The 144,179-nt window shown below is 41.2% G+C and overlaps 2 protein-coding genes and 2 pseudogenes across 16 annotated transcripts; 2 read left to right on the forward strand and 2 right to left on the reverse strand.

The window, feature by feature from the left end:
- The first annotated feature begins 24,300 nt into the window (after nt 1-24,300).
- LOC148878853 (uncharacterized) lies at nt 24,301-44,036 on the forward strand (annotated as a pseudogene). The gene is made up of 4 exons (XR_016108095.1): nt 24,301-24,400; nt 26,338-26,405; nt 42,413-42,938; nt 43,233-44,036. The product of XR_016108095.1 is annotated as an uncharacterized LOC148878853 (transcript).
- A 7,118-nt stretch (nt 44,037-51,154) lies between these two features.
- On the forward strand, nt 51,155-101,926 carry LOC148878854 (transcription factor EMB1444-like). Of its 5 annotated transcripts, XM_088960220.1 has the most exons (12): nt 51,168-51,452; nt 51,719-52,074; nt 53,361-53,531; nt 54,007-54,091; nt 54,191-54,232; nt 59,194-59,253; nt 73,904-74,023; nt 74,097-75,281; nt 75,386-75,487; nt 91,150-91,278; nt 91,358-91,483; nt 101,596-101,926. In XM_088960220.1, exons 2-12 carry the CDS (start codon nt 51,980-51,982, stop codon nt 101,674-101,676), a joined length of 2,196 nt encoding a protein of 731 aa, XP_088816346.1. In that variant the 5' UTR covers nt 51,168-51,452; nt 51,719-51,979; the 3' UTR covers nt 101,677-101,926. The 5 variants fall into 5 exon arrangements, 3 of the variants coding, with proteins under 3 accessions (XP_088816345.1, XP_088816347.1, XP_088816346.1); XM_088960219.1 differs by having other exon boundaries at nt 51,155-52,074; XM_088960221.1 differs by having other exon boundaries at nt 51,155-52,074; nt 101,602-101,926.
- LOC148878855 (granule-bound starch synthase 2, chloroplastic/amyloplastic pseudogene) lies at nt 55,487-56,914 on the reverse strand (annotated as a pseudogene).
- LOC148878856 (1-aminocyclopropane-1-carboxylate oxidase homolog 1-like) lies at nt 96,564-105,672 on the reverse strand. 10 transcript variants are annotated; one of them, XR_016104032.1, is made up of 5 exons: nt 104,720-105,400; nt 104,247-104,568; nt 102,487-102,703; nt 96,979-97,321; nt 96,564-96,880 (listed from the first exon to the last, which is right to left on the reverse strand). XR_016104032.1 is itself a non-coding variant. In XM_088960226.1 (5 exons), the coding sequence occupies exons 1-4, from the start codon at nt 105,268-105,270 to the stop codon at nt 97,437-97,439; spliced, it is 1,161 nt and encodes a 386-aa protein (XP_088816352.1). In that variant the 5' UTR covers nt 105,271-105,400; the 3' UTR covers nt 96,564-97,321; nt 97,431-97,436. The 10 variants fall into 10 exon arrangements, 8 of the variants coding, with proteins under 8 accessions (XP_088816352.1, XP_088816351.1, XP_088816350.1 ...); XM_088960226.1 differs by adding an exon at nt 97,431-97,507 and having other exon boundaries at nt 96,564-97,321; XM_088960224.1 differs by lacking the exons at nt 96,564-96,880; nt 96,979-97,321 and adding exons at nt 100,000-100,518; nt 105,609-105,672 and having other exon boundaries at nt 104,720-105,310.
- Nucleotides 105,673-144,179: the final 38,507 nt, after the last annotated feature.

Genomic DNA, 144,179 nt, shown 5'->3' on the forward strand with positions numbered 1-144,179 from the left:
GGGAGAATGACCATTCAGCTTAGGGTCAGAATTTTTAGGCTCAAAATACAATTGGGGTGGGTGCCAGCGCGGAATTGATGCCGATTCACAGGTGGGCATTGGTGTGTAGAGTGAGAGCTTTTGACCTTTTGAATGTTTATAGGTTTGTAGTGGAAATCAAAAATCTGCATTGGGCATGTCCGCACTTCTTTGAATTATATAATGGAGTGATTGAAATTTTAATTATGCTTATGCCCCTGTTATGTTAGAATGTGCACAAACTAGTATCATTGTTCTCTCTTACGATTGGTTGATGGAAAATAGCATTTCTAGTGAGAGTCCCCATTCTGTGCACCCATGGGTGCACTCGACGAATGCACCCTAGATTTTAAAAATTAAAAATTAAAAAATCAACAATTTTGATCAAGATAATTAATGGAATGGGTGTTTTGCATATTTATTTGAAACATGAAAGGAAACTTTTGTAAAAGTCAAATATATTGAGGAGGTTTAAATATTTGTGAACAATATGAAAGGTTTGAGTAATTTTCTATGGCAATGAAATTATAGGGTGTGGTGTGGTTCCAATCATGATAGGTAACATCTTATGAGGCTATCTCCTAGTATGACATGTTAGTCCACATTGACTCCATGCACCAATAACAATGATGGAGGCATGACTGTGAGGGATGCCAAGTGATCATCCTACTTGCCAGGTCATTGGTGGCCACATAGGCTAGTGTTTCATTGGAGAGAGCTTGTGAACAACCAAAGTTTTGTCTTCAACCACACCATACCTCAACCATATTAAAACTTTTTGTATCCCTTGTTTCTTAGTTGTTACTACTCTTTTTATTTATCAAAAAAAATTAAAAAAAAAAAGGTTGGACTTTTTGTTAAATTTTGAATGGGCCGGCCTTTGGGCCAAGCCTAAGGTAGTGTAAATTGTTAGCTTGGGTCAACCTGAGTTGCACCCCTACCCCTAAAAATACAAGTAAAGAAAAAGGGTGGGAGGTGAGATATGATCTTCTACTTTACCACTATGTCCATCTGAAAACCATCCTTTTTAGGGAGTGTCATCTATCCATAGATACAAGATCTCCCCTTTTTTCGATCTCTCTCTCTCTCTAAAACCAGCTTCAACAACTAGGCACAAAGGAACAAGTTTAATCTCTCTTCTTGCACAAGTATCAAATAAGGACAGGAGAATTTTAAACGACCCAATTATGATAGATGGTAAGATAGGCATGACATTGTTAGTGGAGGTTTGTTGTGCATTAAGGGAGTCACCAAAACTTTGGAGTTTGCACACATACCTAAAACTTAAACACAAGAGTTAGACACCATCTTTAATTCAAAAGCTTAAGCTATTTTGTTGTGGGCCTATTCTTGTATATAAATCCTTTGCATCTCTTTTCTTTTTTGGTCTCTTCACTTTATACACTCTTACATGAATCCCAACAATCTCCCACTTACGTGTGAATCTCTTCCACATTAAATACTTTGCACTCCTCCTTAAGATGGAATTTGTTTTCATATCACCAAGTTTGGCGTACATCAACCAAGAACCCTTTGCTCATAACCATTTGGAACCATTACCCAACTACTAGGTGCCAAATGGAGAATCATCCAAGGATGGGCTAGGCCATGGCCCACGGGAATCACCATAACCGCTCAATTATGAAAATACATTCCTATAGGTAGAATCGTTATGGGAGACCAACCATTCTTGCCAACTACTTGACCATGAGGAAACTAGCAAAGCCATGAGAGAGTCACCTAAAGCTGCAACTTGGACTGCGTTAGCTCGAACCTAGTCCAAAAAAGTTGGATTGGGTTAAAGTTTGGTTAGGGTTAGGGTTAAAAAAAGTATGAACCTAACCTAACTAGTGAGTTGGGTTAGGATTGAGGCTCTGGCCAACCTGAACTTGACCCAGATTCACATTTGTACGTATAAATATTATTTAACATTTATTTATACAAGTATTTGTATATAATGTATCCATTAATGCATGTATGTATATATGTAACAATTTTTAGTTTAAAGGCAAAATTTTTCAAAAAGTATGATGATAACCATGTCTTTTTACATATAATAATATTAAAATTGAATACCTCAACCGTGGAATTTAGGAAAGAAGAAGTGAAGAACATTTTGTCAAAATAAGTAAAGACATTAGACCAACCCAAGCCAACCTAAGCCCAACCCAAAAACTTCAAGTTGGGTTAGGGTTGACCTCAACCCAATCTAACCCAAACCTGACTTTCACCCCTAAAGTCATCACATGCAGCTGTAAATACTTACATTTAGTCGAACATTCAACTTTGATACCATTGTTGTGCATTGAGGGAAATAATCAAAATTGGGGAGCTTGCGCATACACTTAGACTTATGCATAAAAGTTGGACGCCATCTTTAATCTAAAAGTTCTAATAACTATTAGGTTGTTGATAATTCTTGTATATAAGTCGCTTGTATAAAAGTTATATATATATATATAATCCGATTAAATATTCAAATATTTGAATATTTGATTTAAATTCGACTAATTTATTATTTTAGGTAATTAATAAATATATAAAATAAAAATTATATTTATATAAAGTATGTCCAGTCTTAAATTGGCCCCACCCAAATTCCACTCTTATCCACTAGGAATGAGAATGAGAATCTCGTTCTATTCAACCAAACAGTGTGAATTCCAATTCAGACACCCTATTCTGCAAATCAAGCATACGCTTATTGCCAATTGCCATATCAGCAATGGAAATTTCTGCATAAGAATGCGATGGAGGGAGTGTTGGCCACGTCAAGCACAACATAGATCTTTGGATTTATTTGGGTCGGAAGCCAGAATGTTTACATGTGACCTCGAATTCCCTTTTATTTTATTTGTCAGGAGTAAGTGTTGTTTTTTTTTATTGGTCTATTTTAAATTTTTTAATGGGGCAGCTATTGAGTCACACTCAGACAAGTCGTGGTCTGACGTGACCAAATTCATGGCTAGGGCAATGAATCATCCAGTGTTTAGCATAATCCCCAAATATTCCGTACTAGTGAAAGCTAATTTTCATGTCATTAATTAGCTGCTTATGCTTAGGCTCAGTGTGGAAGGAGTACAAATGCAATTACGTAGAGTGTAAAAACTTATATTTTGTATTATTTTATTTATATTTGTATTGTATAAATTTGCATTTATATTCTTTCCAAACTGAGCCTAAGAACTTATTGCCCGAGCATTACCAGCGAATGGTTATATTTCAAGGCTGCATGACTGAAGGGTGCATTATTCCTGACTTTTTTCAATCACCTGATAACATATCTCATAAATTTAATATTCATTTAGATGTGATATTCCTAATGTGCAGCTAGATTTTGTGTTATCAACTTTTTTTGTTTGAGCTGAGATCTATTTACAACAAAAACTGTCCCAACATACTTCCAATATGATGATATGATCTGTATCGGCACATCTCACCATAAAACTGAGAACTACTGCCTACGTTAACTTTGAACGGGTTTGCGTGATTTTTTGCTTTCAAGAAATCCCGACTGCTTACCCAAATGAAAATAAATAAATAAAAGAAAACAAAAAGACCCTTTACCGAACGTGATTTAGACATTGTGTATCTAGTCATGGACATATTCTTTTGTTTGCTTATTTCCTTGTAATTTGGTTAAGCGATGTGATGAGGGCGGTTTTGGCCCTTCAAAACTAGATAAGTCAGATAATTCGAGCTCGCCACGGGTAGTTTGCCACTAGGTAGTTCGTCATCTTGTAGTCTGGCAACTCAGAACAACTAGGTGACACCTGGGACCACTTTGGCAGTAACTTGCCTTTGCTAAAATGATGGTGTCCCATAGGCACGACCTGGCATAGGCGCGAGCTGGCAGCCTGACTCTGGCCCGACCTGGCAGCCTGGCCTTGACACGAGCTGGCAGCCTGGCCTTGACACGAGCTGGCAGCCTGACTCTGGCGCGACCTAACCCTAGTACGAGCTAGCAGCTTGGCCCTGACGCGACCTGGCCCTGGCACGAGCTGACGGCTTGGCCTAGGCACCGACCTAGCGGCCTGACACAGGCGCCAATCTGGCAACCTCGAGGAGCTCACCACCGTACCCCACATTTTACGGGATTGTGACTTGCAACGGCTATATTAGTTCACCAACTCCCCGATTCTGACGAGAAGTGTTATGGACACACCACCGGACAGCGCACTGCAGTGCAGTCATAGGCAACAGCACGCACATCAAGCCGCCCAGCAGCACGCATCGCTCAGTAGTGCCGCACAGCAACCCGGCAGCGCACCACACACACCGCCTGGCAGTGTGCAGCACGCACCGCTCGGCAGCGCGCATAGCAGCACGCACCGCTGGCAACGCGCCGCACCCACCACACGGCAGCAGCACGCACCGCACGACAGCAGCACGCACATCACGGCAGCAGCACTATGAGACGCGCACACCGGCCGACAACAGCAGTAGGGCGAGGCCCACATGGCAACTCATCAGGGTGGGCCCACACTTATCTTACCACATCAACTCTGGTGCCAACTCGCCACCAGCTACACCATTCCTTATCCCTTATCCCTTATCTTATCTTATCCTTATCCTTATCTTATCTTAAGTAAGAGTTGTGTACCATTAGGAGTACGTAATTAGGAGTTTGAGTTCAAGTTAGAGTTTGAGTTTAATTAGAATTTCCTTCTGTAATCTCCTATTTAAGGAGCCACGAATTGAAATAAAGCATTCAGTTTTCACAGTCAAGAAAGAGAGTGAGGAGAGTTCGGGTGAACTCTTGGACAAACCACCCATTAGGAGAGTTCAGGTGATCTCTTGGACAAATCACTCACGCGATTGCCACAATAGGGTCTGTACGCAAGGGCAAGGGCAAGGGAAGACAGGAGTCTCTCCCGGTGGACTGACCCGTGATGAAATCCTACGCGCGGGCCCATAACAAGAAGGAATAGTTTTACTGTTTGATGGCATTTCACCCACCTAACACACAAGTCAGTCCCATCACAGCTAGGATCCAAGAACTGCTCCACCTAACCCATGAGGACTCCAGTATATAAAGACCTCACCTCCCAGGGGCGAAGGTATGATGCAAAAAGGGATGGGTAACCTCTGCTCTCTAGTTCTCTCATTCTCTTATCATCTTCAAGCTCTCTACTACTATACTGCGCTAACTTAACCATCAGAGTGACCTCACCAGGTAAACACCCCCGGGTTCTCTGATTTGGTTCTCGTAGGTCTCGCAGCTCCCATCGCTTACAAAGATGAGCAGATCATCGCCAACAGGGAGTAGCTAGTTCAGTTCCCGTCGTCACTGGTAGCCAGATCACTTCCTGTCGGTAGCAGCCGGGTTGCACTACACTAGGGAGCTCGTCATCAAGGTAGCGCACCTCCAGGCAACTCATCAAGGTAGTTCACCTCCAAACAGCTCACCAAGGTAGCTCATCTCCAGGCAACTCATCAAGGTAGTTCACCTCCAGGCAGCTCACCTCCAAGCAGCTCATTAAGGTAACTCACCTCCAAGCAGCTCATCAAGGTAATTCACCACCAGGCAGTCCACCACTTGGGAGCTCCACTTCAACCTATGAGTCACCGACGACATGGGAGTAGACATGATGGCGAGGTACTTAGCCAAAAAATTGACACATCACGAAAAAATGAGACGTGAGCAGAACCGGTTACATCAATTGGCGTCGTCTGTGGGAATGCGCTACAAAAAGTCAAGTTCTCATCCCACAAAAGATAAGTTCTTATCTTACTAAAAGCAAGTCCTCTAACCCCATAAAGCTAAGTCCTCACCTTTTTAGGGCCACAAGAAGACCCAATAGCCTCTACGGCATGGGAGAACTCAAGAGCGAACTACGGGTCCCTCCCGAAGCCTAAGGGCCACAAGAAGACCCAGTCGCCTCTACGGCATGGGAGAACTCAGGAGTGGACTACGGGTCCCTCCCAAAGACAAAGGGCCACAAGAAGACACAGTCACCTTTACAGCATGAGAGAACTCAGGAGCGGACTATGGGTCCCTCCCAAAGCCTAAGAGTCACAAGAAGGCCCAGTCACCTCTACGGCATGGGAGAACTCAGGAACAGACTACGGGTCCCTCCCGAAGTCTAAGGGCCACAAGAAGACCCAGTTGCCTCTACGGCATGGGAGAACTCAAGGGAGGACTACGGGTCCCTCCCAAAGCCTAAGGGCCACAAGAAGACCCAGTCGCCTCTATGGCATGGGAGAACTCAAGAGCGGACTACAGGTTCCCCCCCCCCCCCAAAGCCTAAGGACCATAAGACCCAGTCGCCTCTAAGGCATGGGCAACACAACTGCTAAAAGACCCAGTCGCCTTTACAGCATGGGCAACACTGCTGCACAAGAGCCAGCAGCCTCCATCTTGTAGCCAAATAAGTGCAGTCCTTTGACAACTAGACAGCTCGAGCTCGCCACAGGCAGCTCACTATAGACAACTCGCTACAGTTAGCTTTCCACAAGTAGCTCACCACTAGGCAGCTCTCCATCTTGTAGCCTGGGAACTCAAAACAACTAGGTGACACCCGAGACCACTTTGGCAGCAACTTGCCTTTGCTAAGATGATGGTGTCCCACAAGCACGACCTGGCACAGGTGCGGCCTGGCACAGGCGAGGCCTGGCACAAGCGCGGCCTGGCAGCCTGAACCTGGCCCGACCTGGCGGCCTAGCCTTGGCACGAGCTGGTAGCCTGGCCTTCATACGAGCTGGTAGCTTGGCCTTGACACGAGCTGGCAGCCTGGCCTTAACACGAGCTGGCAGCCTGACCCTGGCATGACCTAGTCTTGGCATGAGCTGGTAGCTTGGCCTTTGCTAAGATGATGGTCCCATAGGCATGGCCTGGCACAGGTGCGGCCTGGCACAAGCGCGGCCTGGCATAGGCACGAGCAGGCAGCCTAAACCTGGCCCGACTTGGCAGCTTGGCCTTGGCACGAGCTGGTAGCCTGGCCTTCACATGAGCTAGCAGCTTGGCCTTGACACGAGCTAGCAGCCTGGCCTTGGCACGAGCTGGCAGCCTGACCCTGGCGTGACCTAGCCCTGGCACGAGCTGGCAGCCTGGCCTTGGCATGAGCTGGCAGCTTGAGCTTGGCGCGACTTGGGCCTGGCATGAGCTGACGACCTGGCCCAGGCACTAACCTGGTGGCCTGACAAAGGCGCCAACCTGACAACCTCAAGGAGCTCACCACCGTACTCAGGATTTTACGAGATTGTGACTTGTAACGACTATATTAGATCACCAACTCCCCGGTTCTAACGAGAAGGGACAATTTTACCGTTTGATGGCATTTCACCCACCTAACACGCAAACCAGTCCCATCATAGCTGGGATCCAAGAACTGCTCCACCTAACCCATGAGGACTCCAGTATATAAAGACCTCACCTCCCAAGGGTGAAGGTATGATGCAAAAAGGGATGGGTAACCTCTGCTCTCTAGTTCTCTCATTCTTTTATCATCTTCAAGCTCTCTACTACTATACTGTGCTAAGTTAGCCATTAGTGTGACATCACAGGGTAAACACCCCCGGGTTCTCTGATTTGATTCTCGCAGGTCCCTCAGCTCCTGCCGCTTACAAAGATGAGCAGATCATTGCCAGCAGGTAGTAGCCAGTTCAGTTCCTGTCATCACTGGTAGCCAGATCACTTCCTACCGGTAGCAGTCGGGTTGCACTACACTAGGGAGCTCGTCATCAAGGTAGCTCACCTCCAGGCAACTCATCAAATTAGTTCACCTCCAGGTAGCTCACCAAGGTATATCATCTCCAAGCAGCCATCAGGGTAGTTCACCTCCAGGCAGCTCACCAAGGTAGCTCACCTCCAGGCAGCTCACCTCCAAGCAGCTCATCAAGTAGCTCACTTCCAAGTAGCTCATCAAGGTAGTTCACCACCAGTCAGTTTGCCACCTGGGAGCTCCACTTCAGCCTCTGAGTTACCGACCACATGGGAGCAGACGAGATGGCAAACTTAGCCAAAAAATTGACACATCACAAAAAAATGAGATGTGACCGGAACTGGTTACATCAATTGGCGTCGTATGTGGGAATGCGCTACGAAAAGCCAAGTTCTCATCCTACAAAAGCTAAGTTCTTATCTTACAAAAAGCTAAGTCCTTTTCTCCGAGAAAGCTAAGTCCTCACCTTTTTAGGAACTGAAGCTCTCGCTTTGTGGTTTCCATTTTTTTTATGAACTCAAAGACTATGCATGGGGCTAACAAACTAACTAGATCTAAGACGCCCGCCCGGTGGCCTGGCGTGGCCTGCGCCGACCTGGCAGCCTGGCCCAGGCACGAACTGATGAACTAAAAAGGCACCAGCCTCAGAAACAAGTAATCAAGCTCTAGCTCTCAGATTATGATTTCTAGCTCGCAGTCTACTATGAGAGTATTTACTTAGCCATCGAAGCGACCTCACCAGGTTAGCCACCCCGGGTCCTCTGACATTTAGTTATTTGCAGGTTTCTAAGGAGCAATGAACTCAGGAGCGAACTACGGGTCCCAAAGCCTAAGGGCCACATAAAGACCCAGTCGCCTCTACAGCATGGGAGAACTCAAGAAAGGACTACGGGTCCCTCCCGAAGCCAAAGGGCCACAAGAAGACCTAGTCGCCTCTACGGCATGGGAGAACTCAGGAGTGGACTACGAGTCCCTCACAAAGCCTAAGGGCCACAAGAAGACCCAGTCGCCTCTACATTATGGGAGAACTCAGGGGCGAACTACGGGTCCCTTCCAAAGCCAAAGGGCCACAAGAAAACCCAGTCGCCTCTACGGCATGGGAGAACTCAGGAGCAGACTATGGGTCCCTCCCGAAGTCTAAGAGCCACAAGAAGACCCAGTTGCCTCTACGGCATGGGAGAACTCAGGAGCGGACTACGGGTCCCTCCCAAAGCCAAAGGGCCACAAGAAGACCCAATCGCCTCTATGGCATGGGAGAGTTCAGGAGCGGACTAGGGTTCCCCCCCCCCACCCCCCAAAGCCTAAGGACCACAAGATCCAATCGCCTCTAAGGTATGGGCAACACTACTGCTAAAAGACCTAGTCGCCTGTACGGCATGGGCAACACTGCTGCACAAAAGCCAGCCGCCTCATCGGTATGGACCAAGTCAACAAGAGTGGACTATAAGTCACTCATAAAACCTAAGGGCTACAGTACCGAATTGGAAGAGACCTTAGCACCTTACGGGCAGCTCGCTTCCAAGCAGCTCCCAAAGACTAAGAAATTGAATCAGCGCTTATAGGCTCGTCGAATTACGGGCCAAAAGGAGAAATCTACTCCCTTCGCCGAGTTACTTTCAGCTCGGGAGTGGGGGGCAACTGATGAGGGCGGTTTTGGCCCTCCAATGATCTTGTGACACTTGACACCTCATGCCAACTAAATGCATCCCCTTGACAACTAGACAGCTCGAGCTCACCACAGGCAACTTGCTACAGGCAGCTAATGACAGGCAGCTCACCACTAGGTAGCTCTCAATCTTGTAGCCTGGCAACTCAGAACAACTAGGTGACACCCGGGACCACTTTGGCAGCAACTTGCCTTTGCTAAGATGATGGTATCCCAAAGGCATGGCCTGGCACAGGCGCGACCTGGCACAAGCGCGGCCAGGCATAGGCGCGAGCTGGCAGCCTGAACCTGGCCCGACCTGGCGGCCTAGCCTTGACACGAGCTGGAAGCTTGGCCTTGACACAAGCTGGAAGCTTGACCTTGACACGAGCTAGCAGCCTAGCCTTGGCACGAGCTGGCAGCCTGAGCCTGGCGTGACCTGGCCCTGGCACGAGCTGACGGCTTGGCCCAGGCACTGACCTGGCAGCCTGACACAGGCGCCAACCCGATAACCTTAAGGAGCTCACCACCGTACCCCATATTTTACGGGATTGTGACTTGTAATGGCTATATTAGTTCACCAACTCCCCAGTTCTGATGAGAAGGGGCAGTTTTACTGTTTGATGGAATTTCACCCACTTAACACGCAAGCCAGTCCCATCACAGCTAGGATCCAAGAACTGCTCCACCTAACCCCTGAGGACTCCAGTATATAAAGACCTCTCCTCCCAGGGGCGAAGGTATGATGCAAAAAGGGATGGGTAACTTCTGCTCTCTAGTTCTCTTATTCTCTTATCATCTTCAAGCGTAAACACCCCCGGGTTCTCTGATTCGGTTCTCGCAGGTCCCTCAGCTCCCGCCGCTTACAAAGATGAGTAGATCATCACTAACAGGGAGTAGCCAGTTCATTTCCCGTCATCACTGGTAGCCAAATCACTTTCTGCCGGTAGCAGTCGGGTTGCACTACACTAGGGAGCTCGTCATCAAGGTAGCTCACCTCCAGGCAACTCATCAAGGTAGTTCACCTCCAGGCAACTCATCAAGGTAGTTCACCTCCAGGTAGCTCACCAAGGAAGCTCATCTCCACGCAGCTCATCAAGGTAGTTCACCTCCAGGCAGCTCATCAAGGTAGTTCACCTCCAGGCAGCTCACCAAGGTAGCTCACCTCCAGGCAGCTCATCAAGGTAGTTCACCTCCAAGTAGCTCATCAAGGTAGATCACCTCCAAGCAGCTCATCAAGGTAGTTCACCACCAGGCAATTCGCCACCAAGGAGCTCCACTTCAGCTTCTGAGTCACCAACCACATGGGAGCAGATGAAATGGCGAGGTACTTAGCCAAAAAGTTGACACATCATGAAAAAATGAAACGTGACCGGAACCGGTTACATCACGATGAATAAATATTTGTAGGTGAGGATTTTGGACTGATAAATAAGAACCATTAACTATTAATTAGCCAAACCTTTATTCTTCTTTCTTCATTTTTTTTATTTGTGTTTCCGTGTATATATTTTTATGGGCAAGACCTACTCTCCAGTCTTGATCAGAGGTTCCGATCAGCTGTAACCTGTAAGTCCAACTCCAACCTTGTATTTACTCTTTTTCCTAGTAATAAGAGTTGGTTGAATTTTCAAACTTCCGATTAAAGGAAAGGGAATTCTAGTAGATCATCGGTTCCAAGAAGCGCAAGCCACCACCAAATCAAACTTCGTCGTGTTGGTAGATGCTTGCAGAAGCTTTCTATCTCTAGGCGACATCCTTCTCGGGAACCCACCCACCATTCTGCCAAACTCTGGGAACACCTCAGCCTTGGAGCTTCTGTTCGACTTTGGGATCTTCTTAAGCATGGCAAGAGAATTACTGACCGAGTGGCTTTTGTTGTACAAGCCTTGCTTGATCTCTTCTCTTACATTGCCCTTACTGTGAGCAAATCCATCAAGATAGGTGTATTGATTCGTCATTGCAGCACTTAACAGAGTTCCCAAGTCATTATAGTGCCTCGAAGGTGAGTTTTTCGGTGACAGATCGGACAGAACGCTTTTAAGATCAGCGACAGCAGAGCCATCTCTTGAAGTGGGTCGAGTGTTCTGCGCTTCATTCGGATGCCAGTGCAGGTAGAAGCAGATGTTCTGACTTCATTGACTGTGTGCTGGACTGTAGCGGACTGGCATCCGAATGGGCGATCTGAAGATATTTGTGAAGGCGCAATGGTGGGATTTTGATGGACTTTGGTTCCTTTTTTATCGGATTTACTGAGGAGAGTAGTATTAGTAAAAGGGTTGAGAGGGTTAAGAAAAGAGGCAGCAGCACTTTAGTTATAGTTTTGAGACAGAACATGGTGCTTCGGTCTTCAGTCTTGAGAGGAGAGAACCAGGAGCAGAAAGATGGGAAGTAGAGAAACGAAGAGGAGGAGAAATGGAATGATTGGCTAGACTCTTTCACTGTGGTGTCAGGATTAATATTGTTGGAGAGGGGCTTAATTAATGGAGTAAACTTCCTTGGAACATCACCGATTAAAAACAATCATAGAGCAGAGGAAGAGGAAGGAGTGTTATTGCCCTTTCTTGATATTTTCATAAAATGTTACCCTATTTTTGTTATTTTATAAAAATATTATCTTTTATTGATATTTGGGGCAAAAAGTTGCCCTTATATGTTAGAAACCCTAAGGGAAAAGCCTTAACAAGAAGCCTTTCTTCTAACACTTGTCAGGAGGCATTGCATAAAAAAAAGGGTAAATTACAAATACCCTCCTTGTACTATGGGGTCAGTGATAAAGTCCCCTTTTACTTTTTTTTGTGACAAAGACCTCCTGAACTTTAGCCGTTAGACAAAAACCCCCTTGGCCGTTAGGTTAGATGATAGAAAGTGTTAAATTACTAAAATACCCCACCAAACTTTTTCTATTTTCTTTTTTTTTTGCCCTTTTTCTCTTAAAACCTATTGTTTTCCTTTCTTTTGAGTTTCACTTCACATACCATGATGTAAAAACGAACCACCACCAACCCATCTCTTCCATGTCTGTCTTCATCCTCACTTCATCTCCAACTAAAAACGAAAGTCCCATCTCAACAACTGAATTCATCTGGCTCTTGTTTTTTTTTTCCTTATTTTTTTCAAACATATGATGAGATGGTGGAGCTCAAAAGAATCACCAAGAGCAGGGGGTTCTTTGTCAAGATGAGGCTCTTGAACAAGCACAGAAAACACGATAAGAGCTTCTGCTACAGATATTTCAAAGGGGTTCTATGGGTTCTCTTGAACAAGCATGGACTACTAACTTCAATGGAGAAGACAATGAATAGTATAAAAAGGGTATTTTGGACATTTAAAATTTTTTGAAAAGTTGGATGAACTTTTATTCGAAAATAACCAACAGAACATTAACAGAAAGGGGGTCTTTGTCTAATGGCTAAAGTTCAGAGGGTCTTTGTCGCAAAAAAAAGTACAGGGGGACTTTGTCACTGACCCCATAGTAAAGGGGGGTCTTTGTAATTTACCTAAAAAAATATTACTCAATATTAGTTTCAGCTATCTAGGGGATTTCAAAGAGATAAATTGGTAAGCACATTTTGCACAAAATGTCCACCCTGAGAGGCTCAGACTAGAACCCATGTTTTCTTTACTGTTATTCCCTGCCCTGTGTACAAGGAAGGACCCACCATGCATGAAGTTATTGTTCAACTTTGCCTTGTAGTATAACTTATAGTAGATATCTCATACCAAATGAACAAGGAGAATAAACTAGAGTTGCATAAACTAGTTGTACTTTGGCTGAAAAATGCTTACCCACTTTTAATTTGAAATTAGCAAGTATTTATGTGCTTTGTATGCAGAAATCTTTGATTGTATTTATGATAATGATCAGGTGTACAACTTGGGAGTTGGGGTTACTTGCGAATAAAATATGTTGCAATACTGACGCAGCATGGAAGCAATGGAAACCGGAGCTGACTATGCAAGCACTGGGCATTCGCTAGCACCTAGCGAATAACACCAATTTCTCTAGGAGAGAGAAAAGGTGGTGAAAGCTAAAAGAAGAGAACTCAAGAAAATCTGAAAAATATGAAGTATGAATTGATTCATAATTCTGGGAAATAGCAGTATTTATAATACATTGAGAAATTGTAAAATAATTAGGAAACAACAACTAGGATAGATCCAAATATTTAATCTGATAGGATCGAACTCTCCTTAATTTGATCTCCACTGTCCGATCCTAGATGCATGAAACTTGGATTATCTTGCTAATCTTGATGCTTCTTGGAGTCTCTCTTGATAATCTTGGAAGAGTCTTGGAAGAGTCTTGCTTTATCTTGCTAATCTTTGGAAGAGTCTTGCTTTATCTTGCTAATCTTGGATCAGTTCTTGCTTATCTTGAATTCTTGGACTTAACCTTATCTTGAATTGACCTTATCCTAGGAGCTGCCGCTCCTAGGGATGAGATGGGCCTTGTGATGGGCCTCCATCATTCTCCCCCACTTGGAGAGAACTCGACCCCGAGTCATGACTAGGATAGGCAAGTGTTATTTTCGGCAGGTACCGATAAAGGTCAGCAATGTTGAAGGTCTTGGATATACCCATATGATCTCGTAAATCCACTACATAGGCGTTGTCATGAATCTTCTTTACGATCTTGTATGGACCATACTTCCGAGGCTTCAACTTGTTGTAAGTACTTACGGGAATCCTTTCTTTCCTTAAGAAGACCATAACCTCATCACCTACATCAAACACTTGAGGTCGGCGATGCTTGTCTGTGGCCATCTTGTACTTGGCGTTGGATTGCTCTAGCTTATGCTTCACGGCCTCTTGGACGTACTGGGTTTGTTCTGTCATCTGCTCTGCTGAGATACTGGTGCTGGGTACTTTGGGTAGCTTCACTAAATCCAGTGCATGGTTAGGGACCTTCATGTATACGATAGAGAATGGGGACCTGCCTGTAGAACTGTGCACTGCATTGTTATAGGCAAACTCAGCCTGAGCAATGGCGAAGTCTCACTGTTTTGGCCTCTCCCGGCATATGCTGCGGATTAAATTCCCTAAGGTCCGGTTTACCACTTCTATCTGCCCATATGTCTGCGGATGGGTTGTACTGCTGAAATTAAGTGATGAATCAAACAACCTCCATAGGGTCATCCAAAAGTGACTGAGGAACCGTGTGTCACGATCTGATGTGATGGTCTTGGGTACCCCATGCAAGCGAACAATCTCCCTGAAAAATAATTTTATTGTTGCGGATGCATCTGTTGTTTTCTTGCATGGGAGGAAGTGAGCCATTTTTGATAATCTATCAACCACCACGAAGACGGAGTCCATGTTCCTCTGGGTCTTTGGAAACCCTAGCACAAAATCCATGGACAAGTCTTCCCATATAGCAGTGGGAACGGGTAGGGGCATGTAGAGACTTGTGTTCTGGGTTTGTCCCTTAGCTGTCTGACAAACATAACACATGCTTACAATTGTCAATACGTCCCTTCTTAATTTCGGCCAGTAATATCGCCCCTTAACTGCTTCTACTATTTTGTTCCTTCCCAAGTGTCCTGTTAATCCACCCCCATGCAAATCCTTGATGATCTTTTCGCGGAGGAAAGTGCAAGGGATACATAGTTGTTCCCCTTTCATAAGGAATCCATCATAAATAAAGAAGTCTTCTGTTGGCTGCTTGTTCACACATTTCTCCCATACCTATTGGAAGTCCTCATCTTGGGTATATAAGTCTTTTAGGCACTCAAAACCCACGATCTTAACACTGAGGGTCTTGATGAGAGCTACACGCCTACTAAGTGCATCAGCCACTTTATTTTGTTGTCATGTCTTATACACAATTTTATATGGGAACTTGTCTAGGAAAGCAGGCCATCTGGCATGTAAATCACTTCTTAAATGCTTTTGCCCACTAAGATATTTTAGGACCTGTTGGTCAGTACAAAGAACAAATTCTTTTGCAATTAAATAGTGTTCCCATGTCTTCAAGGCTCTAATCACAGCATAGAACTCCTTGTCATAAGTAGACCACTTTCTCCTGGCTTCACATAGTTTTTCACTGAAGAAAGTGATGGGTCTTTTCTCTTGGGACAATACAGCCCCTATGCCAACTCCACTGGCATCACATTCAATTTCAAATAATTTATTAAAGTCTGGCAAGGCAAGAATAGGAGTAGTACATAATTTTTCTTTTATGAGAGCAAAACTTTGCTCTTGTTCTTTTCCCCATTGAAATTTACCCTTTTTCAAGCATTCAGTAATGGGAGCCATGATACTACTAAAATTATTAATAAAGCGCCTATAGAAGGTTGCCAACCCATGAAATCGCCTGACATCTGTGATAGTGGATGGGGTCGGCCACTCCCTAATGGCTTTCACTTTTTCCTCATCTACTTTCACTCTATCATTGCTTATAATAAATCCCAGGAATAATAAATTATCATTCATGAAGATGCATTTCTTCAAATTAGTATATAATTTATTTTCCCTCAATGTTTGCAGGATGTCTCACATGCTCAGTGATAGACTTGCTGTATATCAAAATATCATCAAAATAGACTACCACAAATTTACCAATGAAGGGGCACAATACCTAGTTCATTAGCCTCATGAAAGTGCTGGGTGCGTTGGTTAGTCCAAAGGGCATGACTAACCACCCGAACTTGCCATCTCTAGTCTTGAAGGTTGTCTTCCATTCATCTCTGGGACGGATCCTGATTTGATGATATCCACTCCTGAGATCTATTTTTGAGAAAACTACAGCTCCGTTTAGTTGGTCCAGCATGTCGTCCAACCTAGGAATGGGAAATTTGTATCCAATAGTAATCTTGTTAATGGCCCTGCTGTCGACACACATTCTCCAACTGCCATCCTTCTTAGGTGTAAGTAAGGCAGGTATTGCACAAGGACTCATGCTGATTTGAATGTGTCCCTTTTTTAATAATTTTTCTACCTTTTCCCATAAGATTTCATTCTCCTTACGACTCATCCTATAATGTGGGAGATTAGGTAAACTAGCACCTGGAACAAAATCAATATGGTGTTGTATATCTCTCATGGGAGGGAGTTCATTTGGTAACTCCTCTAGAACTACATTAAATTCATCCAGTAGTCCATGTATTTCAGCTAGAATTTTATTTTCATCATTAACATCTTCTCCTTTTACTATTAACAAATGTATTTCATGGGTATCCTTACATTCTTTAACAAATTCAGCATGATGATGGGTGATGGTAAGGAAATTCTTCTCATGTGCCTTTGGAGTATTTGTAACATTTTTTTCTGTTATGGGTAACAAAGTATAACGTGTACCCTCTTTTTCAAGTTGGTAGGTATTCTTCCTACCCATGTGCCTTGCATCTGTATCAAACTGCCAAGGCCTCCCTAACAAAATATGGCAACCATCCATATCTACAATATCACAATATACTTCATCAGGGTATTTACTAATTGAAAAAGGTACCTTGCAGCGATCTTCCACTAGTACGCCGCCTCCTTCCTTGATCCACCCAATTGTGTATGGGTTGAGATGTTTTTCAGGAATCAACTGTAATTGTTGGATGACATCCCTGCAAATAATATTTTCCTAACTGCCACTATCAATAATTAAATTAAATAATTTTCCCTTGACAGTACATGTACTACGAAATAATCTGTGCCTTTGAGAAGTATCCTTATTTTTCTGGGACAACATTAATTTTCTTACCACACAAGTATACTCCTCATGTTCATATGGACCCTCTTCATCCTCCCCATCAGGTTCATAATATACTTTCTCCTCAATATCTTCTTCCTCCTCCCTTTCTACCATATTAATTGCCTTCCTCCTGGGACAGTCACTGGATCTATGTCCCACCTCATTACATTTAAAACATTTAATAGGAGCAGGTCTTGCATAAGAGTTACTGGATTTAGGAGGGTTGGAAGGATTACCTCGAGTATGTCCTCTTGTAGTAGCCTTATCGGCATTACTTGTGCTTGCCGGGTGAGAAGGTTGTACTACCGAGACTGATTTGTTCCTATCGACATTTGTCAGTCTGTTGTCGCTTCCGCTATACCGGCAGTAATTATCACCGTGTGCCTTGTCTTGGAACATTAATTCTGCTTTCAAGGCTAGGTTCCTTGCTTCCTGTACACTGAGAACCATCTGTACACCAATTTTATCTCTGATGGACGGTCTCAAACCGCTTAGATAACGGGCTGCCTGCTGGTTATCACTTTTAAATAATTGATTTCTCTCAGCTAATCTAAAAAATTCAGATGTATATTCATTAACACTGCAAGAACCTTGCGCACATCTCTGATAAGATTTGAACATATATTGTTCATAGTCAGGAGGTAAAATTCTACCTCTGATAAATTGTTTCATGCGCCTCCAGGTTCGAACAGGACCCCTTCCTTCTCTCATCTGGGTCTCTCTCATCCGTTTCCACCAAACAGATGTGCCTCCCTTTAATCGGAAAGCTACTAGTTTTACCCTTCGTTCCTTTGGTATCTCCATGTAATCAAAGAACCTATCGACTTCTGTGATCCAATCCAGAAGTCCCTTTATACCAAGATCTCCACTAAAAGTAGGAATATCTACCTTGAGTTTAAATTCACCATTATTCCTACAGGGAATGAATTTACCTTGATTGTGCCAATTTCTACCATTTATGTCGTTGCCGGAAAGAGCTGGAGCACCACCAAATTCCAGATCATCATCATTGTTGTCATCCAGGACTGGTCATCGTAGCGCAATATGGATGGGTGGTCTATCGTAGTCGTCTCCCTCAATTTGTTGTGGATGTTCCCGGTTCCGTGGGACAACCTCCCATAACAAGGTTTGTAGTTGCCCAGTCACCTTTGCCAACTGTCGCTCGATGTTACGTGTGGTTGTGCGCTATTCTTCAATCGCTCTCCAAACAATTGGGAACCCCTGATTTCCGTCACGGGGTGGGTTGCGACTGCTACCATATGGGTTGGCCATCTGACTGGGCGAACTCCCTGCTTTGATACCACCTGACGCAGCTTGAAAGCAATGGAAACCGGAGCTGACTATGCAAGCACCAGGCGTTCGCTAGCACCTAGGGAATAACACCGATTTCTATAGGAGAGAGAAAAGGTGGCGAAAGCTAAAAGAAGAGAACTCAAGAAAATCTGAAAAATATGAAGTATGAATTGATTCATAATTTTGGGAAATAGCAGTATTTATAATACATTGAGAAATTGTAAAATAATTAGGAAACAACAACTACGATAGATCCAAATATCTAATCTGATAGTATCGAACTCTCCTTGGTTTGATCTCCACCGTCTGATCTCCCTAGATGCATGAATCTTGGATTATCTTGCTAATCTTGATGCTTCTTGGAGTCTCTCTTGATAATCTTGGAAGAGTCTTGGAAGAGTCTTGCTTTATCTTGCTAATCTTTGGAAGAGTCTTGCTTTATCTTGCTAATCTTGGATCAGTTCTTGCTTATCTTGAATTCTTGGACTTAACCTTATATTGAATTGACCTTATCCTAGGAGTTGCCGCCCCTAGGGGTGAGATGAGCCTTGTGATGGGCCTCCATCAAATACTCTACCAACAAGATTTGATACCGCACATCTCAGCATAAGACTTGGACCCACCATTAAAAGTGGGATCTGCCATATTTGAGATTTGTAGTGTCAGATCATGTTAGTAGAGCGTTGGAACGTATTTTGTTGGCAGGTGATTCAGACTCGCAACCTGAGTGGATTGGGTCGGGCAAAAGGTTAATTTGGGCCCAATCCTAAAGGTGCAAATCTCGGGTTCAGACCTAGCCCAACCCAAGGTTAAGCCTATGTTTATCAACCTAGGCCAAACCTGAGCTTAACCCAACACAACTCAGGTTGGGCTTGGGCTTGGGCTCAGGTTAGTTGGGCTTAAGCGGGTTGGTCAAGTTTGAAAGAATTTATGTAGATATTTTTAGGTATTTATCTTTTAAAGGACCTTATGACCCAATTTAAGAGTATAATTAATGAAAAATATGTACAAATTTCATTCAACGAATGTATGTTTACATACTTCATATATATACTAATATACAAACGTATACATGATTACATGATTAGAAAAAAGATATTTTATATAAATATAATGCATGCACACATATATGTATGCATATATGTATGTATGTATGTATTTTTTGGGCAGGTTCAAGGTGGGCTGGATTGGGCTTAGGTCGGGCTTGGGCTACCTAAGGCCTCAACCCAAGCCCAACCTAAGTTTAGGTTGAGCTTGAGTTTTTTGGCCCAAACCAGGCATGCAATTCGAAAACTTAAGCCCATCCCATGGAAAAACTCAGGTTGGGTCGGGTCAAGGTTGGTTTGGACCTGCCCAAGTTGCACCCCCAATTAATGATGATAGTAAATAATATGTTTTCTAAAATTTTCTACAATTTTTTTTTTTTATATTTGCATGCCTATCATTCTTATTTACCACACTTATTTTTGTTAAATATGATGAATATATGATATTAGAGAAGCCCTAAATGTTTTCTACAAATTTTTGTATTTTTTATATTTTTTAATAATTATTATTATTTAACTATAACCCAAAGGTTGACACATTTTGTTGACTCATGACCAAACAGGAAAACAACTTCATTTTTTGGTTGGTTTTAAGTTTTTATTTATATTATCAATAAAAGCATTTATCTTTATCACACTTATTTTTTTTTAATATGATTAGTTATTTAAGATTCAATGAAAGAATAGGAGTTAACACCGTGAATATAAGACTTAATGAGAGGGAACTGAATGAGGAGAAATGTAGTAGTTCAAATTACATTTTGTGATCTCATAATTAGAGAGGGACTAAAGTAAAAAATAAGGGTGTTATAATCAAGAAAATGATTCAATAAATGTTAATGGGAGTTAACGCTTTAAATATAAGTCTTAATGAGAAATATTTAAATAAAGAGAAAAGTGATTATTCAAATTACATTTCTATCCTTATAATTAGAAAAAAATAAAAAAAAATAAAAATATTTTAATCAAACAAAAGTTTCACACTTTTAATAATAGTATAGATAAACAAATATTGTAAATATAGACTTTGAAACCCTGGTATGATGATTTACTACCGCGAAATTGCTTAGCTAGCTGCTGTTTAAATTCAACTCACCGGTTCAAAATAATTTTGTCCACATCCAGTTTTCTTTTGGTTCTGATAAGGACTAGTGAAATTAAGAGGGAGGCCTACCACTCACCCTATGCCTCTCTTTCTCTTTTGCTTATATGTCTCGGCAAAATAATTAATACAAAGAGAAAGAGAGTGGCAGCACATGGAGCGAGGTCCTTTCTGGCTTTGGCGTAAAAGATTATCCAAATCTAAGACCCCCTTTAGTCAACGGAATAGCCTCAATGATAGCTAGAGAGGACCAGCTATCGCTACATGTTTCTTTAAAGCCACAACACTATCAGCATTGACATTCAGGTCCTTACAAGATCAATGTAATTGTGGGGGACATCTGGAATATTTCCCTATTTCCTAGGGCTGTGTTTGTATGAACCGAATATAAATTTTATTCTTGGTTTAATTTTGCATTATTTTGTTTAGGGAAAAGTACGAGACACAGGATGCATTATTTTGTTTATGACTATGATTTATATTCTTCTTCGTGAAAAAATTTGCACTTTTCCCATTTGCATTCATTAACAGTATAAATTTTGCATCTGAAAAACTGATGCAAAATTTGCACCACTTCCTCTAAATTCTTATATAAAGGAAGGATGATCTCATATTCTTCTTACCTTACTCCCCCAAATATATAACCTTTCTCCTTCCTCATTTCTCTTTCTTATAAATTGGGGACAACACCATTTTGCTTCACACAAACAGGGGTCAAATCTCAAACAAAAGTAAATCAAGATTTATACCCAGTCCAAATTTATATATATATATATATATCTGATCATGCCTTTAAAAAGGTTACATATTGAATGCAGATTTGAGATAAAAGAATATAGATCCGAAATTAAACGAGAGCTATATTGAGAGAGTAGAATTACTAAATACTAACGTGTGGCTAGGGAGATTTATATTTAGATAAATAATATTAAGTATTTCATGCAAGAATTCTATCCATGTCAATCTCTTCCTTCAAGCAAACTTCAACTGATTACCGAATTTATTTTAACCATTTCATTTGTAGATTGATTTTCTACCTAAAAAAAAAAAATCTTAATCAAACTACTAGCTGTAATATGATCTCTCAACCAGTACCCGTTAAATGGTTGTTGATGATCGTAATCTATGGTTTAGTGTTCAACCTAAAATCTATTCATTTCTTAAACATTTTGTAATATATAAAGTTGAAAAATATGAATATTGATCGTGTGCGATCTAAAAGTTCCTAACTAAAAGTTTATTTGGATGCTGGTCACTTTGTGAGCTGGTTTAAACTACAAGAAAGATGGATCAAAGAATCCGGGGTGACTAACCCGGTAAGGTCACTCCAATGCTTAAGTTAGTACTGTACTCTGGTAGCAAGCTGAAAGTTTGAATGCAAATAAGCTGATGAGCAAATAATCGCGCATACATTGTGCTATAGGGGTTAATGCCCTTATATAGTTGAGCTGGCGTGAGCCCCAAAGAACCTCTCTAGGATCTTCGAACCAGGTGGTAGGAGTTTGTTCCGTTCCGAAAGGTGGCCAACATTCTAGCTGATAAGGCTTACTGTGTCCATCCGATTCAGGCAGGACGAGGATAATGCCTATGATTACCGAGGTCTAGAATCTGCTACATATCACCTCAGCGCATGCGGTCACCGAGGTCCCCTGGCTTCGGTACTATCTGGAGTGGCTGAAGTACCCGAGGTGCCTTGGTTTGCCAAGGTGGTGGGAAGTGTTGAGTCATTGTCTGGCTGGCAGGTCGCGTCCACGGGTCCTATATTTATCAGGTCGAGCCAAATCATCCCTCATCAGTTGCCCCCCACTCCCGGTGTCAAGGGTCCAGACCTAGTACGGGGAGTTCATGACAAGCCTAGGTGGACTTGGCTTGAGTTCTCTTGGTCAGGAGGGCAGTTCTTTGGCCAGACCACATTGACTCACTTGGCTCGATCAGGATAACCTAGATCACATACCGGGGATGCGTGGGCAACATAGTTTATAGGCTTCACAGACGCCAAAGTGCATGCTCAACCGGTTTTGATCTCGGTAAGCATGCAACTAGTTTCCATGAGAGCCGTAGGATTGTGCAGATCTTGGCCGTCGAACCCCAAGCATGGTGGTTATAAATGGGGGCCTAGGGGGCCCATTTTTCTTGCCACATATCACGTATCCAAGTCCTTGAGGTCGAGCATCTGTCTCCAGGTCGGTGCCAATTGCCCTTGTGTTCGAGGTCATCCATTCTCTTTGGTTTCTTGGTGAGTTCATCTTGTCTTTGTTTCCATTTCTTTCTTGTCTTTTTCCAATTAGTTCAGTATGTCTAGTGTCAGCACGGGTAGCCTTTTTGACTTGAGTGAGGAGTCCGCCGGAGTCAAAGTGGGGACCTCGGCACAGGCTAAAGAGTCGAATCCCACCGAGGTGAGTGCTTCGGTGTGTGGTGGACGCACCTCAGCAAGAATACAAAGGCTTCTAGGAAGGGGGCCTCCACCTCGTGCCGCACTCAGGGGCTATAGCTTCGGCCCTTCGACAATGACGACTATTAGGCTCCTGGCCCTGGTTGCTCGCTATAGGCTCCCTGACGACCTGGTGTATAGCATTCCCCTAGGAAGGTATCCTTGGGACCATGATCACAATGAGATTGTGGTATTCGAGGACCAGCTCATGGCCGGGTTGCACTTCCCACTTCACCCATTTATCATTAAGGTCGTCAAGTTTTTTGACATTGCCATAGATCAGCTCCACCCCAACTCGATCTGCAACATTGTAGGCACCATCTCCCTCTTCCATGACTATAATAGGCCCTTGACCCTTGACATCTTTAGTTCGACCTGGTCCATTAAAAGGATTTTTGCCTATGTCCTCCCGAAGCAGAGGCGTAGCTACTACATGTCTCCCCAACCTGGTTACAAGATCTTGCACAACTTTCCCAGTAAAGTCCCAGCCTGGAAGAAGTGCTACTTTGTAGTTCGTAATACCATGGGGTGGCCATTTCCAACTCATTGGAGGCCTACCATTTAGGACCCCCGCATCAAGTTAGACAAGGAGACAAAGGCAGAAGTCCACTCTTGGGTGAAGCTTGGATCGAAGCTAGAAGACTTCTTGTCCAAAGAAAAGCTCATAAAAACCAGGCTGAGTCCTCCTGGTAGGTCACCACCTCAGTGCACACACTTATCTTCTATTTTGAATTCGCCCTTAACTACCTTGGCTAATCCCACTGTTATTTTCCACAGGAGCCTTGGAGGATATCCCCACAAGTGAACTCTTTAGGAGAATGAAGAAGGAGAAGAGGAGGGCATCCAAGAAGGCCCGCTCTCAAGAGAACGTTGCCCCGCCAAACGCTGACGTTGTTGTCACCGAGGAGCCTCTAGTGATCGACTTGGTCGAGGAAGACCGCAGTAAGGATTCCCCGCCTTGCTTGCTTGAGGAGATCTCGGCGTCCGAGCTTTAAGCTGCTCGCAGAGCCAGCTCATCAGGAGAGGGCTCCGAAGTGCCACCAAGCATCATGAACCTGAAATTCATCCTCTTCAAGAGCAAGGAAGTGATCTACACGGAAAAGGTCGCTAAGATTTCTGAACTCTCGACCGGTGAGCTCAGGCATAAGGCCGCTAGTCACTGCATGGTGGTATGTATCTAAACCTCGAACAGTGCTTTTTCTCATTCTTTTTCAATACTTAGGATTTATTTTTTCTTTTTCGGTAGGTGAACTCCATGATTCATGCTTTAGTTTAGAAATTCAATGTACATTTGAAGAGAGCCCTACAAGCTGAAGACTCCTTTATGAGCATTCAATGCGAGATGAACAAGGCCCTTGGTCAAATCCATAAGCTGGAGTAAGACGCATAGACTTAGAAGGAACTGATCGAGCTACTAATGGGGGAAAAGAAGGATATAGAAAAGGACAAGGAGAATCTTCAAGCTCTTCTGCAAGAGTGCGAGGCTATCTTTAGCGATGTGATCAAAGAGGCCGGAAGTAAATCCGTTGAGGCCTACAAGGGATGTTGCTAGTGGGGTGAGGAGTCCACTAGGGATGTTGCTAGTGGGGTGAGGAGCCCCAGAAGGACTGACTTTACTTGCCTCTTTTCTTGGACCTCCCGTAAATACTTGATGTCCCGAGTTTCCGAGCTTGATTAACTAGCTATAACTTTCCTTTTTATGTATTTATTTCTCTTTTTCTTGAATGTACTGAAACTGCACCTTGAATGAATCGAATCTTTTGGTCCTCCTCCCTATGCAAAAATCTTGATGTTGCAAAAATTTTTCTAAGTGTGGATTATTTTGAAGTGTCGAGCTGGCGAGCTCGACATAAGAATAGTTCGATGTCAATGTACGTCGAAGTGAGCAGGCAATGTAGGGTATATGCCCGACTTGCCTGTAAACGAGCTACTTCTTGCCTGCCCATGCCGAAGAGGCGACTGGGTCTTATATTGCCCATGCCGAAGTGACTAGGTCTTAGATTGGCCATGCCTAAGCGGCTAGGTCTTAGGTTGCCCATACCAAAGTGACTAGGTCTTAGGTTACACCGAGGTCATTAGCTCGGTCGTCATGGCCCTTTGGCTTTGGAAATGACTCATAGTCCACTCCTTGATTTGTAATTTGGCTAGCTCGGTGATCTTCTAGACTTAGTTAATTTTTTGGCAGATATCTAGCTCGGTGATCTTCAGGTTGTCAACATTCTATGCTCGGGGTACTGACCTCCCTTCAATCATTACATGCCTTCTCTGAACACTCGTCTCACCCTATACAGACCCTCCTAGTTTGGACCTAGCTTACCTACACCGAGCTCAGGTACCATCACCTTACAAAGCACCGGGTTGCCAACTAGAAACTAATGTTTCTTGACCTAGGCGTTATAGTACTGAGCTACTCACTACTGGTAGGCCATAATCCGAATATAGGCCAGGTCCCGTACTTCTTCAATTAGGTCCAGGTTAGTTCAGAGTTTGTCATCGTTTGTGTCCTTGTCATACGTGTTAAGCCTCAGAGTCGGTACTTCGATCTCAGCAGGGATCACAACCTCTATTCCGTATGTCAAGTTGAAAGGTATTTTCCCGGTTCAGAGGACACAGGGCAGCTCGTCCATCCATAGCCCCTTAGCTTGCACCAAGCGAGATTTTAGTCCACGGAGGATTGCCCTATTTGTCACCTCGGCCCATCCGTTCGCTTGAGGGTGTGCAACCGAAGTGAAATTCTGTTGGATCCCCATTTCAACGCACCCGTTTTGAACTTGATGTCTTAGAACTGCTTCCTGTTGTTCGAAATCAACACATTGGGTAGCCCAAAGTGGCACACTATGCTTTTCCCAAAGAAATTCTGCACATTCCGGGTTGTAATTGTTACCAGGGGCTCAACCTCCACCCACTTTGTAAAGCAATCAACTGCCACGACCAAGAATCTTCTCTGCCTAGTTGCCGGCAGGAATGGTCCGAGGATATCTATCCTCCATTGTGCAAATGACCACAGGCTAGTCAAGTACTTCAAATCGACAGTGGGTTAATGAAGGATGTTGGTGTGCCTCTGATAGATATTGCATTTCTTGATGAGCTCGAGTGTGTCTGCTTTCATGGTGGGCCAGTAATACCCTTGTTTTAGTGCCTTTTGGGCTAGTTCTTTGTCCTCAAGTGTCCTTCGCAAAGTCCTTCGTGAATGTCGTGGAGCACCCAATCTGCTTCTGAAGGTCACAAGCAACGTAAATAGGGGAGCGTGAAGGACCTCCTGTACAACCATCCGTCGATAATAACGTACCAACCCTAACGCTCTACCCTATGAGCTGCATCCGCTTGCAACATGGGAACGATCTCTTCTGCCCCCCCCCCCCCCTCAAGAATGCTGGGCCAAGGCAGGTCTTCTATGTATACCGTTCGCATCATGTTGTCACTGGTGTTGATTTTGTTGCTGGTTCGGCTATAGTGGTGGAAACTGCTGCTGGTACTGTTGATAGAAGTAATACTGCTGGAACTGGTGCATTTGTTGCATCTGTAGTTGTGTGGTTCAAACACTCTAGACCAACTCATCGAATTGCTGGTGCCCAACTCCAGGAAGGACCACAAAGGGCTTCAGCACGGAGAAAGTAGCACTTACCTGGGGCAAGGGAATGTTCAACGGTTGGATTCTTTATTGAGTTTGCTATATTGATATAGTAGGAATCCCCAAAATAGTGAGGGGGATGGTGAACTAACCGATGCAGACCTTGGGAAACTCCTGACTAGCCGTAGTCTGCTTCTATCCCCTAGAGACAATCATCTCAATGCACTTCACAGTGTTGCTTGTAAAAGCCATTGAATGAGAGAAGTAGTAGGGTATGAAGGTTGGATTTTCGATCATAGATCCCACAGATGGTGCCAGTTGGTGGTGCATGATCTTAAAGCTCCTAGCTGGAAGTTCACCTGGATGCTGACCGCTTCGCGAGCTAGCTCAAACTACAAGAAGATGGATCAGAGAACCCGGGGTGGCTAACCCAGCGAGGTCACTCCGATGCTTAAGTTAGTATTGTACTTTGGTAGCGAGCAGAGAGCTTGAATGCAAATAATCCATTGAATGAGAGAAGTAGTAGGGTATGAAGGTTGGCTTTTCGATTGTAGATCCCACAAATGTCGCTAGTTGATGGTGCAAGATCTGAAAGCTCCTAGCTGGAAGGTCACCTGGATGTTGGCTACTTCGCGAGCTAGCTCAAACTGCAAGAAGACGGGTCAGAGAACCCGAGGTGGCTAACCTGGAGAGGTCGCTCCGATGCTTAAGTTAGTATTGTACTCTAGTAGCGAGCTGAAAGCTTGAATGTGAATAAGCTAGTGAGCAAATAGTTGTGCGTACCTGGTGTTATGGGGTTAATGGCCTTATATAGTTGAGCTGTCGTGAGCTCCAAGGAGCCTCTTCGGGATCTTTGGATCGGGTGGTAGGAGTTCTTCCATTTCGAAAGGTGCCAACGTGCTAGCTGATAAGGCTTATTGTGTCCATCCGATTTGGACAGGACGAGGATAAGGCCTACAGTTATGTGATATGATCCCGAAAGGCCCGGGGGCAACTGGCGAGCTTCTAGAATCTGCTACATGTCACCTCGATGCATGCGGTCACTGAGGCCCCCTAGCTTCGATACTATTCGGAGTGACTGAAGTACCTGAGGTGCCCTAGTTTTTCAAGATGGTGGGAAGTGTTGAGTCATTGTTTGGTTGGCAAGTCGCGTCCACGTGTCCTTTGTTTATCAGGTCAAGCCAAATCACCCCTCATCAAATACTATTCATATCGTCATTGTTTCCTAAGAGGCATTTTCTCATAAAATGGTGTTGTATAAGCATGTTGTTTTCTCAAATTTTCTATTTAGTATCATTTGTTGCCATATAGGCATTTTTTAATATCACATCAGCACACTATTGTTATCGCATCCACGGGAAAACATAAAAAATGATGTTTTCTCATACTACACCTTTTCCGATTTTTAAGGCATTTTTTGAGAAAACATTTTTCGAAAAATGACTAACCAAACAACATGCGTTTTCTCATAAAATAGATTTATGATGTGACACTAATGTGGCACCATTATTGAGAAAAAGGCATTGATCCCGAACACCTACTAAAGAAGTACAGAGCAGATTTTGGTTCAAACAATTCAAAACTGAAAATAACTCCACTAAAAAACAAATAGCATTTATATTAGTTACGACAGAAAACAAGGACATAAGTTCAAGTCAAGATGCGAAAAAAAACAAGTTCAAGGCAAGATGTAGTATGTGTTTGGAACTGTGGATGTTTATTGACTAAACATTTTGTAATTGATTTATTTAGAAAATTGAGAAAAAACAATAATGAACCCGTTTAGTGACACTTAGGTGCCATTATGCACTACATCAGCAAAATAGTGAATAAACGCATATCCATTGGGGGAAGCACTAAAATGAAGCTTCCCCAACAGTAGACATGCATATAAACCGAAGCCTACTTTTGTAAGCCCCTGTGTGTACGGATTCACATAATAGGGGAAATGGTGAAGTGACACCTATGTAGCAGTGTTTATTTAATAAATGCCCACAGTTCCAAACACCATCCTACATGTGGGGCAGTACTTATATTAAAAATATTAAAGAGAGGACAAAAACAAGTTCAAGGTACCTTTCCTTCAAATTGCTTTCAAATAATTAAAAACAAGAAAATGTTAGAGGCGGTAAATTCTGATGAAAGAATTAAATGTTTTTGCATGTTATACAAGAGAGGATTTATGGCAAAAACTTGTCACATGGGAAGAGCTTGTAATGGGAATATGTCCAATCTGCTTAGATGAAATTAGCAAGAGGAAACACTCTCTGTTATCATGATTGAAAATAGAGGCCTTCCAACTTCATCAAACCTATATATTCAACCCGTGAGATAATGAAAAAGTGTGCGTATGGTTTTGGCTTGGATGAAGTTGCTCCACTACCCAATGTTGGTCTAAGGGTGTACCTTGGGTTGGCCCTAATTAGCAATTTAGTAGGTGTTTGACATTGTCATATCAATGCCTTTCCCTCAGAAAACGACACCACATCATTGTCATATCAGAATTCCGTTTTTTAGGATAACATCCGCTATTTGGTTAGCCATTTTTCTGAAACACGTTTTCTCATACCATGTCTTAGAAATATGGAAAAATGTGGTTTAAGATGGTGTTTTCCTATTTTTTCTACTATTTCTAGCAATAGTATGTTGACATGGCATTGAAAAACACCTATGTGGCAGCAACAGCAATAGTACCAAATAGAACACCTTTGAAAATGTTTTCTGAGAAAACAGTATGCTTAAATAACACCGTTTTTTGAGAAAGCGCCTGTTAGGAAATGGCATTGGTTCCAAACACCACCTTACACTGCTTTGGGCTTAGTCCTTTGGGTTGGATCCATCCAAATTTTGACAAAAATCCAACCAAAGCCCATCCAAGTTACACCCCTTGTGTTGGCCCCACATAATCTAGGGTCTCTCTCTTAGGAGGGGTAAATTAGATATGGTCCTCACCTTTGGTCTTTGGATATGAGATCACATTTGCAACCCACGGGTGCCCCACAACACATCCCAACCATGTACTGGAAACATCTCCCAATGACAAGTATGGGAGAGGTTCCCAATGCATGCTGAGATGTGAACTCTTTGGATATATATGCAATGGGAACGTTGCTTGAAAACCTAAAATGGCCAAGCAAAAACAGATAAATCTATATATAGAAAGAGGAAAGGGAGGTGAGGATCCTCTCACGTTTCACCACAAAGCTCACACCTAACATATCTCCTTTCTCACACAAGTACATATTTATTTTTATATTAAATCATTAAAAACCTCATGGGTCTTTATTGTCTCTCATAAATTTACTCTCTAATAAATCTCTCTCTCACTTTAATAGTTAATGTTTGTAATATCTCCCATCTCCATTAAATCCTTATTTTCCTCTTAAATATTTCTTAATCCCTTTTGACTCTCTCTAATAAACTAGGGTGTAAATTAGATGGGTTGGGTTAGGTTAAGGGTCAACCTAAATATGAACCTTAGCTTGAAGCCAAATTTTCCCACCAGTAAATGGGGTGGACCAATCTAAACAAATCATGTTCATTTCCTTGGGTTATCAGGTTTTTCCCTCTATTTTACTCCCTCCTTGGGTTTAGGTTTCTCCCTTTGTTTCCATTAGTTTATTTTAATGTAGATTTGTTTAATGGGTTGTTCTTGGTTCAATAATAAAATGTAGTAAGAAGGCACATAATGTGAACTTTTGGTTATCTTCATCAGTTTAATTTTGAACTTGTTTGTTTTTTTAACTTGGTTATTAATCTCATGTTGAGAACATTTTTTGGCTTTTTAGGGCCACACAATAGGAGGTAACCCATTGTCCTAACCCAGGTCTTTACTACAACTAACTAGATAAGGTATCAACTAAATGAAACATTTTTTCTACTATTCTACATGTAAAAAGGTAAAATTATAGTATTCCACGCATCGCATAAATCACCACTAGTAAACAAATAAAGAAGAGAGAATAATAGAAAAACAAAGAACAAAAATCTAAAATGGCCTCATTCTTATCTTTAGACACCCAGAAGCGGCACGGTAGGTAAACTTGTGATTAATGCAAGAACTTATAAGAAAACCAAATTAGGATTTTATTTTATTTTATTCAATCTTGACATCCAAAAGTGGATTAGTTAATAAAAATTGTGTTTGGATAAAGAGAGATTTAGAATTGGAGGGAATTGAATTTTTTATCCCATGAATCTAATGGATTCTATATTTTGGACTCGGTTTTAGTGTTTTGTTTTGTTTTGCTTTTACTATGGCACCGAATTTAAACAAATACAATAAAAGAAACCATGATTTAAAGGGTGTTTGGAACCGTGGGCGTTTGTTCAATAAACGCTACTATATAGGCGTCACTTCAACAGTTCCCCTCTCATGGTTTTCCATACGCGTCAAGAATAATAAAAGGGATGGTTCCAAGCACCCTCTCATCTTTGGGTTATTCTCGATGCATACAGAAGAGCATGAGAGGGGAATTGTTAAAGTGGCACCTATGTGGCAGCATTTATTGAATAGACACCCACGGTTCCAAACACCCTCTAAATCATTGTTTCTTTTATTATGTTTCTTTTGTTAGGATAAATCGGATACAGATACACTTTGAAAACACATGGATATGAACAAAAAATATAGAAACATTGGATACATTAGCGAAATGCATATGAATCACATAAATACATTAATCATACTAAACCAAAAGCTGAATTATCTATGAATAAGATATAAACACATGAGAAATGCATACTTCATTAGGTTATATGAAGAGAAATATTACAATAAACAATACCGGAACTCTAGAACATTCAAACATTGTACAATAATTATCGTTCTTTCAATTTTATAATTATAATTTTCTATTTTTATTAAAATTTTGGTATATTTATTAATTTAATACTTTATTTAAATAACAACTATTTTTTAAATAATAATTATGTTTTCATTTTAAACATATAATGCTTTTATTTTACACATAATTGTAAAATAAAAAAATAAATCATTTAAGGTAGATAAAATAAATTATATTTAATTTTCAGTTTTTATTAATTTTTTTGAGAAAATTAAATATTAAATTATTCATTTTAGTTTTTATAATTATAGTTTTTTGTTTTCCATTAATTTTGTTGGGAAAACTTATTTATTTAGTATTTTTATAAATAGCTATTTTTTCAAATAATTACTATGTTTTCATTTTTAACATATAATTATGTGTAAAATAAAATATATAAATAATCTAAGGTAGATGAAATATATTATTTTTATAATTTTTAGTTTTTATTAAATTTTTTGGAAAAATTAAATCTTAAATAATTTATTTCTGTTTATATAGTACTATTTTTTAACTTGTATTAAAGATGAAAAACAATCCAAAAGTACTCAATATACAATTTTGTCAAACTAGACACGAATACACCTCCATATCAGTGTGTATCGGACTATATCCATCGATACGATGCTATACAATCCGATTCGAAGACGTATCATACCAATACACATGACTCGTAGAATTCGTATCCAATCTAGCGTATCCTATATCCATGATCATGGATATGAATACGATACATCCCATATCGGGAATTTCGCATCGATACCTTAATCCTTGGTCTATAACCAATGCCATTTGAATATTGCCGATTCCATTTATGTGGGTCCGGGTGAACCGAACCCAACCTGGCCTAACCCCAAGTCCCCAATAAAGCTCAGCCAGGCTGAAGATTCAGCGGACCATGGAATGGTCCGGGTTTTGGGGCCTAACATGAGTTTGGGCTATGTTTTAAAGGATGATGCTATGAACGTCTACATTCCTTCCTAAAGTTAATATGCAAATGTATGCAATCATGTGAAAAATATTATTTGTGAAATAAAGAAACTAGTAAAATAAACAAAAATGGCGAGTAATATTTGTCATTTTCACGGTTACAAGCTATGATGAAATGAAATTCAGGTGGTGATTCAGGACCCGATTCAAATTGGTGTTTGGTGGATTGGGATTGGGCGAGCTCTCTTGGGCTTAAATTAGGCATAAGCCTGGCCCGCCCCATTATATTTTAACTGGGCTGGGCCTGGGTTCATCACAAGCAGTACTCCGTAGTTCCCTTTCCTTTCCATATGATATCAAGTTATCAACAACTTGAAATATAAAGCGTAATAAAATCTATTCAATAAAGTTGGTCTTATCCCATTTGTCTTTCAAGTGAATGCGAATTTATTAAACTAAATTCTATAAGAGAATAAATAGCTTCATTTAGATTAAGTACTCGATTCAGTACACGATATAGAGGTATTCTATATGTGTTTTAGGGGGCGTTTTTTTTCTGGATTTAGGGGGAAAGTTGGTCTTTTTTCATATTTATGTGGGGACCAAAGAAAGTTTATTTTCTTGAGTATCACTTACCGGCCTAAGTGAGTAAATAACTTTCTCACCTTAGGGGAAAATTGCCAATACTTGAAAGAGACAAAAATGCCGCTTGTAATAATGGATTTTTATGGATAAAATGGTCATTACTTTATTTATATGAGAAATAAAAAAATATGGGTAAATGCACTTACCCAATCTTTTGTAGGAAACAATTACCTGAATAAGTAATTTACCGAAATGCATACAGGGCCTTAGTGTTTTTATGACTAGAACATCTTTTTTTTTTTCTGGCAACATGATGTGGAGCAATTCGTTAGAATCACCCAACTGGTTTGACCTTATCTCTACCTTTCAAAGTGATCCAATTTGATAAATGTCATTCAACTCTATATGTTTGTATTATCGTATATGAGAGAGAGTGAGAGACAGATCCGTTGTGGTATTGTAGCCACAGCTTCACTGTTAAGAAGAATTAGGAGTATTTGTGATACTGAGTTAATTTTTTTTTCTTTTGAAGCCCAAAGCATCTCGGTGAAGAACAATCAGTCTGAATATAGTAATACAAGAAGTTTGGATCCATGTCCCAACTCCCAAGTAAAAATTTTTGAGTAAGAGCAAATTTGACAAGGAAATGAGCAGAATTATTTGCCTCTTTATAGATATTCACCCAGATATTTGGAATACAACGCAGTAACCCTTGCAATTAGCAATGGTGTTAGTTATACACCAAGACAGGTCTAAAGACCAGGATTGCAATTCAGGTTGGCCTCAATTAACATTTTACATTGTTTCAGGTTCAAGCTTCAGGTCAGGTCCATTCAAATTTTGACAAAGCCCTAACCCCAACCTGTACAAGTTGCACTCTTGCTAAAGATCACTTGGGATTTCCTACCCATTCTTTATCCGTTGTGAATTGGAGCCACACATCTTTATTATGAATTGAGAGATGTAAGACTGCAATTCACGGTGGTTAGAGAGTGGATAGAAAATTGAGTAGGAAATCTGGACTCGCTAAAGACCGCCACATATGTTTTGAGTGTTGACTTCAACAATCAAAGGAAATCGATAACCCAATAGTCAAAGATGGACACTTGGCATCTTTCCCTAGGGATGGTAACAGGTAGGGTAGCCGTGAAATTTGCTCTTCATATTTCCAAATCTGCTTAAACACCTTTGATCTCAAAGGCATAATTTCATCCCAATTTACCAAAATCCGTCCCGTCTCAAACCCATCACCACATAAGTGATATCTCTCTTAAGAGAAAATGGTGTGATAGGCTAATAGTGAAGACACCTATAATGGGACACAAAGGGTAGGATTTGAATCCTCTTTATATATACTAGTAATTAAGCATGTGCATTGCATGTGAAAATTTTCTTCATATTAATTACTTGAATTTTAGATACATCATAGTTAAGATAGAATTAAAAAAAACAACAATATAATTAAAACTAAACATAAATGCTTGTTATAAATGTCCAAATGCACGTAGAAATTTTAAATTATAATAACATTTATTATTATTATTATTATTATTATTATTATTATTATTATTATTATTATTAACTTTTTGCATTCCATTTATATCATAATAAAAATAATTTTTATTTAACAATTATGTTTATTTAATATGATGAATATAGAACATTAGAAATGTTTCCAAACGTTTTTAAAAAAATCTGCATTTTTCATTTCTTTGTTCTATGTTTTTTTTTAAATATTTATTATTCAATTATGACATCATTAGTTTTTTTTGAAAAGTTGGGTGTGGACCATTGACCCACTATCTAAATAAGAAAATAGCTTTGCTTTGGGATTAGTTTTAAGTTATATATTTTATCTACAATATATAAACAATTTCTACTTATCATACTTAACTTTTATGACATAATTAATATATAATTTTTTTATATATTCTTTTGATTACTTGTACTTTTTTATTTTTTAAAGATTTACTATTTAGCTATCATATTATCGATTAATCCATTTGACCCAAACCACTAACCCACCACCCAAAAAGAAAATTAGTTTGATTTCTATGTTGACATTAAATTTTGTATTACATTTTCATCATTGATAAAATCATTTCTTATGTATAATACTTATTTTTGTTAAATATAATGAATGTATAATATTAGATATATACCCAATATTTTATTTTTTATAAATATATAACATTAGATATGTGCCCAAATGTTTCTCTATTTTTTTTGTGATTCTTTGTATTTTTTATTTTAAAAAATTATATTAATTGACTATGGCATCGTTTCATTTCTAGGTTGATTTTAAATTTGGCATTCCATTTTCAACATAAATAAGAATACTTCTTGCATTTCATAATTTTTTTGTTTAATATAATGAATATACAATATTAAAGATATGCCCAATTCCTTTTATTTTTATTTGTATTATATATTTAATTTATTTTATTATTTAATTATAACATTATTTATTAACCCATTTGGCCCCATATGATAGAATTGCTTACCCATCATTGGGAGGGAAGAAAATGGTTTTGTTTTTAAATTTATTTTTTTAAATATTTATTTTTATACTATTAAAATTAATGTTATGAATTTAATTAGCAAAATTTAATGAGGAGAAAAATATATCTTAAATATAGGATTTAATGAGAGAATATACCTTAGATATCATATTTAATAAGTGAAAATAGGAAAATAGTTTTTATTTCCAATTAGTTTTAAATTTTACATTCCCTTGTAATGTGTTGTGTGAAAAATATAAGAAAAAGAGAAATTGTCTAAAACTCACCATGAGTTTTCAGCATTTCTCTTAAACAAACCACAATTTTTCAAAACGTTCAAGGAACCCCATGTTAGTAACTTAACATTAAACAGGTTAACGAGTGTTAATAGATTACCATTTTACCCTTTGTTATATTCAACCCATTTTCAATATTTCAGAAATACCCCAGTAGGGGTATTTGTTATATTCAATCCATTTTCAATAAATTACCATTTTACTCTTGTAGGGGTGTCAACGGTATTTGAAGATCCAATTCCAAATTTGAGATTCAACATAATCGTATCAAATTCGGATAATTCGAATATCTAATCAGTCAAATTCGGATATCCTATTCATATCGAATAGTTAATCAGATTTGAATTTGAATGACCTAATTTGATTCGATAAATTATTTAATTCTTATATATAATATATAAAATATTTACTTTATATATTTATTAATTACCTAAAATAATTAATTGGTTGAATTTGAATCGAATCGAATATTCAAATATTTATCAGATTTGGATTCGAATATTAATTTTCAATATTCGTTGGATATCGAATCAAATTCGGATATCAGATTTTTTTAATCGGATTCAAATTTGGATATTGCCCTAATTTGATTCAAATTTGATTCGTTTACACCCCTATTGACTTGCCATTCAAGGGCAGTTTAGTCATGAAAATTGCATTTATGCTGATGCAGACAATTTCTGTTTATGTACACTAACGGTGCTCTAGCGGATGATGAGTTTTGGAAAACAAAAACTTAATGACATGGGGTTATCTAGACACACTCAAAAGTTATGATAAATTTAAGAGAACGAGTGTTAGACAATTAAAAAGCAACTAAAGCAAACCGAAGAAAATAAACTAAACTAAGCGGTAAAGTCCAAGGTTCAAAGTATTGATATGCCCGTGTATTGGCAGGGGCGTATTGGTACTAAAAACTAACCACTTAATGTTTTTTTTTTTTTTTTTTTTTTCTCAAAATTTGATTTTTGGAAATGTTTTTTAAATTTTTTTATTGAAATAAATGGGATCCAAAAACACCTGTAAATAGGTGTAGTGAGACCAAAACATACAATAAGATACATGATTCGCCTTCCATCGGCATTGAGCTTGATCAATGATCACTCCTGTCGGTGTTTGGACGGTTGGACCAATGAGTAGTGGTTCTAGCAGGGGTTAACCGGTCGACCCAGCGAAATAGATTGATCCCTATCTAATTCCGAAGTGATCAGGATCTGTGTAAATAAATTGCCACACGTTACATGTTATGAGGATCAGAGCCAACATGTTATATGAACCACTTGATCTTCAAAAAAAAAAAATCTCCAAACAAGGTCATAACAATTGACAATTATTATGGTCCAAGAAAGAAATAAATAATAAACCTATTTGACACTTGACAACAACACAGTGGAAAAATTAAAACACTTATTGAGAACAAGTGGGATTGTCTTAGTCTTAGCCCTTCAATTTTGCTTCTCATTTCTTCTTGTCTTGTCTTATCTGCAAGCAGGTCACAAAGTGGAACACATGTAAAGCACTTTGGAAAATCTACCAGTCATGTATACATTTTCCTACTTGTGAAGATAAATTTCTTTGATTAATTTAATATTCGAAAGGCCAAAACACAGAAAGATCAATTCCAATTAATGTCTCATTCGTTAGTCTAATGAATTAGATAAGTGTTCTCCTACACGACAAGTTCATTTCTCCAGTTTTAAATTGAGATAAGGACCTCCAAAATAAGAGTAAAGCGAATAGTATTTGATAAGCTCCAGCATATTCACGTACGGCCTAACCCTTCAATGTTGGATTTGATAAAGACAGAAAATCCAAACATGAATGGATTTGGATCCTCCATGGCTATAATATTGCTGTAGGCCATGCGCATTTTCAGCTGGATGACAAAGGGTTCCCATAAAAAGAATAAACAGGTTAAATCCAATATGTTTCTCCAACTCTTGATGTGAGGTCACTTAAACAACAACATATTCCCGGCCAACTCTTGATGTGAAACCACTTCACTGTTTCTCATTGTAGTTATATATGATAGAATCACACATATATATGATAGGGGTGCTCTCACCTTGCAGGAAATTGAATCTACTCGTGCGAGTAAATTCTCACGTGAAAGCACCCCAGTAATTACTGTTATTAATTACTATTATAAATAGCAGTAATTACCATTATTAAATTACTGTTATAATTACTGATTATTATATTAATTTAATAAATAAATAATTAGTGATTATAATTAATAATTGCTGTTATTTACTGTTATTACTATTGTTAATAACTAGATATTTACTTTAAAATTATAAATACTGTTATTAAAAAAATACTGTTAATAAATTACTGATTATTACATTAATTTAATAAATATATAATTAGTGATTATAATTAATAATTACTGTTATTATAAATATTGTTAATAAATATATATTTACTATAATTTTAGTTTAAATTAAAATTATAAATATTATTATTAATAAATACTATTAATAAATTTAGTAATTATTGTTATATTAAAAATAATTAAAAATGTTATTAAAAGTATTGTTAATAACAGTAATTACTGTTATAATTACTGATTATTACAGTAATTTAATAAAATTATAATTAGTGATTATAATTAATAATTACTGTTATTATAAATATTGTTATTAATAAGTACTGTTAATAAATTTAGTAACTATTGTTATATTAAAAATAATTAAAACTGTTATTAAAAGTATTGTTATTGATTATTTAATTAAATATTATAATTACTATTACTGATAAATACTGTTAATTTAATTTAATTTAATTTAATTTTGGTAATTATTAATTTAATGAATATTGTTAATAAATCCTATTCATAAATTTAATATTTACTGTTATATTAAAAATAACTAAATAATATTATTAAAACTATCATTAATGATTATTTAATTAAATAGTACAATTACTTACTATTATTGATAAATATTGTTAATAACATTCTGACAACTGACAGTTTGACCGTCCAGTTCGAATGGATGGCCCGTTCTGACAACAAAAATTACAAGCAAAAAATTACAGAACCATTCTGGCCACTAGTTTTGGGGTTAACGATTTGATCATCTGGTTTGAACGGACGGTCCGTTCTAACAACAAAAATTATAGGCAAAAAATTGAGTTTGTGAGGTCCATTAAATAGTACCATACGTGTTATGTCATTCGAGCGTGTGACTCATACGATCCGAAAATGGAACCGTTCTGGCCATCGATTTTCAGGTTGATGGTTAGACCGTCCAATTCAAACGAACAACCCGTTCTGATAAAAAAAATTAAAAAAATAAAAAATGACCAAAAACCATTGAATGGGTCAATGGGTTAACGGTTCGACCACTCGGGTCAATGGGTTGTTGACTGATTCAACAATTTTTGGGCAGGGACTGAGATTGGGGTAAAATGGAACTGGTTGCCTGGATGGTACCCAATTAAAAAAAAAAAACGGATGACCCATTCTGACAAAAAAAAAATACAGGCAAATAATTGAGTGTCTAAGGTCCATTAAGCAGTACCATACGTGTTATGTCATTTGAGCATGTGACTCATGACCTGAAGACGGAACTATTCTAGCCACTGGTTTTTGGGTCGACGGTTCGACTGTTCAGTTTGAACGGATGGCCTGTTCTGACAACAAAAAAATTAAAAAAAATGACCAAAAACCATTGAATGGGTCAATGGTTTGACCGCTTAGGTCAATGGGTCGTTGACCAATTCAACAATTTTTGGCTAGGGAACGAGATTAGGATAAAATGAAAACGGATGCTTGGATGGCTCCCAATGAAAAAATAAAAAAGTGGCCAAAAACCATTAAACGGGTCGGCGATTTAACCGCTCGAGTCAATGGATCATTGACCGATTCAATAGTTTTTGGCCAGAGAATAGGTCAACGAGTCGACGGTTCCATTCCAACCCCTACGAAGTAGGGTCCCTCCGCTAGTTAATCTTATAATCCAATTGCATCTAAATTAGTAAGGATGATCTGATCATCATGTCCTTTATCCCATCAATGTTCTTAGAAAACATGAATAGTTTTACTAGACCCAAAATATCAAATATTTAAAACAAGGGTCATTTACAAGAGCATCCCTTATAGTTTTACAAATTTACTTAAACCTACCATATAGTTTTCTATTTACTTAATCGGCCTTTCATTAAGAAGTGTTTCTTTTACCATATGAAAATAGTAACATTGTCACCTAAATTGAGTGGAAAATGTTTAAGGGCACGAACCTACAATTGATTACTCCAAAAGTACCCCTAATACTTCTTTGTAAAGAAAACCAAATTGATAAAATAGAGATAAATAGAGTAGTTGCTCATGTATTACTAGGGGGAAAATGGTATTTTTATTTTCTTTTAATTAAATTTATTCAAATGGATATTAGGGTCAAGACTGTTATTTTCCATTATCATCTAATGGAAGGCCAATTAAGTAAATTGATTGCAAACTATAGGGGTGTTTTAATAAAATTGAAACTATAGGATAGGTTTTAGTAAATCCATCAAACTATAGGGGATGTTTTAATAAATGACCCTTAAAACAATCGGGCTTATGAGTGGAGTGGCAGCATTTAGTGTAATGGATTGCACTGCTGGTAGCCTTGTTATTCTCACACTTTTGGAAACTAGCAAGTATGCATGTGGCAGTTCTAGATGATGATTCTAGAACTTATAGATGTGTTCCACAATCTTATTTGTATTTTTAATAGTAGTGTAAATATAAAATTATAGATGTATTCAATTTTTTCTATATTTTTTTTTGTTTTTACGTATGTAAAAAATAAATGTATGATATTATACATGAGCCCAATGTTTTTTTCTTGTAAAATTTATATATTTTTTTCAATTTTATGTATTTATATTTTATTAATTTTTATTATTTAATTATGACATTAAAGGTTGACACATTTGACCCATAAGTTGAACTATTGATCTTTGCCAAAACAAAAAATAATTTCGTTTTAGTTAGTTTTAGATTATGTATTTCATTTTCATCATCATTAAAAATAATTATTGATTATTACACTTTTTCAATTTGATTAACAAAAATATAATAAATGTGTCTAATTTTTATACATTTTTGTAATTTTCTATATTTATTTCTATTTAAAAAATTAATTATTTGACTATCACTTCATGGCTTGATCAATTTGATACTAATGGTTGAATTGCTTACTCGTCACTTGGATAAAGAATGAATTTATTTTTGAGTAAGTTTTAAAATATATGGGTTTATATTGTTAAAACTATTGGGCATAGATGTAACTAGTAGCATTTATTAGTGAAAAATAACTTAAATATAGGATTTAATAAGAGAGAATGAAAGTTAATAATTTAAATATAAGACTTAATGAGAGAGGGTTAAAGGAGATTAAAAGCATTAATTGAAATTACACTTTCAACCTCATAATTAGAGATGAATTAAATACACTATAGGCATTTTAGTCAAGAAAAATTCCACTCCCTCATTCGTACTTTTTATAATAGTATATAGATTGAGAAAATCTCAATGGGATTAAACTTAATTAAGTTTGATACATTAGAGATGGAATTAAATGGTAGTTGGAACAAGTGAGAGTTTTTGGGAGTTCTCTTTCAAATGCTTTTGGATCCAAACCCTATCTTCAACCATGCTTCTTGTGAGCTCCTTTGCCCAATAACTTAGCTTCATGGTACCAAGGGCCGTGGTCAATGGGATTTTAATTCCCATTGACCAAGATACCCATGTTATTTTTTCAGATTTATGTGGGGGAAAATTTATTTTTCCTAGTACCTGGGCATAAAGTGATACCCATGTCCCAAGTGGGTAAATAACTTTCCCACCTAAGGAAGTTGACAATACATAGATGAGGCAATATTGCCCCTTTTAATAATGGGTTTTTATGGCTAAAAAGATCATTTTCTTATTTACCTGAAAAATAAAAGAACATGGGTAACTGCATTTTATACAAGTAAATAATAGGGTAAATTACAAAGACCCCAAGTACTATGGGGTCTCTAACAAAGGATCCCCTGTACTTTGTTTTGCGACAAAGACCCCCCCGTACTATGACCGTGAGACAAAAACCCCCTTCCGTTAGTCTTCCTTAAAATCCGCCTTACAATATTTTTTAATCCCCATACTACCCTTATAATAACTATTCAGAGAAAAATACTATTCATCTTCCCCGATCTCATAGCAGGCAGACTTCCGAAGTTCTCCCTCTCTCCCTTGATCTCTCTTCTTCTCCTTCCCCTTTCTCTCCTCCCCTTTCTTCTTCTCGAAGAAAAGCATAGCAAATATTGAGCACGAAACTCAGTCCCAACACCATCGTAGCTGACCCAATGATTGCCGACGACGATGCTGTGGACATCATAATAACGAAATAAAAAAGGTGGCTTCTTTCTATACCACAAGCAACCAACCTTCTTCTTAAATTCATTTGTTGGTCAATCAACTCTGATGCCCATTTGCCATTTGCTCTTCCTCCCCTCTTTCCTCTCCCTTTCCCTCTCTCTCTCTCTCTCTCTCTCTCTTTCTTATAAAAACTCTGAAATTCTGAAATTCTGAAATTCAGCTTCTCAATTGAGCGAGATAAGGATAGAATTCCAAACTCGATAATGGAGGTGGTGATACCGGCACCATCCAGCGGCATGGATTTCAACTTCAACAGCGCCTACTCTTCCCCCTACATCAGCGCTCCCACTAGTCCTACTAGGGCAGCTGCAATCTATAGTGGCTTTAGAATTCTCCATCACCAACGGCACCGGTGGCAGGGGTGGCTCTTCTTCGGTCATCCCATTTGACTGGGAACAGAAGCCTTGAAAGTTGAAATCCAGCGATACCCAGAACGATGATGACAACTTCGCCTTTGATTTCAATGGTCAGTTAGAGACAGCTTCGCTCGCCGCCGATGAATTCTTTGACAGAGGCGTCATTAAACCTTTAAAACTTCCTCCTCGGTTACAGTAGATTCCTAGCGGAGTTGACGAGTCTGCTACTTGGAAGAGCGTTGTTTCATTGCCGAGGTCCCCAAGATCACATATCTTGAAGGGGAAAAGGATAATCCGTGAAGCGTTATCCCCGCTACACAAGAAAGACTTTGACTCGTTCGCAGCTGCAATAGAGCAAGCGCATAAAGGATTAGAACACGGTCGAGGGAGAGAAAGGTTCTTTGGTTCGAATTTCGTCTGCAGGGGTGTTTCTACGTTTGCATGGGAAGAAAAAGAGCAACAACAAAGCACCAAATCTGCTTCGTCAAATTCAAAATCCTCTTCTACATCATCGTCGTCTTTGAAGGGGAGCAAGAAATGGAGGCTAAAAGATTTTCTGTTGTTTCAAAGAGCTTCAGAAGGTCAAGCGACGGAATCATATATAGATATTGTTTTTTTTTTATGTTTTTTAATGATTTATGCTATTTTATTTCTTCTTTGAATTTTTTTTTCTGATTTCTTTTATCCAGAAATTTGTTATCTATGGATGGTCAAATGTCATCACCAATCACCTTCAACTCCACAAATTTCGCCGATCAATCTCAACCCCAATATATCTCTCCCTATAACCAATCTCTCTAGAGATTTTCTTCATCTCCATTATTTTTCTTGTAAAATATTTTAGTTATTTACTTCATTTTTTTCTACTTTTTTAGTTCATGTGGCCGGATTTGCTCCTGCTCCGACTCCGGCAACAGATTGTGGTGGCGGCGGTATGCGGTGGAAGAATGGTTCGGAGCTGAAGAAGAAAAGGTTAAAAGAACAGGATTTCTTGGAGAACAACTCCCAGATATCTTCGGTGGATTTCTTGCAAACACGGTCGGTTTCCACAGGTTTGGGGTTGTCCCTGGATGATAGGCGTATGGCTTCTTCAGGTGATTCACCTCTTTTCTCGCTCCTTGATGACGATATCGATGGGGAATTGCAAAGGCAAGAGGCGGAGATGGATCGATTCGTCAAAGTTCATGTCTGCCTTTGTATTCGATTTTTTCCCAATCCTCAAGCTTCCGGTCAACCGACAGCTCCAGTTCGAGGAGAAGAGGGCCAGTTTCAGCTCACGAGTTGCGTTACACGGTGAACCGGGTGGCATCTGAGTTGAAGAAGAAGACCTTGCCATACAAACAGGGTCTTTTGGGGAGATAAAGGGGAAGTGGAAGAAGAGAGATCGGGGAGAGAGTGGACTTAGGAAGTCCGCCGCCGCTGCAACAGTTATCCCACTGCTGTTCGTGTCTCGAGGTTGGAGAAAATGAACAATATTTTTCTCCGAATAATTATTAAAAAGGTAATATGAAAATTAAAAAATATTACAATAACAGATTTTAACGGAAGGAGGGTATTTGTCTCACGGTCATAATACAAGGAGTCTTTGTCACAAAACAAAGAGGGGTCTTTGTCACTAACCCCTATAGTACAGGGGTCTTTGTAATTTACTCTAAATAATAAAATAACTTCTCCAAAAATGAACAGGCCCAAATGAACAATCTTCCGTAGCCCAGAAAAAAGATTGTGAAACAATCTAAGGTCTGAAGAACCCACCAAAATTTTTAATGTCTTGTGTATGTAAGGTCAAAGACCCACCTGAACAATGTCCGTTGAAATTGCTTCTATGGACAAGGAACTGAGCATTCATTGTCTTACTTCTGGCCTTCGCTAGCTGGACTTGTCCCCCATTCTTTGTAAGAGAGAGCATCACCGTATTTTTCTGGCTAGCTTAATTAGCTTCCCAAGTTGAAGTGGGTTCTCCTTCTCCCCCACAGCTTCTGTACTCAGTACTGTATGGTATATATCGAATTAACAGCTTTGCTTACAAGAAAAGTTTAGTACATTGGAAGACCTCGAACCCACTAAAACATTTTTGGAGCTTCTGCCTTCTGGTTTAGAGATCTAGACCCACCACTAAATGGGTCCCTGCAGAAAGATTTCTACATGCTCATCTAAGTTGACAAGGTTAATTAAATATATATATATATATATATATATATATATATATATATATATATATTTACCATATCTGATCTTTAGCTTTATTTTTGTTGAAGTTTCTTTTGGATCTCAATGAATTTCGTTCTTCGCTTTCCAAAATTAAACAATAAAACACAATTGTAATCGTCATATCATCCTAGTCTTGGCATAGGTTATCTCCTACTCAGACCAAATTAAAAGTGATCAATTTGGTGGGACCCATTCCAAGGTTTTTGCTTTTTCAGAAAACCAAAATTTCGGTCGTGCAATTAAAGTATTTGAAATTCTGTTCATTTGGTCGATCGTTAAAAAGCAGAGTTATATTGTGAATTTTTTAAATATTTTAACTAATTTTTAAATAAATTCTGTAAAAAACCAAAATTAATTTCAGTTATTCCAAAATATTATGAATTTTGAAATATTCTAAACATTTTGCTAAAAATTAAAAAAAAAATTCAAAACTTTGGCCAAAATAAATTTGGACGAGATATCCAGTCAACCAGTGTCTTTAAACTTAACCCAGCAGAGGTTGAGCCGTTTTTCCCTTCCAGTCAACTGTTCTATCATCTGGGTTGACGAATCATTGACAGGGTGTTGATGAGTCTTTGTATCATTACGGGTTAGCGATTGACCCAAACTTGGATTGTAACCCGATCATTAATATGACCGGTTGGGTCAACAATAGATTGAAAATACTGGGTTTAATTAGGGGTGTAATCTTATTTGGTCGAACTTGGATCATCTTTGTTTGGATCTTTGGATCGGATTAGATTCAGATCACCCCTATCCGATCTGATATATTATGTATTTATAAATATATATATATATATGTTATTTATTTATATATAAATATATATTTTTATATTATATTTTTCTAAATTTATTTTATTATTTATTTTTATAAAAATATGTATATATATATGATAAAAATAATTAAAAAATACTTATAATTTTTGTTTATATTTTATTTAAATGAGTATATTTTATTTTTATTTTAATATTTTATTAATTTTTAAAGAAAACAAGTCGGATTGGATCAGATCCAAAGGTCCAACTTACCGATAAAATTTGAATTCAATTAAACTCCTATCAAATCCAAATATACCCCGATCCATTTGCGTCCCTAGGTTTAATGTATCATTCTTGTTACTTAATAAAAAAAGTGCCATTCCTGTTAGCATTTTCCTTCCGACAATAGTATTACCACAGTGGGCAAAAAGAAACTTTTTCAATTAGAAAAATAGATATTAACATCGTTTTGGTATTTTGGAATCTATAATATAGTTTAAACACCATGGGTAATTAATAATAATAATAATAATAATAATAATAACCAAACCGACCTAAGTACGCAAGCTACTAACATTTTAATATATGGTTTTATACATATATATAACGGAATGTATCATTCCTGGTATTGCATTTCACCTCTTTTCAGTGGTCAACTTGTCATGTGGCAAATATCAGCTCGCTAGTACTTTGTCATGTGGCGGAAACTAGCCTTTTTATTTTATCCTTGTTTACTTGAAAATTCAGACAAATATCAAGGCTAGCTTTTTGCCTAGCAGAAATGCAATACCAGGCTGTGCCTATGGGATTAATGCATAAATGGCATTTAATATATAAATGGAGATTGTAGAATGTCTCCTAAGATGGATGTCCTTGATCCACCTAGCTTTGTTTTTGATTAGCTGATGCTGTTTCTTGTTTGGTTTTCAGTTAATGTTATTTTTCTTTACCAAAAAAAGAAGGCACCTACATAATTTTTGGAAAACCCACTTGATGAAACTAGGCCAAGCCATTATTATTATTATTATTTTTTTTTTCTTTTTGAAGTTGGGAAGTCATAGCTTTTTCAACCTCTTCTGCAAGCCACTGTATAGCATATAACTCTCTCTTTAACCGAGCCATGGATTGAAGAACCAAGGGTTTGCACTGGTGTTTTATCCAACTCCAATCCTAGTAGATATCCCATTTGCATAATGGCCACTATTACAAGCTAAGTTCAAATACTCTTTAAACCTATTTAAATTGACTTGTCTCAAATGTGTGTGTGAGAGAGATAGAGAGAAGGGAGAAGGCAAATATCAAATCACCACTCATGACTAGAGAGACCAAGGAAGCACTAACTAGGATTACATGTTAGTGAAAAGCAAATCTACAAAATCTACTTAAAATGATTCTGGTTCCTCCTTTTCTTTTAGGCTTAGAGAGAGAGAGAGAGAGAGCGCTTCACATTTAACATGGGTGGCTATCTGCTCTAATGAGGTATTGAAGTAAAAAAAAATAAAGAAAGAAAAGGTGGGAAAGGCATGCTTGGAATCCAAACTTCCTTAATAAAATGGTCACACCTTCTTCACTTTTCAGTGTGGCAGCCTTACATAATCCTTACATCATATGGACTATATAATGGACTTGCTCAATAGAAAATTGAAGAAAGCCTTTCTAATATATATTTGAGAATGGGAAAGGGAAAGATATCATGTTCCTCTGTAACTTTATATTCATGATCCTACTCATTTCATTTCTTAATTTTTTATACAAAAAACGATCTACCATTTGCATCAATGAATTTAATTCTTCATGCATTAGCAAGTTGACTTCATTCAATGAGCATTAAAGAGCCCAAGCACTACTACTCAGTATTAGAATCTTATTTTAATTTGTTATAAGGTCACTAATTTTTTCCCAACTCATGATGATCATCATAAGTACTATTCAACCAGTCACAATATTTTCTACAGTAAAACTAATATAAATATTAATAAGCTAAGACTGCCATTTGTAATAAAATAGTGGTCCATGAAATCATTGATCATAAGGATGTAATCATTTTGTTAGGTTGTTTTATGAACTAGCTAGAGATCTTGTAGGGGTCAATTGGATGGTAGGTTTTGCTTGTGAGGTCATATTTCTTAGGAGTCTTTATTACTTGTGAAGCATAATGATGATCTATAACTCAGATCACTGAGCAAACCCTTCGATCTTTTATGTAGAAACTTGTGTTGAACATATTTAAAAAATAAACATTTTGAAATCATTGAATCATTGTTCCCTTATATACATCCTTTTTTCAGAATTCCATATACCAAAAGAATATAGAAAATAACTTCATAGACCATTTTGTAATTCTTTTATATTTATATGGAACTGGTTCAAAAAAGTTACCCTCGCCAATTGTAAATTAAAAGGATGAACATTTTCTTAATTTATGTAGAAACAGTCAATAGTCTTTGTAGAATTACAATATATGACTATATGAGACTAGTAGGTAAAATTAAAATATTCCTTACATTCAGTACAACTATACCAGTAGACCCTACATAGATCCCTTGGAAAAAATGAGTAAACCATTTTAATGCTTCCAGCTAATCAATAGATAAATAGATTTTTCTTTCTTTCTTTCTTTCTTTTTTGTTTTTTTTTTGGAAAGAATTGTTATTATATCAAATAATTCCTTGCAATGGAAAAAAATAAATAAGAGGAGAATCTCATATCTCAAAAAAGAGAAAATTTCCCATTAGTACCATCTATTTTGGGCCTAATGTCACTTTGGTCCCTCAATTTAAAGCGCAACAATTTAGTACCTGAACTTTCAAATATGCCAATCCAGTATTTGCCATTAACCAGCTATTAAGTGGCATTTGGAAAGACACAAATACCCTTCGAGTGTCACTGACTCTCTTTATCAACCATCCAGACATTGATAAAAAGGAACAGTCCCAAACCCTTGCCTCTTCTATTAAAAAAAAGTTGGAATCACTATAATTTCAATTGAGACATGACCCTGACTTTTTTGAATAAAAGAGACAAGGATTTGAGATTGTTCATTTTTTATGAACATTTGGATAGATGATAAAGAGAGTTAGATGACATTTGAAGGGCATTTTGTGTCTTTTCAAATGCTACTTAACAACTAGTTAACAGGTTGGCTAAAGACAGGTACTGGATTGACATGTTTTGAAAGTTCAGGTATTGAATTGTCATGTTTTAAAGTTTGGGGACCAAAGTGAGACTAAGCCCAAAGTAAGGGTACTAATCGGGAATTTTCCAAAAAAAATCCTATCCAAAAGATGGATAATCATCGAAGTGGATCGGTTTTTAGTGAAGGAAATCTTTGCAATTGGGCTGACAATTGAATGCCTTGGATTTACAAGGATATGCACTTAATATGTAGATAATGGTGATAGAAATATTATCTCATACACGCCAAAACTTAATATGTAAGAGTTCAAATCAGCCCCCACAAGATTGCCACCCACACAGCACATCTCCGCCGTGTATTGAAAACATCTCCCGATGATGACGTCATTATTTCTGATATTATCATTGAGAGATGTTCCCAATACACGTCAGGGATATGCTGTGGGACATTATGGGGGCTGATTTGATCTCAATATATAATAGATCTATGAGTTAATGAATTCTCTATTTTCATGGACTATTATTATTAATTAATAGGGAATCAAAAATTAATATGAAATCAGAATATATAAACTTTAGTACGATTGTCTCTAGCTATAGCTAATTAGATAAAAGGGGTAAGAAAACAAGATAATAAAGAATAAGATGTGATTCAAATGTCAAGATAGCAAAAACAATACGTATAGATCGATAAATCTTCTTATGTCAAAATATATTGTTATATCATTCTTGATTACTGATATTTTGTTAATATATAGTTTTAGTTGATTGACCTTATGATGTATGACCTCCCTTTTGTTAATTTCATTTTGTATCATATTCATTTGTGAGTAATAAATTCAGCATGCTTCTCAACCTTGCATGCTAATAATTAAGAAAAAAGGTGGGAAAATAGGAAAAAAGAATTTATGAAAATGATTAGGAGCCATGACATCATTCTCTGAAGATCACATTGGTAAGAGGAATCATGGATTCTCTAGACTCTTTCTCAAAATCTCCCAACCTGTATCTGCCCAAAAACCCATAGCAGGTTGGATTTTGAGAATCCAAACCCTCTTTGAATAAGAGTAGGGTGAGATGGGTTTATAATCTATATCTAATTTCTTATTATTTTTTGTTATATGTAAGCAATAAATAAGTAAAAGAACATGAACAAATAGTAAAGTTTTTAATTATTTTATTAAGACATGTCAAAAATACATAAATTATGTCATTTACAAAAAAATCAACAATTATTAAATTCTATACCTATTACATAAAGATTTCACAAGGTTTTCAGCAATGTACGGGTCAAGGAGGATTGGGTTTAGCCTAATACCATACCCGTATGAATTGTACAATCTCAAAACCTGTTTCCGCCCCAAAATCCACCCTTCAAGCAACAAAAGCCCATTCTGTCAGGGTGGGTAGGGGCGGGTATCCACCAAGTAGGGTAGAAATTGCCATCCCTAGCCATCCCTACTTAGATTCTAGACAACAATTTGGATGAAGGTTTAAGAAAGGGGGTTCTCTAGATGGGTCAGCCAATCTGGCCCAATTATCATCAATATCAAACATATCATCACATTTGATTCTTGATTGCCACTCTGCAGACATGGATTAGCCGGTAGTGCTGATGGGGATGACACTTGGAGAGACAATTTTGTGTTGGGTATAGAATGAATGGAAGTGCAAAGAGAGACAATATAAATTGAATTGTACCACCTTTTAGTACCAGAATCATTGCTCAAGAAGAAAAAGGTATGATACAGAGGATATTAAGTTGAGAGTTGGAAAAAGGAATGAAGAGAAACGTAAGAGATGGTAGAAAGATAAGAGGCAAATTTTCATCAAGACATCATGTTGTTTGCCAACACAGGCATAAGTAGCATCTCACCTTGGTTACGTAACTAAAGCTCCCTTTGCATAAATAAACAACCAACAAACACCTCTCTCTCTCTCTCTAACTTAACCTATACCATCGAGGACGGTAATAGAAACTAGACCTGGCAAAACGTTGATCTAATCCGCAAATCCGATTCAACTCAACCTGAAAAAACAGGGTTAGGGTCTCATATTTAGCTACCTGAATGTGAAAATGACCACCTGACTTGACAAAAAAAAGAAAAGGGTTGGGTTGGGTTGGGTCATGAGTCAACCCATTGACCCGATTGTCAAGTCTAATTGGGATTGTTTATGCATTGTTAGAAGTTTCCACTCATTAATTTTTTCTATTTAGTCTTTACTTTTTATTATTTACTTTTTAAATTGTTAAATGTTCAAGTTTTTTATTTTTTATTTGGAATTTTAAGGTTATTTTTTTTTAATTTTAACATTTTTCATGTAATTTTTCTTTATTTTTTGGGATGACCCAAATTGATCCATGGGTCAACCCTAACCTGAACATTTAGAGTTAGGGTCTAGCATTTTGGCAATCCAACCCCAAATCAACCCAAAATACTTTAACCCAACCCGAACCCGACCCACCCAACCCAATTGCCAGGTCTAATACCAGAATCTCAAGATGATGCCGGTTGTGAATTGTTTGTGATAAGGAGTTTTAGGGGTTGTTAGGGGCACATCTCTAACCGACGCCCAATGCGTAGGATATGAGCATACGAACGTTATGGGGTGGGGCGTATTGAGCATCCTCAGTCGTATGTGGTACAGTAACAGAAACAACTGAAAATTAAGGTAAATTGCATATATGAGCATACGAGAACGAGAGAGGGAGGGAGAGCTGTTCTCTGAATTAAGTCGTGCTTCGAGTTCAACCTGAAATGTTCTCTTCTTTCGTTTACCTTCTCTATCTCTGAGAGCTTTGTGAAAGGTTGAATCATCTCTTTGAATTCAGAGATTTCTGTGTAAAAATGTCTCCAAATGCAATTCAGAAATCTGGAATTATCCATCATTCTTTTAAGGGTATTCCCGCCAAAAGTTCTGCTCTAATGGGAGAACAGTTGTTGATTTGTTCTCGTGGAAGATAGAAGGTCTAGATAGGCATTGTGGCGGTAAGACAACGTTGGTCTTGAGGTCGACCCAAAAAGTTGAAAGTATTGGCTGAAAGTCTAGGATTTTCTTTTCCTTTTGTTCTCTTCTTGTCGATTTCAATCTGCTTAAATTTCTTCCTTCGAGAATCGTTGTTTGATTGAAAGTAGAGTTAGTACCAAACTAAACGAAGGGTTCTACGGTTATCCTGAAATTTATGGCTAAATCCTCGAACAGAGTGAATTGCGTAGAGGTTTTCGTCACTGATCTTGCTAATTTGATTTTCTAGTGACCCTGAGGACTTGGAAGACCGCAGTTTGATTAAGTGTAGGGTTCCTCTACTTTTAGTTATCGAGGGAGAGGTAGATGGATCATCTGCTGCTTCCTACTGTTGGACCTCCCATAAAAAGGCGAGCTGGTTTGCGAAGGAAACAGGCGGGAAGAGGTTCTTACAGAGGCAGTTAAAGACTGGAGTTGAGAAACTTTGTGTGGGTTTCAAGGTTTAAACCTGGGAATTTTGTCGGAGTGTGAGAATTTTGGTCGGTCAAAAATGGGTACTCTGTTGCAGCAAACCCTCAGAAGCCTCTGTTTCAACACAGAGTGGAAATATGCCGTCTATTGGAAGCTTAAACGTAGAGCCCGCATGTATGTTTTCTTTTCTTTTTTTTCCGTTTCTTTACTTTCTTTTCGATGTATTCATTTATATGAGCTGCTAATATGTTTTCTTTTGAGCCCACTGTCACGTTCTTTGTCAGTGGACAAATGCATTGTTCTTCACCATTTGTTCATGGAGCTTGATGTTCATATTGGCATTTGTTTTTAATTTCCAGATTTGCGTTGGTTGATTGCTTCTGAACATGATCCTTTCCACATACATTACTTATTGGCTGTCCAAGGAAGCAAAATTGGCGGGTTGGTTCCGGCTAATTTTGCAGTAATGCTAAATCTTCGGCATTAGAAGAGATTTTCAAAAAATGTTGATTTTGCACCACTATTTTCTGTACTATATCTGCATCAGATGTTATTAAATGAGTTGCAATTTCTTACATTGTTCTTTTTTATTTTGTCCGTTGTGCTTCCTTGATGATTAGAACTTGTTGATTGATTTTAAATTAAGTATTTGAAAATGGTGGAACAGAGCTTGAGCACACCTTCTGTCCCTTGTGAAGGCTTTCTTTGTTCTCCAAGGCTGTTCCCTATAATCTGGTGTTTTTTTTTTTTGAAAATTTGAAATTTATCCTTGAACCACTATTGTGATCCATATGGAAAATAAGCAACCTGGAAGAGAAATTTGCTGTGATTTATTTTGATATGCATTCCTCCTCAAGAGTCATTTGGAAGGTGATTCCAAATTGATCTGACATTAGAAGAGATCCTGGTGTGTTTGCCCAGGCTAATTTAGGGGTAATGCTAAATCTTTGAAATTCGAAGAGATCTTCAAAAATCATGATTTTGCATCATGTTCTGTATGGTATCTGTTCCAATGTGTTATATTGAGTTGCATATTTTTTGTCTAGTTCTTTTGTCTTGAGAACTTCTTTGATGCTGAATGGAACTTGTTGATTGATTTGAACTTGGCCTAACTTGACTCAATTTGAAGGGTCCTGAAAACAGAAGTTGAACATTATATTACACAGTAGTATATTTTTCAATTACAACATGTAAGCATACGATTGCTTCCTAGGTTGACTCTAAGTTTTTAAGGTTCCTATTAAAAATTATAAGAATAATTAATCAATGCTTCATTGAAAAGACAACCACTGCATGTTGGATATTCAACTTTCTGAGGATGATAGACTTGCTTAGCCAATCATTAATGTTAATATGTTTCTAATTTTAGTTGTTAACTATGTTTGATTAGTTGTTACATGCTGATCTAAGGTTGTTATTTTTCCATCTTTGATTTTTTGGGGAACGTATCTTAATTTCAGGATGTTGATTTGGGAGGATGCTTATTATGATAACCCTGAACAATCCAATCCTTCAGAGTATATGTGCTTTAGAGATGCCCATGTGAAGATAAATGATGGACGCCATCTACAGGATCCGCTTGGATTAGCCCTGGCAAAGATGTCATACCTTGTATATTCTCTAGGGGAAGGGTATGATAACTACACTCTATGCCATGAGTTATCTCAAAATGTTTTCTTCTTTCAGGCTCTATTCTGCAAAAATTCAATCTAAGATTTGTCTTTCCAAGAGAAGAGAAAATTGATTTACAGGAAATCATCTACTATGATGTGAAGCAGATATATGGGTTTTATGTTCTTGTTTTTTGTATTGTAGCATATCACTCTCATTTAACAACAGATATGGCACTGAACAGAACATAATGGCAAAACAGGATTCTCGTAGCTGGCCCCACATTGTTGGGACAAGGTTTAGATGATGATGATGATGATGTCTGTGTCCATGATAATCATAGATTTTTCAAATTTTTCCTCATATATGTATGATTATGTCATGTTAAAATTGTGTTTGTTTGCTTGCATGCTTGGTCATACATATGTGCTTTTAGTTGAATACCAATAATGACAAATATGATTCAATTGTATCAATTGTTTCTTTATTGAGCAGGATTATTGGTCAAGTGGCACTTACTGGAAGACATCAATGGATTTTTTCAGATACTCATACATCTAGTTCTTGGTCATCATCTGAGGTGAGGAATTTCCTTGTTCAACATAAAGCTAAGGTTTAAGGTGTATTCACTGTTCAACATGATATTATTATACTTATTACTTCATTTTGGTAATTCCAGTACTGTGATGGATGGAAAACTCAATTTGCAGCTGGGATTAAAGTATGCTCTCTCTCTCTCTCTCTCTCTCTCTCTCACCACCTTTAATATTTGATTCTCATTCTTGCATCTAATTCAACAATACAGAGTCACACACAGAAAAGTTTGAATGTTTGATATGAAACTCCAATCTCACCAAGGCTGGTGGTGCCATGCCTTTCATTCCTAAATACTTGTTAATTAGCTGATCTGGACTAGCATTCTCAAATAGAACAAGATAGTGAAACAAAGGTGTCCAATGAATGGTTATGCCATTTAATTGATCTGATTTTTGTTAAGTTGCCTTATTGACAGGGAGCACAAAGATTATAGTTGTTAGTGTGCAATAAGACACTATATGTTCTGAACATATATACCATGTATATGTGGCCAAAATTTCTTTTAAATATTGCAAGTGCTGAATCCTGTTTATACAAAATTCTTTAAATCTTGCAGATAAGGTAGTAGCCCATACTGTTCACATGTTTATGCTCATCACCCTTCCCTATGCAGTAAGTCTCTTTCCTCCTCCACCCCCAAGAAAGCTGTTATGGGCCCGCGCGTAGGATCTCGTCACGGGTCGGTCCACAGGGAGAGGGAGAAAGCCCTGCTTTCCCTTGCGCCTTCCCTTGCGTGCAGAACCTATTGTGGAAAACCGAATGGGTGATTTGTCCAAGAGACCACCCGAACTCTCCTAATGGGTGATTTGTCCAAGAGACCACCCGAACTCTCCTCACTCATTTCTTGACTGGAAAACTGAATTCCTTTACTTCAACTCGTAGCTCCTTAAATAGGAGATTTACAAAAGGAAATTCCTTGTTGGATTCGGCTAGGCTAAGGTAATCCAACTCAAACTCAAACTCCTAATTACCTACTCCTAATGGTAACACAATTCTTACATAAGAAGATAAGATAAGATAAGATAGGGATAAGGATAAGGAATGATGTAGCTGGCGGTGAGTTGGCGGGCAGAGCTGATGTGGTAAGATAAGTGTGGACCCACCCTGATGAGCTGTCATGTAGGCCCTGCCCTACTGTTGCTGTCGGCCAGTGTGTGCGTCTCGCAGTGCTGCTGCCGGGCGGTGCGTGCTGCGCGCTGCCGGGTGGTGCGTGCTGCTGTGCGGCGCTGCCGGGTGGTGCATGCTGCTGTGCGGCGCTGCCGGGCGGTGCCTGCTGCTATGTGGCCTGCTGTGCGTGCTGCGTGCTGCCAGGCGGTGCGTGCTGCGCGCTGCTGGGCGATGCGTGCTGTTGTGCGGTGCTACCGGGTGGTGTCTGCTGCTATGCGGCCTGTTGCCTATGACTGCGTCGCAGTGCGCTGCCGGGTGGTATGTCCATAACATCACACCCTTCCTGGACAACGAGCTTGTCCTCAAGCTCGAATTCTGGATACGTGGCTTGGGACTCTGCCAATGGATCAAACGGCTGCACACTATCTCTCAGTCCACCAACAGCACGAACAACAGGGATTGCCCCGTAGCTCAGTGCATAAAGCTGGTTCAGTCCCCATGGCTCAAATCTAAAAGGCATGAGTAGGATGTCTGCACCAGCAGTTATTCGATGGGCCATTTTCACAGAGGAACCAACCCAACCCCTGACCTTGTCATGGTGTTGACTCTCAAAATGTTTGAGAAGCTGTTCCCGGTCAGGTCTCCCAGTGCCCAACATGACCTTGTCATGGTGTTGACTCTCAAAATGTTTGAGAAGCTGTTCCCGGTCAGGTCTCCCAGTGCCCAACATGACTAGTTGCACATCCTGGTCCACCATCCAAGGAATGGACTCAACAACGAGATCAACACCTTTCTGATGGTCAAGCCTGCCAATGAACCCAATCAGAGGAACATTCTCCAGAAGAGGAAGACCAAGTTCCCTCTATAGAGCTGCTTTGCATTGAGGCTTGCCAGTCTGAAGAGTCTCCACAGGGTAATTGGTGTAGCCATCCGATGCCAGGTAAACATCTAACTGTGGGTTCCCTTCGTTTGCATCAATCCCATTCACGATGCCCTTCAGCTTCCAATCAAACTCATTTATTATTTGATGCAGACCCCAGCCACCTTCTTTAGTTTTCAGCTCCCAGGCGTAACCATGGCTTACAGTGACTACACGATCTGCTGCTCTCAGGCCAGCTGCAAGGACATTGAAGTGTTCCCCACCTCCTGGGTCATATAGTTTGAAGTAGTTTTGTGGAAGATCCACATAACAAAAATCGCGTACTGGACCACGACCTTGGTGTGCTATGTTGTGGATCACAAGAACGCACCGGGTATGCTTACAGAAGAGAACCTCAAGAGCAGCCTCCCTATCCTACCCATCCACCTTATATCTCTTACGCACTCCTGTTTCTTGGGCTTCTGCACAGTTACCATACCGTGGTGCCACAACCCTGACTCTATGTCCATGCCGAGCCAAAGCCTTCGGTAAAGCCCCAGCAACATCGCCAAGCCCACCTGTCTTCAACCAAGGAGCGCGTTCTGCAGGTACCAATATAATGTTCGTGACATTGTCCCCGGCTAAAGGAGGAGACTTTATAGTTTCATCCTCCGTGCGCTGATCCTTGGGAATAACTGCGGCTGTAGGGGCAGCGATCTGTTGTTCGCTGGATGTCTCTGCCCAGTCCGGATTGGCGACTGTTTGTGTTGGCGATTCCCTCAGAACTCCTTTCTTTGTTGGAGAGGAATGCTTCCAGCCGGTGTCGCAGCTCCCGGACATCTTCCTTGACTTCACGAACCTCCATGCTGGTTTCTGCTAGCCTATGTTCCAATTCGTTGACCTTGGATGATAGCTGCTCCATATCGCCCGTGACGTTTGGCTCTAATACCAGAATGTTATGGGCCCGCGCGTAGGATCTCGTCACGGGCCGGTCCACGGGGAGAAAGCCCTGCTTTCCCTTGCGCCTTCCCTTGCGTGCAGAACCTGTTGTGGAAAACCGAATGGGTGATTTGTCCAAGAGACCACCCGAACTCTCCTAATGGGTGATTTGTCCAAGAGACCACCCGAACTCTCCTCACTTTTTTCTTGACTGGAAAACTGAATGCCTTTACTTCAACTCGTAGCTCCTTAAATAGGAGATTTACAAAAGGAAATTCCTTGTTGGATTCGGCTAGGCTAAGGTAATCCAACTCAAACTCAAACTCCTAATTACCTATTTCTAATGGTAACACAATTCTTACTTAAGAAGATAAGATAAGATAAGATAGGGATAAGGATAAGGAATGATGTAGCTGGCGGCGAGTTGGCGGGCAGAGCTGATGTGGTAAGATAAGTGTGGACCCACCCTGATGAGCTGTCATGTGGGCCCCACCCTACTGCTGCCGCCGGCCGGTGCGCGCGTCTCGCAGTGCTGCTGCCGTGCGGTGCGTGCTGCGCGCTGCTGGGCGATGCGTGCTGCACACTGCCGGGCGGTGCGTGCTGCGTGCTGCCAGGCGGTGCGTGCTGCACGCTGCTGGGCGGTGCGTGCTGCTGTGCGGCGCTGCCGGGCGGTGTCTGCTGCTGTGCGTGCTGCTGCCTATGACTGTGCCGCAGTGCGCTGCCGGGCGGTGTGTCCATAACAAAAGCCCTCTACCCACCTACTGCAGAAAGGAGTTGCAATTTTTTTTCTTATTCAGAAATTAAAAAGAGAACTGATGGCTAATAATTGGGGCAGAAAACTGCAATACATGGTGGGAAACGGGTCCAACATGGAAAATGCCATTTTACAAAGATCTGACATATCATCTCTCTACATATCCAGAAACCAAATTGCCAAGGGCTTCATAGCTATTCGGAACTGAATATCTTTTGCCTGTGTATATTGGAGAATTACAGTACATGTCAATTGGATTTCATAACCTATGGACATTGAGAATTATGAATATGATATGTTAATCTAGTTAAGACTGTACTGTCCAGGCTCATTAATGGAATTGCGTACAAGATAACTTGGGTAGTTGGGTAAAACAGGCTAAGCCTAAACCATCTGATGGATGTGATTCTTCTGAGTGGTTACAAAATATATGGATGGAGATCCAAGACCAGTAAGGAAAGAATGCATTTCCCAGGAGGTTAGACCTGTCCATACTGCATCACTTTTCTTTTGGGTTAGGGTATAACATTTGAGTCATTTAGATTGATTAAAAAATCTTGTACTGAGTTGGTTGACAAGTTTGCGAACATAAGCCAACCAACATTGGGTGATGGAAATGAGTTCAGATAATTTATGTTTTGGTTGTCAAAAATAAAGTGGATGAACTAAATAGTTAGGAATGCCTCAAACAATTCTAATTTGAGAGAATTGGAGGAGGTTTAAAATATGGAGTGTCCTAACTTTTTGATACTTAGGCTTTCTGATTGGTTTGTTTCAAGTGCAATTCCATTTGCATTGATGCAAATGAGAAGGGAAAATTTTGGTTTACTTTTAGTTTCGTGCTTTACTTTGTTTTGTTTGTTTGTGGTATAGATGAAGTAAAAATGAGCCAGAATTTGTTTTAGTGCAAAAAGCAAACAGATTGGCTTTTTCATGCTTTATATGGGAACTAGACATCAACCTGTGTTTTTTATGGCTTGGGGAGATAAATATCACCTCTTTTTTTTTTCCTTTTTGATGAAAAGAGCTAAATATCACCTATGTACTCTATGCATAATGTTGTACATTACACTCTATAACACCATTTCAAAAAATTCTACAAGTGCCATTTCAAAATAGAGTCAAAGACGTAGGGGTGAGCTTTTTCATGGTTTGGAATTTATTTTGGGTATTGGTAGACTGGTTGTAATTTATTAAGGGTTGGGGATGAGAATTGTACTCTAAAAGGGTCTTGGAAGTTTTTGATGTTATGGGACTTCAGCTTTTTCTTTTTCTCTCGCGAGTGATAGCTTATCACCTTTCCTGTAACCTCTTTTGTTTAATAAAATTTTCTTTTTTATTTATTACCAAAACAATTCTACAAATTCCGCCCAGTTTTTGTTTTGTTTAAAATTTGGAATAATAATATTTTATCCCTGTTGTGCAGACAATTGCTGTTGTAGCTGTTGTTCCACATGGAGTTGTACAACTTGGCTCTTTAAATACTGTAAGAAAGTTAAATTTTACTTTTTCTCTGAGTATGACCTTGTTAAGAAACCGGTATTTTAAAATGCGTTGCCATGAAAATAATATCAATGGTTAAGGAAAAATGTTTTCAATTAAGATTTGGTTTACTGTTTCTTAACACTGAAAATAATGCTGTTTAGTGTTCAGTTCACTTGTAAGAAAAATGATACCTTATAATGAACTTATATTATAAGTTTACAGAAGCCAAGAATTGCAGTTTAAAGAAATGTAATAAAGTCATGCAAATGACTAGTTTGTGCTTGTTATGGAGACTAGTAATCTGAAATAGATCCTTCGGAGGATTATAAAAACTTTCAATCTGTTTAATATAAAAATAAGTTATTAGATTAAGGAAATCAAAGATGGCAGGAAAGTTCAAGAAATTGATCTTTTCTCTCTGTCTTGTGATGAAGAAGGTTATTTCTGATCAATATATGAGATGTGTATTTCAATATAAGAACCCCACCAAGGTGAAAAGTGCAAGTGTTCCTTATACATTGATGCATAAGCCTCCAAGTTTGAGCCTTAAGGCATTTTTCTTGAATTTTCTTTTAAGCAAGCCCTAAGAAATGAGCACCACAGGCCTAGGGATGTAATCAGGTAGGATTCAGATTGGATCTAGCCACATCCAAGTTCAATCTGATTAATAAAACATACAATCCAACTTTCATCCAAAATCTTATTGGATCTAGGGGGCTTCAGATTGGATTAGGACCCTATCATATTTTTTGTTTTAATCTTAGTCTGTTTTATCATATTTAAAATAAAGAAATATACTGAAAATATGAAAATTAATCACTATTTGACTTATACAAGTATATTGAAAAATCTAACATGACATAAGCCGTCTTGGGATGATCCAATTGAAATTACATGGTGCAATGGTATCTTTAAAATAATTTCCTTTTCTTTAGGAATTTATTTGAAAATATTATTAGATATGTGAATATTACATTGGCCATTGTGCTAGCCAAATTTTAATTACATATTACCTATTTATATGTGTGTCTATGTACAACATTTAATCAAACTTGAATCATAATCAGATCAAATAGAGTTAGATCTGCATTCAATCTGATTATTAAGCAGATGCATCTTTTAAATTCTGAACCTGACGGATCAGCCAAATCCAAATTAACAGGATCAGGTCTCAGATTTTCATACTCTATTGCTATCCCTACCCATGCCCATTTGAGAACTTTTTGGAATCATATTGTTATCTGTAGATGTGAATCTGTCCTTCAAATCTGATATAAAACTGATAAAAAATAAGAAAAGTGAGAGAGAAAAGATGGTTACAGCAGGATAGAAGAAGAAGATGGAGAAGAAGAAGAGAAATGAGAAGAGAATTCGGTGGATACCTCTCTCCCTTCATTAATCTTTTATTAATCTTAATCAATTATGCTAATTACAAGTCTGCCCTTTAAGTGGGTGGCCAGCAAAGCATGAACTTAAAAGAAATTAAAAAGAGCTTAACAGGCCCATTAACTCATAAAATAGATAAAACACTACTTAAACATAAAACAAATATTAGGGGCCATTTGGCCTAGTCTCTTTACACTCCCCCTCAAGCCAAGCATAGATGTCAATCTTGCCCATCTTGCTTATATAGTGTGTCAACTTTCCTTTTGGAACACCTTTGGTCAAAACATCAACCAACTGCTCTTTGAAGCAATAAATGGCAAACAAACTTCCCCTAAAGCAACTCTTTCTCATATGAAATGTCTATCAACCTCTATGTGCTTAGTTTTGTCATGCTGAATAGGATTATGTGCAATGTTGATAGCTGCCTGGTTGTCATAGTAGAGCATCATTGGCTTTTCATAGTCAATACCTAACTCTCCCAAAAGTGGTCTCAACCACAATAACTCTAACACTCCATGTGCCATTGCCTTATACTTTTTTTCCCTGCCACTAAAGCACAATATCTTGAGGTGGATCTCTTAAATACATCCAGCCCAGTCAGCATCAATGTATGCCTCTGGCTTCATGTGTCCATGCTTGGAACACAAAATACCTAGAGTGCCTTTCAAGTAGCACAAAACTCTTTATGCAGCTGCTAAATATGTATCTCTGGGAGAATGCATAAACTGACTAATAGCACTTACTGCATAGGAAATATCTGGCCGAGTCATGCAGAGATATAACAACTTCCCGAGCAGTTTCTGACTCTCTGGAACACTTCCCTATTAGTCAACAATTCACCATCAATAGCAAAAAGCTTATGGTTTAGATCTATAGGGGTGGAAGCCGGTTTAGCACCAAGTTTACCAGTCTCTGTAAGGAGATCAGGAACATACTTGCACTGTGAAATGAATATACCATCCTTAAATCTAGCAATTTCAATTCCCAAGAAATATTTGAAACCCCCTAAATCTTTTATCTCAAATTCAATGTCAAGAAATCTTTCGAGCTTAATCACTTCCTGAGTGTCATTACCCGTAACCACAATGTCATCAACATAAACAATCAGAAACGTCACCAAGAATTACTTCTCTTCACAAACAAAGTATGGTCAGATTGAGTCCGTGTGTAACCAAAACAAACAAGGGCAGCTCTGAATCTCTCAAACCAGGCTCTAGGGGACTATTTGAGACTATAAAGAGACTTCTTCAATTTACACACCTTCCCTTGCATTTCCTTTCCATACACCCCTGGAAGTAAAGACATATAGACCTCTTCATGTAGGTCTCCATTCAATAAGGCATTTTTAACATCAAATTGGTGAAGGGGCCAATAAAAAATAGCAGCTAGAGACAACAAAACTCAAACTGAAGTCATTTTAGCCACAGGAGCAAAAGTCTCAAGGTAATCAATACCATACATTTGAGTGTAACCCTTAGCAACCAATCGATCCTTAAACCTCTCAAAGCATCTAGCTCAGTCATCATAGCTTTCCTTCATTCAAGTTTGGACAAGGCTTCTGGTACAGACTTGGGAATCACATGGGTAAAACAAAGGTAAGAAAAGAATAATAGGTAGGGGATAGGAGGCTGTAGGGCAAATGTTTAGAGATACAATGTGATGTACACTTCCACTTGCCTTTGTGAAGGGCAATAGGAAGGTCAAGGTCTGGGAAGGTAGCAAGTGGGTCAAAGGAAGGCTGACCTGTTACCTTAGTAGTGATGGAAGGTGCAAAAGGCTCTGATGAAGGATTGGAAACAACTTGCCCATGCCTGAATCTTTATCTTTGGTACCACCTTTGGAGAACAAGATGTGAGGAAAATATAGGAGGATGATCTGGGGGAGGAGGAGGAGCAGGAACATGTGAGGTAGACACAGTGGAAGGAGAGGCAATAGAAGAAGATGACTCACCAGAAGACTCAAAAGTAACTGGAAGAGGAACAACTGGAGACATAGCAAATGGTTCCTCAGAAGCTCCCCCTCAGGAGGAATACCAAAGAAAGGAATAGACTCAACAAATGTGACATCCCTAGAGATAAAGAGGGTGCCACGGACTGGATCAAAATAGCAATATCCCTTCTGGGTTGAGGTATATCCTAGAAAAGCGCACTTATGTGCCTTAGGCTTAAATTTGTGTCTCTGATGATTATGAACATGTACATAGCAGGTGCACCCAAAAACTTGGAGAGGAAGAGAAAAGAAATCCTCATTCGAAAAGAGAAGGCTAAACGGGGTCGTGAAACCCAGAACCCGAGAAGGCATACGATTAATAAAAAAAGTGGCAATAAGGACAACATCCCCCCAAAATTTAATAAAAACATGAGATGCAAAAAGGAGGCATCTAGCAACCTCAACCACATGGCGGTTCTTCCTTTTCGCTACTCCATTCTGTTGTGGAGTGTAGGAACAAGAACTTTGATGAATAACCTCAAAGGTCTTAAAGTGGGATGAGAGGTTCTTATCAAAATATTACTTAGCATTACTTAATAAGAACATGAGATGCAAAAAGGAGGCATCTAGCAACCTCAACCACATGGCGATTCTTCCTTTCCGCTACTCCATCCTGTTGTGGAGTGTAGCAACAAGAACTCTGATGAATAACCCCAAAGGTCTCAAAGTAGGATGAGAGGTTCTTATCAAAATATTACTTAGCATTATTAGATTGGAATATTTTGATCCGGGTGTTAAATTGGGTAAGGATAAGTTCATGAAATTTTTGCACAATAGTTGGTACTTCATCCCAAGATCTCATGAGATAAATCCAAGTATAGCGAGAATAATCATCAATAAAGAGGATAAAATACTTATAACCCCCTATAGTAGATAAATGATATGGCCCCCACACATCAGAGTGCACAACATGAAAAGGAGAAATAGATCTTTTATTGCTTACTGAATAAGAATGTCTATAATGCTTTGCAAGTTCACAAGACTCACAATGAAGACTCGATAAAGACACTCCCTTAAACATATCAGGAAACAAATGACTCAAGGCAGGAAAAGGTAAATGACCAAACCATAAATGATATAACATGACTCTTTAATAGACTAACAAAATAGACTCCAAAGCAATTCCATTAGGTGGTCCAAGACTCCTATCAGGTGTGTCTAACAAGTATATTCCATTTGCCTCATGGCCACTCCCAATCGTCCTCTGGGATTTCAGTTCCTAAAAAACACAATGGGTAGGAAAAAAGGTTATGCTACAGTTCATGGATTTAGTCAAGCTACGAACAGATAAAAGGTTGGTATTAAGCTTGGAGACATGAAGAACAAAGGATAAAAACAAGTGCGCCAGAGGCCTTGATATCTCCTTTTCTAGAGATGGGAGCAAGAGACCCATCAGCAAGGGATATATTCTCTCTAATAGAGAGGAGCTGATATGAACAAAAGAGGTTAGATAAACTAGTCATATGGTCTGATGCACCATAGTCAATAATCCAAGGGATCTTATGATTGCCTGAAATCTTAGGATGATTTGTAGAAGCATGAGTACTTGAATGAGCAAATGTGGATGATGAGGTGTTGCCTAAAGGGTTGGATGCTGAAAAAGTGGTCTCCACGTGATTAAGTAACTTTCCATACTTTTCAAACTTTGCCTTTACTACTGCCAGCTGTTCCATAGCTGATCTTTCTTCACTTTCCTTGTTTCCACCCGCAGGCATTGTGGCAATATTAGCATTCTTAGGCTTCCTAGTTTGACCATTCTTCTTAAAGTTGTTGTTATTGTTATTGTTCCGAAACCTGTCTAGGAGAAGATTTGGATGAAGTTTCCAACAAGTGTCTTTAGTATGCTTTGGCTTCTTGCAGTATTCACATATTATTTCCTTTTCTCAATCGACCCCTTTGGTTTTATTCCAGCATGTGCAAAGTGTTCTGTAGGTGGTCCCTGTAACTGTACTTGCCGTATACTCTCTTCACTACTTACCATGGCATATGCTTGAGCAAAAGTTACCTCATCTTTGGCTAGGATGTTCTGCCTGGTAATGTAAAACTCAGGGTTGAGTCCTGTGAGAAACTTGTTGAGAAGGAGGCCAAGAAGAAGAAGAAAAGAAGGAGAAAAGAAGAAGGAAGAAGGAGAAGAGGAAGAAGAATAAGAGGCGACTGAGTTAAGGCCTCAGCAAAACTTAGCTTCAGTTGAGTGATGTTAGACAGTTTTCTATGCCCTTAGCTTCAATCAAAATTGATGTACTTTATGAGTTTATTGTAAATGAATAAAAGTACATATTTGATTCATGCTCCCTTGGTATGTTTCTGTGTATTACCCTTAAACTGGACACTTATTGAGACTCGTGTTAGTTTTAAATGTTCACAGCCAGTGGGTCGGTCTGGGGAGACCTATCCTGACAAGGCTGACACTATGGTGCCACCAAGTTGGTTGGGGTGGCTTGTCTCAGCTACCGGGGTGAGACCCTAAGCACATACAGTGTGGGATTAATTGAATCTTTGAACTGGACCAGATTTCCAGTATTGCCCTGGACCTTGGAGATTGATGGGCAAAACTGGAAAGTTACACCCGACCCCTAGACTCGATTATGATACTGCAATAGGTGTCGGATCGGGCTGTCTTTGATGTACCAATCAGTGAGATCCTTAGTGGGGGTCAAAACCTGGGTATGTTGGGACAATCCGAGAATTCATCTGAGTGGGTGATCATAGTGACAGGATCAGCCCCTTTGTCGGACAAAGGTAATGATCGGAGATGCACTCTCACTGTTGGAAACCAAGACTGCCGGCAGCCGATTTCAACCGTTGAAATTTGTTTTTGCAAAGTATATTTTATATGAGATATAAAAGTATATACATTATGGTTTCTAAAATGTTTGCAAAAGGTTTTAATTCCCAGGATCCATATAAGTGGAGAGTGCAACACTGTTCCTTGCAGCCGAGGGAGAGGTCCTCTCTTGTCGGGCAGTGTATGATCATTATGGGCTGAGAGGTTAAGTGTAAGACCATTGAGGATAATACCTGATGGGCTAATCTTGCATCTGCCCACAGTCCCTGGGTGTTACAAGGTGGTTTGGCCCAGGGACCACTTAGGGTAAGTGTTGGGCCCATAGAGCCCATTTGATGGGTTTCAGGGGGTGCACTGTCTTTAACAGTGTATTCGACCAGGCCTTGTAACAAAGGCTGGGCCGAACCCATGTGGCTGATGTGTAGATCAATGCTTGGGTCCCACGCCATACAAGGAAGCCCAACTGGGCAGCAGTTAGGAAGGTTAAGTTAGGAAGGTTAAGTGAGCACATTAGCTTAATGGGCCTAAAGCCCATTTCGAACTGGGCTATTAATTTAGTTAATTAAAGGGGCGAATTCTGAGATGGATTAGTAGTTAGGATAGGGTCTTAATCCTATCCACTCAGAGAGTCCAGATCTGAATGTGATTCAGATCTAGAAACCTCCTAATAAGATTAGGATAAAGCTAATCTAATCTGTAGATAAGATAAGGGTTTATCTTTATCATTAGAAGAGAAGGCTGATCCAAATATGATTTGGATAAGCACCTCCTAATGGGATTAGGAGCTGATCTTTTCAAGTTAACAAAAGGAAGGAGGGGGCGGCAGCCTAGAGAGAGAGACCAAGAAACACATCAGATTCTCTTTAGTGCTGAAATCAAGAAGAGAGAATTCTGCACCCTGCGAATACTCTCTTGCCGCCTCCCTGCTCTTGCCGCCCTGTTTGCCAGTTCGATCTCCAACTGTGGGAGAAGTCAAGATTGGATCTTGACATCAATTCTTTGAGAAAGGATTTAAAAGGAAGCTGTGCTCACGTTCCATCCTGCTATTTCTTGCGAAGGACAGAGTTCTTGGGGAAGAACACTACTGATTCTGCTCCATCCTGCACTGCGCCATCTTCAGTGGGAGCAGTCTTTGGATCCTTCCTTGGGCGTGAACACCTTCGTTGGGAGATATTGCTTCTCCGTATTAGGTATCATTCTCTCCCATTCCTTTTGGTTCAGATCTGGTTCAGTTTAAGGTTCAAGATTTATCCTTGAAAATATGATTTTCTAAATAGGGAATGTGATTCCCAGTTGAAGGGAGAGAAAAATTTTTTAAATTCGCCCCTTATTCCGCAATCTTTGGGCATCCATGTGATGGATCTCTCATTCCCTTCACTACTTATACTGTACTTGCCGTATACTCTCTTCACTACTTACCATGGCATATGCTTGAGCAAAAGTTACCTCATCTTTGGCTAGGATGTTCTGCCTGGTAATGTCAAACTCAGGGTTGAGTCCTGTGAGAAACTTGTTGAGGAGGCCAAGAAGAAGAAGAAGAAAAGAAGGAGAAAAGAAGAAGGAAGAAGGAGAAGAGGAAGAAGAATAAGAGGCGTCTGAGTTAAGGCCTTAGCAAAACTTAGCTTCAGTCGAGTGAAGCTTTGCATTTATACTATTTTGGCCGTACATAACAATATGTCTATAAAATTACAAAAATACCCCTGTGGGTACTAAGTCTGTGAACAGTACATATATTACACCTGTTAACACTCCCCCTCAAGTTGGAGCATAGATATCAATCATGCCCAACTTGTCACAGAGACCTTGATGTCTGGAATGGTTTAGCCCTTTTGTAAATAAGTCTGCTAGTTGGTCTTCAGAGCTGATGTATGGAGTGCATATTTCGCTGTGATGATTTTCTCTCTGATAAAATGCTTGTCAACTTCAATGTGCTTTGTTCTATCATGTAGTACCAGGTTGGCGGCGATACTGATAGCTGCCTTGTTGTCACAGAGTAGAGTCATTGGTTTACCAACTGGAAAACCCAACTCTCCCAATAGATTCTTTATCCACATACCTTTGGCTACTCCGTGTGCCATTGCACGGTACTCAGCTTTAGCACTGGATCTAGCTACCACGGTTTGCTTCTTACTCCTCCAAGTAACAAGGTTCCCTCCTACAAAGGTGTAGTAACTACTAGTAGACCTTCTGTCACTTTGGGATCCAGCCCAATCCGCATCTGTGTAAATTTCAACCCTCAAGTGTCCATGTTTCTGGAATAATAAACCAGCACCCGAGAACTTCTTAAGATATCGAAGTACTCTCTCTGCTGCTTCAAGATGGGTGGACCTAGGTGCATGCATGAACTGGCCGAGGACACCAACAACATATGCTATGTTTGGACGAGTCATAGAGAGGTACAACAATCTTCCTACAAGCCTTTGAAATTGCTTCACATCCTTAAGAGGTTCACCTTGGCTGTCACTTAACTTATGGTTGGGGTCAATGGGAGAGTCAGCTGGTTTAACCCCAATCTTTCCAGTGTCCTTAAGCAAGTCTAGGACATATTTCCTTTGGGAGATGAAGATACCCTTTTTTGATCGGGCAACCTTAATTCCAAGGAAGTATTTGGCAGGTCCTAGATCTTTCACTTCGAACTGAGTGGCAAGGAAGCCCTTCAAACTTTGAATTTCATCCTCCCAGTCACTAGTAACAATTATGTCATCCAAATATACTATTAGGGTAGCCATTTTACCTTCTACCCTTTTTACAAACAGTGTGTGATCTGACTGACATTGCTTGTATCCCCTCTGCTGAACTGTAGTATGAAATCTGCTAAACCAAGCTCTTGGTGATTGCTTCAGCCCATATAAAGACTTCTTTAACTTGCACACTTTCTATTCACTTCCTTGAGCCAAAAAACCGGGGGGTTGAGCCATATAAACTTCCTCTTCAAGGTCACCATTCAAGAAGGCATTCTTGATATCGAGCTGATGTAGATCCCAATTCAGATTGGCAGCAAGAGAGAAAAGTACTCTAATAGAGTTCATTTTGGCAACAGGGGCAAAGGTTTCTGCATAATCAACTCCATATACTTGAGTAAAACCCTTTGCCACTAAACGAGCTTTATACCTCTGCACAGTTCCATTAGCCCCATGCTTAACAGTGAACACCCATTTACATCCAACTAGAACCTTACCCTTAGGGAGATCAACAAGTTCCCACGTGCCATTCTTATGAAGAGCATCAATTTCTTCCTTCATGGCATTTGTCCATTCTGGTACTGAGAGAGCTTCTGCCACATTCTTGGGAATAGGGATACTGTCAATGGAGGTAAGGAAGGCACGAAATGAAGGTTAGATGTTCTCATAGGAGACAAAGTTGGAAATGAGGTGTTTTGTGGTGCACAACCTAACACCTTTCCTGTGAGCAATAGGAAGGTCAAGATCATTAGCAACAGGGAGGTCAGGACTATCATTGGGAGTCAAGTTACCTGAGAGGGTATGATCTTCCCCCGAGGAGTTTGATGGCACTTGAGGTACAGCTTCTGGATTCTCCACAGATCTTGAACTTGGTTGGCCTCTATGACGACGAGAATAAACACGGAAAGGTGGAGGATCAGGAAGAGAAGGGGGAGAAGGAGAAGGATTAGGAAGAGGAGGAAGCTGAACCAGTTTCTCCTCATGCCTACACTCCCCCTGAGGAGAAACGGGAAAGAAGGGCTCATCTTCAAAGAAGGTAACATCCATGGAGACATAGAATCTCCGAGAAACAGGATCAAAGCAATGATACCCTTTTTGAGAGAATGAGTAGCCAAGAAATATGCACGGGATAGCACGAGAGTCCAATTTCCCCCGGGTGGGAGATAGGTTTTGGACAAAGCACCGACAACCAAAAACACGAGGAGGGATAGAAAGAAGAGGGGCCTTAGGAAAGATAAGCTGATGTGGGGCTTTGTACTCTAACCAACGAGAGGGCATTCGGTTAATGAGGTATGTAGAACAAAGGACAATCTCAAGCCAAAATCGTTTGGGAACATTCATGTGGAGTAGTAAACCCCGTGCCACTTCAAGGAGGTGTCGGTTCTTCCATTCAGCCACACCATTTTGTTGTGGCGTACGGGCACAAGAGCTCCGATGAAGAGAGCCATGTGAAGCAAAGAACTCCGTGAGGTCACTATGAAAAAACTCTTTTGCATTGTCTGACTGGAATATTTGAATCTCGGTTCTGAAATTGGGTGAAGACCATCCGCTGAAAATCTTGGATAGTTTTTGGTACTTCCTCACGGGCTCGCATTGGATATACCCAAGTGTATCTGGAATAATCGTCAATGAAGGTAATGAAGTACTTGTAGCCACTCTCAGAAGCTAAAGTAACAGGCCCCCACACATCAGAATGCACAATGTGAAAAGGAAACTCAGATTTACTATTTCTTTGAGGGAATTGAGTTCTACAATGCTTGCTTAACTGACTCATAGACTTTGTAACATGAAGGCCAGCCGTATTCTCCAGCATGTAGAGTCCATCAACCATACGACCCCTACCAATCGTCCTCCCCGAGGCCAGATCCTGAATCACACAATAGGTAGGGAAAAAGGTCATAGAACAGTTCATAGGGAATTTGTAATACTACTGACTGAGAACAAATTCATAGGGAATTTTGGAACATGAAGAACATCAGAAAGAGTAAGGCCGGGGGGAAGAGAGAGAGTTCCTTGACCAGCTATGGAAGTGTATGATCCATCAACTAGTCTCACTTTATCTCTTCCGGAAAGAGGGTGATAAGTTTGAAAGTAAGAGGACATACCAGTCATGTGTTTTGACGCTCCAGAATCGATGATCCATGGAGAGTCAAGGTTGTGTGAGGCAACATGGAAAGCAGTGGCAGAATTACCTAATACGGATGCAAAAGAGGTGGTGGAGTTTACAATATCCTCCCTTGGGTCTGATCCAGAGTAGCTGTGTTGGCTATATGGTGTTTGAGGTACAGTAGAAGTGGAGGGCTGAATCTTCCGAGAAACCATATTTGCCATGTGGTGTTTCTTGGTACCTTGTTGCCCGGGTCTTCTAATTACACCTGAGCCTTGCTTCTTAGGTAAATCCTGAACCCACTTTGGTTTCCCATGGAGATCCCAACAAGTATCTTTGGTGTGTCGGGGCCTCTGACAATTAGTGCACCACAATCTTTCCTTATTCATGATTCTAGGTTTAGAAGTACTCAAAAAACACAGGTACACTGCATTACAGAGCTGTTACAGTCCACAACTAGGCACTTGCTGATTTCCAGTTTCACAGAGAACCAAACACAAACACTGCAACTGCAGTACTAGGGGTTATCACCTACACTGTGTAGGAGTTCACAAAAAACACTATACGAACTGCACATGCAGTGTAACCAGGTCTGAAAGACCTACAGTTCACAACTTTGATACAATTTCTCAGCCCCCAAAAAAAGGCACAGTAGGAGCAGCAATACTAGTGGTGATTCACCACACCTAATCAGCTAATATCCACTTTCCAGGGCAGCCGAACAGTCACTCAAGTTCTAGGGTTCATCAACAGCCCCTTAGAGTGCAGACTAGGGCAACATACAATCGGAGGAAGGGGAACAGTCCCTAGTCAGATTCTGGAACATTAATAGTCGTGCAAGAAGCCATAAACAGGAAGAGAGAAAAAAAAATCTCAGTACCAGCAATAGGCAACACAGTCATCAGTCATGAACTCGAACTTCCCTTCAGGTCAGATTGCAATAGGCAGTTCAGTCATGAACTCAAACTCCCCTTCAGGTCAGAGTCTTCCTTCGAACATTTGGGATGGATTTCTACAGTCCTCTTAGCCGAAGCAACCCAGTTACCAGCAAAAAACATGTAGCCGAACCCTTTTTCTGTGCTAGGAAGTTGAACAGTCAGCAAACTTGTAGCAGAGCCCTACTCGGCAGTGAAGACTAACCGCAGCACTAGAAAAGCTTCCTCTTCCTTGTCTTCGAGCATCAGTACTATAGCTCCTTCGTAGCACAGGAGAGAGACCTCAGTTAGTTGTTTTCTAGGCCTGGACGAACCTGCTCTGATACCATGTTGAGCAGGAGGCCAAGAAGAAGAAGAAAAGAAGGAGAAAAGAAGAAGGAAGAAGGAGAAGAGGAAGAAGAATAAGAGGCGACTGAGTTAAGGCCTCAACAAAACTTAGCTTCAGTCGAGTGAAGCTTTGCATTTATACTATTCTGGCCATACATAACAATATGTCTATAGAATTACAAAAATACCCCTACTGGTACTAAGTCTGTGAACAGTGCATATATTACACCTGTTAACAAAACTCAAACACCCTGTTTCGTTCCACCAATTTTTTAAATGTCTCTACATCTTTAGTACTCTCTCATACAATTGTCTCCATAACATCAATTTCCTGCCATAGTGACTTCAACATGGAGTAATAAATTGCTACACTCTTCTCCCCCTGTCTCAGATTGTTCACATCACTCTTCAACTTATAAGCTCTTGCAACATATAACTTCTGTGAATATGTTTCTCTAACACTGTCCCAAATCTCCTTGGCTGAGGTCATCCAGAGCTAATGCTGACTTATATGGGGCAGCATAGAGTTGACCAACCACCCAATCACTATGTAGTTCTCTTGCATCCATTTCTCATATGCAGGGTCTATCTCTGTAGGTTTCACCTTACTACCTATGAGATACCCTAGTTTATCTCTACTGCAAACATAAATCCGTATGGACTATGCCCAAGCTAGATAATTGGTTCCATCTAGTTTAGTTGTGGTCACTTCAGTCAAAAAGGAATCTACCGGACCAACCCCGCATACCGGCATTTGCTTCATTTCACTTCCAGATTGCTCCATTGATGAAACGAAAAAAAAAACTAGGTTTTTAGTCTTTATAAACCTAACTAAGGTCAGTATAGTACCTGGAGATTCAAAAACTAGGGTTTCACTACACCTGGCTATCGGGGAGGAAGAGAAAAGAAGTAGCCACTCCTACCAGAGCTTCCCAACCTTATTCAAATCTCAACCACACACTTCTGGGGATCAAACTACACCTCCCAAGCCCTGAGCGCCACACCCGATCCTTCTCCTTAACCTATAACTTGAAATTTCAATAGTCAGCTAGGGTTTTGGGCAGAAAAATTATAGCTTCAATTCCTGGCAATTTTCGGCCAGATTCTAACTCTCCAAACCCTCTACAAACTAGGCAAATAGTCCTCTGATTGATCAGCGACTTATCTCTCCATACACTTCTAATCAAAGGGTGTATGGGAAAAAAGGAGAAAAAGAAAAGAAGAGGAAGAACTGCTCTGGTACCAAGATGTGAATCTGTCCTTCAAATCTGATACAAAACTGATTAAAAATAAGAAAAGTGAGAGAGAAACGAAGGTTACAGCAGAATAGAAGAAGAAGATGAAGAAGAAGAGAAAGAAGAAGAGAGTTCGATGGATACCTCTCTCCCTTCACTAATCTTTTATTAATCTTAATCAATTATCCTAATTATAAGTCTGCCCTTTAAGTGGGCGGCCAGCAAAGCAAGAACTTAATAGAAATTAAAATGAGGTTAACAGGCCCATTAACTCATAAAACAGATAGAACACTACTTAAACATAAAACAAATATTAGGGCCCATTCGGCCCAGTCTCTCTACATCTGTATAGTTAGAGTTGGATCTTGTTGTTAGATGTCTTTGAACTTGTACATTTTGCATTGAGAGAACTTTAATTTGAGGTCCTTTACTTCTCATTCACGTTTCGTGCATGTGCACAACATATTACAAACTCATTTTAAATGTATTGGCCAAAACTGATGCATGATTATCTCCAAGTACAGTATACATTCTTCTCAATACCTAGATTCCTTAGGCCAATAAAAAAAAAAAAACAAAAAAATCTAGGTGAATAAGCAGTTACAAATTCAGATCTTAGGTTTAAAATACAAGCACCTCAATTTTTGAAACCAACATAAATAAATGACAGACTCAGAATTGGGTATACTCACTTGGGGTTGGGGAGTGGACTATCAAGCTTTGATAATAATACCATTGATCTCTAAACATCAGAAAACCTCTGTCTGCCTCACATTCTATAAACCAATTGAGCTACTGGTTTAGCTCTAGCCTCTAGGTTATCTTTTATGGTGGTGAAGCTAGCAAGTTCTTGTGTGAACCTCAGGTTAAAATGGTTAACCTAAAACAAATGAGAAGAACTAAGAACTAAGCTCAGGTGATAGATTTAGTTAATCGTAAACAACCAGGTCTAACAGAGTGTGCCCCATAAAAATACACTGTTCAATAATGAAAATGCATTTAATTTATGTTTTCTATTATAAAGTTCTGTTAATAATTTCATTTTAACTGATGCTTCTCTGCACCTATATCATCAGCGATAACTCTGTTTCTTTTAAATCCTTTTCCATTTGGGTTGTTAAATTTTACATGCATATTTTGAACTCCTTTATTTTACTTAAATCTAGTTGTTCATTCTAATTGTTTCTTTTCTTGTGAGAGGAGCAGGTTATTGAAGATTTGGAGCTGGTAACCCATGTAAAGGATGTATTTTATTCACTTCAAAATTCCTGTATGGAATTTCTGGCCAATCCAATGCAAAATACGAAGATGGCCGCCTTATGTCCGGTATGTTACTTCATTTTATTTGGAATATTTTGTTATTGTAATATATATCCATCTGATGCAGCTGTCTTTCCAGTCAGAGATATCAGCTAAGTGCTTAGACAGAGTAGATAAAGCTGTCAAGAAAAGAAGTCAAGATTTTCATTCTCACTTGTTGCCATCTATTGGGAAACATTTAAATAATGTTGTTGCATTGCCTGGTCCCCATGGAAAAGAGGCAGTTGAAATGCTTGATGAACACATAGGAGTTAAATCCCCTATATTTATAGGCGATGAGAGTACTCAGTTTCTTTATCCAAGGTCCAGAATCTGCAGTTTGGATAACCAAAAAGAGGTGGATATGAAAATGTTCAAGAACAAAAAATACAGAGAGGAAATTAACAGGTGGAAGGATTGTGTTGGCTCAATACACAATGATGCATCAGTATCACAAGATTTACTCAATACAACAATAAATATTACAAAGCCCCTTCCTAAACCTGAAGGAGGTCGCCCTTTCTTGCCTCCAGATCTCCTTGAACCTGCAGTAGATATGGTTAAGTGTTTTGGAGTTCATCTTCAGAATAAGGAACTCCACATACCTGAGCCACTTGAAGTGCAACGAGGAAAAGGCTCAGAGGATAATATGAAGTTCAGGACTGAGATAAATTGCACAAATACTGTAGACAATTCACTTAAGTTCTCTACTGTCTGTGAGCTGCATGAAGCCCTTGGACCAGCTTTTAGGAGAGAGCAGCAGTGTTTTCCTTGGAATGAGGCTGAGGGGGCAGGAAGTGGTATTCCAATTGAGCTCCAAGAGGGAATGGATTATAACCAGTTTAAGTTAGAGAGTGGGTCAGAACATCTACTAGACGCAGTGGTTGCAAATGCTTGCCAGGGTACTAACAATGTTAAGAGTGACACATTTTGTAAATCAGCAGAGTCACTAATAACAACTAAAAAAATAAAAGAGCTTCCTTCCCACATTAAGCATCCTTGTACAGCAGGTGGACTGCCTGAATCTTCTGTTGAAGAGGATTCACATTGCAGCTTGGCTTCTACCTGGGGTTCAACAGAATCAAGGGTTGTAAGGTCACAAAAAGAATTATCATTGACAACTCTAAGTGCACATAGTGAGCAGTTGGAAAGGCAAGTAGAACCACCTAAAATAAATAGAAAGAGGACTAGACCTGGTGAAACTTGTAGGCCTAGGCCAAGGGATAGACAACTGATCCAAGATCGTGTCAAAGAGCTTCGAGAGCTTGTGCCTAATGGGTCCAAGGTAACCATTTTATATCCAGTCTCTGCTTGAGTTTTTTTGGTGAATGATGCATGCAAATACTTGTTCTTTCATATGGCACTGAAAATCTTGAGATGGTTGCACAGTGCAGTATCGATGCACTGCTGGAGCTCACAATCAAGCATTTGCTCTTTCTTCAGAGTGTCACTAAGCATGCTGATAAGCTAAGGAGATGTGCTGAATCAAAGGTAAACATTTAAATTCTTAAATTCCTCTGTGATTCAACTTTTCAACTGAAAAATGGCCTTTATTTGATGATTGAAGAACCTGTGTAAATTAAACATGTTATTAGAATGAGACTAATTGCATCACTTGGGGTGAGGAGAGATAAAGTTGAAATAAATGAGTATCCTCTGCCAATGGTTTTGTAACTTATAATTTTACCTGTTTCATTCTCTGTCTGCTTCGCTTGGGTTAAACCTTGATATATTAGTATCTGTGCCAACCTGACTAGTTGATATAATGTCTATGTTCCACAAAGAGTTTTGTGCAGATGTGCTATTTTTAATTAGTCTTGTTTTATGCCCTAGCAATTAGAGGGAAGGTTTTAGATATTGATACATGTCTGATAAGGTCATATTTAAAATTTAAAATATTTGATTTGAATTTTGAAAATTTCTACTCCATATTTAATGTCTGTTAATGAACCTGTTAAAACTTCCTTCAATGACCATTAATATAACCTTTTTAACATATTTAAAAGTCTATTTAATGCCTATTAATATATCTATTTAAATTACATTTAAAACCTCCAACATATTTACTGCTTATTGGCACTTCTATTCTAAACTTGTGTACAAAAATTATATGTAGTGGCAAGGATTCAAACCTGGGTTGCTTACCTGAGAAGTAGCAGTGGCAATTGGGCGGGTTGGGTTGGGTTGGGTTTGGTTTGGGTTGAGTTTCAACCCAACCCATCTAACCCGCCAACCCATTAATGACCCAGTTATATAAACTTAAATGGGTTGGGTTCAACCCAAACCCGCTTTAACCCAGTCCAACCCGCCCAAACCCATTAATCTTATATTTATGTACTTAAAACAAAAAACTAACTCCCTCTTGATAAATAAGTTGGTCATAGCTTGGTGGTAATAGTAGTTGCTATTTACACAAGTGGTGAAGGTTCAAATCACATTACATGCATGTTATTTTTACACAAGCTACGAAGCCAGTTGACTATGCCTGGGTTTCAGGCTTGACTGAACCACTTAGGTTCAAACTGGTAATTGGATTGTTTTTGAGCTAATCACATCAAGAGCGGTTGAACCGTTTAGATCCGGATCAGTCTGGTCGGACCAAACCGGACCGGTTCAGTCAATGGCAGATTGACTTGGACTGGCCCATATCAGGTTTGTGCTCGGGTTTGGGACCAAACCGACTGGCCTGAAGTGGTTCAAAAGAAGTAAATCAAACATGTTCAGATTCGGGTCGGGTTGTACAGATACGAGCCAGAGCGGACAATCCAAAACTAGGGAAAACAAGTGGGGCAGATTTTGGGTCGGACCAGAACAAACCATCCCGTCCGTCACAGTTTCAAATTCGGGTCGACCCAGATCGGCCTGCCCTGGGTCAGGTCAGGTTCGGTCTAGGCTGACCAACCCAAGCGAATCGAACCGAGGTGATCAGGTCTGTTCATATTTAGACCAAGTTGAGCTGGTCCAAACTCGGGTCAAGTTGATTTGGATTTATGTCAATTTGGGTGAAGTGTGTTGATTCAAGACAAAACTAATTTTAGTCAATAATTAATAGAAAATTAATGCATTAATTATAAATTATTTCATTCAAATGAAGAAAATTAAAAAAAATGGCTAACGAATTAATACTTACATCTTTAGTGGTTAACCCAATGGTTACCCACAACCCAACCCATTTAAATTGACCCAATGGGTGATCAACCCATTTCCAACCCGCCAAATAAATGGGGGGTTGGGTGAAAAATTGCCACCCCTATGGCCCCACTGAGAAGTAAGAGTTTTTACAACTACACAATAGGTGATCATGGGTCGAGCCGGGTTTAGCAATTAGCACTAATGATAAGTGCTTTAACCTAGGCCCAGGTCTAGCCTAGCCCACACTGGCACACCCCAAGTCTAGTTTGCAAGCCCAAGCCCGGCCCTACATGGGCTCAAGCCGGGCTTATGGCTTTCCAAGCCTATGACATCAAATAATAAAAATTTAATTATTTAAATTTTTAATTTTAAATTAAATTAATATATGCAAAAAAAATATGGCACAAGCCCAAGGCAAATTGGGCTTGGCTAAGCTTTGGGCCAATGGACAAGAAAAGGCATGGGCCTCATTTAATTCTTAGAGTTGGTTTGGCTTGGCTTACCTATCCTTTTATAGATGAAGGCAAGACCTCCATTCCCATTCTTGAGCAATGTGGGACTTGGATTCACTAAATAATGAGTGCTGCCAGTGAGTGTTTTTCCAAGTCCCACATTGCTTAGGCAATTAGAATGAAGCCTAGGAGGACAACTTACATACTTGAGTTGGCTTAAGTGTTCACACATGTATTGACATGTGTCAACTAATTAATATTTATTTATATGTTAAAACTTAAAATTTTTATATCTTATATAAAATAATAAACATTTAGTATAAAATAAAATATATTTGTATATATATAACAAATATAATATAATGCTATAATATATATTTAAAAATACATATTATATTATATTGCGAGCTGGGCCAAGGCCACTAGGCCTGAGTTGGGCTTGAAGTGTTGGTCTCAAGCCCGACCCAAAATTTTCTAGGCTTGATGCGGGCCCGGGCTGATCCGGGCTTGCACACAAAAACTTGGGCCTAGGCTTGGGAATTTGCGGGTTGGGCCAAGTTTCTGGGCCGGGCCAAGAATGATCACACCCACTACACAATATTACAATAACACATGAAAATAAAATATTCTAAATTTTATCTTTTTAAATAACCTTTCATGAATTTTCTCTTATTAGCACTAAATCATCCAAAAATTAGAAAAGAAAGAAAATAATTAATTAATCACTAAAATTGGTATTTTTAAATAGCGATGATATTTATAAAAGATTTACAAATAAAAAAAAATAAGTATCACCAAAATTTGTAATTCAAAGTATTAATAAGCTTTATTTCAGTTTCCTAACTCCTAAGATATAATGCATATTTCAATTCTTCAACCATTTTACAGAATTTTGCAATTATGTCCTGATAATTTATACTTCACATTGTTGGTTCGGCTGATATGTTATTCTCTTGTCTGGGCTGGGTATTAGAGTCTCTAGTTAATGGGCCTTAGTAACTGGGCCTAATTGTATCTTGTGTTTTATTAGACTGGGTGTCCCATCACTAATCAGGGGCATCCTGGTCCTTTCATGTAAATTATGTATTGCTCTTATATTAGTGAACAGGGCCGGCTGATGAATAGTGCCCATTCGAACACATCAGACTCTCCTCTCTTCTTCCACTTTTTATTCTTCTCAGCTCTCTCAACAGGTTCAGTTCGGCAAACATGGTATCAGAGCTCTAGGTCTGGTCGTAGAACACCTCTCTTGCCTGGTTACAGTAGCTGTCTCACACTTCTCTCTCTATCTTGGTACTGCAAAGAAACCCTAGGTCTGGTCGTAGAACACAACAGAACTTATGCCACCGGGGTTTCCCTGGGTTGTAGGGTCCAAGGGGAGTTAGTCCCAGTAGTTGATGCCCTAAGAGATACATAGAGCAAGGTGTAGCCATTCGGCTAAGTGAGATCTGTGTAAAACAGATCTAGAAGAGAGGACTGATTTCAGCAGTCCTAGAGCAGTTTGTGGGTGAAGGTTAACCTGCGATAGCAGTGATTGGTGTGTGGTAGAAGCCACAACAGCTAGGTTAGGGTTGCGACAACAGTGGCCAAACACAGCAGAGTTTTTTTTTGGCTCGGCACTTCAACTGTAAGTGGCAGCTTGCGACAGCAGTGAGTGGGGCAGTACAGCAGAGTGGGAAGGGTATTACAGCCCTAAAACAGACCCTCAGTTCTGAGATTACAGTGCTGGAAGGTCCGGAAGTCTGAAGAGGTTTCACATAACCTGTGTGACAGTTTTGATACTCTTGCAAGTCGGAGAAGATGTCTTCCATATCTGGGGAAGTTTCTTCTAGAGATATTAGGACTAGTGGGAGGTCTCCTAATCTGGAGAACCCTAATTTGCACAGCCTACAGATAACGTGTGTTACTTGATGAATACAACTTTAGGGAGTGGTCTGTTTCGGCCATGCTATTTATCACATCCCGGTATCTTACGGGTTATTTGGACGGGCAGAAGAAAGAACCCGAAATAGGGAGTGCTGAATATGCTGTTTGGAGAAGAGAGAATGCTACAGTCATGTCCTGGCTGCTTGCTTCAATGTCTCCCAGGGTAGCTAGGACGGTTCAACACTTCTCCACAGCTGCCAAGATATGGGAGAAGGTGTCTAAGACCTATGGGCAGAAAAAGAATAATGCCCGAATCTATAGACTGAATCAAGATATTACTGCCCTGAAGCAGGGAGACATGAGTGTTGCTACATACTTTGCTACATTAGAAGGATTGTGGGAAGAGCTGGATCACCACCTCATCATAGACTGGGAGAATGCCAGAGATAAGGAGAAACACGACAAACAAGTTGAAGAGGGTAGAGCATTCAAATTTTCGGCTGGCCTAGATCCGGTATATAAGAACATAAGGTCCCAAATTCTGGGAAGAGATGAGATGCCTGATCTACATCATGTCTACTATCTTGTGAGAAATGAAGAGGTGAGAAGAAAGAAGATGCAAGTTGATGCCCAGACTAAACCAGTAGAGCAGTCTATAGAACATTCAACTCTCATTTCTACAAGCCAAAGGGGGAACAAGTTCTCTGACAAGAGACACCTAAGGTGCACTCACTGTGGGGGAGAAAAACATGTGAAAGAGAACTGTTGGGTTCTCTACCCTCATTTGAAACCAACAGCATTGAGGAAAGAGAAGAAGCACCAGAAGGGCCATTCGGCAAGTGGGAACCTAGCAGCAAGTCACAGTGGTGGAGGTTCTAAACACTCATCCACAGTTGCTTCCTCTTCTTCGGGACAAACTACCAGTTCCCAAGGACATGGGCTTATGGATTTCACAGTTGATGAGGTAGAGGTACTTAGCCGGGCACTGGCCCGCCTAAGGACAAATTCTCTTGCTTCCACCTCCCTTTCCAGATCAGGTATTGTTTCAGCCTTTAGTGCAACTAGTTCCATTGATCCAGCCTCCTGGATTATTGATTCCGGTGCAACTGACCACATGACTCACATGCCTTCCTTATTCTCTTCCTATCATTTAATGTCTGGTCAAGACAAGATGAAGGTTGTTGATGGTTCCCTCTCTACCATATCTGAGAAAGGAGTGGTTGACCTAAGCAAGGACATCTCCCTCAAATCTGTCTTACATGTTCCCAGTTTCTCTTCAAATCTTTTATTTGTTTCAAAACTTACCAAGAACTTGAATTGTAGCATAACCTTTTTTCCTACCCATTGTGTTTTTCAGGACAGTTTGACGAAGAGAACGATTGGGAGCGGTCATGAGCGAGGAGGCCTCTACTACCTGGATGTAGACATCAGTTCAGTCCTTCAAACATCTACTACTAGTGGTCAATGTAATGTGGAGTCATTATCTAAGATGCACCTGTGGCATGCTAGAATAGGTCATTTATAGTTCTCGTCATTGGAAATGTTGTTTCCGGAATTGTTTCAAGGTGTGTCAAGTCAAAAGTTAGTCTATGAAGTCTGTCAATTATCAAAACAATGTAGAATTGTGTACTCAATTTCTAGTAATGAAATTCAAGCACCTTTTGACTTAATGCATTCTGATGTTTGGGGTCCTTCTCCCATTGTTTCTGTGGATGGCTATCGATACTTTATCAGTTTTATTGACCACTATTCTCGATGCACATGGATCTACTTATTAAAGATACGAGATGAAGTGTCGCGGGTAACCATGGCATTTTGCAAAATGATTGAAACACAATTTGGCAAGAAAATCAAGCAATTTAGGTCAGATAATGCTGCTGAATATTTCGAAATATCCTTAAACTTGTTTATGGAGGATGCGGGAATGATTCACCAGTCATCTTGTGCTAGTACCCCCCAACAGAATGGGGTTGCTGAGCGCAAGAATAGACACTTATTGGAGACTGCACGAGCTTTATTATTTCAGCACAAGGTTCCAAAAGGCTATTGGTCTCAGGCAATCCTCACTGCATCATATCTGATAAACCGAATGCCATCTAAGGTCTTGGGAATGAAGACTCCATTTTCGGTTCTTTGCCCTCCCTGTTTTTTCTCTTCCACTGAGGGTCTTTGGGTGTGTATGCTTCATACATGTCAAGGATCCAAAGAAGACAAAACTAAATCCTCGATCTACAAAGGGAATCTTCTTGGGTTATTCTCCTACTTAGAAGGGATACAAGTGTTATGATCTAGTCACCAAGAAAAGATATGTCACAAAAGATGTGGTGTTCTTTGAGTCTCAATCCTACTTTCAATCTTCCTTGGATCCTCTTCAGGGGAAGACTAGTAGGATGGAAGAGGACCCTCTGGTTGATTCTTTTATTCCCCATTTCTTTGTGCCCCTCTCTGCCTCGGATCTTCCATCTTCTCCTCTTGATCCTCCTAGTTGTGGTATCCCAGGTGAATCTAGTAAGGCTCTCATTGGCCCAGCTACTACTAGTGATGTGGAAAATGTTACTAAAGGCTTCAATAGGCAGCAAAAGATATCAGAGTTACCTACAATAGAAGGAAGAAGAGCCCTCCAACACATGACAACAACCAATTGGACTCGGATCAACCTGTCTCAGTAACTCAAGGTAATCCTATCAATTCCTCTGATTTGGATCTTCCAATTGCACTTCGTAAATCTACTCGTTCTTGTACTATCAGATACCCTATTGCAGATTTTGTGTCTTACTCACACTTGTCCCCTAGTTCTTGTTCTTTTGTGTCTGCTCTCTCTTTTGTGCATGTTCCTACTAGGTACTCTGAGGTTGTGTCTGACCCAAGGTGGAAAGAGGCTATGAATGAAGAAATGAAGGCCTTGATGAAAGCAAGAACTTGGGAACTAGTAGATCTACCAGAAGGGAAAGGTATTGTTGGATGCAAGTGGGTGTTCACCGTGAAGCATAGGGAGGACGGGTCCATTGAAAGATACAAGGCTATACTCGTGGCAAAGGGGTTTACTCAAAAGAAAGGAGTTGACTACAAAGAAACATTTGCTCCCGTAGCAAAACTCAACACTATCAAAGTCCTCTCATTAGCTGCAAACTTCTCGTGGGTGCTTCATCAGCTGGATGTGAAGAATGCTTTTTTAAATGGTGATCTACATGAGGAGGTATTCATGGATCCTCCACCAGGTTATGAATTTCGCAGAAAAGTGTGTAGACTGAGAAAGGCACTATATGGCCTTAAACAGTCCCCTCGTGCCTGGTTTAAGAAGCTATGTGGAGCCATGAAGAAAGGTGGTTATACTCAAAGCGGGGCAGATCATACTCTATTTATAAAGAAGAGGAATGGAAAAATTACTACTCTTATCGTCTATGTAGATGATATGGTAATTACTAGGGATGATAAGGAGGAGATCAACAGATTGAAGGAGGTCCTAGCTGCTGAATTTGAAATCAAAGACCTGGGTCAACTGAGGTACTTCCTAGGGATTGAAGTTGCTAGATCCAAAGAGGGCATCTATATATGTCAACGGAAATACATCCTTGATCTTCTACAAGAGACAGGCATGTTGGGGTGCAGGCTTGCAGATACTCCAATAGAACCGAATCATGGTCTACAGGAGTCAGTGGGAGAGGACTACCCTGATAAGGAGAGATACCAGAAGTTAGTGGGGAAGTTAATTTACATGTCCCTCACTCGTCTCGACATTGCTTATGCCGTTCATGTTGTCAGCCAGTTTATGCACAATCCCAAAATTCCTCACATGAAGGCTGTAGAAAGAATCCTCAGATATTTGAAGTCTTGCCCTAGGAAAGGGATTTTGTTTAGAAAAAACAATAGAATTGAAGTTGAAGGATATACTGATGCAGATTGGGCTAGTTCTGTGGGTGACAGAAAGTTAACTTCAGGTTACTGCACTTTTGTTGGGGGAAATCTAGTTACATGGAGAATTTAAAAACAAAATGTTGTTGCAAGGTCTAGTGCAGAGGCAGAATATCGAGCTATGGCTCATGGTGTTGCAGAACTGTTGTGGCTTAAAATTCTTCTTGGTGAACTGGGAGTGAAGACTGAGTGTCCTCTCAAGTTGTACTGCGACAACAAGGCTGCTATCAACATTGCAAATAACCTAGTGCAACATGATAGAACAAAACATATTGAGATAGACCGCCATTTTGTTAGAGAAAGAATAGTCACAGGATAACTCTGCATTCCTTACACTCCCTTAGAGATGCAAATTGCAGATGTTTTAACTAAAGGGCTAACCACAGTGAAATTTTTGGACTTACTGGGCAAGTTAAACATGATTGACATCCATGCTTAGCTTGAGGGGGAGTGTTGGTTCGGCTGATATGTTGTTATTCTCTTGTCTGGGCTGGGTATTAGAGTCTCTAGTTAATGGGCCTTAGTAACTGGGCCTAATTGTATCTTGTGTTTTATTAGACTGGGTGTCCCATCACTAATCAGGGGCATCCTGGTCCTTTCATGTAAATTTTGTATTGCTCTTATATTAGTGAACAAGGCCGGCTGATGAATAGTGCCCATTCGAACACATCAGATTCTCCTCTCTTCTTCTTCCACTTCTTCTTCTCAGCTCTCTCAACAGGTTCAGTTCGGCAAACACACAAACTATAATAAATGATTTTTTACAATGTTGAAAGACTTGGACCTCTCACTCAAACCAAAAAGGCCATTGGCTCATGGGTCAAGTGTAGGACTGCAACTTAGGCTGGGTTAGCCCGAATCCAACTTGAACCCAGCCTGGAAAACTAGGGTTGGGTTGGGTTAAAGATCGGGTTAGGGTTGGGGTTGAAAAGTATGAACCCAACTAAACTTTGGGTTGGGTTCGGGTTGAGGTTTTGACCAACCTAAACCCAAATTAACTTCATATTTGCATCTATAAATATTATATAAATATGTATTGTTAGAGTTAGCCGAATAAGGGTAGATTAGTCAACTCACCTTGGTTAAGTTATGAGCTTATGTGGCAGTCTTATTAGAGGTTCTCTGTCCCATACTTAAGTAGGGGCAGTTTAGTCCTTGTACATTTAATTAGAAGCCTAATCACTATTAAGAGGTCGACTGATAGGGTTTAGCTATCAGGTTCGACAGTTCTTTCATCTTCTTCTTCTTCTTCTCCTTCTCTTTCTTCTTCTCCTTACTGGTTCGGACTACTGTAGCTACAGTAGAAACATGGTATTAGAGCGTGACAACTTCAGTTCGTGACCTGTTTCAGTTCGTGACAACTTCAGTTCGTGCTTCAGTTCTCTCATTTTCTTCTCTGGGCTGTCAATGGAGAAAAGTGGTTCGTCCCAGGCCTGAAACATCACAGATCTTCTTTTTTCTGGTGCACAGAACCTCCTTTCCTAAGAAAACAACTTCAGCAGTGAATGGTTGGCTGAAGCTCTCAAACGAAGGTTGGTTATCTCTCCTCTGTGTGCTGTTGGTATTTCTGGGTTGAAAATCTTCAAGAACTTGAGAGGACTGATCAGAACCTAGAGAACTAGGTTGGTTGTTGCCCTGGTTCTTGGAAAAATTCCAAGAACAGGCTGTGTTTACAGTGACCAAATGGTGTAAGGGCTGCTACTGTAGGTGGCTGAATGGTGCAAGGTGTAATGCAATGGTACTAGTTGAGTTTTTGTTGGTCTTGTGGTGCCCTCTTAAAAGCATTAAAGCAGGTCTGTATTGTGTGTGACAGCTATGGCTGTGTGGTGGTGCTTGTGATGCACAAACTCTGTTGAGTAGTTGTAAGAGAGCTTGCATGTGGTTAGTAAGTGCTGAATTAATGTCGGTGTAGTCTGTGTTTTTTTTGTGAAATCAGTAGTGGTGTGGATAAGAACAAAGGCGTGTGTATCTATCATTGTGTTTAGGGACTGTTGTAGGTTCTGGAACATCAAACTCTTGACAGCAGCACTTGGTTGGTGATTGGGAATTCAGATTAGAGGCAGCATTGAAAGAGTATCATGGCAGCAATGGGAGATGGCTATAGTGGTTAGAAACCTAGTGTGGTGGTTTCCTCTGACTATCTAGGTGTACAAATGACCTCAATTAAACTGAATGGTGAGAACTATGTTCCATGGGCCAAGTCGGTGGAAGTTTTCTCAAGGCAAAGAGAAAAGTGAAGCATGTGAAAGAAGATAAACCACCGGCTGACTCTCCAGGGTTTGATGATTGGGAACAGGAAGATACTCAAATCATGACATGGCTATGGAACAGTATGGAACTGAAAATAAGTGCCAACTTCATGTTCTTAGGTACAGCTAAGGACATATGGGAACATGCCAAGAAGTTGTATTCTGGGCAAGATAATACTACAAGGGTATATCAGTTCTATCAGGAGTACTTTGGTCTGCAACAAGGAAATAAAACCCTAGAAGAGTACTATGCCAGTATGAAGAACCTCAGAAATGAACTCAATGTCTATCATCCTCTCACTCCAGATGTTAAGGTTCAGCAACAATAGAGGGAACAACTAGATGTCACAAGGTTCTTAGTGGGGTTGAAATCAGAGTATGAACCAGTTAGGGCCCAAATATTGGGGGGCTCTACCCTTCCTACACTTGAGGAAGTGTTTGCTCGGCTTCGCAGGACTTCTTTGGGACAAACAGAGAATCCCACACAGTCTGATAGATCAGCTTTTGTGACAGACAGAGGAGGTGGACGTGGTACGAAAGGGGGAGGACATGCCTCCCGAGGAGGTCGTGGTGGTGGTCGTGACTCAAGGGGAGGCCGTGGCAAAGAAAAAGGCAGCTCTACAAGGAAGTGTACCCACTATGGCAGGGAAGGACATTCCGTAAATTTTTGTTATGATCTTCATGACCGCCCTCCCTCTAAATGGGCCAATCATGCTGTTGCTGGTGGGGTTGATGTCAGTGATAATCAATAGGCAGACCTAACTCCTTCCACATCTACATTTGTTTCCGGAAGGGAGATGGTGAGTGTACCGCGTGATGAGTATGAGCGGTTCCTTCAGTCCACTTCACAACACACTACTGCTACTCTTGCCCACTCAGGTATAGCTTGCCTGTCATCTAAAACCTCTCCTTGGATTATTGACTCTGGAGCCTCTAATCACATGACCGGGACTCCAGGTGTGTTCTCTTCTTTCTCTGAAACTTCCACATCTCAAACCGTTACCCTTGTCAATGGATCCTCCTCTCCCATCTGTGGTGTTGGCAATGTTGACATGGCTTCTCTTTCTTTATCATTTGTTCTATATGTCCCTAAGTTTCCATTCAATCTTATGTCTGTTAGTAAATTAACCAAGACTCTTAACTGTTTTGTTACTTTTTTCCCTTCCTCTTGTGTTTTTCAGGATCTCAGGACGGGGAAGAAGATTGGTGGGGGGCATGAAGCTGGTGGATTGTATTACCTTGACAGTGGTGGATCGTCAGTTGCACTTCAGACTTCACTCACTCCTCTACAGTGGCATTGTCGACTGGGACATCCTTCTCTCAAGGCACTCAAGATACTAGTTCCGTCTTTGAGTCATTTGTCAGTGTTACAGTGTGAGTCGTGTCAGTTTGGGAAACATCGTCGTGTTTCCTTCAGTCCTAGAGTTGAAAGTCGTATGTTGAGTCCTTTTGCTTTGGTTCATTCAGATGTTTGGGGTCCGATCAAAATAGAGTCTTATAATGGTTACAAGTATTTTGTCACTTTTATTGATGATTGTTCAAGAATGACATGGATTTATATAATGAAAGAAAGGAGTGAATTATTTTCCATTTTTCAAAAATTCCATGCTGAAATACGTACACAATTTGGTGTTCCAATCAAAGTTCTTTGTTCAGATAATGGTCGTGAATATTTTCTAACTTCCTTTCAACAATATTTAGAACAACATGGCATCATTCATCAAACTTCTTGTGCATCCACTCCTCAACAAAATGGGGTGGCTGAACAGAAGAACCGTCATCTCCTTGAAACAGCTCGGTCCTTCATCATATGAGTGTTCCTAAACGGTTTTGGAGTGATGTTGTACTTACTGCGGGTTTCCTCATTAATCGGATGCCCTCCTTTATTCTTTATGGTCGGTCTCCCTTCTCTATCTTGTTCCCCACCTTGTATCCCTTTCCATTAACACCTCGTATCTTTGGCTGTGTGTGCTTTGTTCACAATCTGAGTCCTGGAATAGACAAGTTGGATGCACGCTCCATTAAGTGTGTCTTTCTTGGATACTCCCGGACTCAAAAAGGGTACAAGTGTTACAATTCCATTACACGGAAGTGCTATGTCTATCCTGATGTCACCTTTTTTGAGTCTGCTCCCTTCTTCTCAGGAACTGAAGCATCTTCGTCTCCACCTTTACTTCCTCTTCCTCTTCCGGTCAGTGATCCTGTTTCGGGTGTTCCTGTTGGAGTTGACTCGTCACCTCATCCAGTGCAGATCCCTACTGAACGACCACCAATTCGGCAAGTGTATACACGTCGAACGATACCGGCCCCTCCTCCAGCTTCTACCTTGTCTGCAGATCCTGTCGTTGCTCCTGTTGCTGAACCTTCAGGACTTGACCTACCCATTGCCTTACGGAAAGGTAAACGTAGTTCTACTCTCCATCCCATTTCCAATTTTGTTTCAGTATCTCGCCTTTCCGCCTCACATTGCCAGTTTGTTTCACTATTGTCATCTATTTCCATACCTAATAATATCCAAGAGGCTCTTAGTTCACCTGGGTGGAGGCAGGCAATAGAGGAGGAACTCTCTACTCTTCAACATACTCACACGTGGGAGCTCACTACTCTTCCTCCTGGTAAGCATGTTGTGGGTTGTAAATGGGTGTATACTGTTAAATACTTGCTAGATGGTAGTGTGGAGCGTCTGAAAGCCAGACTTGTTGCTAAAGGGTATTCACAGTTGTATGGAGTGAGCTATATGGAGACCTTCTCTCCAATGGCTAAGATTAGCTCTGTTCGTGTGTTAATTTCCCTGGCAGTTATGTATGATTGGCCCTTATTTCAACTTGATATAAAAAATGCCTTCCTTCATGGTGACCTTATAGAAGAGGTATATATGGAGCAACCACCTGGGTTTGTTGCTCAGGGGGAGGCTGGTAAGGTGTGCAGACTGAAAAAGGCAATTTATGGGTTGAAACAATCGCCTCGTGCTTGGTTCGGGAAGTTTAGTGAAATGGTGAAGAATTTTGGAATGAAACAATGCCAGGTTGATCACTCAGTGTTCAGCTATGACTCAGAAGCTGGAAAGATTTTATTAGTGGTCTATGTGGATGATATTGTCATAACTGGCAATGAAAAATTGGGGATCGAAAAACTCTAGGTCTTTCTGCAAAATCATTTTCAAACAAAAGACCTTGGGATATTGAAGTATTTCTTGAGTATAGAAGTTGCTAGATCAAGACAAGGTGTAAACCTGTGCCAAAGAAAATATGTTCTCGATCTATTGGACAAAATAGGACTGTTAGGTACAAAACCGGCTGAGACTCCTATGGAACCAAATGTTAAGTTGAGCAGTGATACAGGGGAAATATTTGATGATCCTGGAAGGTATAGACGACTAGTGGGGAAGGTGAACTATTTGACTATCACGAGACCAGACATCTCCTTTGCAGTAAGTGTGGTGAGCCAATTTATGCAGAACCCTCGTATATCTCACTGGGATGCAGTTCTTAGAATTGTAAGATATTTGAAGGGAGCTCTGGGCCATGGGCTATTGTATAAACCAAGAGGAAAACTTGAAGTAGTTGGGTACACGGATGCAGATTGGGTGGGCTCTGTGTCTGATAGAAGATCTACTACAGGTTACTGCACATTTCTTGGAGGAAATCTTGTGACGTGGAAGAGAAAAGCAGACGGTTGTGGCTAGAAGCAGTGCTGAAGCCGAGTACAGAGCCATGGCACACACTACATGTGAATTAGTGTGGTTGAGGAATCTCCTACAAGAAATCGGGTTCCACATGGATAAACCTATGAAGTTGTACTGTGACAATCAAGCTATGCTCCATATCTCATCCAATCCTGTTTTTCATGAGAGAACAAAGCACATAGAGATTGATTGCCACTTTGTGAGGGAGAAGGTTCTTACTGGAGAGATAAGCACAGAACATGTAAGCTCAGGTGATCAGTGGGCAGATTTGTTTACAAAAGCCTTAAGCTCAGGGAAAGTGAACTATATATGTAACAAGCTGGGATTATATGACATATATTCTCCAGCTTGAGGGGGAGTGTAGTTAGCCGAATAAGGGTAGATTAGTCAACTCACCTTGATTAAGTTTTGAGCTTATGTGGCAGTCTTATTAGAGGTTCTCTGTCCCATACTTAAGTAGGGGCAGTTTAGTCCTTGTACATTTAATTAGAAGCCTAATCACTATTAAGAGGTCGATGATTGGGTTTAGCTATCAGGTTCGACAGTTCTTTCATCTTCTTCTTCTTCTTCTTCTTTTCCTTCTCTTTCTTCTTCTCCTTACTGGTTCGGACTACTGTAGCTACAGTAGAAACATGTATATATGCATGTAAGTACTTATGTATATGTGTATTAACTATTCATGCATGTATGCATGTATATTGTATGTGAAGTTTTAAGACAATTTTTTTCTACAACATGGTAACTGTGCTCTTTTACACATAATAATGCTCTTATTGAATTAATATGAACCCTTAGTGTCTAGGAAATAAGTACATTTGAAAAAAGTAGAGAAGTCGGGCCAATCAGAGACCAACACAAGCCCAACTTGAACCCAACCTGAAGCTTTAGGGTTGGGGGTTCAACCCAACCTAACCTGGCCCAACTTGCACCCCTAGTCAAGTGGTTCAACCAGTTGGTTGAACTAGTGACCCATGCCATTAGGTATATAAATATATAATATATTATATATGATAACATGTCTGATGTTTGTGGCTTACTGGTTATTTTTCTAATCTTCATTCAAGTGATTTAGGTTCATTGTAAATCATGCTTTTGGAAAAAAAAAAGAACACATATATTTGGTCAATATAAGCATTAAAGAAGCACAAATACACACACACACACAAATTGTGTTGTGGCTTATTGGTAATATGCAATTCTTTGTAAATATCAGGTTGTGAGTTGAATTCCTATTATTATCATCTACAACATATCATGGAGCAATGACTTGGGTTGATCATTGAAAACTGGCCGGGTCACTAAAACTTTCTGTTCTTCAACAGTTTTCCCAAGTTAATAGTGAGTCAGATGTTTTTTAGGAAAAACTAAAACTCAGGATAAAAAAAAAAAATTGCTGATTCCCTCCAGTTTTTGAGTTTGATGGTCAGACCATCTGGTCCGGTTGAAGTAACATTGATTTTTATGTGTTGTGCCTTATAGTAATTTAAACCTCAAATTTAACTTTATTGATATATATATGAAGGATTTTTGTGAGTTCCCCTAGCATATGCATGTGTATCCAGATCATTACACTCTCCAAATTATATAGCAATATGTATCTTAAAATTCCCTTTCTAATAATCCTTGCAATACCAATACTTTGAACCTTGGATAGAGGTAGTCACCAATATATGCAGCTCAAATTACATATTTATGGAGTTATTTTATTGATTTTTAGATAGCTCTCCTAGATTAAAACTTGATATATTGTATCATCGTTTGTAAAAGAAAAAAATTTCATTTTGTTTTAATTTTAATTGCGATTGTCTACCATATGGAACTTACGTTATATTTATGAATATGTGGTTGCACGATAAGACAATGGATCTACTAGGATCCTGTAGTCATGATCATGGTTCAAGCTGGGCTCTAGAAGTAGGAAGCCAGACAAATTCTTGCCCTGTAATAGTGGAGAATCTTAACATGAATGGGCAGATGCTTATAGAGGTTTGTACTCATCAAATATGAATAAATTTCTTGTTAGTCTTATTTTCCCTAAATGAAGTATTCTGGACAAACTCTGTAGATTTTGTGCGAGGATTGCAACCATTTTCTTGAGATAGCTGAAGCCATTAGAAGATTGGGACTTACAATCTTAAAGGGTTTGACAGAAGCTCATGGCAAAAAGACATGGGCTTGTTTTATTGTTGAGGTGAGGCTTTGGTTGCATATGAGCTCTTGGCTTTGTCAGAGTTTGAGAAAATATATATCATGGTTGTCTTAATTCCTGATATCATATAATTTTGTGGAGCTTTCTCTTAGTATATATATAATTTCATGTCAAACAAGTTATGACAGTGTGTTAACAGCATCACAACCAAACTGTATCAATTGAAATTACTAATGGCTCATCTGGAAACCACATGGAATGAAATGATTTCTTCTTACTTGAAGAATTTATCTGAATAAGTTAGAAATTTATTTTTATAAGAATATTAAGAAAGAAATGGTCATTGAAAGATTATGAAAAAAACGAATTCATTTATATCATTTTCCTGAAATTCTAGTAATTTTTTCTTTTATTTTTAATTTCTTTTCTTTTGGAGAATGTGTTGCCTTGATAATACTATAAAAGAAAAGGCCACTACCAAGTGTTGCTCCAGCTATCTGGGGTCTTGGAAGGGTGGAGTGGATATGGACCTAACATTTAGCACATTTTTGCACAAAGTGGCCACTCTCATACTCAAATCCATATTCTCAGGCTTTACAGCCCAAAATTTTACCATTATAGCAAGAAATGGCCCCTTATTAGTTCAAATACTATGATAACCGAAAAAAAAAGAATTATTTGTTCCATAAAATATGTAGTGACACAGCACAGTAGATTGGTGTGGTCCCTCCTTATATTTATGTTATGTTTTATGTTATTTATTGCTTGCCGTTATTGTCTTTCTTTTTTTTGTACTAATCTTTGTTTGCTAACATATTAATACAAACAGTGGGGAAACAGGAATATTACTTACTGCACTCCTTTTCTCATTCTCTCCTCTCTTCTCTGTTCTCCTCTGTTATTTTCTCCCTTTCCTTTTGTTGAATACACATTAGAATATAGTCTGACTGTAAATCCCTTCAGCCAAGTTGGTATTAGAGCAGGTCTAGGGTTGATTAGGGTTCTCATGTGGACTTGATCCAGTCAGCTGCATGCGAATTTCCTAGGGCTGGAGCTTCAGCACATGTTGCCCAATTCTTGGAAGAATTCTATTGTTGCCCAGGGTGGTGTCTGACCTTGGAGATTGCCCAGTGACCAGGAAGAATCAGAGAAATCAGGTCGGTATAAGGTCTAGGGCTTAAACATGAGTTTGGAAGTGGCGCTCAGAGTTTTCTAGGCTGATTTCTCATCTTTGTTGAGATTGACAGTCATTAGAAGGTATTTGGATCCTTATAGAAAGAGTGACTAGTAGAATTACTTTTCTCCAGGCCTGTTCTAGGGTTTCCTACGAGACTGCGATCAGTTTTTTGATCTCAGACCTACTTCTGTGACTGATAGTCACCTGAATATTATTTTGGAGAATTGTTTGAGGATGGTTATTTGTTTTGGAGGCTGTACAGACTTGTTTAGCATTTATTAGTGGCTGTTATTTGTTGGAGGACTATCATTTGTAGTGTATTTGTCATTGAGACAGCTAGGAGTGAATCGAAGGCTCAAGGGGAAGGACCTGTAGGGGCTGGACGTATGACAAATAACTCTTTTCAGATTACTACTGTCAAGGTTGATTGAACTAGCTACTTGGAATGGGCACAATCAGCCATGATGGCCATTGGAGGTAGAGGGAAACTTCAGTATGTGATTGGGGACATAAAGAAACCAGCCAAGAAAGACCCAACTATGCTAAATGGGTTCAGGAAAATCTACTTGCTTAAGCATCCACTTGGGAGGAATAAAGAAGTTGGGAGGTCTTCTGTTTGTAAATCTGAGTTAGATTATGCTTTGGCATAATTGGTTGGGTCAGTTATCATTTGGGGCTTTGAAGAGTCCTTTTTCCTACATTGTTTGAGTCAGTCCAAGTGTCCAATTTAAGGTATGAGAGTTGTGAACTTGTAAAGCATTATAGATCAAGTTATTCTTTGAGTAATAACAGAGGCATTTCTCTTTTTGAAATTGTGCATAACGATGTTTGGAACCATATCATATTACTACTATGGGGGGAGGGTACAAATATTTCTTGTTGTTTGTTGATGATCATTCCCATTTCTCATGGGTTTATCTTATTCATTGTCAAGATGAGATCCCTTCTCTAACCCGTGCTTTTCACCAAATGGTTATAACCCAATTTGGAATCAAAATCAAAGCTTTTAGGTAAGATAATGCCACAAAGTATTTTGAAAAATCCTTGGCTTCATATTTCCTTGAATATAGGGTTATCCATCAAAGTACCTATCCCCATACACCTCAGCAAAATGGAGTATCTGAGAGAAAGAACACATCTTGGAAGTTGCTAGAAGCATCATGCTGAATTCTAATGTTATATGTTTTTGGAGGGATGCCATCCACACAAGCATGTATCTAATCAACAGGGTTCCTTCACGAGTTTGAGATATGAAATCTCCTTTTAACCCAACGTATCCAAATAAAGACATGTTCACTATCCCCCTTAAGCCCTTTGGATGCATTTGCTTTGTTCAAATCCTTGGACCTCATTGCTCTACATTTTATCTTAAGTCTGCTAAGTGTATTTTTCTTAGGTATGCACAAAGTCAAAAGGGGTACTGTTGCTATGATCTTGTCTCTAGAACTTGTTTTGGTCTATGGATGTTACCTTATTTGAGGATGTTCACTATTATTCCCAAGGGTTTCATCTCAGGGAGAGAGTGGTGAGAAGGGTATTTTTGCCTCGGAAGTTCCGTTACCTATTCTATCACTGAAAGAGAGTGTGGTGAAGGGGATTTCAAAAGTGTAAAGAATTAAGGGTGTCTCATAGACAGTGGAGGTAGATTGATTTCAGTCATGAGCAATCAAGGCCAGTTCTCGTCTCCACTACAACCCCTTTACCTACTACTATTGCAGATGACATTCTTATTACTACTGAGCCTCATCCTCCCTCAAATGATCTTGACCTCTCTATTGCAATTTGCAAAGGGACGCGTTGTTGTACCTCATCTACCACCCATTGCATATCTCAACATCTTTATTATAACCACCTTTCACCATCTTATAAATCTTTTTTGGCATCTATTGCTATTTGCTACTATATCTATTCCTAGAACAATGCAAGAATCCCTACTAGTGCCTAAGTGGAAGGATGCAATGAAGGTAGAAATGGATGTCCTCACTAAAAATAATACATGGAAGCTAGTGGATCACCTAGAAGGGAAGAAACCTATCGGGTACAAATGGGTGTTTACAGTAAAATATAATGCAAATGGCTTAATCGAAATATACAAGGCCCAACCAGTTGCAAAAGTGATAACATGGACTTATGGTATTGATTACGTTGAGACCTTTGCACTAGTTGACAAGATGAACACCACTAGAGTGATGTTTCCCCTTGTTGTGAATTTCTCATGGTCGTTGTTCCAAATGGATGTTAAAAATGCCTTCCTCAATGGTGATTTGCAGGAGGAGGTATATATGGAATTACCCCCTGGTTTCATGATGCAGATACAAAAAAGAAAGCCTATTGGATGGAGAAGATTTTGTATGGTCTAAAGCAATCCCCAGGGTCATGGTTTGATAGATTTAGACTTGCCTTGGAGAAGTTTGGCTATGTGCAGGCCTAGTTAGACTACACACTTTTTTATCAAGAAGGAAAGTTCTTCCTTAACTTTCCTTGCAGTGTATGTTGATGATATTGTGGTAATAGGCAATGATACTAGTGAAATTAATTCTTAAGCAGTTATTTAACAAAAGGTTTGAAGTGAAAGACTTGGGTGATTTGCGCTATTTCTTGGGAATTGAAGTGGCTCAATCTAAACATGGCATTTTTATCTCATAAAGAAAATATGTCCTAGATCTATTAGAGGAAATTGAGAAATTAGGAATTAAACCTGCTGATACACCTACTAAACAAAATCATAAGACAAGTGTAGAAGGTGGTGAGCCTCTTGAAGGCAAAGCTATGATCCATCCATTAGTTGGAAAACATATTTATCTATATCACGATGCAGCATCTCTTATGTTGCCAGTGTTGTCAGTCAGTACATGCATTTTCCCAAAATATCCCATCTACTTGCAATTGAAAGGATTCATGCTTACTTGAAGAAATGTCCAAGCTGAGGCATACTCTTCAAAAATAATGCTCATATGAAAATAGAGGCATATACAAATACTGGTCGGGTGTATTGATAGGAGATCTAATTCAAGGTGTTGTGCCTTTGTTGGAGGGAATCTTGTTTCATGGAGGAGTAAGAAACAAAATGGTGTTGCCCATTCCATTGTCGAGACTCAATATAGAGTCCATTGCTAATGGTATGGTTGAAGTATTATGGTTGAGATCCCTACTTGAGTTGGGAATTGAATATGAAAAGCCATTGATGTTGTATTGTAACAACCAGGCCACTATTAATATTACTCAAAATCCAATACAACATGATTGAACCCAACATCTCGAGGTGGACTGGTGGGTGTCGAATCCAACCAAAGATAAAAAGTCTTGCTCGAGTGAATAATTTGTATATAGTGATGAGCAAGGTCGTCTCCACAGGGATTGGGTGGATTTATTTCCAAGTAAATGAAGTAGGGGGTTGTGAAAATAAGGAAGATAAGATGAAATAAAAGAAAATAATAGAAAGCAAGGATCAAATCGATGGGAGATAGCTTCCGGTTGAGGGGACAAGTTCAGCTTTGATTCTTATCATTGATCCTCGATGCAAGGATAAATTCATATGTTTATGAATAAATTGGTTATAGCCATTAACAAGCTCTAACAGCCAGCCTCTACTCGTATTATTCGACAACCAAAACAAGCTCTTTGATTGCTTCTCTTATTAATAGATAGTCCTAAACAAGCTCTTAGGATTTAATCTATTAATAGCATTAAGAGGGGAAAGACCCAATTCTGGTCAACGATCTCACAAGCTCGGACCGTTTAAACCAGATCATACATTTTCCTAACATAGATCGAAAACTTTTTTGCAATCAATTTCTGTTAGTTGCCACCATGATCAAACCTACCAATCATATATGAAACTTGAGGTTCAATCGTCCATAGATTATTCTCATTGAATGAGCAAGGGCACCTTCTTGCTTAATCAATAAAAATATTCTTCACAGTTAATTGCAGAAAACATATGAATACTCATAAACAATGAACTGAAATAAAAATCAATTAGATCTCACAATGTTTATAGAATCAAAGCTTCCCTAACCCTTCAACTAGAAATTAAAACCTTACAGACACTTCATGATGAAATCGCAGCTTCCAGATGAGAGGGGGCGAACTCTGCTTCTTCCTCCTTGGTTGCTGATTGCTTTTCTTGAAGGCTGAAGCTCTCTTGCAGGATTTGATGATGCCCTGGGTGCTAGTCCGCCCCCCTTTATATAGCTTTAGGAGGAGGGGCTGTTTCCAACTCCTTTTTGGAGTTCCTTCTCAAAAATAGAAAGTCCTATTTCCTATAGATAATGCCTAGATTAGATCTAATCTACTCCTATCTCTTAATTGGTAATCTTAATCTCTTTTATCCTTCTAGAAATACAATAGAAAATTGAACCTGATAGGACTCTTTGATGTTTCTTATTCTTGCATTCGTATTGGGCTTCTTCAACGAATTGGACTACTGCAAGGCTTCTCTGCGAACTGGGCTTTAGCTGCGAACTGGGCTTTTCTACGAATTCGCTTAGACTTCGGGCCCGATTTTGACCTCGATGCAGTCCGAATCTATCAAAACTCAAAACATGAAAGTTGTAGAGTTTTTCCTTATCTTTCTAATGCATCTTGAATCATCTCGATCGGAGTCCGGATGGGAGAGTTATGCCCAAATTATCACGCGGCGCCGAAACTGTGCAAAATTACCCAATTAGCCTTGTTTTTCACCCTACGCCTTCTTTCGTGCCCTAAATCGAAATACAAGAATAGTGAGTCTAATTAGGTACTAATTAAGTATAAAATACTGAATATTGAGGGATAAAAATATGATAATTTTTATTCTCATCATGGACTGACATTTTATCAAAGAAAGAGTTGCTTCTCAAGAAGTGTGTCCTTCCCTATGTTGGTTCTGATATGCAACTTGCTGATATCTTCACCAAAGTTGTTACAAAGATAAAGTTAGAGACATATTTATGCAAGTTGGGAATGACTAATATCTAATCGCAACTTGAGGGGGAGTGTAGAGACACAGTACAGTCCTCCCATAATTGTCAAGGAGTTTGGGCGAGGCCCCACCTAGGCATCACCTAGTTGACTAGGCGTCCTTGGATGGGCTACTCACCCAAATGCCTTGACTTTTAGCAACTAGGCGACTAAGCGCCCACTTAGGTGACAAAAATGACAAGGTGGGCACCTTTTATAATATCATTTATATTGTTGTATCATATTAATGTATGTGTTAATTCATTATATTATATGCTATATATATTAATTATACTTTGTTTTAATGTTTTACTATTGAAATTTAAAAGATCAAAGGGTTTTGAGGAGAGGAAAAGAAAGAAAGGAAGAAAGAATAGAATTATAAAGACAGAAACTCCATCCTTGTTTTTTCTATTTTACTTTTCATCTTGAATATTTATCATATAAAGTTAATAACCTTTTTAGCTGCTAATTGATATGAAATTGCTCTATTAAATACTTATTATAGTAGTATTATTTTTGAAAACAATGAAATTAATATATGTAAAGATTTTTATCTTTTAGATGTGATGATTTGCCACATTTTTAGAGGGAATTTAATGTTCTTAATAAAGAGAATTGCTATTTTTTCACTTAACATACATGCTGAATGGTATATAAAACTAGGGAACTAACCAAAAGTTAGTCTTTTTATATTATAAAATTTTTATCTCCTAGGAGACTAGGCGCCCCAGTGTCGCCCAGAATCGCACATGACTAGGCGCCCTTGGATGGGCGCCTCACCCAAATGCCTTGACTTTTAGCAACTAGGCGACTAAGTGCCCACCTAGGTGACAAAAATGACAAGGTGGGCCCCTTTTATAATATCATTTATATTGTTGTATCATATTAATGTATGTGTTAATTCATTATATTATATGCTATATATATTAATTATACTTTGTTTTAATGTTTTACTATTGAAATTTAAAAGATCAAAGGGTTTTGAGGAGAGGAAAAGAAAGAAGGGAAGAAAGAATAGAATTATAAAGACAGAAACTCCATCCTTGTTTTTTCTATTTTACTTTTCATCTTGAATATTTATCATATAAAGTTAATAACCTTTTTAGCTGCTAATTGATATGAAATTGCTCTATTAAATACTTATTATAGTAGTATTATTTTTGAAAACAATGAAATTAATATATGTAAAGAATTTTATCTTTTAGATGTGATGATTTGCCACATTTTTAGAGGGAATTTAATGTTCTTAATAAAGAGAATTTCTATTTTTTCACTTAACATGCATGCTGAATGGTATATAAAACTAGGGAACTAACCAAAAGTTAGTCTTTTTATATTATAAAATTTTTATCTCCTAGGAGACTAGGCGCCCCAGTGTCACCCAGAATCGCACAGATGCCTTGAAAACTATGGACTTTATATTTATGTTATATTTTATGTTATTTATTGCTTGCTGTTAGCTTCTTGTTATTGTCTTCCTTTTCTTATATGGGTGGCAAGGGTACTTTTGTTTGCTAACATATAAATATAAATAGTAGGGCAGCAGGAACATAACTTACTGCACCCCTTTTGTCATTCTCTCTTCTCTTCTTCGCTGTTCTCCTCTGTTATTTTTTCCAAGGTTCAAAATATCGATACAGGGTGATACGCCAGTAGGGCGTATCGGCCTGTATCAATACTGTTTTTTTTTGTTTTTTTTGTTTATTTTTTTTTGAATCTGGTTCAGAGGGGCCGGTTTAAGGCTGGTCTACCCCCTGAACCACTCGCTGACCCGAAACACTCCCTGTAGGGGCGTATCAGGAAGGCTCCGATACATGACAAAATTTTGATCCTTGATTTTTTCCCTTTTATTTTGCTGAATACACATCAGAATATAGTCTGACTGTAAATTCTTTCCAAGTAAATACTTCCTGAATAGGGTTGGCTCTGGTGTTCTCTGGTTGTCTTTGTTGTGTTTAAAGATGACTTGGATTCCAATAAGCTTACTGTTGTTGGATTCAGGTTATAGTAAACCTGATGGGTTGGGTCATAATAACTAAGTATATGGGTGAAATTAAGCACTCAAGATGGTTGTCTTAGCAACCATCCATGAGAAGGAGGTGCCACCATACTGAAGGGCATTGACAAGATGGTTCTGTCTCTCTCTCTCTCTCTCTATGTACCTCATCTGGTGAATTAGAGTTATTACTAAGTGGCATTCACTATTTCTGCCGCATTAAGTGATAAAGTGGCTGATCCAGATAAACCATTGGATAGGAGACCTGCTGGAATGGCCATTTCTTTAATCCCCAAGTCCACATGGCCTTTATTAGCTCTCTGAAACATGGATTTTAATTTTGATTGTGAACCACATTTCAACATGGTCATCCAGAATGTTGCTTGTATTTCTCCCTTCTTCGTAATAGTAGTTTTGGTCAGATTTATTCTATGTACTGTACCCAGAAGTTCAATTTTTCCCAACTGTAGGGGTTTTCTTTTCTTTTCTTTTTTTTTTAATAGGTTCTTCAGTTTTTACTTTCAGTAGTTAATAAATTCTCTCTTTATACAGTTGTTGATAAAAATGATGAATTTCAATAATTCACACGATTTTAATATTTTTTAAATTCTTTTGAAGTGGTAAGAATATAATATGCTCATTCCAAAAGTGTGTGCATGTAACAGCCCATGTGCAGCAAGAAGCTATACATTGGGAAATCAGAAGATCTAGAGAAAAGTCTTCATATCAACATATGTTTGGTATTTATACTGCATATAAAAAGTGCTAAAACTAAAGAATTCTGAATAGGAGGCTTCCTGAATTCTTTGCATTCTTAACAATGATCTTCCTTAGGATTGCTTCTGAAGTGGTGCTCCTGTTCTCAGAAATGTTTGCGTTCCTTTCTTTCCAAGTCAACCACACTATCACAGAGGGAATTTCCCCCATAGTGTCTCTCCCTGCTTCTCTTTGATTTTCCATCTGAGGAACAATTATAGATATTGAAAGGGAAGCACTATTGTATACCATAGATGTATTAAAAAAATCCATAGGATAGAACTTGCAATGAAAAAATATGTGATCAGTTTTCTCCTCTACCATCCCAGTGATCCCACATGATTGAGAAGATCATCAGATATGAGCAAATGTTTTCTAGTCGGTGGTGAGAGGAATAGGTGGTCAATTTTTGGCTCTGACCATTCTTCCCTGCCAGTTATACCCAGTTAGGGTTGGGTTTTGGTTCAATCTGGTTAGCGTCAGAATGGCCCTAATCTTTTTCCATCTCTAAAATCAATTGAGCATCCCCCACATATAGAGAAAACAAATTCTGTAATCATATGTTGTATGTAGACCTGTTCATAGGCCAGGTAGCTTGACAGGCTGGCCTGGCTTGGCCCGTCTTTGGTCGGGCTTGGACAAGATTTTAGGCCCATGGGCTCAGTCTTTTTCAAAAAAGCCCAGCCCAAGCCCGAGCCCGAGCCTAGCCTGATAATATTTTATATAACTTACTTTGTTACTCCTCTTTTCTCTGGCCATAGTGAGATCGTTCAATATTTTTGGGGTTTTGAGGTCATTTAATATAAATAAATTGCTCGTGGTTGAATAAAAATTAAAAAAAGAGTTCTTCTTGCCCAACTTTTTGGTCAGGCTTTGGGCTTTATACAAGGGCTGGGCTTGGGCTCAAGATCGCCCAATTGTCAGGCCAGGCTCGGGCTCCCTGAACATATTCTGTTAATATAGAGGCAAAGCCTGGCCCGGTCCACCTGGCCCATAAACAGGTCTAGTTGCATGTATGAAATTCCCCTAGATAGTAACAATTAAGTGTAGAAATACAAGTTTTAGATCATAATTGTAATCATCTGATAAATATGATATTTATGTCATTTCTTAGCTAAGACCTAAGGGGGATGGGTTGAATGGATCGGATCTCTTCATAGGTAAAATAGGTATGATGGAATATAGGATACAAATTTTCTGATTTCTTGTCAAAGGAGCATTCTAGTGCCTGTATCTTTCTATTATTTCAGTGTAAAAATGTTGAACTGAGAACTCTTGCAGGAGCAGAATAACAAAGGCATGCATAGAATGGATATCTTGTGGTCGCTTATGCAGTTTTTGCAACCCAAAGCAACCGTCTGATTCTATTGTTAGCCAATATGAAGTGATGAGAGGTGGAGGTTCACTTGTAAATACAGAGACACAGCTTTGTAGGTGCATGAGTGGCGTTTCCATAACATGCGTCTTCTTTCTGTATTTGCTATTAATAATTTATTATATTATTTTTTTTAAGTTTTATGTAATACGACTTGATAGTTTGAAGATAATATTGATATATTATTGTTAGCGTTTTTTTTTAACTAAGGTATTTTGTCCCAGAGCTTTCGCTTTCTATTTTTATTGCAATTTTGTCAATGGCCTGTGTTAAGTGTCGACCCATCAGAATGCTTGTCAACCATTGCATGTCTACACTAGGAAGCACAGGAAGGCAAACGACTCCCATCTTTCTGCCCTGTAGTGTATTGATAGAGCACATCCTCCTATGAACTATGAAGTATGAACCAGTTCCAAATTCATTGTAGATTGATTCAAAAACTGGATAAATGACGAGGATAAAAATTTTTATCATGTAGTTGTTACCAAACAAGAACTAGTATTTATTTTTTCCCAGAAAAGGAATTCATGAATTGGGCTCAGGTTGGCCAATGAAGCAATTAAACTTAGCAAATCCATAGACAGGTAGTCAATCTCATCTCATAATTTAACACTGGACATGGCACTGAACGGTGCAAAATGGCAGTACAAGATTCAGGTAGCTGACCCCATATGATTGGGAAAAAACTTTCTTTGAGTTTCTGAATACTTTCAGTTTTTTATTCCTTTGAGTTAAGCGAGTACACAAATGGTATTACATTACCACTTTCAACTTGAAGTGTGTAAGCGTAGACGTACCGTCGAGTCCCTTAGACCTGAAGAAATTAGAATACTCTTGGGCCGTGGTTTCCCTGTAAATGGGAGGATTTTCCTCCGATAACAGCTCCTTGATTGGACCATAGATATGTGTGGAATCTTCACGAGACGGGAAAAAGGATGCTACGGATACACGGGGGCCTATGCGTTTTGCCAGCACTCTGTGGTCCACGCTTTTGAATCTGTCATTTGAGATAAGCTGCATAAACACAATATTGCTTTTCTGTTTTTGTGAGAAGCCCAATACGAAATAGGAAATGAAAACACCATTAGAACAAGCTTTCGCACAATGCAATGGTCCATTCACGTGTTGCGCTAGAGCCTAGGAGGAGGTATCATCAGGATAGTGTAGGAAAAAGCAACACAGCCTGGGTCAGTTGAAACCGGATGTGCTACCAACAAATGTCCAGGGGAAATGTTTCCTATTTGCGGCTATAGTAACTTGTTGGGAGACCTGTTGGAAGGCTTGTTGAGAGCAGACCCCAACTTGGGTTGGTCCAGGTTGAAGTCAATCTAGCCCAATCCAAGTATACAACCATTATTTTTAACACAAATTTATCAACAAATTAATGAAATTGAGCCCAAGTTGGACTTTATCTGCTATGTATAGCAACATGATGTCAAGAACCACCCTTCTTTCATCATGCCCCCTCTCTCATACAATCAAACTTATATGGCTAAACCAATCATGTTACATGCATAATGTGCATGAATATATGATTTCAAGTGTACTGGGGGCTCATTTGGTTCACGGGAATAGTGGTCTTGAATCAGAATCAGCCAACTGTTTTATTGGACAGAATCGGAATCCCATTTGGCCATTTCCATTCCTAATGGAATGGCATAGCCTGCCATTCCCTCCCTTCCTTTGGGGATGAAATCCTATTCCAGTTTATTTTAATTCAAATTCCTGACTAAATCAAATTGACTATGGGAATAGACCATTTCAATTTCGAGTCCAAGAAATTTCGGTTCCAATTCCGACTGCAAATCAAACCGACCAAAAATTGGATTGTTCAATACCTAACTCAATTCAATTTTGAGTTAGCAAAATTTCCTAACCATAACCCTAATCCAACCTTAAACCCAACCCTTTTTTCGACTTGCCCAAACACAAGTAGTAGCTCTTGGTAGGAGGCAGAGAAGAAGATGGACATTCACCCATCATTCTGGATGTTGGGTTAGAACATAAGAGTGATGTTGAAGATCAAAAGGCTTAGAAATCGGAGTATGATGCTCAAAGCTTTTATTTCTCATGTAAATAAGGCAATGACCATTTTAGCCATAAAGATCCATTATTAAAAGGGGCATTTTTGTCCCATTCAAGCGTTGATAACTTCCCCCAGGTGGGAAATTTATTTACCCACATAGGAGATGGGTATCACTTACCCATACCCAGAAAAATAAACTTTCCCTGATACCCACATAAATATGAAAAAAGAACATGAGATTCTTGGTCAATGGGAACCAAAATCCTATTGGTCAACATTCCCCCCTCTCAAAACCCGAAAAAATAATGCCCCCTAAAGGTGAGGTGGGTTGATGGCTTTGAAACGATGGGAAGCTCCTAGGTCCCCTAAGGGTGATCATTTCGAGCTTGGGCCCCGCCAGACTAGGCCAGGAGTCTGGGTCAGGCCTCGCCCAGGCTTGGGCTTGAGCTATAACCCTTATCATAGCCCTGGGCTAATTAACAAACCATGAAAATGTATTTGAGTATTGACAAGAAGAAGAATTAAACTGACCTGCAAAAGATCACCAACGTTTACTACTAAAGCACCAGGCATGGGTGGCACGTCAACCCAATGGTTTTTATGAAGAACTTGGAGGCCACCAATATGGTCTTGTAGAAGGATGGTGACAACATCATTGTCAGCATGCTTGCTAGTGCCCATTGTCAATTCGGGCTCAGGGCAGGCTGGGTAGTAATGACACAGAATGGCTTCACTCTCGGCGCATCCCATGTCTATCAGGCGTTTTGGCTCTAGTGTTAATGCCTCAGATACCAACTGCAACAGTGTTGCTGCTAACTTTGCAACCTGCGTCGAGTACTCCATCATTATATCCCTACAAATTAAGCACATAAGAAACCAATTAACCGATCAGGGTCGGAATTGGAAACATAGAAAACCAGACTGGGGCAGTAGTTTCACGGTTTTTTCCGTGTTCCTCATCCCACTCTAGCTAGCTAGTTAGATGTCTTTTGTTCAATACATACCTACAAGCTTCAGGCAATTCTTCAGGATTTGGAGGGTTAGGAGCCATTTTGCAATAGAAGGTGTCCCTCCAGTTAGCTGCGGGTGACTGATACAAATCGAAATTGCTATTATACACCACCCTTCTGCTGATGTCACGTGTGTAGAATCGTTTCTTCACTTCATTGTCTTGCTCGTAAAATCTGCGTACTCCTTCAAGCATCTCATCCAACAAGCTTGCAGGGATCCCATGATTAACTACCTGAAAGAAGCCCCATGTCTCCGATGCGTGGCGGATTTGACCGACGATCTCTTCATGTCGAATTGCATCTTCATGGATGCTGCCCAAATCTATAACTGGAATTGTAGTCGGGTGGATCTCACTGGTATTGGATTTCTGGTCAGTTTTATCGGATGGGCGGATGAAAATACGAGGGACCTTCACAAGCCCTGAGTCTACCAGTCCTTTAACACCAGCTTTCGATTCATCAAATTCTTTTAATTCCTTCGTTCGATCATAATCCGATGCGACTCCGGCTGCAGAAACTTTGCTGGCACCACCTGTGACTACCATCTTCTCTCTTTTGCAGGCTTCTAGCTAGCTAGGAGGAAAACTATGGGGAAGAAACCAGAGACAACGAGTCAGTAGAGTTCAACAGAAATTCCAAGATAAGAAACAACCACAGGATGATAAAGATGATGAATTCTACCCAGAAAAAGGAAAAAAAAACAAAAATATCCAATGGGGTCTTATTGAAATGTTCTGCCAACTACAAGATGATTAGTGGTGGATTTATGCGCATGTGGTGACCTTGGCTGCATTTGGTACTATTACTGTTTCTACCTATGTGAAACATTTTGTGTTAATCAACACAAGTTAATTGAGAGAGAGAGAGAGAGAGATTCTTATACCAGAAAGCTTTTTGGTTGATCAATACAAATTGCTGGTTTTACCTTGAAATGTCAAATTTGAGATTTTAAATATAAATGCCAATGTTCAATCCCTTTCTAGTTGATCCACTCTCATACGTGGTGTAACATTGCATATTTATTATCAATTTGTAATGATATACCTGATGGAGGGTGATTTGGCCCGACCTCATAATGAGGGGACAAGTGGACGTGACTCGACATAAGTGACAACTCAGCATAACGAGTTTGCTCCAACTCAGCGTAACGAGCTCACTATAACCCAGCCTGACAGCTCGCCATGAATAGCAGTTCGCTACAAGGTAATGCTCTGTTGCCCTAAGCTAAGACTCCCCCAAGTAGGAAACATCCCGAGCTAAGATTCTCCCAAGTAGGGAGCACCCCGAGCTAAGATTCTCCCGAGTAGGGAGAATCCCGAACTGAAGACATTGCGGGTTAAGCTCGTCAGCTCCCTAGCTAGAATAAGCTCGCTCCTGTCCAAACCTAAGTAGGCTACCTCGGAGACCTGCCTCGGGTAGAAGTACCTCAGCGCATCCCCAGCAGCTCGGTGTAAGGTAGCTCGCTGCAAAGCAGTTCGGCGTATCGTAGGGTATTTTCTGCCTGACAACTATACCTGCCAAACCTGAAGACTGCACCCACGTCTCTCGTTTGGCGGCGTTGTGCCTGCCAAACCTGGAGGTTGTTTCTTGTCTGTCAGGACTGTACTCTATAGCAGTCACCTTTGCCCGATAGCTCAGCTCTGACAAATAACGGCCAGCCACTCCAAGCCGTTATTTGACAGCAGATCGCCGCAACAGAGATTCGGAGGCAGTTGCACCTGACATGTCAGGATGCTAGTATATAAGGGCCCTGACCCCCAGTGGCGAAGGTATTGCGTGATCATCACTCTAGTTCTTTGATTTCTCTGCGTCTCTCTCTCTCTCTCTCTTAGCTTTCAGTCCAGTTACTAACTTGACCGTCGGAGTGTTCCCACCGGGCAAGCCCCCTGGGATCCTTCATCTTCTTCCTCACAGGTAACTCTCGTCCGTCACCAGCAAGGAGCGCAGCCCCTTCCAACTAGGAGTGACCAGATCGCGCACCATCAATTGGCGTCGTCTATGGGAAACGCTTCAAAAAACCTTTTTCCACCAAATCTTTCAAGTTCAGTTTCCATGGCTTCCTCCGGCAACACCGGACGTAGTGCGGACATGAATGCTTCCGGGGAGCAACCTCAGATCCCAATGGTGCGTGTTGGTCAGTTCACCCTGCCACTCTCTGTGGATGGAGTTCCTACTCTGAACGTGCCCCAAATCATGGCACCTGCGAACGCTCCACTCCCCTCCATGACGGGTGCAACTTTCGTTGAACCATCTGTTGTTCCCCCGGTGGCCGGACAAAACCAACTTGAAGACCTGGTACACTGCATGTGAGCTATGCAAGCTCAAATGCAACAGGTCCAGCAATTCCAACTGTATCAGCAGCAAGTGCTACACCAGGTTTATCAGCATCAGTACCAACAACAGTTTCCACCGCTGCCTCAGAACCAGCAGCCGACTCCACCTCAGCATCTAACCACACAAGCTTCATCGCCGGAGCGAACGCCCCTTTCGCCGGGGAGAGACCTCCCAGACCTAGAATCCCCCTAGGAGCCAAGTCTCGTCCCGTGGCAAGAGGGAGAAACCAGTTACTCCCACCTCGCCGCGCTTGGTCAGGATGGGAGATTCTCAGCCTAACAGACCCGTATCACCTCTGCTTTCAGAGTTCAAGATCCCACTTGTAGAAAACCAGTTCGAGGTCCTGGCCGCTGACTCTAGACAAGGTCCCTCAATCCACAGCCATCGCCAGCAATCCGAGCCATTCCCTGCGAGAATGGTGCCTGACAACACAGAGGCCAGCAGCACCAATGCGGAGCCAACAAAGAAGCAACGGAGACGCTTCCGAGCTCGCCGAGCTATAGCCCAGAACTTGCCCAAACTCCTCAAAGGAAAGGAAGAAGCGAGCTCGGGAGCAGTGAAAGCCACTCCTCTCCTCTCCGTGCCATCTCCCCTATCTCCCGAACTCCTAGTCGTCCCGATGCCAAAAGATTTCAAGGTACCTCCATTGGATAAGTATGATGGATCATTCGATCCGAATGATCATGTAGATTCTTTTCAGTCACAAATGCACTTAGCCGGGGCAGGTGAGTCTTGCATGTGTGTAGCTTTCTCTACTACATTTAAGGGGGTGGCTCGCACATGGTATTGAAACCTCGCGCTCGGGACAATCAAGAGTTGGGCGCAGTTCGTGCAGATTTTTCCCTCACACTTTATCACCAGCAAGAGGTGCCCGAGGTCCCAAGAAATCCTTCTCGGCATAGTACAGAGGGAGGGGGAACCTATCCGTAGCTGCATCAAGAGGTTCAATGATGCATGTCTATAGATAACTGATCTAGACCTCGTAGTGAGTCTCACAACAGTCAAAAGAGGCATAACGCACAAAGAGTTCAAATGGCACGCAGTTGCCAACAAGCCCAAGGACGTAATTGAATTCCTCAAGCTCGCGGACCAGTTCATCAGAATAGAGGAGGAGATGAACCAGAAGAATGAGAACCCACCGGAGAAGAGGAAAAGAGAAGGTGAGACTCAACTAACAGGGACAATAAGAGGAAGAAAGAACCAGCTCGAGGAGGAAAGCCATACCAGTGTTTCCAAACTCCTCCAGCTGAAAAGAAGAAATACACGCCCTTGAACGCGAAGCGAGCGGAGATCCTCATGGCGATCAAGGACGCGTCTTTTATGAAGTGGCCACCTCTTATGAGAGGAGGCCTGAATACTAGAAATAAAAATTTGTATTGTCATTTTCATAGAGATCACGGTCATAGCACCAAAAATTGTAAAAACCTCCGCGATGAGATAGAAGAACTCATCTGTCGCGGGTATTTAAGAAATTTTGTACAAAGTGATAATAAAACAAGATGGCAAGGGGAGCAAGGTAGAGACGCTCCTGAGTCCAGCAATAGGCAGAATGAGCAGCCGCAGAGGCAGCCACCCGAAGAGAGGCTAGTTCAGGGAACCATCCAAATGATCACCAGCAGATCGATCATCGCAGGCTGCACCTTAGCTGCAGCAAGGACCTCGGCCCGTGAGATCGAAAGAGAAGAGCGGAATCCCCCGAAGCGGCCAAGGGTAGAAGAACCAATTTTATTCACTGAAGATGATGCGTGCGGAGTCCAGTACCCCCACGATGATGCGCTCGTTGTAAAAATGAGAATCAATGATTTCGAGGTAAGGTGCATCCTTGTCGACTTCGGTAGTTTAGCGGATATACTCTTCAAGGCCGCGTTTGACAAACTTCAACTTCGGGAAAGCGACCTCAAGCCCGTGAACACTCCCTTGGTGGGCTTCAGCGGAGAGGAAGTCAGGCCCCTGGGGGAGTTACAGTACTTGTGGAGGTCGGCACATGGCCTAGTATTGTGAGATTCGACCACCCCTTTCTAGTGGCCGCGACTCCCTCCCCGTACAATGCCATAATAGGTCGGCCAATCACCCACGCTTTATGCGCAATGGTGTCCGCTTATTACTTGCCTATGAAGTTCTCAACGGACTTTGGAGTAGGGGTAGTGCGGGGCGACCAGCTCGATCTCGCAAATGCTACGTCGCCGCCCTGAAAGGGAAAGCCAAGGTGGCCAACGACCTCAAGCTAGAGCGACCTACGGAGCAGCATGAAGAGCGAGCTACGCCCATAGAAGAGACGGTCGTTGTACCTACTTCGACAGACGATCCGGCTTGGACTCTCCAGATCGGTGCTTCAATCGAGGAGCCTTTACGATCTCAGCTGGTAAGCTTTCTACTTAAAAATTTAGATATTTTTGCATGGTCCATAGCAGAGATGCCCGGCATAGACCCCGGAGTCATTACTCACAAGCTGAACACTAATCCTATAGTTAGGCCCGTTAGACAAAAGAAACACAACCTAGCCCCAGAGCATTGGAGAGCAGTCGACGAGGAGGTTGGGAAGTTCCTCACAGCTGATTTCATCAGGGAGGTCCATTACCCGAGCTGGGTAGCCAACCCCGTTCTAATAAAAAAAGGCCAATGGTAAATGGCGCATGTGCATCGATTATACCGACCTGAAGCTAGCTTGCCCGAAGGACTGCTTCCCACTTCCCAAGATAGATCGTTTGGTGGACGCGACCTCAGAGCATGAGTTGTTGAGCTTCTTGGATGCTTACTCAAGCTACAATCAGATCAGAATGGACCCTGCCGATGAGGAGAAAATGGCCTTCATAACCGAACTAGGCCTGTATTGCTACAAGGTCATGCCCTTTGGGATGAAAAATATCAGGGCTACTTTTCAAAGACTTGTAAACCGATTGTTCGAGCCACTGATTGGCAAAAAAGTAGAATGTTATCTAGACGACATGGTCATCAAAACCCAGTTTTCAAATGATTTAAGGCCATCCCTGATAAAATTAAGGCCATCCCTGATAAAATCAAGGCCATCCCTGATTGTCAATCGACGTGGCATTGAGGCCAACCCTGATAAAATTAAGGCCATCTTAAATATGAGACCACCCTAAAAATTGAAGGAGGTTCAGAGGTTTAACGGGCGCATAGCTGTTCTGAGCCGCTTCATGTCTAAATCGGCAGATCGTTGCATGCCTTTCTTCAAGGCAATTAAAAGAAGCAAGGGCTTCGAATGGACTTAAGAGTGCTAGCTCGCTTTTGATGAGCTCAAAAGGTACCTCGCTAGCATCCCGGTGCTAACCCGACCCGAGGAGGGAGATATTTTGGAGTTGTACCTCTCCATGAGTGACGAGGTAGTCAGCTCAGTATTGATAAAAGAAGTAGATTGGGTCCAACGACCCATCTATTATGTTAGCAAAGTGCTGCAAGAAGCAGAGACGAGGTATCCAGAGATCAAAAAGTTGGCAAACGCGCTAGTTGATGCAACTCGGAGACTTCGACTGTACTTCCAAGCTCATATAATCGTCATCCTCACCAATAAGATTCTAAGGCAAGTTTTGCTCAAGCCCGAGGTCTCCGGTAGATTGACGAAGTGGGCCATCAAACTCAGCAAGTACGACATCTAGTACAAGCCGTGAACTGCTATCAAGGCCCAAGCCTTAGCCGACTTTGTCGTAGAATGCGCTTTCAGCATCGAAGTCCCCAGGTCGGACGAGCCCGAGCACAGCAAGGAAGCTTCGACTAGCGTGGCCTCTCTCCTGGTTAGATCAAACCCGACCTGGGATGAGGAGCCCTGGATCCTCCATGTGGATGGCTCGTCAAATCAGCAGGGTAGCGGGGCTGGAATCGTTCTGTACGGGCCAAGCGGTGTGAAATTGGAGTATGCGCTACGCTTCAAGTTCATTACATCCAACAATGAAGCGGAGTATGAGGCGTTGATAGCCAGGCTGGCCCTAGCGAATGAAGTAAAAGCTAAGCACATCATTATCTGCAGTGACTCTCAGCTCGTGGTCAACCAGGTCACCGGCGAATATGAAGCTCGCAAGCCAACCATGGTCACCTACTTAGCCAAAGTCAGAGAGGCTCTGCTCAACTTCCAGTCCTACTTCATCAAGTAGATCCCGAGATCCAAAAACGTTGAGGCCGATGCCCTATCCCGATTAGCCAGCACAAGCGATAACACCATGAGAACCGTGTACATAGAGAACCTCCCTCGACCTAGCATTCTCGGGAGGGCAGAGGAGGTCGCTCTTGTCGTACAAGCAGAGCCGAACTGGGTTGATCCACTCGCGAGCTACCTGCTACATGGGACCCTCCCTGCAGATCGTAATGCTGCCAAAAGGGAAGAGCGTCAAGCATCCAAATACGTCATAATAGACAGACGACTGTACCGAAAATCCTACACGTTCCCTTATCTGCACTACTTACGACCTTCTGAAGCCGAGCTCGTGCTCTGCGACACTCATGAGGGCTTGTGCGGAGGACACATGGGGGGCAGGGCTCTCGCCCAGAAGGCGCTACGATAGGGATATTATTGGCCAACGATGAAGGCAGATGCGATTGAGTTCGTGAGAAGGTGTGACAAGTGTCAAAAGCATGCCAACATCCACCACCAGCCCGCTGTCGACCTAAAGTACCTTACCAGCCCGTGGCCCTTTGCACAGTGGGGGATCGATATATTCGGACCGTTTCCACTAGCGACAATATAGAGGAGGTTCTTAGTGGTAGCAATTGATTATTTCACTAAGTGGGTGGAGGTCGAACCTCTCGCAAGGATCACGGCATGAAGTGTGCAGAATTTCTTCTGGAAGAATGTAGTTTGCCATTTCAGACTACCCCGAGTGTTGAACTCTGATAACGGAAAACAATTCGAAGACATTAAGTTCTAGAACTGGTGCAAAGACATGGGAATACAACAAAATTTCACCTCAGTGGCGCACCCTCAAGCGAACGGTCAAGCGGAGGTCACAAACAGAGCCATTCTCCACAGACTGAAGGCACGTCTAGCCTGAGCTAAGGGACTGTGGGTAGACGAGCTGCCCAGCGTACTATGGGCTTATCGAACCACGGTGAAGACCGCAATGGGCGAAACCCCTTTCAACCTCACTTACGACACGGAGGCAGTGATCCCATCCGAGATTGAGGTCCCTATGCTACGCTTGGAAGCATACGACGATGAAGCAAACAAGGATGAACTACGTACCAACCTCGACCTACTTGATGAGGTACGGAACCTCGCCTACATTAGGACTGTGGCCTACCAATAGAGAGTAGCTTGGTACTATAACGCCAGGGTCAAGAAGCGGAACCTCCGCATCGGAGACCTGGTTATTCGTAAAGTCATGGTTCCTGAGCCCGGTGTTGATAAGCTCGAGCCAAATTGGGAAGGACCCGACTGAGTAAAGCGGGTACTTGGGGAAGGAACGTATGAGCTCGAAACCCTAGAAGGGAAGCAGGTACCTCGGGCATGGAATATTGTCAACCTAAGGCAATATTATCTGTAATTACCGAGCTGAGTGGACCACAAGTCACTCCTTGAGCCTAAGGATCAAAGTGTCGAGCTAAACCTCGACACTACAAGACCCAGTCGCCTCCTCGGCATGGGCGAACTCTAGAAGAGAGTGGACCATAAGTCGCTCCTCGAGCCTAAGGGCCAAAGCACCGAGCTAATAAAAGAACCTCAGCACTATATAAGACCCAGTTGCCTCTTTGGCATGGGCGAGCTCCAGAGAATAGACTATAAGTCACTCCCTCAGCCTAAGGGCTAAAATACCGAGCTAACAAAGGACCTCGGCACCATCACGGACCTAGTCGCCTCTTTGGCAAAGGCGAAATGCCAAGGCACACCCAGCTCGGGTATGAATACCTGTAACGGTTGTTACGACATGTAGCCTGTGTGCAAACAGGTTGGGCATATACCCTACAATATCGCTCACTTCGGTCATCTAGCTCGATAGTTCAATAGTTCGGAAAAAATCACCATGGTCAGAAGATCAATCGCACAACACTTAACAAAAAATGTATTTCATTATAAAGAGTTCATTACAGAAGGGGAAAGAAGAAAAAGAAGCTGAGCTCATAGGCTCACAATACAAAAGACTACTTGGGGCACTCGTCGCTCTTACCCGAAGCCTCGGCGGAGGAGGCAGCCTTGTCATCGGCATTGGTCTCTACAATGTCATCATCGTCCCTCTTCGATTCCGAGTTCGGGTCTTCAGCAACTTCAAGGGCTACCTCCTTTGTGATTCGTGAGATAGTGATGGCACTCACATCGAGCTGCGGGAACTCGCGCTTGATCAGCCACCTACTAATCTTGAAGCCTTTGCGGTAGCCCTCCGCTCCTTGACATCCGCCTCGAGGTTCTCCACCTTACGCTCCAGATCCGCTTTCTCTGACATCAATGACTCGATAAGCTCTTTTAGAGCTCACACACTGTTCTCCAGATGATGGATCTTGCCGCGAGTTGAATTCAGTTCAGTATGAGCCTCACGAGACGAACTCTTAACAGCTAGAGCCTGCTTCAAGTGCTACTCAGACTGGTAAGTCAAGGCGTGCACAGTGGTGTTCACCTGGCAAGAGAGTAAACTAGTACCAGCAAAGCTACAAATACAAAAATCAAAGCAGAACAAGACTTACCACCAAACAGTGGGTAGCTGCCTGAGCTCCGAGCTGAGCAGGCGCTAGTTCAGCCTAGCTCGCGACTTCTTTAGAATACACAACTTCTTTGCTCTTTCGGAGGCTGCATTGTGGGGTGCACGAGGTGGGACCTTTTTTGACTCCAACTCAATCATCGGAGGCGCATTGGAAGGCTGTTCGGGCTCAGGGATGGCGGTTTCTGGGAACTCAATACGAGCTCTTTTAGTAGCTCGCTTCTTCTTCTTTCCCTTCATCTGCCTGAGAAGCTTGTCTGCGCTGAGATGCACGGGACCTGCAACAAAACCTGACATTAGCAACGTCAACAAGAATAAAATACCAACTGTCAAAATAAACTCTAAACCAAAGACGACCTACCAGGACTTAAGCTGGCCTGCACGAGCTTATCTTCGGCAAGGTAGTCCTTGTAGTGGAAGTCGAGCTCTGCCCATAATTGGAGCATCTCCCTTGTCTTCAGGTCTAGCCTAACACCGGAATCCTAAATGGCAGCCCTCCAATGAGTAGGGAAAGGCCACCCTGCGGGATTACGAACTACGAAATAACTTCGCTTCTAGACCGGGATCCTATTGGGTAGTTCGTGGAAAAGTTTAAAGCCCGAGCGAGGTGACAGGTAATAGGTTCACCTATGCTTGGGAAGGATGCTGGAAGAATTTTTCTTGATCGATAAAATAAAAGAAAAAATTTTGAGGTCCAGAGGAAAACAGTACTCGTAAGAAAGAGAGATCGTCCCAACTACATTCCAAATTGAGTTCGGGTGTAATTGGTCTATAGTGATGTTGAAGAACTTCAGGACCTCGATGATCAAGGGATGCAAAGGTAAGCGAAGACCAGCCACGAGTTGCTCTTCGAAGATTACGATCTCATTATGATCGTGCTCCCAAGGAAAGTAGGTTACGGGGAGACTGTAGGTGTACTCTTCTGTAAGGTGGTATCGACCTATCAAAGCCCTAAGTTTATCTACAGTTAGCGTCGAGAGATCGAACTGTTATACAGTTTTGTATGCCCTTATCTTCAATCCGATTTGATGTACTCTTGACATTTAGTGTAAATAAATAAAGTGCACGTTTGATTCATGTTGTTTTGTATAATTCTATGTAAAACCCTAAAACTGGACACCATTGGATAAGTCTGGGGAGATTTATCCTGCCAAAGCTGATACTAGTTTGCCACCAAGTGTTGGGATGGCCTGTGTCGGCCACCAGGGTAAGACCCAAGGCACATGCAGTATGGGATTACTTGAATCCATGAACCGGATCAGATTTCCAGTATTGCCCTGGACCTTGGAGACAGATGGGCAAAACTGGAAAGTTAAAGCTAACCCCTAGACTCGATTATGACACTTCAATAGGTGTCGGATCGGGCTGTCTTTGATATGCCAATCATTGAGATCCTAAGTGGGGATCAAAACCTGGGTATGTTGGGACAGTCTGAGAATTCATCTGAGTGGGTGATTATAGTGACAGGATCAGCCCCTTTGTCGGACAAAGGTAATGATCGGGAATGCACACTCTCTGATGGAAACCAAACTGCCGGCAATTGATTTCAATCGTTGGAATTTTGTTTTGCAAAATTAAAATATATATACATATATATATATATATGTACGGTTTCAAAATGTTTGCAAATGGTTTTAATTCCCAGGATCCATGTAAGTAGAGAGTGTGGCACTGTTCCTTGCAGCCGAGGGAGAGGTCCTCTCTTGTCAGGCAATGCTTGATCATTAAGGGCTGAGAGGTTAAGTGTAAGACCATTTAGGATAGTACCTGATGGGTTATTCTTGCACTTGCCCATAGTCCCTGGGTTTCTATAAGATGGCTTGGCCCAGGGACCACTTAGTGTAAGTGTTGGGCCCATAGGGTCCATGTGATGGGCTCAGGGGTTTACTGAGCTTTTCAGTGAATTCGGCTGGGCCTTGTAATAAAGGCTGGGCCGAACCATGTGGCTGGTGTGTAGATCAATGCTTGGGTCCCCCGCCATTCAAAGAAGCCCAATTGGGCAGCAAATTGTAAACTAGTTATGCACTGAACATTTAATGGGCCAAAAGCCCATCTCGACGTGGGCTGATATGATCACCCATCTATGGGGCGGATCTGAGATTAATGTTAGCAAAAGGATATGGCCTTTTAACCTTATCCACTCTGGGAGACCAAATTCAAATCAGATTTGAATCTGGTAACCTTTTGATAAGATCTGGAGTAAGCTAACTTAATCTGCAGATAGGATTAAGATCATCCCCTATCCAAATACTGATTTGGATTGGGATAACTCCTAATTATAAGGTTTCTTAATCAAGAAGAAAAGTGGAGAAACCCTAAGAGAAAAATCATTAGATTCTGAACCAAGGGTGAAAAGCTAGAAAGCATCCTGTGAATTGAGATCAGATCTCATTCATACTCCAGAGAGAAGAGAAGCAATTCAGCCATCTTTGTCCTAGGAGTTCTCCTCCAGTCGTCGCCTTTCCTTCTGGCAAGATTTGATCTTTGCAGTAGAAAGAAATCAAGAAATTAATTCTTGACATCAGTCTTTTAGAAAAGACTGAAAAAGATTCGGTGCTCAGAGTTTCCAGAGGATTCTTGCAAAGGATCCAGTGTGTAGGACGCACTCTGCTGGTTCCGTTCCACAAACAGCTGTGTCATCTTCAACAGGAGCGGATCTTGGTGTCTTCTTTGGGTGTGAACACCAACTTTGGGAGATACTGTTTCTCTGGATCAAGTATAACTCCTCCATTTTCTTTTTGGTTCAGATCTGGTTCAATTATGGTTCAAGTAGGATCCTTGAATATTGTATTCTAAATTTAGGGAATATGATTCCCAGTTGGAAGAAGGTAGGAAAAATTTTGAAATTCGCCCACCCATTCCGCAACCTTCATGGCGTCCATTAGATGGATCCTACCATTCTTTCAGTGGTATCAGAGCGACACGTATGAATCTTGAACCAAAAGAAAACTAGATCTAAACGTGCGTAGATGGACAAAAGATGTTCTGCCAAGATTTGCGCAGATTGTTTTCTTTATTTCAAGAAATTGTTTCTTGTTAAGGGTGATTGATCTGAAATTAATTTTTGTAAAATCCAAAATTTATTTAGAACTGTTCTTTATTTATTTTGATTTAATCGACTGTTTGAACTTGGAGATCGCAGTGCAGATTTGGCACAGATGGTCTGCGCACCCTTTTTCATTTATTTTATTCAATTCGGTCTGTAAATAATTTTTTTTTTATTTTCTAGACTGAATGTATAGGATTTGATCAAGAATGTAATTAATTAATAGAAATAGGATTTCTGTTATTTTTTTTTATTTTCTTGATTGAAGAAGAAGGATGAGGAAGGCGGCGCTGGAGATTTGCAGATGGGGAAATCGCTTTCTGCGATTTGCAGTTTGTGAAACTGCAACCCTAGTGATTAACCTCTGTTTGGTAGGTGCTGCGAACAATCCATACTTGATTTGTGATTGTTTAAAATCGAAATGATTAATTTCAGATCTTTCATGAATTAACTCTTAATTGAAAATCAGTTTCGGACAATTTCGGACTAGAATGGACCAAAATTGTTTGGACCGAATCTAGGGTTTGAAGGGGACTGTTTTCAGTCCAATTTTTCTCCCTCTTGCAGTTCCAAATCTGATGTTCAATTACAGGGATTAATTCGGCCCACCTGTAAAGCCCAGTTTTAAAAGGTTAAAACTGCAAAAGCCCACTCTTGTGAGAAAAGTTGTATGGGTCGTATTGCTATCTGCGATTCAGCCCATACACCTAGTAGATATTAATTGTTAATGTTATGTTTTTAAATGGGCTGTTCAATGGGCTTTACAGTAGTTAATTGATTTGATAAATTCTTCCTTTACATTTGATGTTTGGATGTTTGATGAGCTACGACCATGGGCCATAAGCACTTGGGCCATGATGACTCGTTAGTGGCTCTTGCGCACACCATGACTGAATGCACATCATTGCCATGGTGTCCCTTAAGGTCATTGGATGACCTCTCCTTACTTGGTGGGCCCCACAACCCAGAAAAGGAATGCGTACGGAAACCCTAGCCGATTAAGGCCCACCAGAAATCTGACTTTATAAAAGTCAGTGGGAGCCACTCTAGTTTGACCTAAATTAGAACTATGGCGTAATCTTGTTCCCTCCAGCAAATATGAGTGCATGTGATAGGGAGATCCATATGATAGACTCTCTAAAGGCCTTCTGTCATTAGCACAATGATGGGTCCTTCAGTAATGAGGAAACACACCATAAAATTGGGCTATCCATTTGCTGTTGGATCTGTTAGAGTGTTTCATAAGATGATAGGGGCGTCATAGACCGATGTGGGAGGGGCTTCACCAGAAAGTGGGAACTCTCTCACGGTACCTTGGCATAATCTGAATATGATGGATGTGCACTCACTGGACAGAAAGGTTTACCTGAAAACGACTCTGAACCTTGTTTGACAGAGGCCAAAAGGGAAACTCATTCGATGAGTGGATATGATCCATCACAGAAAGGTGGTGGGGTTATGCAGCTGAAACAGTTGGCCTCACGCACCCTATGTGATTTCCCACATTTCCAAAGACATTTCGTCGTCTCTGTCACTGAGTAAGGAGGGAAATCTCAGAGATGAACAAATGTAAATGGAACATAGATTAAAAGCCATATCTATGTAGGTAACATGAATCAAACTAAGGTTGTGGACTAACGTCTTTGCTGCTTTATCAGAAAATGGCAAACGGTCAATTCGCAAAGCTTCTAGACGATAACAATCTTAAGGGCCCAAACTATGCCGACTGGTACAAAAATCTTATGCTGGTCCTACCTTCCGAAAAGTTAGATAAGGTGGTGAAAAATCCTACCCCGGAGCGTCCGGGTGATAGGGATTCTGAGGCCCGTAGGAGGGACTACCAAGATTGGGAGGACAAGAACTCCCTAGCCCACTGCTTTGTCATTGCCTCACTAGACAACTCAATATAGAGGCAGTTCGATCATATCAAACTAGCCAAGGACATATTGGACAGTCTAAAGACAATGTATGAAGAGCAAAACCGTTCTTCTCGGCAGAAAGTCCTAAAACTGTTCATGACCGCACAGATGTCCAAAGGGCAGAAAGTTCATGACCATTGTCTTCGGATGATGGGTTACATTAACAAACTCGAAGCTCTTGGATCCGGGCTAGATGTTGGCACGCAAGTGCATGCCATCCTGAATTCTTTGCCCTCTTCCTTCAGTGCGTTCACAATGAACTACAACATGAACAAGCTGAATGTCAGCGTCCAGGAACTCAACAATATGTTGCAGAGGGCCGAGGATCTACTCAAGAAGGATGAGCCTGTGGTTATGCTTGCTGAAGCTAACAAATCGGGCAAGAAAAAGAGAAAGGCAAAGAAGCCCCAGAAGAAAGCTGCCAAGCCTAAGAAGCAGAAGAAAAACAAGGCATCTGATGTCTGTCACTTCTGCAAGCAGACCGGCCACTGGAAGAGGAACTGTCCTGCCTACCTGGAATCTAAGAAAGGTAACGTCGAAACTTGTGTCATAGAAACTAATATGTTAGTTACTTCTGCGTCCTGGTGTGTTGACTCCGGGGCTTCAACACATGCGTGTAACTCACTGCAGGGGTTCAAAGTTAGCAGAAGATTGAGTGAAGGCGAATTGACACTATTCTTGAGAACGACTGCAAGTGTTGCAGCTACGGCAATAGGAACCGTAGAATTAGTCTTTAGAGAAGGAGTGCTTGTACTTAAAGATTGTCTTTATGTACAAAACTTGAGAATAAATTTAATTTCTGTTTCTAAACAGTGTGCTGATGGAAATACTGTTTATTTTACTAATATGATTACTGTTAAATGGAAGAACAAATTCATCACAAGAAAATCCCAAGAAAAGAAATCGTGATACAGTAAACCTCACGTGCCTCTGGCATTACCGACTTGGCCATATCGGTGTTGATCGAATCACAAGGCTGGTAAAAGATGGTCCTTTGGATTTTCTAACCATAGAAAATCTTTCCACTTGTGAGCCTTGCCTACAAGGTAAGATGACTAAGCGGCCATTTAACGGTAAGCCTGAAAGATCTGCAGGCACACTTGACCTAATACATACTGATGTATGTGGTCCCCTGAGTGTTAGGACACGGAATCAACACGTTTATTTCATCACCTTTACAGATGATTTCTCACGATATGGTTATGTGTACCTAATGAGACACAAGTCTGAATCTTTTGAAAAGTTCAAAGAGTTCAGACATGAGGTCAAGAAACAGTTAGGGAGAGAAATTAAGGCCCTTCGATCAGATCGAGGTGGCAAGTATCTCTCTGACGAATTCAGGGACTAGTTAAAGGTCAGCGGGATAGTGTCATAACTAGCTCCTCCTACTACACCTCAACTCAACGGTGTTTCAGAGAGGAGGAATAGGACCTTGTTGGACATGGTCCAGTCACTTCTCGTATGCTCAGAGTTACCCACATCCTTCTGGGGATACGCATTAGAGACTGCTATCTACGTGCTGAATCGGGTTCCAACCAAATCAGTTCCCAAAACTCCATATACTATGGACCAGAAGGAAGCCAAGTGTAAGACACTTGAAGATTTGGGGTTGTCCTACACACGTTAAGAGAACGAGTGTGGACAAGTTGGAGTCTAAAACCAGTCGTTGCCTATTTATAGGCTACCCAAAAGGTTCGGTGGGTTATCTATTCTATGACCCAAGTGAGCAGAAAGTGTTCTACAGTCGAAATGCCCAATTCTTAGAAACTGAATACATCCTGGACACCCATCGTCAGGAAATAGTTCTTGATGAGGAGAGCTCAGGAGCAGTGGGAGATGTCCTACAAGTTCCAGGTAGTGACCAACCTAGAAGATCCACTCGGGTATCGAGACCACCAGTCCGATATGGTTATGACAAGGATAGTTACCTGGTGGAAGCCTTGACTAGTGAGGAGGATCCCGTAACTTATGCGGAAGCTATGTTAGACATAGATTCCCAGAAGTGGGTGGAGGCCATGAGAGCTGCGATGAACTCGATGGAGACCAATGGAGTCTGGACTCTATTAGATCTGCCCTCCGGGGTGAAAGCAATTGGTTGCAAATGGATCTACAAGAGGAAGAAGGGCCCCGATGGCAGGATTGAGACCTACAAAGCTCGTTTGGTAGCGAAAGGGTATACTCAGAAAGAAGGCATTGATTATGAGGAAAGTTTTTCGCCCATGGCCATGCTTAAATCCATTAGGATCCTGCTAGCTGTAGCAGCGTACCATGACTACGAGATTTGGCAGATGGATGTCAAAACAGCGTTCCTGAATGGAGATCTTGGTGAAGATATCTACATGCAGCAGCTGCAAGGCTTCATTACTGCTGGTCAGGAACACATGGTATGTAAACTTAATAGATCCATATATGGACTTAAGCAAGCTTCTAGGAGTTGGAACATCCGCTTTGATTCAGTGGTCAAAACGTTTGACTATGAGTAGAATCTGGATGAACCCTATGTTTATAGGAAGTCCACTGGGGATGAGATCACCTTTTTGGTGTTGTACATGGACGATATCCTACTCATTGGGAATGATGTAGGAATGTTGACTTCGGTCAAGGTATGGCTATCACAACAGTTCTCCATGAAAGATCTTGGAGAAGCTTCATACATACTGGGTCTTTGACTCTATAGAGATAAAACGAAGCGGATAATTGGATTATCCCAGACCGCTTACATAGACAAAATTGTCAAAAGATACAGCATGGAGAACTCCAAGAAAGGAAACGTTCATTTCAGGCATGGAGTCACTCTCTCCAAGAAGATGTCTCCAAAGACTTCTGAAGAGATTGAGGGCATGAGAGACATTCCCTATGCCTCAGCCGTAGGGAGCATCATGTATGTCAAGTTGTGCACTCGCTCGGACATTGCTCAGGCGGTGAGTGTGGTAAGCAGATTCCAGGCCAACCCAGGGCAGGAGCATTGGGCTGCTATGAAAAACATACTCAAATACCTTCGAAGGACAAAAGAGTTTTGTCTAGTATTCGAGGGTGGTTCAGTACAAGTTCTAGGGTATACTGATGCCGATTTCTAGACGGATACAGATGATAGAAAGTCTACATCTGGATATGTTTTCACGATAGGATCGTGTGCTGTTTGCTGGAGGAGTAGCAAACAGGGGTCCACTACAGATTCCTCAACCGAGGCCGAGTACATTGCCGCAAGTGAAGCTGCCAAGGACACACTCTGCTGGTTTCCAGAGGATTCTTGCAAAGGATCCAGTGTGTAGGACACACTCTGCTGGTTCCGTTCCACAAACAGCTGTGTCATCTTCAGCAGGAGCGGATCTTGGTGTCTTCTTTGGGCGTGAACACCAACTTTGGGAGATACTGTTTCTCTGGATCAGGTATAACTCATCCCTTTTTGTTTTTGGTTCAAATCTGGTTCAATTGTGGTTCAAGTAGGATCCTTGAATATTGTATTCTAAATTTAGGGAATATGATTCCCAGTTGGAAGAAGGTAGGAAAATTTTTGAAATTTGCCCACCCATTCCGCAACCTTCATGGCGTCCATTAAATGGATCCTACCATTCTTTCAAGAACCTATCTAGCGCCTGACCTCGATGAGAAGTAGATGTCGGATTATTTGCAGCCTCTCGTGCTTCCCAGGATGACTCCACTTCGGGAGGACCGACCTAAGCCGAGGTACCTTCCTCAGGCTCATCCAAGAGACTATCAAAACTAAGTTGTGACATAACTATGAACTGAACAGAAACTGAAAAAGAAAAGCTAGGGGAGACTCACCAAGAAGAGAGACCGAACTGAAGGACTGACGAACTAGAAAACCCGAGCTGAGGACTTTAACCGTGACCTCAAGGCGACTACTAGTGAACTTATGGCGGAGAAAATAACTCGAGTCCCTCCATATTTATAGCCACAAGGTCAGGGGATCAACGGTTGAGATCAAGAAGATCTGACGGTTCCTGAGAAAACCGGTTGCATGACCCTCAAGGTCAAAATCAGTTTAGTGCATTTTTTGGCATACGCAGTCTATAGATCCCGTGACATCCGTGCATAAACTGCACGCGACCTGGGTTATACTTGGTTGAGCCAAGCAGCCGAACTGGTCCAACCGGCGAACTATCTGACTGGACGGCTTGAACCTCGAGCCAAATCCACCTGTCATGCCGTGAACTCCCCGCACCAAGTCAGGACCCCTGGCCCGGGGAGTGGGGGGCAATTGATGAAGGGTGGCCCGACCTCATAACGAGGGGACACGTGGACATGATATTACATAAGTGACAACTCAGCATAACGAGCTTGCTCCAACTCAGCGTAACGAGCTCGCTATAACCCAACCTGACAGCTCGCCATGAATAGCAACTCACTACAAGGTAATGCTCTGTTGCCCCGAGCTAAGACTCTCCCAAGTAGGGAACACCCCGAGCTAAGATTCTCCCAAGTAGGGAGCACCCCGAGCTAAGATTCTCCCAAGTAGAGAGAATCCCGAATTGAAGACAATGCAGGTTAGGCTCGTCAGCTCCCTAGCTAGAATAAGCTCGCTCTTGTCCAAACCTAAGTAGGTTACCTCGGAGACCTGCCTCGGGTAGAAGTACCTCAGCGCATCACCAGCAACTTGGTGTAAGGTAACTCACTGCGGAGCAGTTCGGCGTATCGTAGGGGATTTTCTGCCTGACAACCGTACCTGCCAAACCTGGAGACTGCACCCACGTCTCTCGTTTGGCGGCGTCGTGCTTGCCAATCCTGGAGGTTGTTTCTTGTGTGTCAGGACCGTACTCTGCAGCGGTAACCTTTGCCCGACTGCTCAGCTCTAACAAATAACGACCAGCCACTCCAAGCCGTTATTTGACAGTAGATCGCTGCAGCAAAGATTCGGAAGCGGTTGCACCTGACATGTCAAGATGCTAGAATATAAGGACCCCAACCCCCAGAGGTGAAGGTATTGCGTGATCATCACTCTAGCTCTTTGATTTCTCTGCATCTCTCTCTCTCTCTCTCTCTCTCTCTCTCTCTCTCTCTCTCTCTCTCTTTCTCACACACACACACACACAACTTTCAGTCTGGTTACTAACTTGACCGTTGGAGTGTTCCCGTTGGGCAAGCCCCCCGGGATCCTTCATCTTCTTCCTCACAGGTAACTCTCGTCTGTTGCCAGCAAGGAGCGCAGCCCCTTCTAGCTAAGAGTGACCAGATCGTGCACCATCAATATCGACACAATATGGCTAGTTGTGTAACTTGGGTGCATTGGGCAAGATTTAAGTCCAGTCGGCCAATCCTAAGACCAAGAACTCGAAGGATGGAGCCAGGGGTGGCCGAGGGGAGATAAGGCCACTTTTTCTATGCCTTAAAAAATCCCCATTTACATCCTGATTATATTTTGGACACAGACAAAAAGTACCATGTTTCTTTTTACTTTTTTTTTTGTGTTTATACCTTTACCCTTCCTTAGGCTATGAGTGTTTGTTGTGCAAATATGAATTGAAAACAAATGTTGCACCCAATTCAGTTTTGCATGCATCTGTTTGTTTGGAATTATGATTTGCACTTCTATTTCAAAAAAAAAAAAAAATTTGGTACATTTTGTCTTACTACTAAGTGTTTACATGCTTTACAAGTGGAAATTCCTGATGATGATAATAATAGTAACAATGTATCCAAAATTTTCTATAAATTTATGTATTTTTTACTTCTAATTTTTATATCTTTTTGTTTTTTATTATTGATTGGATGTTGATTGTAAAATCCGAATCTGATTACATAAACACCTCATCCAAATATGTGATAATCAGATTGAGTTGTGAAATTTCAAGTATTATTGATAGACTTACCTACTTGACAAGACTCTTCTTTTTGCAATGTTTTATCTTTTTTTGTGTATCTTTTTTTTTTGTTCATTTATCAAAAAAATAATGTATGATTTAAATAGAGAGAATTGAATGAGGTGAAAAATAGTAGTTCAATTTACAATTCAAATCGCATAATTAAATAGGGATTAAATTCGAAACTAATTATTTTATATAAAAAATTCCACAATCTTATTCGTATTTTTATAATAGTGTAAATATAGCATTATAGATGTGTTTAATTTTTTCTATAACCTTTTTGTATTTGTGTGTAAAAATAACTCTTATATGGCATACTTACTTTTTGTTTAATATGATAAATATATGATATTATACATGTGCTTGAATGTTTTTTTTTTTCAAAACTTATGTAATTTTTTCATTTTTGCATTTTTTATATTTTATTTTTTATTATTTATTTATGAAATTAAAGGTTAATACATTTGACTCAAAAGTTAAACTATTGATCTTTGTCAAACAGTAAAACAATTTCATTTTTGGTTAGTTCTAAATTATGTATTTCATTTTCATTGTCAATAAAAATAATTCTTGTTTATTACACTTATTTTTTTAATTTAATTCATAAAAATATAATAATTGGGTCTATTTTTCTACATTTTTGTAATTTTCTTTATTTATTTCTATTTTAAAAATTTATTACCTAACTATGACTTCATAAATTGATCAATTTGATTCAGATGGTTGAATTTCTTAGCCACCACTTGGATAAAGAATGGCTTTGTTTCTGAATCAATTTTAAAACATATGGGCTTATATTGTTAAAAAGAGGGTAAAAAACTTACACATACCCTGAGTTTTCATAAATTGACTTAAATATACTTTGAGTTTTTCAAATAGATTTAAATATACCTTGTGGATTGAGCCAATTGGACTTAAATATACCTTCCATCAATGAAATGTTGCATGTGAAGTCATGTAAAGTTTTTAAATTCCTATTTTGCCCTTGTAGGAAGAAGGAGAAGAAGAAGAAGAAAAAGAAGAAGAAGAGGAGGAGGAGAAGGAGGCCAGATCTACTATAATCTAACAATAGTGGACACAAGTGGTGGCCTCATAATGAATAACAAAGAGCACCAAAACCACCGTTAACCCACCTCTCTCTCTCTCTCTCTCTCTCTCTCTCTCTCTCTCTCTCTCTCTCTCTCATAGTCTCATGTAATACTCATTCTTTTTTGCTTCAATATCTTGCTCCTCAAAGATTGAATCCTAATTGCCACCTAAAACCCAGAATCCCAATTTCACTATCACCGCAATGATTTTACTATAAAAATGTAATGGAAAAAAGTTGAAGCAAAGTTTTATATTTGGAGGGGATTCTAACAAAAATGAGCCGCAAAGGTTGTTTCAAAGCATAGGTGGATCAATATATGCACTATTTTGAATAATTAGATGATTAAACGCGTTGTTCCTACAAGGTGTTGCTACCACCCAATTAGACCTATTCATGGTCTGGGTATCCCGATGGGCCAGCCCAACCCAGCCTGATATTTTTCAGGCTTGGACAAAATTTCAGGTCCGTGGGTTTGGGTTCGAGCTTTAAATACTAGGCCCGATTATTTTTTAGGCCAGGTTCGGGCTTTCTCAAATAAGCCCGGCCCAGGCCTAAGTCTGGCCCGATACTATTACATATAATAGGAATATACATTATTTATATATAATAAATATATATAATATGTATTTATTAATAAAGTTATTATCAAATATTAATTTACTATTCAGGAAATATGAATTAATTTATTAAATTATTACCAAATTAATATAATGTTAGTTTATTAAATTACACAAAAAATAACACATTTTATGTGCAGACCAGGCTTTGGGCACAGGCTCGAGCTCAAGATCTCGGCCTAAAGGTCGGGCTGGATCGGGTTCGATCAGTTACTAGGTTTGAGATAAAAGCTGAAAAGTTTTACAAAACCAATGTTATTTGGTTTGGAGAAGTTCAAGAAATATACAAAGATCCCATCTTTTGATTAATTGAAACAAAACTCAGATGCAAAGTGCACATGTTTGCACCAATAGAAGTATTTTCCAAACTTTGGATGGCTTAGAGAGAGAGAGAGAGAGAGAGAGAGAGCAGTCCTATATGCCCACCACCTACACTAGTTTCAAATTTGAAAGAAAATGAAGGGTAAAAGCATCACAATGTATATTTAAGTCTTTTTGCAAAAGTAAGGATATGATTAAGTCAATTTATAAAAACACAGGATATGTTTAAGTCGTTTACCCTTAAAAATATTCACATAGATCTAATTAGTAGCATTTATTAGTGAAAAATAACTTAAATGTAGGATTTATTAAGGGAAAATGAGAGTTAATACCTTGAGTATAAGACTTAATGAGAGGGGATTAAATGAGGTGGAAAGTAATAATTGAATTTACATTTTCAACCCTTACAATTAGAAATAGATTAAATACACAAATATGGGCATTTTAGTAACCATAAAAGTTGTAATAAAATGACTCTTATACCCTTTCTTAAATAAACAAATATATGGTAATTTTAATCCAAAAAAACTTTTACTTTGCATCCACACTTTTAGGTATAGCATAGATTTGTATACATTAGCAATGCAAATATTTCTCAAAAACTGATGCAAAATGTACACCATCTTCCTACTGCCTCAATTATCTCTCACTAGTGTAAGAAAGAGCACATGCATGCCCTACCCTATTTGGACAGAAGTAAAAGGGTTGGTCATGTTGAAAGGCTTCTTTTTAACCTTTTAGTATTTCTACCTTTCATTAGGCTATGTTTGTTTGCATTAGGGGTGATCATCAAAAACTGAAAGCCAATGAAATCAAACCAAAAATATAAATAAACCGATCAATATCGGTTTCAGTTTGATATCTTCGAAAAACTGAAGGTACCAATTCAGTTTCGATTAACCAATAAAAAAATCCAAATGTTTAACCGAACCAACTGGTATATATATATATATTATATTATATGTATTTCTAGTATTTTATTATATATTTATATATTTATTTATAATATATATTATAAATATCAAAAAATTAACCAAAAATTTGATGAACCAAACCAGTTGGAACTAAACCGATGGTCATAAAAAGTGAGTGTATAAAATTTAATTATTCTATATATAAGTTGAAATAATTAGGATATCCATTTTCTTTAACTCTTCTATGAAGAGGTACCAATGGCCATGTCTGAATTGAAAAGGCTAGGTCAAGCCATAGTATGAGACATCTATTGTTTCTTGCTGGCTCTACTGTATCAATAATGAAGTTTTATGCAGTGACTGAAAAATATGGACATGAGATATCTATCAGCCAAAATGAGGTCAGACAGCAAAGGGGCTAGGGTTTTCTTTTCAATGGTTTTTCCGTTTCTCCTCTCCGTTGATTTGAATTGGGCAGTCAAACTTGTTTTTTTTTTTTTTTTTTCATTTTTTACACTTGAAAAATGAGAAGTTGGGCATAACGGGAGAGATAACCAGCCATTTGATTATTTTGTATATATGAAATGTGGGTATCGTATATCACCCACATGTTGAAGATTCTACAGAACTCTATCCACATTTACTCACAACACACTACTCCCATAAGGTGAGAAAAACCGATATTAAGACTACCCAAATTAAACACCAACCAACTAAACCACCATTCAATTGGTATATAGTGAAAGTTGAATGGAAGAACACGCTGTCTCACACAAAAGGAGTGGAGTTCCAGATTCGCACGTATGACGTAGCTTTCATATATAATGGTGGATGTCAATCTAGAAGATCTCTCAGATCATGAAGTCAAGCTCAATGGATTACATATAATATTTTGACATCTACTTCTATTTTGTTTTGAGTTGGGTTCTGTATAGAATTGGGTTGAATTCCTCATTTTCTTACTAATATAAATAATATCCTAACTATTCAATGTCAAAATTGGAACGCCAAGTTCTTTTTCAGTCTTATCGATAACATTAATTTAATTCAAGTATTAACGTCACATTTTTTTTCTATATTTTATAATTTGGTTTCATCTTAATCTTATTTTATCTTTAAAAAAAAAGTCTCCTAGGTTCATGAATGGAATATATAGCAATGTCTTGTCTGGTCTGATGGTTCGGTCATGCCGCATTATATATATTGGATGGGGGGAGTTAAATTCAGCATTAATTAAATATGCTGGGGGGACAAACTGTAACCACGACACCGCCAGGCGGGAGACAGGGGCGCAACCTTCTGAATTGGCAGGTATTGCGCCGTTAGACGAGGGATGCGGGAGCAGTCTGACAGGTATGGTTTTGTCAGATGAGAAGCTTCTTGTAGAACGCCGAGCTGCCCCGTAGCGAGCTACCCGGTGGCGAGCTATTGGTGGCATGCCGAGGTGGTTCTGCCTGAGGTGAGTTGTTTTCGAGGCGGCCCACATGCTTGGGCTCGGGGCGAGCTCAATGGTCCAATTCGTGAATTTGGACGAACTTAATTCGGAGTGCAGCTGGGGACATCGGCGTGCTCGAGCTCGCCCCATGGCGAGCTGACACTTACTGAGTTGTCACCCGCGTCGAGTCATGTCCACGTACCGGTTCGCCTATGCCGAACTATCGTATATGCTGAGTCACGTACACGTGTCACCTAGTCAAAAGGTCGGGCCAAATTACCCTTCATCAATTGCCCCCCACTCCTCGAGCTAGGGGTCTTGCCCTAGCGTAGGGAGTTCATGAAGTGATGGGTGGATTTGGCCTATAATTCAAACTACCTTGCCAGACTGCGTGAGGTGCACGCGTGGACATCACGCGATTTATAGATCCTGTGGGCACCAAAAAACGCGCTAAACTGCTTTCAGTCTCGGAGGATGTGCAATCGGTTTTACTGTGAGCTGTTGGATTGCTTTAATCGGGGTCGTTGCTTTCCGAGCACAATGGCTATAAATAGGAGGGCCCCAGGCCTCATTTCTTATACCAACCAGCCTTGCTCTCAGCTCTGAGATCATGCCTTTGCCTCGCTTGCTCGAGTTCTCCCCATTTGCATCGCTCTTTTCAGCCCGTCTTCTTTGGTGAGTCTTTTCTACCTTATTCAATTATCTTTGGGTATCCGTATGTTGGTGTCCCTTCCTGGGCTGGTAATCAGGGCGAAGCCCCCTCGAGCTTGGGGGGAGCTTAGGGACCTTTCGAGGGGCAGTCTCCGAAGGCTTGGGAAGCCTCTGGTAACCTAGCTTTCACCTCCCAAAGTCGGGAGCCGGACAGTTTTGGCCCTTCTTCTATGTCGATGGAGAGACTCCGGGCCTTGGTCTTCCATTACAACCTCCCGAGGGAGCTTACATACAGCCTTCCGACCGGCGATTACCCTTGGAGCACGATCATGACGAAATCGTGATTTTCAAGGAACAACTCGTGGTTGGTCTTCGCCTTCCCCTGCACCCATTGATAGTAGAGGTCCTTACTCACTTTAACGTCACCATAGACCAGTTGCACCCGAACTCTGTTCGAAACTAGGTGGGGACCATTTCTTTGTTTTATGAGTATTGTCTTCCTCTTTCTCTTGATACCTTCGCCTCCATCCTGTCAATCAAGAACGTTTCCCCTGGAGCTCCTGCAAATATGCACTCCTACTATTTTTCCCCCCATCCCGGCTTCAAGCTTCAACATGGGTTGCCTAACAGGATCCCAGCATGGAAGCAAGGCTATTTTGTAGTTCGTAATCCCGAGGGGTGGCCCTTTCCGATCCATTGTAGGGCTGCCATTCAGGATCCGGGCGTTAGCTTGGACCTAAGGACGCGGAAAACACTACAGTCCTGGGTAGAGGTTGGCTTCATCTGCATGGACTATTTGGCTGAGGACAAGCTCGTGCAAGCCAACCTGAGACCCGGTAAGTTACCTTTAGGTTTTTCCTTCCATTCTTGGTTTTTGCGAACTGGGCTAACGCCTCTTTTCCTTTTGCAGCTGTAATGTCAAACGTGGATGCGCGTCGCCTCCTATCGAACTCCTAGAGGGGCAAGCGTAGGGCGACGAGGTTTTGCCAAGATGATGCGTCTACTTCTGGGGCCGCCAAGTTTGAGGCTGCGGACCCGTCCTTTGTTCCACCGCCGGAGGTCCCACCCACATCCCCTGAGGGAGTAGCCACGGAAGGCAGTGAAGAATAGGTCCCTCCTCCGGGATCGTACCCGCCATCCGCGTCATTCGACCCCTCTGCCATGCCAGCGTTCCCCACCGAGGGGCAAAATGAGAGCATCACCAACTATGTTCTGGCCATGTGGAGGAGCCGGGATTCGATCTTCCACAAGGACGTCGCAGAATGGTCGATGATGCATTCTAGGCGGCTCCTGGGGCTGGCTTCGACTCACTGCATGGTGGTAAGTGCTTGCTCTCTTCTTTTTTCTTTTTTTCTTACCTCGGCTTTTTATTGGCAGTTGAACTCCGCCCTCCATGCCATGGCCTGTCAAACAGCCATTCACTCTAAGGACGCCCACACTCAGAGGATGGAATTATGGAGACTTAATCGCAAGCTGGACCGGGCCCGGGGTGAGGTCCTCCAAGCCAAGAAGGGGAGCGATGCCCAGGGGCTACTCGTTCAAGACCAGGAAACGCGGATCTCCCGGCTGATCAAGGAGAACACTCGTTACAGGGAGGAGTCTTCAAGGACAGCCGAGGATAGGGAGCGACTTCGGTAGGAAGTTCGAAGCTTGGAGGCCACCCTCCACGAACGAGCTCGAACCTTCGACGTTGTCGTGGAGGAAGAAAGGGTCAAGGCAGTGGACCGTTTTAAAGAGTCCCCAGAGTTTCGCGACCTTCAAGTCGAGTATGACACGAACTCCTATCGTTCGGGGTTCAAGCTCTGTTGGTACCTAGTTCGGAAGAAGTTCTCTGGCTTTAGCCTTGACGGCATCACGATGAAGGGCCTAGCTCCGGAGGTGGCGGACGCAGTGGGGGAGGAGGAGCCCGATTCCTTGGAGGAGACTGATGAGGACGTGGAAGTGGTGGACCCTTGACGTTGGGGTTGTTATTTTTTCTTCTGATCTAAGTGCATGTTCCTGGGTGGTTGAGCCCGGTTTTCTCTTCTTTTTTCTCTCTTTTTGATGTATTTTTCGGGCCGTTAGGCCTAGTTTTTATAAAAACCCTTGCTACTTAATGGAATTTTGTTTTTGCTTAGAATGGTTCCTTTCTGGCCCAAGTCATGCGTATATGGGTTACCCGAGCTGTCGAGCTACCGAGCTGGCAACAAGTAAGGGTAACTGAAGTGGGAATCATCCTGAATTATGCAAGTTACCTCGAACTATCCCGCTACTGAGCTTGGTCGCGAGTGAGGGTAGCCTTAGTAAGGTTTTTTCTAAGTTTCTTGCCTCGAGCTGTCCACATAGAATACGTCCGTTTGAACGTAGGCCCTCTGTGGACCCGAACCATGATCGTTGCTGAGGTGATGCAGGTATCATAGGGTTGATGCCCGAGCTGTCTGCGCTATTGACTCTAGTAGGTGAGGGGGTGAGGTCCTACGCACTGTTTGGAGCCTTCATTAGTTCAGTTTCGTAGTCCTTAGGCTCAGGGAGCGACTCAGAGTCCACTCCTAAGATTTTCCCATGTCGTGGAGGTGACTGGGGCTTAGTTCGCCCATGCCGTAGAGGCAACTGGGACTTAGTTCGCCCATGCTATAGAGGCGACTGGGACTTAGTCGGCCCATGTCGTAGAGACGACTGAGACTTAGTTGGCCCATGCCGTAGAGGCGACTGGGACTTAGTTGGCCCATGTCGTAGAGGCGACTGGGACTTAGTTCGCCCATGTCGAAAAAGTGACTAGGACTTAGTCGGCCCATGCTGTAGAGGCGATTGGGACTTATTCGGCCCAAGCGAAGCGACTCGGTGTCCACTTTGGGCCAACGGTCACAGGTAGTACTGCCTTAGATTGCTAATGTTCTAGGCTCAGGGTACTTGCCTTCCTTCCAACATTTCAAACTCGTACGTGCCTTCCTCGAGTATTCGCTTTACTCGGTAGGGACATTCCCAGTTCGGTCCCAGCTTACCCGCTCCGGGCTCAGGTACCATTACTTTTCGAAGGACCATGTCGCCTATATGGAAGTGCTGCTTCCTGACCCGATTGTTATAGTACCGAGCCACCCTTTGCTGGTATGCTGTGGTCCGGATATACGCGAAGTCTCGTACCTCTTCTATTAGGTCGAGGTTGGTGCGGAGCTCATCATCGTTGGCCTCTTTGTCGTATGCTTCTAAGCGTAACATGGGTTCTTCAATTTCAGCCGGGATCACCACCTCCATGCCGTAGGTGAGGTTAAAGGGGGTTTCACCCGTGGCAGTCTTGGTAGTAGTTCGTTAGACCCATAGTACACTGGGCAGTTCGTCCACCCATAACCCTTTAGCTCGGGCTAAGTGGGCCTTCAGTCCATGGAGTATAGCTTTGTTCGAGACTTCTGCTTACCTTTTCACTTGAGGGTGCACTACCGAGGTGAAGTTCTGTTGTATCCCCATCTCGGCGCACTAGTCTTGAAACTTGATGTCTTTGAACTGCTTGCCATTATCCGAGATGAACACTCGAGGTAGTCCGAAACGACATACTACATTTTTCCAGAAAAAGTTTTGTACTGTTCGAGCTGTGATTGTTGCTAGGGGTTCCGCTTCTACCCATTTTGTGAAGTAATCCACTGCCACCACCAAGAATTTTCTCTGTCCTACCGCTGGCGGGAATGGTCCAAGAATGTCGATTCCCCACTGTGCGAAGGGCCATGGGCTGGTGAGGTACTTCAGGTCGACAACGGGTTGGTGATGGATATTGGCATGCCGCTGGCATTTATTATATTTCTTGACGAGCTCGAGTGCATCTGCTTTCATCGTTGGCTAGTAGTATCCTTGCCACAGTGCTTTCTAGGCAAGGGCCCTGCCCCCCAAGTGTCCACCACACAGCCCTTAATAAGTGTCGCGAAGAACAAGCTCGGCTTCTGTGGGTCGTAAACAGCGCAAGTAGGGGAGTGTGTAGGATCTTTTGTATAGTCGTCTGTCTATAATGATGTACTTGGCTGCCTATCGCTCTACCCTTCTGGCTGCATTGCGATCTACAGGGAGGGTCCCGTGTAGTAGGTAGCTCGCGAGTGGGTCAATCCAGCTCAGCTCCGCTTGCATAACAGGAGCTACCTCCTCTGCCCCCCCGAGAATGCTAGGCCGAGGCAGGTTCTCTATAAACATGGTCCTCATGGAATTGCTGCTTGTGCTGGCTAACCGGGATAATGCATCAGCCTCAGCGTTCTCAGATCTTGGAATTTGCCTGATGAAGTACGATTGGAAGCCATGCAGAACCTCCCTGGCCTTGGCAAGGTAGGAGGCCATGGTGGGGTCACGAGCTTCGTAATCGTCGGTTACCTGGTTAACCACGAGCTGCGAGTTCCTGTAGATGACGAGGTGCTTCGCTTGTACTTCGTTTGCTAGCACGAGTCTGGCTATCAGTGCTTCGTATTCCTCTTCGTTGTTGGATGCCGTGAACTCGAAGTGTAGCGCATACTCCAGCTTCGCTCCACTTGGTCCATATAGGATGACTCTAGTGCCGGTTCCATGCTGATTCGACGAACCGTCTACATGGAGGATCCAAGGCTCATCATCCCACGTTGACTTCATTCTAATTGGGGCTGGTTTCGCACTAGTGGAGGCTTCCTTCACATACTTGATTTTCATCAGTTCGGGTGTTGTGGTGCTGAAAGTGCATTCTACTACGAAGTCAATCAGGGCTTGGGCCTTATTTTCGTTTGGGGTTCATATCGAACGTCTTATTCGCTGAGCTCTATAGCCCACTTCGTCAGCCTCCCATATACCTCGGGCTTGAGCAGTACTTGCCTTGGAGGGTGATTGGTGAGGACAACGATCGTGTGGGCTTGGAAGTACGACCGAAATTTTCGAGTTGCTGTGATCAGTGCATCGATCTTTGGGTACCTAGTCTCGGCATCCTGCAAAACTTTGCTCACATAGTAGATAGGTCGTTGGACCCAATCTACTTCTTTTATCAGTACCGAGCTAATTACCTCACCTCTTAAGGAGAGGTACAGCTTTAAAACATCGCCCTCCTCGGGTCGGGTTGAAACCGGGATGCTAGTCAGGTAATTTTTTAGTTCATCAAAGGCGGACTAGCATTCCTTAGTCCACTCGAAGTCTTTACTTTTCTTAATGGCCTTGAAGAAAGGCAGACAGCGATCTACCGACTTAGACATGAAGCGGCTCAGGGCAGCTATACGACCATTCAACCTCTGAACCTCCTTCAATTTGCGAGGTGGGGTCATATCCAGGATGGCCTTTATTTTTTCAGGGTTGGCTTCGATGCCATGTCGGCTAACTATGTAGCCCAGGAATTTTCCCAAGGTGACACCGAAGGCACACTTGTTCGGGTTTAGTTTCATATTATACTTGTGCAAGATTTCAAATACGCATTGCAGGTCACTTATTAAATAGTTCAAAAATCGGGTCTTGACGACCATGTCGTCTACATAACATTCGACTTTGTCACCAATCAGTGGCTCAAAAATTCGATTTACAAGTCTCTGTTAGGTCGCCCCAGCATTTTTTAGCCCGAAGGGCATGACCTTATAGCAGTACAGGCCCAGTTCAGTAATGAAATTCATTTTCTCTTCATCGGTGAGGTCCATCTTGATTTGGTTGTAGCCCGAGTATGCATCCAGGAAACTCAACAACTAATGCCATGAGGTCGTGTCCACTAAACGATCAATCTTGGGGAGTGGAAAACAGTCCTTCGAGCAGGCCCGATTCAGGTCAGTATAGTCGACGCACATGCGCCATTTACCGTTGGCCTTCTTTACCAGAATGGGGTTAGACATCTAACTCGGGTAATGGACCTCCGTGATGAAGCTGGCCGCAAGAAGTTTCCCGACCTCCTCGTCAACTATCCTCTAGCATTATGGGGCAAGGTTGCGTTTCTTATGTCTAATGGGCCAGACTAAGGGATCAATATTTAGCTTGTGAGTAATTATTTTCGAGTCTATGCTGGGCATTTCTGTCACGGACCATGCAAATACGTTTAAATTTTGTAGTAGGAAACTTACTAGCCGAGTTCGAAGGGGTTCCATTATTGTTGCTCCGATCTGGAGGGTCCAAGTCGGGTCTTCCTTTGAAGTCGGGATGGAGATCATCTCCTCGATCGGCGTGGCTCGTTCTTCAGGGTATTCCACGGGCTGCTCGAGCTTAACACCTTTTGTCAGCTTGGCTTTCCCTTTGAGGGCTGCTACGTAACACCTTCGGGATTCGAGTTGATCACTTCGGGCTACTCCTATGCCGAAGTCTGTGGGGAACTTCATCGTCAGGTAGTAGGTGGACACCACGGCGTGAAGCACGTGGGTGATGGGCCTTCCTATAAGAGCATTGTACGGGGAAGGCGTGGCTTCAACTAGGAAGGTGTGCTCAAATCTTGTGACGCTGGGCCACGTTCCAATCGCTACAAGCAATGAGATTCGACCGAGGGGCCTAACTTCCTCTCCACTGAAGCCCACTAGAGGTGTGCTTGCGGGCTGGAGGTCATTCTCCCGGAGCTGTAGCTTGTCAAAGGTGCTTTTAAACACGATACCGGCCGAGCTTCCTGAATCCACCAAGACACGTCTGACCTCGAAGTCATTGATCTTCATCCTTATGACCAGCGCGTTGTCATGGGGGTACTGGACTCCGCACGCACCATCTTTGGAGAAAGATATGGGGTCTGAAGGCCATGGGCGCTTCGGCGGGTTCCGTTCTTCATGCTCCAGTTCACGGAGCGAGGTCCTCCCTACCGTCGAGGTACAGCCTGTGGCAATGGATCCGCAGGTAATTGTGTTTATCACCCCGCAGACTGGTCTTTCTTTGGGTGGCCATTGCTACTCGACTTGCCTGTTGTTGGACTCGGGGGCGTCTCTCCTTTGCTCCCCCTGCCGATCTACCTAGCTTTTATTACTTTTTTGTACATAATTCTTTAGGTACCTGCGATAGATGAGTTCCTCAATCTCGTCGTGGAGACTTTTACAGTTTTCGGTACTATGATTGTGGTCTTTATGAAATGGAAATATACATCCTTATTCCTGGTGGCGGGGTCCCCCTTCATCTGGGGTGGCCACCTTACAAATGGTGCATCTTTAATTGTCATTAAGATTTCCCCTCGTCTCGCGTTGAGAAGGGTGTAGTTTGTCCTCTCGACTGGAGGAGCTCGGGGGTGCCAACCTGACTTGTCTACCTTGGCTGGAGACGTGCTCTTCTTCCTCTTACTGTTTTCGTGGTGTGCCTTGTTGCCGTCTCTCCTCTTCTCCATTGGGGCTCCGGCCTTCTGGTTCATTTCCTCTTTAGTCTCGATGAACTGGTCGGCGAGCTTGAGGAAAGCGATGATGTCCTTAGGCTTGTTCGCTACCACATGCCACTTGAACTCCCGGTGAGTGACTCCTCTTTTGGCCACGGCGAGTCTCACCATAGAGTCCAAGTTCAAGATCGAGAGGCAGGTGTCGTTGAAACACTTGATGTAGCTCCAGATGGACTCTCCCTCTTTCTGGATGATGCTGATAAGGCTTTCTTGCGACCTCGGACACTTCTTGCTAGTGATGAAGTGCGAGGTGAATGCTTGCATGAACTGCGCCCAGCTCCGGATTGTCCCGGATGAGAGATTTATATACCATGTGTGCGCTACTCCTATGAAGGTCATGGAGAAGGTGACACACATGCAGGCTTCGCTAGCTCCGGTGTGGTTCATCTGGGACTGAAAGGAGTCCACATGGTCATTCGGATCGAACGACCCGTCGTACTTGTCCAGAGGGGGAATTTTAAAGCCTTTTGGCATGGGATCCATTATGAGATTAGGAGAGAGGGAAGATGGTACCGAAAGGAGGGGCGTGACCTTTGCAACTCCCGGGTCTGCTCCCGCCTTACCTTCGGGCTGCTCCCGCTAGTCGAGCTGCATGAGCTGTTCAGGGATTATTGCACGACGGGCTTTGGGACGCCGCCTCCGCTGCCTTCTGGCTGAGTTCGTGCTAGTGCTGTTCAGTAAACTGCCCAATGCGTATAGTGGGAGCTTGGAGGTGCCCCCCAGAGGTGTTTGTTCCGTTGTTAAGCCCGGCGTTGCTAGAAGACGCCATAGATGCTGGTGAAAGTTTGGTAGATAAGCATTTTGAAACGTTTCCCACAGACGGCGCCAATTGATGATGCGCAATCCGGCCACTCCTAGCTGGAAGGGATGAGGCTTCTATCTGGTGATGGGCAAGAGATACCTGCAAGAAGGACGAAGGGACCCGGGGTAGAACACCCAGCGGGGACTCTCAGATGCTTAAGTTAGAACTCAGTAGTGAGTTGAGAAAGAGAATGAGTATGCAAGAAGATGAGAGATAGAGAGTGGTGAATATGCGATACCTTTGCCTCTGAGGGGTTGGAGTGCTTATATACTGACATCTGACAGATTCAGTGGAACTGATCTCAAATCCTTGCTGTGGCGATCCGCTATCGGGTCGTACCTTGGAGTGGTTGGCCAATACTGTCAGGACTGAGAGCAGGCGGGCTACAGTGACCGTTGCATGGTACGGTCCTGCCAACTGGGGGGACAACCTGTAAGCACGACGCTACCAGGTGAGAGACAGGGGCGCAGCCTTCTGAATTGGCAGGCACTACGCCGTTAGACGAGGGATGCAGGAGCAGTCTGGCAGGTACGGCTTTGTCAGATGAGAAGCTTCTTGTAGAACGCCAAGCTGCCCCGTAGCGAGCTACCCTGTGACGAGCTACTAGTGGCGTGCCGAGGTGGTTCTGCCTGAGGTGAGTTGTCTTCGAGGCGGCCCACTTGCTTGGGCCCGGGGCGAGCTCGATGTTCCAGTTCGCGAATTGGGGCGAACTTAATTCGGAGTGCAGCTTGGGACATCGGCGTGCTCGAGCTCGCCCCGTGGCAAGCTGACACTTGCTGAGCTGTCACCCGCGTCGAGTCATGTCCACGTACCGGTCCGCCTATGCCGAGCTGTCGTATATGCCGAGTCACGTACACGTGTCACCTAGTCAGGAGGTCGGGCTAAATTACCCTTCATCAATTGCCCCCATTCCTTGAGCTAGGGGTCTTGCTCTAACGCGGAGAGTTCATAAAGTGACGGATGGATTTGCAGGAACATTTTAGCGCCTGTATCTTTCTATTATTTTAGTGTAAAAATGTTGAACTGAGAACTCTTGAAGGAGCAGAATAACAAAGGCATGCATAGAATGGAAATCTTGTAGTCGCTTATGCAGTTTTTGCAACCCAAAACAACCGTCTGATTCTATTGTTAGCCAATATGAAGTGATGGGAGGTGGAGATTCACTTGTAAATACAGAGACACAACTTTGTAGGTGAATGATTGGCGTTTCCATAACATGCGTCTTCTTTCTGTATTTGCTATTAATAATTTATTATATTATTTTTTTTAAGTTTTATGTAATACGACTTGATAGTTTGAAGATAATATTGATATATTATTGTTAGCTTTTTTTTTAACTAACGTATTTTGTCCCAGAGCTTTCGCTTTCTATTTTTATTGCAATTTTGCCCATGGCCTGTGTTAAGAGTTGACCCATCAGAATGCTTGTCAACCATTGCATGTCTACACTAGGAAGCACCAGGACGGCAAACGACTCCCATCTTTCTGCCTTGTAGTGTATTGATAGAGCACATCCTCCTATGAACTATGAAGTATGACCAGTTCCAAATTCATTGTACATTGATTCAAAAATTGGATAAATGACGAGGATAAAAATTTTTATCATGTAGTTGCTACCAAAAAGGAACTAGTATTTATTTTTTCCCAGAAAAGGAATTCATGAATTGGGCTCAAGTTGGCGAATGATGAAAGAATGGTAGGATCTATCTAAAGGACGCCAAAAGGTTGCAGAATGGGAATCATATTCCCTAAATTTAGAATACTATATTCAAGGATCTTACTTGAACCATGATCGAACCAAATCTGAACCAAAAAGCAAAAGGGAGGAATATATCTGATCCGGAGAAACAGTATCTCCCAAAGTTGGTGTTCACACCCAAAAAAGAAACCAAGATCCGCTCCTGTTGAAGATGACACAGCTGTGGATGGAACGGAACCAGCAGGGTGCGTCCTACACACTGGATCCTTTGCAAGAATCCTCTGGAAACTCTGAACACTGAATCATTCTTAGCCTTTTTCGCAAGACTAATGTCAAGAACTGATTTCTTGACTCCCTATTGCTGCAAAGATCAAATCTTGCAAGAGGGAATGGCGGCGACTGGAGGAGAACTCCTGGGACGAAGATGGCTGAACTGTTTTTCTTCTCTCTGAAGTTTAGTATGAGATCTTATCTCAAATCGCAGGGGGTTTTCTTTTCTAAAACCCTTGGTTCAAAATCTGATATATTTCTCTTTTCTCTGTTTCTCCTCCTTTGTTCTTGATTAAGAAACCTTCTAATTAGGAGTTATCCCAATCCAAATCAGTATTTAGATAGGGGATTATCTTAATCCTATCTGCAGATTAAGTTAGCTTACTCCTAATCTTATTAGGAGGTTACCAGATTAAAATCTGATTTGAATTTGGTCTCCCAGAGTGGATAAGGTTAAATGCCCTATCCTTTTACTAACATTAATCTCATATTCGCCCCATAGATAGGCGATCATATCAGCCCAGCACGAAATGGGCTTTTGGCCCATGCTGTAGAGGCGATTGGGACTTATTCGGCCCAAGCGAAGCGACTCGGTGTCCACTTTGGGCCAACGGTCACAGGTAGTACTGCCTTAGATTGCTAATGTTCTAGGCTCAGGGTACTTGCCTTCCTTCCAACGTTTCAAACTCGTACGTGCCTTCCTCGAGTATTCGCTTTACTCGGTAGGGACATTCCCAGTTCGGTCCCAGCTTACCCGCTCCGGGCTCAGGTACCATTACTTTTCGAAGGACCATGTCGCCTATATGGAAGTGCTGCTTTCTGACCCGATTGTTATAGTACCGAGCCACCCTTTGCTGGTATGCTGTGGTCCGGATATACGCGAGGTCCCGTACCTCTTCTATTAGGTCGAGGTTGGTGCGGAGGTCATCATCGTTGGCCTCTTTGTCGTATGCTTCTAAGCGTAACATGGGTTCTTCAATTTCAGTCGGGATCACCACCTCCATGCCGTAGGTGAGGTTAAAGGGGGTTTCACCCGTGGCAGTCTTGGTAGTAGTTCATTAGACCCATAGTACACTAGGCAGTTCGTCCACCCATAACCCTTTAGCTCGGGCTAAGTGGGCCTTCAGTCCATGGAGTATATAGCTTTGTTCGAGACTTCTGCTTGCCTTTTCACTTGAGGGTGCACTACCGAGGTGAAGTTCTATTGTATCCCCATCTCGGCGCACTAGTCTTGAAACTTGATGTCTTCGAACTGCTTGCCATTATCCGAGATGAGCACTAGGGGTAGTCCGAAGCGACATACTACATTTTTCCAGAAAAATTTTTGTACCGTTCGAGCTATGATTGTTGCTAGGGGTTCCGCGTCTACCCATTTTGTGAAGTAATCCACTGCCACCACCAAGAATTTTCTCTGTCCTACCGCTGGCGGGAATGGTCCAAGAATGTCGATTCCCCACTGTGCGAAGGGCCATGGGCTGGTGAGGTACTTCAGGTCGACAACGGGTTGGTGATGGATATTGGCATGCCGCTGGCATTTATCACATTTCTTGACGAGCTCGAGTGCATCTGCTTTCATCGTTGGCTAGTAGTATCCTTGCCACAGTGCTTTCTAGGCGAGGGCCCTGCCCCCCAAGTGTCCACCACACAGCCCTTAATGAGTGTCGCAAAGAACGAGCTCGGCTTCTATGGGTCGTAAACAGCGCAAGTAGGGGAGCGTGTAGGATCTTCTGTATAGTCGTCTGTCTATAATGATGTACTTGGCTGCCTGTCGCTCTATCCTTCTGGCTGCATTGCGATCTACAGGGAGGGTCAGTGTAGTAGGTAGCTCGCGAGTGGGTCAATCCAGCTCAGCTCCGCTTGCATAACAGGAGCTACCTCCTCTGCCCCCCCCCCCCCCCCGAGAATGCTAGGCCGAGGCAGGTTCTCTATAAACATGGTCCTCATGGAATTGCTGCTTGTGCTGGCTAACCGGGATAATGCATCGGCCTCAGCATTCTCAAATCTTGGAATTTGCCTGATGAAGTACGATTGGAAGCCGTGCAGAACCTCCCTGGCCTTGGCAAGGTAGGCGGCCATGGTGGGGTCGCGAGCTTCGTAATCGTCGGTTACCTGGTTAACCACGAGCTGCGAGTTCCTGTAGATGACGAGGTCATTCGCTTGTACTTCGTTTGCTAGCACGAGTTTGGCTATCAATGCTTCGTATTCCGCTTCGTTGTTGGATGCCATGAACTCGAAGTGTAGCGCATACTCCAGCTTCGCTCCACTTGGTCCATATAGGATGACTCCAGTGCCGGTTCCATGCTGATTCGACGATCCATCTACGTGGAGGATCCAAGGCTCATCATCCCACGTTGACTTCATTCTAATTGGGGCTGGTTTCACACTAGTGGAGGCTTCCTTCACATACTTGATTTTCGTCAGTTCGGGTGTTGTGGTGCTGAAAGTGCATTCTACTACGAAGTCAATCAGGGCTTGGGCCTTAATTTTCGTTTGGGGTTCGTATCGAACGTCGTATTCCCTGAGCTCTATAGCCCACTTCGTCAGCCTCCCATATACCTCGGGCTTGAGCAGTACTTGCCTTGGAGGGTGATTGGTGAGGACAACGATCGTGTGGGCTTGGAAGTACGACCGAAATTTTCGAGTTGCTGCGATCAGTGCATCGATCTTTGGGTACCTAGTCTCGGCATCCTGCAAAACTTTGCTCACATAGTAGATAGGTCGTTGGACCCAATCTACTTCTTTTATCAGTACCGAGCTAATTACCTCATCTCTTAAGGAGAGGTACAGCTTTAAAACATCGCCCTCCTCGGGTCGGGTTGAAACCGGGATGCTAGTCAGGTAATTTTTTAGTTCGTCAAAGGCAGACTAGCATTCCTTAGTCCACTCGAAGTCTTTACTTTTCTTAATGGCCTTGAAGAAAGGCAGACAGCGATCTACCGACTTAGACATGAAGCGGCTCAGGGCAGCTATACGACCATTCAACCTCTGAACCTCCTTCAATTTGCGAGGTGGGGTCATATCCAGGATGGCCTTTATTTTTTCAGGGTTGGCTTCGATGCCATGTCGGCTAACTATGTAGCCCAGGAATTTTCCCAAGGTGACACCGAAGGCACACTTGTTCGGGTTTAGTTTCATATTATACTTGTGCAAGATTTCAAATACGCATTGCAGGTCACTTATTAAATAGTTCAAAAATCGGGTCTTGACGACCATGTCGTCTACATAACATTCAACTTTGTCACCAATCAGTGGCTCAAAAATTCGATTTACAAGTCTCTGTTAGGTCGCCCCAACATTTTTCAGCCCGAAGGGCATGACCTTATAGCAGTATAGGCCCAGTTCGGTAATGAATTCCATTTTCTCTTCATCGGTGAGGTCCATCTTGATTTGGTTGTAGCCCGAGTATGCATCCAGGAAACTCAACAACTCATGCCATGAGGTCGTGTCCACTAAACGATCAATCTTGGGGAGTGGAAAACAGTCCTTCGACCAGGCCCGATTCAGGTCAGTATAGTCGACGCACATGCACCATTTACCGTTGGCCTTCTTTACCATAATGGGGTTAGACATCTAACTCGGGTAATGGACCTCCCTGATGAAGCTGGCCACAAGAAGTTTCCCGACCTCCTCGTCAACTATCCTCTAGCATTATGGGGCAAAGTTGCGTTTCTTATGTCTAATGGGCTAGAATAAGGGATCAATATTTAGCTTGTGAGTAATTACTTTCGAGTCTATGCTGGGCATTTTTGTCACGGACCATGCAAATACGTTTAAATTTTGTAGTAGGAAACTTACTAGCCGAGTTCGAAGGGGTTCCATTACTGTTGCTCCGATCTGGAGGGTCCAAGTCGGGTCTTCCTTTGAAGTCGGGATGGAGATCATCTCCTCGATCGGCGTGGCTCGTTCTTCAGGGTATTCCACGGGCCGCTCGAGCTTAACACCTTTTGTCAGCTTGGCTTTCCCTTTGAGGGCTGCTACGTAACACCTTCGGGATTCGAGTTGATCACTTCGGGCTACTCCTATGCCGAAGTCTGTGGGGAACTTCATCATCGGGTAGTAGGTGGACACCACGGCGTGAAGCACGTGGGTGATGGGCCTTCCTATAAGAGCATTGTACGGGGAAGGTGTGCTCAAATCTTGTGACGCTAGGCCACGTTCCGATCTCTACAAGCAATGAGATTCGACCGAGGGGCCTAACTTCCTCTCCACTGAAGCCCACTAGAGGTGTGCTTGCGGGCTGGAGGTCATTCTCCCGGATCTGTAGCTTGTCAAAGGTGCTTTTGAACACGATACCGGCCAAGCTTCCTGAATCCACCAAGACATGTCTGACCTCGAAGTCATTGATCTTTATCCTTTTGAACACGATACTGGACTCCGCATGCATCATCTTCGAAGAAAGATATGGGGTCTGAAGGCCGTGGGCGCTTCGGTGGGTTCCGTTCTTCTTGCTCCAGTTCACGGACCGAGGTCCTCCCTACCGTCGAGGTACAGCCTGTGACAATGGATCCGCAGGTAATTGTGTTTATCACCCCGCAGACTGGTCTTTCTTTGGGTGGCCATTGCTGCTCGACTCGCCTGTTGTTGGACTCGGGGGCGTCTCTCCTT

Source organism: Nelumbo lutea, chromosome 1, assembly GCF_056320005.1.
Source record: "Nelumbo lutea isolate HS-2025 chromosome 1, American lotus-T2T, whole genome shotgun sequence".
Lineage (NCBI taxonomy): Eukaryota > Viridiplantae > Streptophyta > Magnoliopsida > Proteales > Nelumbonaceae > Nelumbo > Nelumbo lutea.

Excerpts from the sequence above, each read along its gene's own strand:
- LOC148878854 (XM_088960219.1), top strand. The coding sequence starts at position 51,980 with ATGGGTACTCTGTTGCAGCAAACCCTCAGAAGCCTCTGTTTCAACACA. Across the intron at positions 59,254-73,903 it reads AACTTGGCTCTTTAAATACT|GTTATTGAAGATTTGGAGCT; the intron begins GTAAGAAAGTTA and ends TGAGAGGAGCAG. Across the intron at positions 75,282-75,385 it reads TTGTGCCTAATGGGTCCAAG|TGCAGTATCGATGCACTGCT; the intron begins GTAACCATTTTA and ends ATGGTTGCACAG.
- LOC148878856 (XM_088960224.1), bottom strand. The coding sequence starts at position 105,270 with ATGGTAGTCACAGGTGGTGCCAGCAAAGTTTCTGCAGCCGGAGTCGCA. Across the intron at positions 102,704-104,246 it reads ACGTTGGTGATCTTTTGCAG|CTTATCTCAAATGACAGATT; the intron begins GTCAGTTTAATT and ends GTGTTTATGCAG. Across the intron at positions 100,519-102,486 it reads CAGGTCTAAGGGACTCGACG|ATGGAAAATCAAAGAGAAGC; the intron begins GTACGTCTACGC and ends ATTGTTCCTCAG.